The sequence below is a fragment of the Polyodon spathula genome, chromosome 29 (assembly GCF_017654505.1).
Source record: "Polyodon spathula isolate WHYD16114869_AA chromosome 29, ASM1765450v1, whole genome shotgun sequence".
Lineage (NCBI taxonomy): Eukaryota > Metazoa > Chordata > Actinopteri > Acipenseriformes > Polyodontidae > Polyodon > Polyodon spathula.
The window spans coordinates 5949393-6088486 of record NC_054562.1 but is presented as its reverse complement, the minus strand read 5'-3'; the positions used below and the strand labels follow the sequence as shown (position 1 = coordinate 6088486).

At 40.2% G+C, this 139094-nt stretch overlaps 8 protein-coding genes and 2 long non-coding RNA genes across 13 annotated transcripts; 8 read left to right on the top strand and 2 right to left on the bottom strand.

The window, feature by feature from the left end:
• Positions 1–22: 22 nt before the first annotated feature.
• LOC121302449 lies at positions 23–2560 on the top strand. The gene is made up of 3 exons (XR_005947703.1): positions 23–140; positions 790–822; positions 2335–2560. It is a non-coding gene; the product is annotated as an uncharacterized LOC121302449 (long non-coding RNA).
• Positions 829–2045, top strand: LOC121302450. The gene is made up of 2 exons (XR_005947704.1): positions 829–1107; positions 1155–2045. It is a non-coding gene; the product is annotated as an uncharacterized LOC121302450 (long non-coding RNA).
• Positions 2561–6148: 3588 nt separating the features above from the next.
• Positions 6149–21875, bottom strand: LOC121302448 (sodium-dependent phosphate transporter 1-A-like). Its single transcript, XM_041232430.1, has 11 exons — positions 21799–21875; positions 17999–18616; positions 17447–17587; positions 17000–17085; positions 15131–15227; positions 12206–12322; positions 9218–9511; positions 8306–8870; positions 7412–7597; positions 7127–7211; positions 6149–6610 (listed from the first exon to the last, which is right to left on the bottom strand). Exons 2-11 carry the CDS (start codon positions 18342–18344, stop codon positions 6449–6451), a joined length of 2079 nt encoding a protein of 692 aa, XP_041088364.1. The 5' UTR covers positions 18345–18616; positions 21799–21875; the 3' UTR covers positions 6149–6448.
• A 9199-nt stretch (positions 21876–31074) lies between these two features.
• LOC121302452 (transmembrane emp24 domain-containing protein 4-like) lies at positions 31075–37260 on the top strand. The gene is made up of 5 exons (XM_041232435.1): positions 31075–31308; positions 32237–32337; positions 33869–33994; positions 34705–34851; positions 35306–37260. Exons 1-5 carry the CDS (start codon positions 31173–31175, stop codon positions 35453–35455), a joined length of 660 nt encoding a protein of 219 aa, XP_041088369.1. The 5' UTR covers positions 31075–31172; the 3' UTR covers positions 35456–37260.
• A 3186-nt stretch (positions 37261–40446) lies between these two features.
• LOC121302175 (probable ATP-dependent RNA helicase DDX56) lies at positions 40447–51652 on the top strand. Its single transcript, XM_041231993.1, has 14 exons — positions 40447–40550; positions 41144–41305; positions 42737–42891; positions 43213–43301; positions 43796–43944; positions 45030–45271; positions 45407–45544; positions 46178–46291; positions 46403–46497; positions 46903–46976; positions 47071–47160; positions 48597–48702; positions 49298–49398; positions 49581–51652. Exons 1-14 carry the CDS (start codon positions 40494–40496, stop codon positions 49668–49670), a joined length of 1662 nt encoding a protein of 553 aa, XP_041087927.1. The 5' UTR covers positions 40447–40493; the 3' UTR covers positions 49671–51652.
• Positions 51653–55475: 3823 nt separating this feature from the next.
• Positions 55476–76737, top strand: LOC121302165 (NPC1-like intracellular cholesterol transporter 1). The gene is made up of 18 exons (XM_041231983.1): positions 55476–55630; positions 57976–59525; positions 59776–59876; positions 62162–62334; positions 63024–63152; positions 64858–65040; positions 65650–65764; positions 66369–66634; positions 67705–67794; positions 68628–68818; positions 69547–69674; positions 70872–70995; positions 71267–71322; positions 71549–71699; positions 72459–72690; positions 73566–73679; positions 73959–74121; positions 75172–76737. Exons 1-18 carry the CDS (start codon positions 55583–55585, stop codon positions 75297–75299), a joined length of 3942 nt encoding a protein of 1313 aa, XP_041087917.1. The 5' UTR covers positions 55476–55582; the 3' UTR covers positions 75300–76737.
• Positions 76738–78444: 1707 nt separating this feature from the next.
• On the bottom strand, positions 78445–90175 carry LOC121302393 (synaptobrevin homolog YKT6-like). Its single transcript, XM_041232338.1, has 8 exons — positions 89936–90175; positions 88390–88534; positions 86630–86712; positions 85838–85938; positions 85289–85393; positions 83724–83789; positions 82304–82405; positions 78445–81464 (listed from the first exon to the last, which is right to left on the bottom strand). Exons 2-8 carry the CDS (start codon positions 88491–88493, stop codon positions 81429–81431), a joined length of 597 nt encoding a protein of 198 aa, XP_041088272.1. The 5' UTR covers positions 88494–88534; positions 89936–90175; the 3' UTR covers positions 78445–81428.
• A 2109-nt stretch (positions 90176–92284) lies between these two features.
• Positions 92285–116550, top strand: LOC121302068 (hexokinase-4-like). 2 transcript variants are annotated; one of them, XM_041231866.1, is made up of 10 exons: positions 92285–93341; positions 106894–107056; positions 107672–107826; positions 108260–108379; positions 109168–109263; positions 109513–109612; positions 111260–111443; positions 113571–113726; positions 114107–114340; positions 114635–116550. In XM_041231866.1, exons 1-10 carry the CDS (start codon positions 93297–93299, stop codon positions 114777–114779), a joined length of 1398 nt encoding a protein of 465 aa, XP_041087800.1. In that variant the 5' UTR covers positions 92285–93296; the 3' UTR covers positions 114780–116550. The 2 variants fall into 2 exon arrangements, with proteins under 2 accessions (XP_041087800.1, XP_041087799.1); XM_041231865.1 differs by lacking the exon at positions 92285–93341 and adding an exon at positions 106033–106235.
• A 1125-nt stretch (positions 116551–117675) lies between these two features.
• Positions 117676–124623, top strand: LOC121302421 (myosin regulatory light chain 2, atrial isoform-like). Of its 2 annotated transcripts, none has more exons than XM_041232383.1 (7): positions 117676–117775; positions 118555–118665; positions 120508–120583; positions 120968–121072; positions 122208–122286; positions 123380–123428; positions 124056–124094. In XM_041232383.1, the coding sequence occupies exons 1-7, from the start codon at positions 117773–117775 to the stop codon at positions 124077–124079; spliced, it is 447 nt and encodes a 148-aa protein (XP_041088317.1). In that variant the 5' UTR covers positions 117676–117772; the 3' UTR covers positions 124080–124094. The 2 variants fall into 2 exon arrangements, with proteins under 2 accessions (XP_041088317.1, XP_041088316.1); XM_041232382.1 differs by having other exon boundaries at positions 117677–117775; positions 124080–124623.
• Positions 124624–125851: 1228 nt separating this feature from the next.
• Positions 125852–138134, top strand: LOC121302420 (DNA polymerase delta subunit 2-like). 2 transcript variants are annotated; one of them, XM_041232380.1, is made up of 11 exons: positions 125852–126359; positions 128536–128764; positions 129518–129639; positions 130778–130901; positions 132234–132348; positions 133551–133749; positions 134552–134632; positions 134738–134895; positions 136095–136222; positions 136929–137030; positions 137740–138134. In XM_041232380.1, exons 2-11 carry the CDS (start codon positions 128545–128547, stop codon positions 137898–137900), a joined length of 1410 nt encoding a protein of 469 aa, XP_041088314.1. In that variant the 5' UTR covers positions 125852–126359; positions 128536–128544; the 3' UTR covers positions 137901–138134. The 2 variants fall into 2 exon arrangements, with proteins under 2 accessions (XP_041088314.1, XP_041088315.1); XM_041232381.1 differs by lacking the exon at positions 125852–126359 and adding an exon at positions 126386–126462.
• The last annotated feature ends 960 nt before the right edge of the window (positions 138135–139094 follow it).

Sequence of the window (139094 nt, the reverse complement as noted above, 5' to 3'; positions counted from 1 at the left end):
AAGGCCTTCATGAGCACCAAAAATGCAAAACAGCATTTCAGATAAATGAATGGAATAAAAAGGAGTTTTAGTACACATTCTGTGTGTTTAACTAATTTCCGCTCTTCTGTTTATAGATTCTGATGAGGAATCCCAAAGAGGTAAATCAATTTTTGTACAGAATTTCACTACAAAAAGGCTGATTCAATCAAAAACCGTAGCGCATCACAGCACTGCACAAGCCCTTAATTTAACACCTGCCAACGGCCCCCGCCTCTGTAAAGTTAAATACAACAGGGAAATAATAGGAGAGGTGGTAGTCTTTTTAGAATGAATCCTGCCCTGGTAGATATCCCAGGCTTGGATTTCAAACATGACTGAGCATTCCGAATAGAACCTGGAAGAGCGTTCCAAAGTGGAACTTCATGCTTTCTCTCCAGAGCTTTATATGGAATTACCGAGAGACCAGTTCACTGACCTTAAACGGGAGGTAATAAGACAGGTAGACAGGTATGAGGAAGTATTCTGGCAGTAGCATGTTGATCCAGCTGCAAGCTATCCAATGATGCTTCTGGGGGGACCAGCAAACAAGAGACCAGCCTGAGAGGTTACACAAGTGTGAGTCAGTGTGTCAGCCTCATCCTAGCTCTATTTCTGTCTATTTCAGTCATGTGAGGACAGTCCAGTTATACAAAAGTGTGAGCTGTATACCCCAGGAGCTTCCAAAACTGCGTTTATACCTACTACAATCATTCCATTAAAGGTTATTAGGTTCAGTTATCCTGAAACTCAATTACTTTTTTTTTTCAGAACACATGTCAGAAGATGAAGTTGAAGATTTAAGTGAGTTCTAAGTGGATTACAATCTATTTCCAATGTAGCTGGGTCACCCTGCACTCCACATAGTATAGCCTTTCCTAGGAGAGACACAGGGGTCCTCCAGCACTCCACACAACAGAGCCTTTCCTAGGAGAAACACAGGGGTCCTCCAGCACTCCACACAACAGAGCCTTTCCTAGGAGAAACACAGGGGTCCTCCAGCATTCCACACAACAGAGCCTTTCCTAGGAGAAACACAGGGGTCCTCCAGCACGTCACACAGTAGAGCCTTTCCTAGGAGAGACACAGGTTCTCCAGCACTCCACACAACAGAGCCTTTCCTAGGAGAAACACAGGGGTCCTCCAGCACTCCACACAACAGAGCCTTTCCTAGGAGAAACACAGGGGTCCTCCAGCACTCCACACAACAGAGCCTTTCCTAGGAGAGACACAGGGGTCCTCCAGCACTCCACACAACAGAGCCTTTCCTAGGAGAAACACAGGGGTCCTCCAGCACGCCACACAGCAGAGCCTTTCCTAGGAGAGACACAGGGGTCCTCCAGCAAGCCACACAGTAGAGCCTTTCCTAGGAGAGACACAGGTTCTCCAGCACTCCACACAACAGAGCCTTTCCTAGGAGAAACACAGGGGTCCTCCAGCATTCCACACAACAGAGCCTTTCCTAGGAGAAACACAGGGGTCCTCCAGCACTCCACACAACAGAGCCTTTCCTAGGAGAAACACAGGGGTCCTCCAGCACTCCACACAACAGAGCCTTTCCTAGGAGAAACACAGGGGTCCTCCAGCACTCCACACAACAGAGCCTTTCCTAGGAGAAACACAGGGGTCCTCCAGCACTCCACACAACAGAGCCTTTCCTAGGAGAGACATAGGGGTCCTCCAGCACGTCACACAGTAGAGCCTTTCCTAGGAGAGACACAGGTTCTCCAGCACTCCACACAACAGAGCCTTTCCTAGGAGAGACACAGGGGTCCCCAGTCTGTTGTCTGGTCAGCAAGGTCTTGCAGTCTGTTTCTGACACCTTTCTATAAAATAATTGCACCGTTCAGATGAAAAAATGTATTTTAGGAGAGAATGTGAGAGCTGCTTTTGGTCTAATTGCAATCTGGTGAATCTGCAACTACTACCCCTGCAGAAGGATACATGATTCATACCGTATAATGGGACTTGGGTCACTGTTACAAGCACTTACATTTGGAATCAAAATCTAAAAAATGCATGCTGGCCATATATATGGTTGTTTGCCTGAATGCTTTGATTGGGTTTTGTGGTGAAGTTCATTAAAGAAGGAAGAAATAGCAGTGAAGAAATATACACCTGCAGTAATACGACACTTTTCACTTGAGCTTCCAGACAGGTGGACACAGACAGATAAGTTTACTCAAATAAAACATGGATTATATTCACATTGACCAAGTCTGACTAATTCAGTGTACAGAGTCACATTAAACTTAAGACTTTGTTTATCTCATAATATATTGTAGTTTAATACTTATCCTTTTCCCTCCCTTATAGATTCCAAGGCGACCATTCAGTAGATGACCATGGTTGAAATCTGCTAATACAAATGAATTCCTGATTCCCAGTCTGTTACACTGAGGATGGAGGAACCAGCTTAAAAATAAAAAAAATGTAATTGAAAAAGGGAAGCTTTTTGTCTAGTCAGTAGTTTTCTGTCTAGTGTCTTCCTCCCAGACACAAACCCACACGATGGCGTCAATAATTAAACTGACAAAATAACTTTCCTCTCCTGAACTTCGGTTTTTGTCTTAAATGTGCAGTTTTGAAAGAAACATGTGCTATAGCAAACGTGTTTTTATTTTAAAACATGATTTAGGTTAAAGAAAGTCCTTGGTTTCTATGTCTTATTTTCGGGATAACTGTTACACAGATATTCTGCACTTTCTGGGCTATTTCACCTCAGCAGGGTCTTCTGGGTCAAAGCACGTCTGTCAATAGGGGAAGCTGGTTGGTTAATGACAAGACAAAAATCACTGAAGGAGTGATAACAATTGGTTTAATCCAATCAGATTACTCCTAAATAAGGTGTTTGGGTCTAATCAGAAGGTGAGTCAGCTGTCCATTCAATATACACCTGCTGAATCGTTTTTCTTTGGCAAGAATTGAGAACTCGTACGTAGTACTTTGCATGGCGAACCGCAAATACTTCCTGTGGCCGGGTCTTACAGGGACGTGCATATCACATACACCTTGTCATCACAAATCTGTTGCTATTATTTGACAGAAATCAAACGCAATATGGAGCACATTCACTACAAGTCTAGCCATTCCTTTGACTGACAGGATTTACCCCATGTAGAGACAGAGCCAATACAACTGGCTGTGCCTGGTGATAACAATCTATCTGATGCTTTGAATCCATTAGGCACTCATGAAACAAAAGGGCTAATCAAACCCAGCTCTGAGATTTAAACACAGTGGAACCACCATGTCTAGTGGGGGAAGGGGGTTTAGCTCATTAAACACACAGCAAGAGAGAGAAAAAAAAATGACCAGTTTAAACCAGCTTAAATGAAACAAGAAATATGAAACGATTCCACATCATTTTGATTTAAAACCACTGCAAGTACAAGATGCAAGCGTTTTTATTTTTAAATCCCTAACAAGCACAGAATAACACAGGTAGAAAATCCCTTAGAAAATGAAACTGTCTAACCAAAGGCGCAACCCAACATATTTGGTGTCTAAAGAAATGTACATTCTTATTGTAAAAATAGCGGTAAATCAGAATAAAATCAGAATGATTTAACAAATTATGTACATTTAAAAGTTTCCCCTTTCTAAATAATGATCACGAATGAGTCAGACAAGACAGGGAGAGAGTAAGGGAGGCGGGCAAACAATCAACATTGCAAGCCCAATTCAGGCACAAAGCCAATCTGAGCGTGCCACAGAATTTCAAAATCTGTTTTGTCTGAAGATTATAAGCCCTCTGATTTCAGTATTCATCCAGATCAGGGGCCCTGACACTCAGAGAAACAGCACGCTGCAACTCGACTGCTTTCCAGGCTAGGTAACAGTGCTCTGAAATATCTATTCAGGCATTGTACAAATCCTTGCTGTAGTGTCAGTATGTACCAATATTTAATTGGCAAATTGTTTAAAACCTATTTTTATTTATTCCCAAACATATTTTGATTGAATGCTTAATACCATCTTTCTAAAGAGGGATCTTCAGTAGTAAATCATTCACTCTCGTTGAACAACCTTTAAAACTTTAAATTTAATGGAATGTGGTATATTTTAGTTTGTTGCAACATGTAAATCCGCTATTGTTTTCAGAGCGCGATATTAAAAACGGGTTTGTATGTTCTAATAAAAGTTATCGCCGTTAAGAATACTAACTGTCTACAATAGTACCCACAGATGTGAAAGGATTGAGGTCCACTATAGTGAACCAGTCACCTGACCTTAATGGCTGAAACCGCTGCTGTGTTGTCAGCACCTTGAACCTTTGTACTCTCAAGTACAGACCGAGTTGTCTGAGGTCAAGGATCCGTTTGAGACCGCACAACCTGTTTCGGCACCTGGAAGTACCTGGATGAAAACCCTTCTCGCCGAGGGTGAAGTATTGAAATTGCCTGTTTCTGCAGTAGGACAGCCACCTCCCGAGAGACTAGTACAGGTTCTTGAGGGTTTAAGCCCTGAAAGGGAGGGGGGCTGAATCGAAACTGCAGAATGTAACCCGTCCTCATGATGGCAATCACCAAGGTGTCTGTAGGGGCGTGATCGGCAAGAATCCAGGTGGGCCTATTTTTACTGTTCTATCAGAAAAGGCAAAATAAGAGAAAAAGTGAACTAAAGCAGCTTCTCTCCATAGTTGACAGTCGAAGCTCACTCCTTCCTCAGGCAAAGGCTGAAAGCGAAAAATGGTGCAGAGCTTTGTGTCACTTCATTTATTTCCTGGGGGCAGAGACAGAGTTTGACACATACAGGGCTCTTAAAGGAGCAGCTCTGCTAGAAGTGCTCAAGTAATTTGGGCTACAAGTTAATGGCCTAAAGTGCTCAAGTAATTGTTACATTTCCCACTTGAAAGAGAACAAAGTAGACGGTAGAAAGTAGAAAACTGAATTAGAGATGCATCAAAAAATGTAGAAAGCAAAGTAATAACCTTGAAAAACTAGGAGCCTACAGTTTTTTTTTTTTTTTTTTTTTTTTTTTAAATGTAACTTCACACTCTTACTTCAATGATTCACACCTGACATTGTCCCCACTACTGTGGCTCTATGGATTCTCAAAGCAGTGAATATGTAGCTCTCAAAAGAAGCCCCATGGTAGCAGAAATAACTTGAAGAAAGCATTCCAATTGGTAGTTTTAAAAATGTTTTTTATTTAATTACATTTTTTAAACCTCCATTCACACTGGAAGACAAACAGCAAGTGTTGCATATGTTTTCCAACGCTCCAGTCTCTACTCTTTGGTACCCATTTCACAAGGCATCTAAGCAACCAAAAAAAAAAAAAAAAAAAAAAACCCACACACACCACCAGGTGCAGGCTTATCTGAACAAAAATTTGAGGCGCAACATTGCCAAAAGATACAAAGCCAGGTGGTTTCCACTTTCAATCACAGACCTGTACCCCTACAATGTGCAATACATACACTGCCATTGAAAAGTCACTACCTCTTGTTCAGTACAGTCAAGTTTTCAGGAATACAGTTTATAACATTAGAACCACAGTTCATTTTCTTTTTTTAAATCTATATAAAAATACGCAATTCTTAATACATAAGTTTGTTAAAGACCAAACACATCTTAAAACAGTTGCAGGCAAATATAAACAGAAGCAACTTAAAGATGCAAACTATTTACCTGGAATCAAATGTGGACAATACAAAATTAACACCCAAGAAATTCCAATACATTAAAAATGGCAAACTAAATTTGCAGTTGGATTCCTTATAGTGGGACTTGTATGATTCAAAGCAGAAGATACACATACAAAAAAAAAAAAAAAAAAAAAAAAAGAAAAAGTACTCCTCCAATAACCAAAGAGAGGCATCGCACCTAATTTAGGGGTTATATTTCATTGGACAGAAGTTTTGCACACTGGATTGCAATTGGGTACCAGCCTTTGTTTTTTGTTTTGGTTTTAATATAAAGAAACACACATCTCTCCACAAAGTCTCATTTAAGACCTGTCCCAATCCACTTCTGAAACTACTGTTTAATAGACTGGCAGCTACATATACTGTCTACTCTATAGACTGGCAATAACAAGTTAACTGCATTACCAGGAACAATTTCAGCTCTAAAAAGAAAAAAAAAACAAAACATGATCATACAGTTGGTACTCTGACATTTAAACACAAGTGTAAAAAATAAAAATATGTACATAAATTACAGAATGTGAAGGAACTTGTTGTTTTGGGAGGGGTTGGGAATTTACTAGCAATTATGTACAGCATACATACGCTTATGGCAGTCTTAATACACCGATAAGTTAAAAGCACAGTAATATAGCAAGAATACAGAGCTGAAGCTGAAATAATCTTCCATAAAAGACAGCAGTCCCTCCTCCTTTGTCCACCTCAGCTGCTCTGCTGTCAGACTGAAGATCTCCCTTTTCTAAGGTGAACTTTGCATGAACCCCCCTGTTAGCACACTCAGGAATCCAGGATGACATATTTGAAGAGGGCCATGATGGCTGCACTGATGAGCCCAGAGATGGGCACAGTGACAAACCAGGCCAGGAAGATGTTACGGAACAGGCGCCAGTCAACAGCCTTCTTGGAGCGCAGCCAGCCAATGGACACGACAGAGCCAACCTGCGAACGAGGGGAGGCCATCAGAAGAGCATTTGCTAGGTTGACTACTTCTATTGGTAGTTGTAAACAGTGTGAAGAGCAAGGACACCTGTGCAAAGCTTCCAGAAGGCTGGGATGAAACTCACATTAGTACTACATTTTTTTTAGGGGGGGGGGGGGGGGGGGGGGCACGTGTTCTCAGTGTGAATAAACACACAGTAAAAAAATAAATAAAATGAAAGGACTGATTACACAATGTGGTTTCTATAAGGCATCCAGATACTAAAGTACCCCCAGTGGTTCTATTTTTTTCTTCATGTATACTGCCTAGCGATTAGTATCAACGCTAGAGCTAAACACTGTTTAAAGCTTCACAGCTTGTTCGAGTCGTCTTATATGCATGCTAAACAAAACTGACCCAGATTGAAACAAAAACCTGGCCTGTTGGGGTAATTGAGGATTAGTTTTGAACTCCACTGGGATACTTGCACCGGTCACAAGGGCTATCTATTTTGTCAAACCCTCCATTATACAAACCTTGCAGTGCGTTGTGCTGATGGGAAGTCCGATGTTTGAAGCAAGCACCACAGTCAAAGCAGATGCCAACTCAATACTGAAGCCACTGTTTAAAAAAATAAATAAATGGCATCACTTCTGTTCTATAGATGATTACAATGTTTACATTATAAACTACATCAAACTCGCTTTGCTTAAAAGCGACAATAGAAATGTAGAGAGTCACTACTTTCTGCAAACAGATCACCATTACTGCATCAGCTGACCTATTTGCATAAATTAGTGGCTTATATTTAGCCTCTCTACCTGGAAGGAGTGATGGGGGTGAGGTCCTTTCCCATGGTCTGGATCACTCTCCTTCCCCAGACCCAGAGACCAGCACAGATGCCCACTCCTCCATACAGGAGCAGCCAGATAGGGGTTGGAGTATTTGAGGCAACTTCACCAGATTGATAAATTAGGTAGAGAGCAACCAGGGGTCCAATTGCATTGCTGGAAAGAGAAGAAAAGCCATTCAGTATTCACACATGTTCCACCTTTTAACAAGAGCACAAAAGCTGGAAGTCTGAATCACCTCATTTCATGTTACTAATATTTAATACAGTATGATGTAGGCAGATGTGAAAGTGGGACTTGAACATCTATAGAAACAGCATTTACACATCCATAAATAGGTTAGTGAACAAAAGCAAAACACACTGCTTTAAACATGGATACATTTTTTGCTTAAAAGTAAGCAAATGTAAACGAGGAGATTAATTAGGCAACAGTGTTTCTATAAGCCATCTCCACAAAAAGCTTTAATTGAGGAAAAACAAAAAAAACCCCACAGCTTTTGACTGGTGTATTGAAACGTCACTATTACACACAGTTGACCGACACACACGCAGCCCACCTCAACACGAAGCCCCGTGGCAGTCATTTAGGTGGTTTTTGGTTTTAAAACGTAATTTGCCAGTCACGTAACATACGGGGCTGCAAGTTCATGTACCTCTCTGCCCGTATGTATTAAATACTCAAAGCATGAAACGCAGATGTGCAGAAATAAAGGAGTTATGCGACGTTCCACTGTACTTAAAGTACTCCAGTCTTACATTGTATCTGTACTGTGCCTGGCTAAAGGTTCACACAGCAAATGCACTGTAGCATATTAAAATAATGGTTACATTTCATGTGTTCTGCACAAATAAAACTACCAACCTGACATCATTCCCGCCATGAGCAAAGGATCCAAAGCAAGCAGTCAAGATCTGGAGGAACCGAAAGAGCTGGGAGACCTCTGGCTTGTCCTTCTCGCAGCAGTCTTCCAGGGATCCATCGCTGCTCTTCCGGTGAGCCATCCCTACCTCCACCGACACCGGGCTCTCCTCTAGCCCTTCCGCCAGGGTTGATTCCGCCACAGCGTTGCAGTAGCTGTTGTAGCTGTCCATGCGCACCCTCTTCTTGCCATGGTCAGCCCCCATGTTGTCCTTCTCCGTGTCCTCAACAGCCACCCCACTTTTCCAGTCGCTGTCACGGGGCTTAAAGTGGTCCAGAGGCATGCCACAGATGGCCATGGTGTAGGAAGTGTAACTGTTGTTGCGCCTCATGGGCCTGTCCCCAGACTCCCCCATGCAGTCGCCCATCTTGGCCAGATGCAGCTTGTGAAGTAGGTCCTTGTAGAGTCCAGAGTCTTTGTGCACAGTGTGGTACTGGCTATAGCCATTGCTGGGGAGATGGCTGCTCACCACATTCCTGAATTGTACGCGTCCTGCATTCTCTGGCACTTCAACAGGGAGACAAAAAGGTAAAATTAACATTTTGAACGCAAAACAATACTAATAACCTAAAAGCAGCAACCCCCTCAATTCCAGCCTCTTAAATAACCTTTTTTGCTACTATTTTGAAGAAATAAAGCAATTAAAACTAAAAGAAAAAACTGAACTATTGAGTCAGTTTACTATCCCTGTTTAAAAAAATTAGTGTCTTTTCAGAAGCACCAAATCAGTTTATCAAATGCATTCAGAAACTAGACTAGCTACAGCTACTGTTAACCCGTGTTAACACTCCATCCTGAGATGGAAGACTCCACCCTACATCCAAACAATGATCCGATAGCAGAATGAGGTTTACTATTATTGCAGGGGACGTCGTCGCTGGTATCCTTCTCGTCTCCCTCCTGCAGCTTGTCCATCTCGTCACCATCATCCGAATCCCCAATGTTGAACGCGACTGCCCGCTCCCCAGACACTGGCTTAGAAGGCAGGAGAGTGCAGACGCCCTCCATCACAGGGCTCTTGGTTTCAACAGAAATCCCATTTGAAGGTGGATCTTTAGTCTCAGGGTCAGATTTCAGCACTGGGCAGTGCAAGTCGCTATTCTTTTTCTCCATCAAAGGGCTTTCAGAAGGACTTGACTTAATCTCTCCTGTTGGCGAGGGAGAAAGAAAGATTGGGTTAGATATTAATACTCTGTGGTGGCTAACAATATTAAGCATTTATTACAGTTACTAAGCCTTGGTAAAATTGTGTGTATTTCACACTGTTCAACCTCCTGCACAAATTAAGTACAAGACACTAGATCAACCTCTTCCCAAACAAACAAAAACACAAGTTCCAAAACCTCAATGTTTATTTTACTGTGTCAACTAGAATCTGGACGGAGCCAGTGAGCTGCAGTGTCCCACATGTGTTCAGTTTTACATAAATATAATCCACCGCTAGCAAAAACTGACTGGTCTAAATGTTTCACCAGTCAACACAAAATGTCACTGTCATTCATGCGACACCTGTCCATTCTTACAGTGATACACACACGTATGTTATGGAGAATAAATAAACATATGCGAAAGTTAATAAAAAGAAGCAAAACTAAAATTAAAAGCAGATTTGGGGGGGGGGGGGGGGGGGGGGGGGGGGGGGGGGGGGGGGGGGGGGGGGCTTGTTTTGGCTTGTTTCATTCAGATATATACAATAATGATCAAATGTTTTAGTACACTACTGTACTATACAAACTTAAAAAAAAAAAAGCTAGATTGGAAAGTCCTCTTCAGAGATCATATTCGAAAATGCAACGTATTTCTTGCAATTCCTAGTTGCTAAAATCGAACCTCTTGAAACAGCTAGTCTTAGAAGAATGCAATCCGACTGACAGAGTTTTAGGAATGTATACCAAAGTATACATTGAAGTTAGGGTGGTCGCTCAATTCAAATTGGATTTTTGATTTATGGGCATGCATTAGTCAATTAACCAGTAGATTTATCCGTGAACATTTAATAAAAATAACTCTGTCCTGCATGTAAAACAAACAAAAGCTAGAATCTAAAATAATAAATCTGGTCTTTTAAAAAGCATTTTATTATTTTACCTTCAGAAATGTTTCTGTATTAGTGCTGCACTATTGAGATGTACCTGTAGGCACAAAGTGCATTAACTACAGCCTTACATTTGAATGGTAATGTTAATTTGAACTACTATACAAAAAGCAGTGTTATTTAGTCCTGCCTTAATACTATGGTCCAAGTTGCTACTCTCAATATAGTTTGTTATTGTGCTTACTGAGTCTCCTCCCACTAGTAGTTTTTTTTGTTTTATGTAAACATTTTCTTGTGCTAGCCCTTTCCAAATACACTCCCTAAACTAAAAAATAAAAACACACACAAAAAACCTACCACACCTGTACCGATTCTGCACCAATGCAAATAAATAATATTGTATTCCTTATCACGGTGATCATGTTGCTATAGAAAAATAAAGCATCCTGACTGGCTCAAACACAGAATATTGTACTCTGTATATAGTTCTACCTTCCAAAAACTCGACAGATAGGTAAATTGGTAGGTTAGGCAGAGTTGGATTAAAGACTGCGCAGAGAAATCCCGAAGATCCAGTCGCTTATTCACCAGTCACAAATACGTATTGCAAGGGAGTGCATTTCATTGAAAATGCCTGGACCTATTGGTCACGTTCTTCTTGTAATTCAAAGGCAGGCTACAATTAGCTTTCCCGGTATTTGAATTACCCATTCTCTAGCTACAGTTTGCAGTGTATAAACAATTGTCCATTGAGATGCCGGGAACCAACGAAGTACAAGAAGTTTGATAAAATGAACTCAAGCAATGCTGCAAAATTACTTTGCGCATTCTTTATGCATTACATTTAAATATCATGCGTAATGTATATTTTTGCAATGTGTAAAACACCCAGTTTATCTGGAGTGTTGAGTATGAATTTAAGTGGGTAGCAAGCAAGTGCTCTAGCAGCTCCACTGCAGGAATAGTTCTCTGGAACACAGGATTTCAGTCCACTTTACGCAATCTCATCTCCTCTTCAGCAAACGATTCCCAATCAGACCACAGGGTAACAATGTACAAGACGTCAGAAAATCTAATTTAGCCTTGTGCTTTTGCCAACCCACAAATCCAATATTAATATTTGCCATCTGAAGGAAAAAAAAAAGCGCTTCCCCCCCATTTCTAATTGACAATCCAGTTCTACATCGTACTGGTTACCAAAATGCTCAAGGAGATGCAATTAAGGTGAAGTCCCCTCACTGGGATGCTGACAGCCACTTACTGATTTCAACAGCAAGTGCATTTTTATTCTTACATTGATAAAGCGGTCTGCAGCACACCAGCAATGAAGCATAGCAACTGCAGAGTATGTTCTGGGTTACAATGCACTTCCTCAGCTTCAAGGGTAAGTGACAAGTCAGTCATGGGATTTTAAATTTCCCTTTTTGTCTTCAAGGTTGAGCCATTCATCATCCTCAATTATAAGAGAGGAGTTTTGGAATTCAGGATTCGATTAGCCACTAAACCCAAATACATTCAAAGCTTGACAGACATCACTTAATTTCTCTGGCTAGACATTTTAAAATCCATGCCAACCAAAGCATACAAATGTTTATTTTTACTAGAATTTAACATTGCAATGTTACAGCAGCACATTTAGTTTTGTTCTTTTTCTAAGAACGCTTGGTTTCTGCATCAAATTGCATCTCACACATTTATTTAAATGTTTAATGAAACAACTCCTAAATCAAGTAAGTTTGATAAAACCACCACCATTCCCCTTACCAAAAGCTATAGGACTGCACCAAAAGGAGGCAGAGATACTCACGTTCAATCTTTCTTTTCAATCTGGGACAGACGACAAACCAGACGATGAGAGCGGTGATCACTGCACAACCCAGAGTTATCAGAATCATACCCCACACAGGGAATTTGAACCCCAGCACTAGGAGAAAAGAAGAAAAAAAAGTTGGAAGACTTCAGGGGAAAAGTCCATCCTTATACAGCACCCACACAGTTCTCCAGTGCTGGATGAGCCAGGCTCCTGCTGCTGCAGACGTCTTCCCTTTAGAGTATACAAACATGAATGCACGGGAGACTGATGATGGCGAGCTCAATATGGACACAATTGCAGGGGAGCTTATACACTTGGGTTTGAGAACTGCTGTATTAAACATCATATCATGCGTCAATTGAAGCTTTTTCCTTCACTTAATATAAAAATGTTGTTTTTTAAAACTGAACAGGTCTACTTTACAGCCACCAGGAAACGTTGACATCTACAGATACACTGAACCTCACAAATAATCAACAATGCAAGTTGGCAGCTTGTAGTTTACTCGGCTGGATATAGTACCCTAACAAGATTGATTGAGAACCCCCTCCCCCCATGTGAAAGTAGCACCGGAGCAGAAGCATAGGCCTCAATTAATTGTGCCCACATTGTTAAACAAGGAAAAAAAAAAAAAAAAAACTTTACATTTATTTCTAATTACATTCAGTACTAAAATAAAAAACCAAACACCTTGTATGTTGATCGAATGACTCTGAATCCTCCCCTCCCCCGTCTACACAGCAGTGATATTATTGTAGTTATACAAGACTAGGCAAAAAAAAAAAAAAAAAAAAAAAAAAAAAAAAAACCCACCATGTAGTCAAGGGTTGTTATTTTTAGCTATTCAATGAGACACTGTTGGTCAGACCATTTTGCAGAATGGCCAGGGCTTTGTAAATAAAGCAACACTTCTAAAATATACAGCAACCCCACAGTTTAACACTGAATTTTAGTTTTAAGATTCAGGAGGCGTGTCAATTCTTAAGTTGCAAGGTCATATAACCAGTATTGCAAAATCTCATCTTATTTCTCAATGTTCATACGTTTGACAGAGTTCCTTCCAGTTTTTTTTTTTTCTTAAACTTTTAGGCACATCCTGATATTACACAATCTAAACAAGGCCAGAGTTGCTGAAAATGTTCAACATTAACATATGCTCAAGTGCTGATAGAATACTACTGGTGTCACATCAGACCTTCTGCAATGCTAGACCTTTACCATGCCTGACAGCTGCAGATTAGCTGGTGGACCTTCAGCAGCAGAAGAGATTACAGAATTTGAAACTAGCTAGCAAATTGTTTGCAATCAAATTAAAGCATATTCAAGCCAGTAGGGTTTTGAAAAAGAAACAACATGTACTAAAATAAACCCCTCTCCATATGAACAGTAAAAAAAGGAGGATTATTTTTAAAAAGACATCAAGGTCCTTAAAAAACAAGTCCAAGTATTTTCAATTTTTACATTTACAAAAGTTGTTTGTATCCAGCCTGGACCAATAATAAATAGTTTATTTTTTACACACACATTTTATTAAGTGTTTCTAATCTTAAATTAAATGTGTTGCAAGCTTTGAGAAAGAATGCCATTTTTACACAGGGGCAATTCTAGAAATAACCAGCTATTCTAACCCACTCAAGGGTACTGCAAAGTTTACATGACGTACAGTACACTGTTCAACATTCACATCCCCACAGAAAAATGAGTTCAGGAGATTATGCACTCACACTCCCAGAGAAATGTACAGCTCGGTGTTCTAGGCCAGCATTCTAATCAACCAGTAAGTTAAGTCAAGCAGTTATAATAATTCAGACCAATTTCTAAAATAATCTAGAAATAGGTTCACAATGGCCACATTTTTGGACTCCACCCAAAAAATTCAAATGTTAAGGTTATTCTGCCTGGTGGTATCTAGTAACAGAAATCTGCTCATGGTACATTAAAAGACCATTGAACGTTTGTTTATAAACTACTGCATAGTGGTCAAAATCCATTATTTAGTAGGTAAACAGAGTATTTCTAGTTACCAAGTATAGTTTCCATACCATCATATAGCTCAAGTTAGATAAGCTAGCAAGTCAAGCTCTGGAGTGAGTACCAACCCATTTATGGAGGAATTAAATGAAATGAGAAATAAAGTTGTTGACATGAAGCTGCTTTCTTCTTGGGAGTCATCTTCAGCTCTTAAGAGATCGATGGTGCAGAATTCTAACCAGCTGTATGAAAAGGCTTGCGTTTCACAATGTATGTTGTGTCCTATTTGGTAAAGCTAGTAGTATGCTAATCTTTCAGTTCTTTTGGTTTACTTAATATTAAAGTGTTTTGCAAAATAAGAAATCCTTTTTGTATACGCTTCACATATTGGTACACACAGTACATGTACACGTGTGTAGTACACTTATACACAAATATTATGAGTGCCTATTGTACAAATACTGGCCATCAGTTTCAGATATACATCAAAAAAACATAAATCAAATGTTATTGGCCTGACAAACATCAGTTGGTGACCAACCTGTTAATGTAAGATTAAGGCAGAAGAGAGGACTGGAGCTGTGTTGCAAGTCTGAATAAAACCCTGACTATACGCAGAACTACCAAAACAGCTACAGTAAGTGTGTGCATATCTCAGGGTACACCGGCCTGCAGCCTTCTGTATAATCGGCCCAGGCCAGTTGACTTCTTTATTCATCCCTGTAAAGTAAAAAGGAGTAAAATTATGCGTTTAATGAGGTCTCCCAGTCTGAAAAACAAACAATTACTAAAACAGAAACATTTCACAAAATACAGCATTTTGTTTTTTGGACAGCAATAAATATGAAGAGTAGTCCCTTTAGGAAATGACTATTGTGCAGGATTAAAGTTACTGAGTCCATAATAAAGCATTTACAGTTAGGTATGTTTCAGATTTCCTGTACTTACAAGGTGCTCCAGTAAACATGATGGAAAAGAGGTTTATTCCAATAGTGCAGGCGTAGAAGACAGGTAGGGCAAGCAACCCATTGGGTACGGGGTCCTTCTATAAAAAGAAATGGTCTTCAGTTAGAGAACAGCAAGAGGAATCGAGGGACATGGAATTAAAAAAGCCTACATATTTCAAATGACATTTTGCATTTGATGGAAGTCTTAATTGCAAAAAGTTGTAAAAATTTTTCGTCAAACATTCCAAAATACAAATATAGCTGTGTACCAAATATCTTGAACCACAAAGCCACAATGAAATGGCAAATGGAAAACCATGTGGCAGCTACACAAAATCTACAAACATTCATAATGCTTACAAAACAGTCACTCAGAACTGAAACCTTCCTTCATCTCATTGAATTTTGCATTGTGAGATATGCGAATGTGTTTCATTAAATTGTCTGTGCGAAATCTTACACTTAATTTATTCATTGCTGTGGTTTAACCGAACTTGAAACAATATACCTCAGACAACAGCATAAAAATGGCCATTTCCTCACATTACATTTTTTCAATTCTGTATGTATTTTTTGAAAAAGTCCAATTGTTGAACACAACTCATTTGGTATGTCAATCTTTAATGTGTAAAATAGAATATTTAACACTATATAGATTTAAGGGATGATTGCTTAACTATGTCCTACTATTAATATATTCATATTACAACTTGGTGTAAAATGCTAGAACAATTTCATATGGTCCATTTCAAAGAAACATTGTGAGGAAATGACTACTCACTTGAGCTATTTTGGTGTTTTGATGTTTACGTCTAAAGTAAATTTAGTTTAATACCTAAAAAGTTTACATTTAAACCATGGCGATGAATAAATTAATAGCGTACTGCATCTTTGAAGCAAGTGAAATTGTACAAAAATGTGGAGATTTATACCAGGTTGCAATCCCCCACCACAAAAAAAAAATTAAATGTAAAAAAAGGATGAATCGCAAACAAGAAATGACAGAGAAGAGAGGCAGTGCACTTTAAGATGGCTTTCAGTTTGGACTGGCTGCAGTAAATCTACACCTTCAGAAGATGCAAGGTTTGTGTCCAGTATGACAAAAGCCAGAGTAGCACATTTGACAAGAGAAAAAGCATATAAAAAATAATTTAATAATTATAACTGTGTGAAACTGATGAAGGCAAAGACTGACCAACAAGGTACATCAAAAGCGTAACTATTACCACACCCCATAAACACCTCCGATTTTAAAGATTTAAAAAAAAAAAAAGCTTAGAAAAGCCCACGCCCTTGCAAAGCATTCCCGACCATATTCTGATTTTGAATGGCTGTGCAACTGGATGAGGCAAAAGGATTAAAATGTAGAGATAACCTATAGAAATTCAAACAGGAAGAGGAGTATATAACGCTATTGCAAGGACCCAGCGTCCAGCCCAGTTAACCAGAATAGCAGCTGCTAATATTTGTCGGTTCTACAGATAGTTCCATTACAGAGTCAGTGATATGCTACGTGAAGTATGCCGTCAATGGTGTTGTCCACACAGACTTTATTAGGGTTCAGAATGTGGGGAAAGCAGGTGCAGAAACCCAATCAATGCACCTGTGAATGAGCATTAATGTTCATTGGAATGTTATTTTTTTTAACTAAGCCTACAATAAATAAATCAAACATTTAATAAACATTTAAATAAAGTGTCAGCCTAATATTTTAGGGACCCCAACAGTGGTTGACTGGCTTGGAAACTTCACACAAGGACTAGCAAGTCTCAAGTGGTACTAGTCCTTGGGATTAGAACCACAATTGTGCTAGTTTCTAACCCAAAGAACCCACCTCCCCTGTAAACTCATTCAGTGATCTAGGCCTTACCTTGCGTAGAATGAATTTGCGGACAAAGTAAAACAGAATAGCAGACATGATGCCAGATAGAAGAGGGGAGATGAACCAGGAACCCACTTAAAACAACAAAAACAAATCACCATTAGTCACTGTACTATTGCTGAAGTCTGAATGGCCTTTGGCCATCAAGCAACTAAAACATCTTTTCACCAAGACATGTTGCAACTTAAGGCTTAGACATCCTGACTGGGGATAAAAAGCAAACAATGCATGATGTGTGTTTTTTTTTTTTTTTTTTTTTTTTTAAAACATTTAATCTTTTGTATTCAAGAAACAGATCCACATTAGCCAACTTCATCTTGCATACAGTATTTCAATATTGTACATTTACTACCAATTTCAATTTTTAAAAATCAAAGAGTAACTCATCTTTGTATGACAGTACAGCAAACATTCAGAAAGATATCTGATTCTTACCGATTTTGAGGAGTTCCAACCACTTAACCCCTTGCTGCCCCTTAGCTACCAGGGAGAAGCCGATCGTCGCACCCACAATGCAGTGAGTTCCAGAAATGGGTAGCTTCAAAAACGAAGCAAATAGCTGCCATACAGCAGAACCTGCAATCAAAAGAAGTTCCTGTTATACACAAGTTTTTTTTCTGTTATTTTTTGTTTAATAAAACAAGCAAGTATTTTATGGTCATTTTGCTGCAGTGTAATAGGATTACCACGAAGATGCATGTCTCCATCCCTTTCCCATTCTATGAACACAAGACAATATTTCTTCCGTCTAACTCGTTTTGCATAATTTTGTGTTAACGCGACCTCTGACTAAATGTATTGTAGAGTGCAGCACTTAAGAAAACACCATTCATAATGGACAAAAACTGGGCATTTCACACAGTGCAACAAGCTACAGTGGTGTTAGGGAAGCAAGCTCTCATGTTTTGTGTTTAATGCAGACATTTAATGAAAAGCAAAACATGCTCATTGGTAGTGATACTCTTATGGAGAAACAAGGCAACTCACCGAACATGGCACTGACAGACCCAGCCATTAATACATGCTGGGAGGTGTTGTACATCTGGACGTCGATGATTCCGTTGCGGATTGTCTCGCTCACTTTCGCTCCCAGCAACACTGAGCCAACCGTTTCAAACACCGTAGCCAGGATGCAGGCCTGTCGCAGGGTCACCACGCCCGAGCCAACAGCTGTGCCAAAGGAGTTTGCCACATCGTTGGCACCAACAGAAAACGCCAGGACAAATGCAATGATGAAGCCAACTACCAACAACCAGAGATAATCCTCCAGAGGCCCCGGAGTCAGAGACGCCAGAGTAGTGGACACAAAACCTGCCATAGTCGTCAATTCCATTTTCACAATCTTAGTGTACAAATAAATAGCTTCTAAGTATGAATGCTTTGCTTTCAATAAATATTTTTTCTATAAAAAATGTAATGTAAACTAAGGATATGTATTTGTTTTGAATAGCAATACAATATATGGGTGTTGTGTGGGGTGGGGAGTTACTGCTATCCTCTGCGTATACTAGTCTTTTCGAGATAGTTTCTTTGGCTCTGGGCAGTTAGAAAGATTGAACAAACATCCATTTTGCAGAAAACGCTGGAGATGAAAGATTCTTCATCCTGAAAGAAATAATTTTAAATTAGTAATTCCTTTAAAACTTCCACCTGGACAACCCTTAATGGCCTTAAATGTATTACAATAAACAGCAACAGACAGCAACAGTTAAGTAAAGGACGGACTGAGAACAAGATAAGGGGATACAATCTGAGGCAGAACTGACTTTCAAGGTCCTAGGTTTTATGCAAGTAGTAATTTATGTGGCGATTCTGCTACTCTGACTTCAGCCTTTCTGTGAGCAGGCTGTGTTGTGATTGGGACTCTTTGTGACTTATGGAAGGAATCCCAATGAATGGCATAGAGAGTCTACCTGTCAATTCCTGATGATTGTTATTCACCATACAAAAGATGTTTGGGTTTTAACTCCAGAGATAACTTAATTGCAAATTAAAAATGGGAACACCTATTCAGCACCCCCGCTGGGCTTGAAAACACATGCTCTGTATGCAATTAATGAAACTGAACAGCTCTGAATCAGTCCCACACACCCACTATAAAGGCACTCATTAAGCAGCTGACAAGAAATGCTAACTTTCCTAAAGACAGGAAAATGTTCATTGGTATTTGCTGCAGCAGAGTCGCCTGTTTCTGAGCACTACCAAGCGGTAGACGATGTTAAATATGCATGGTCAGTCAAGGCAGAGCTCAGCATTCTTCCTATTAAGACAAAGAAAATCCCCTTACTGATAAGCAAAGCAAGAGCACCATACACCGCTGTGAACAAACGCGCTGTTCCGCTTTAATGAATGATACGCAGCAGCACAGCGAGAGATGGTAATAATGCGGATAAAACCAGATATGTACTTCAAAAGGAAGCCGCAGGGGTGAATACATTACTAATCCCATTGTCTTTTAAAAAAACACTGGTAAATACATTTAAAAATCTTCCCGCCTATTGTAACGTCCTCTTATTGTAATTTGAGAAATAAAGGTGTTGTTACTTGAGCGCTCATTCAGGAAATACAGTAATACGGTTATTACTGTCCTAAACTGAGGCATCATTGCGAACATCTCTGCATTGTGTTTAAATATTCCGCAAGCTTGGCAGCGTTACAACACTAACCAAGTTACTGTACCAAAAACGACACTTGTTTTCCGAGTAGTTAGAAAAAAATATTTATCCTAGTGGTCAACCAAATCCTTTTCCACCCCCTCTGGGCGTATTTTGAGACAGTAAATACCCCGTTACACCGCAACGACCTTAGCCGTAGGTTAGACACATTTCCCTTTCCAAAACACTGTAGAAGTGTCTAGACTGATTATTTAAACCGACCCTGCGGCCAGGCTAAAAACACAAACAACATTCACATAGGAAATAAAGCATTGCATAATGCCTGTAAGCTATTTATTTTGTATAAACCTTTGACCAGCGTTACAACAGAAACACTTATGCGAATGTCTAGCTAGAGAAGCCGGTTCGCTCCGGCTTCCAGCTGTCAAACGTTATTAATAATTACACTAAACGGAAACAGCTTCCGTTTCCAAACGACTGCAATTACACTTCTCCAATTTAACTGTCTCCACTTGCGTGTGCTAGTTCGGGTGGGATCGGGCAGTACAATCATTTTCTAATGTCAGAGCGGCTAGGAGAACCAGCAGAAAAATCTACTGGCAGCAGCCCTTTGTGAATTTCTCTCCACCAGTACAAATTTACTTACAGCCAGCAAGAACCCTGCTCCCAATAGCTCAACATCAGAGATGAAGATAGGGATGTGCATTTTATTAAGTTTAAGGGAAATGGGTAGTTCTATTCAAAAAAAAAATTAACGTAGTTGTACTGGCAGAAGCGCAATCAGCCATCTTCATGCCAAATACATCCGCCTTATAATATGCATTCAATCAAAAAAAAAAAATCCTCCTTAAACTATTTTTAAATCCAGATATACGTCCTAAAATTGAGGAAATGTCAAAATGAACTTCTTAAAAAGGGGCATATTTCTAGTCGGTGCCAATTCTGAATTGCAGCTTGACCTCTGTGAGCTGCCCTGGTTTTGGAATGAATACCGTCATACCGCTTCTGCCCCTCCCCCTCAACCTAAATACATACCGGTTCCCAAATCATGTGGCCTGAATCTAAAATCGTTCGTGTCTGCCACAGTACCCCCGTGAGGTTTAGCCAGTAGCTGACATGGATGATTTAAAGAGACAAGAACACCTTCATAGGAATCCATACTGTTAGCCTTACCCTTAAAACCACATAGTGGTGTGTAACTAACAAAATGAACACAGGACTTGATCTCAGGTCGAGCCGAGATTATACATAATGTTGCACGCTAATTTACATGCTGTTAGCTACCACTGTATGCGACTACATATTGACTACATAGTCAATTTTGCCCGTTTAGATTAATTGCGTCTCTGTAGTGTTCGCGCAGTTAAATATGTTTCCTCCCAATGTGTGCGAGCTCTAGTTTTGTTTAAGCGGTTGTGTTTATCCATATAGTTAACAATATCTGGCGGATCATTGCAACTAACGAGGCTGCTGTTGGGATGGCTGGCAAGGACTGAATGGGAACTCTCATAGGTCAGGAAATGGAGCCATTTTATTAAAAAAAAAAACGCAGAACTACAGTGTGGTCTGGTGATATACTCCATTTTCCTTCCCATGCAAAATTAAAATAAACAAAACCTGTGGAGTTAGAGGTCAACAGACACGTTGCCTGCTGTGTGTATTACTATACAGTGTACAGCTTGCCGTAAACTGCAGCATCCACGGTAATTCCTCCCTGCCCTCCCTTGCGAGGGCACTTACAACTGAAAGTATGTGAAGAAACAGCAATGAAGGTGTGTGAGACAACAGCAGACGTTTATAAAGTATAACACACTAACCAAATGTGTGTGTGTGTGTGTGTGTGTGTGACAATCAAATCAAACACGTGTACTGCTGTTCCTCAGCAGGCCGGAGATCGAGTGTCTGTATGTATTTAACCACTCCTTAATTGGAAAAAAAAACCCAAAAGAGCCATACCCCACAACAACAACAACTCGCCAGGCAAAATAATTAAAATAACACTTAAGATTACGACTCTCCCTCCCTGAAATGCTATTGATCTATAGTGAAAATGCGACACGTCCATTTGAAAGAAAACAAAACAAAAAAAACCCAGCATTTAATAAATAATAATAATAATAATAATAATAATAATAATAAATAATAATAATAATAATAATAATAAACTCTCACCAAGTCAAGGAGAAATGGCAAGTTTTGAAGCCAGTCGGTTTATTTTATCTCTTCAGAAACTGCTCCGTCATCGGAGCTCGGGCGAAGTTGTGGTCCCGCGCGCGCGCGCGCTCCCTGCGGCCTCTTTAAAATTAATTGACTTTTTGGAAAGGCTACTTTTTACGTAGTACTCGCCGAAAAAAAAAAAAAAATGTATTTAAAAAAAAAAAATATATATATATATAATATTTCCGATACGCTTTAAAAGAAATAATTCTATATCTCGTATTACCAACAACCGCCTCTCGCTCTTTATCTGCCGGTATGAGGCAAGCGCGCTCGAGCATTTATAGCAGGGTGAAGTGGGCGGGGGAAGTGGAACCGGCCGGACAGACTGCGTCACCGGTGACGAACCCCAGCTCCTCCCACCTAACCCTCAGCGCTGAAGTGACGCAGCTGCGTGGTTTGAAATCAGAGTAACAGAAAGGACAACCTGTCAGTGTAAATAAAGGCAAATAAAAAAACAAGTATACAGATATTTCATTCAACGAACAGCCGTAAAATAATTACTCGAGTCGGTATTGTGCGGAGTGACGAGGGGAATCCCTGGATCGTTCCACAATTCAGTTTGTCGTATGCAAATAAAAAGGAAGCGTTTTTAAGGCTGCACCACCACGGTTGGTTTTTATCAGGTGACAAGACTGCAGATACATAATCTGAAATGTATAAAAGGAAGTTGTTTTATTATTGTTGTTATGTTTTTTTGTCTCCACGCATCCTGAGCGTGAACAGCGTGTGGCAAGTGCATGACGTAAAAAAGGCGCACAGGGACATCCTGCTGTGGCAGCTTGGGTCTGGCTCCGCTGCTCTGTCTTTTTAAACAAACATTTGAGTGTCAGACACTGGTATGTGTTTACTAGTCTTTATTGAGCCATGCCAGTAGTTTTCCAGTATTCATGCATATGAATGCAACGGGAGTGCAGTGGGTTTTTATTATCAGATAAGGCAGGCTTTGAGTCCCCCTGGATTGTATCCAGGGGCCTCATTTCACAGAGATTCTAGGGCGGGCAAAGTTGTGTCAACATTGATCATTCTGTGTCCCGTGATTTCCATTACATGAAAGTAGATGTTGAACTTCATGCTGATTTGAACTCGGCTCTCCAAGATAAGCACCAACTAAGGCGTAGCTTTGCAGTAAACTAATGTGATCCATCTGCATCTCCATCCATTTGCGTTGTTTTCCATCTGATGATGTAGATATCCTTCTGTCTGGTGTTGATTGCTGAAGTGTAATGCTGGCTCCAGGGATCAGCTCATTTTGCCTCCCCAGCGCATCAGCACACACAACGGCTGTGATGCTGGCTCCGGGGATCAACCCAGTGTGGTCTCCCCAGCGCATCAGCATGACAACCATCTGGATTGAGCTAAGTAGGGTACATCTCAGGGGTCTTCAAGTGGGCACCTTCCATCCTCTGTGTTTCGTAGACTCGCCCAATATAAACTGTGACGTATATACACCTCCCCCAATTTTGCAGGAGAAAATATACTTTAAAAAAAACCCCAGTATATGTTTGGGTCAGGATTATCAAGGTGTTCTCTTCAATGTGGTTTGGATCATTTGTGTCTGGCCTGAACACCCCTCCCATTTAGACCTGGGCAGACGATTTTGATGAGGAAATCTAAACTGATTGAAACCCTCAATAAGAACTTTGATTATATTGTTCATGACGTCACTTGTGTCTTTCTCTATTGGTGGCCTTCAGAAAAAAAAAAAAAAAAACTCTGAGTTGATCATATCAGTGAAAATATGTTAACTAACATAAGTCAGTGAGCCAGTATAACTGAGGTGCTAGTTCTAAAGTTTGCCTCATTCGTTTATTATCTCCCTCATGGGAAGATATTCCTAAAGACAGGGGTACAGTGGAGGCAGCCGTATGTACAGTATGTCACACTTTACATTTATTGAACTGCTTATCCAGTTGTGATGAGACCTGGTATAGGACGTCTGTCTACCTGTACGCCCGTCCGTCTGTATGTCATCACACTTACATGTGACAGGTTCAAAAGCACAGTCTCTGAATGATGAGTACAGTACAAACTCAAGAAAACAGAGAATGGCATTTTAAAATATTTCATTGAAATATTTATGCCTTTTCCGTAGCTTTTTTCACCTAAATCTCCTGTTTATAGATATTAAAAGCTTGGTAAAATTCACACAGCAGCTTCGCATTTTTCCTTTGTTTACTAGGCTTTTACCATACTTCTTTCTGAATGCAATGTATGCCTGCGCTTTCAATAAGCTTTTCATGAGAAAGTTGCACAATTCTGATTATTGTGTTTGTCTGTGTTTGGTATTAGGGTAGAGATTACAGTAAATTACAACCTCCCATACCCAAACACAAACTATGATACAGTTAAGATACACCTTATTAAACTTAATAATATGCTAGCTGTAATAAGGTCCTTGTTTAGGGTTAGGCAAGACTTTCTTTAGAGCTCCTTCACTTTCTTTAATGTGCACTTCTTCAAGCTGGGGAGGAAAGACAGGAAAGCAGTGTTCTAATTAAATAGCTTGGCTGAGGAGTTTCATCCCACACTGACCCGAAATGAATGGCCCACCTGTGTTATTTCAGGACCCAAATGACCCAGAGGGCTCAATTACCGAACTCCAAAAACAAATCTCAAACAAAATCATTCCTCAAGGAATAGAAATAACACAACATCACTTCTGAATTAAAAAAAAAAAAAAAAACAACAACATTTAACTCCTGACAATTAAAGCAATTGAGTTAATATACCTGTATATTATAAAAATAAAGACCCTTGAAATGCATATTGTACCATTGCCAAACTAAATTATAACAATATATAACTATAATGCTAAAACACATTTCACAATTGCTTAAGATGCAGCGTGCAGAAGGTTTTTTATTATTATTACATTCTTAAGAGATGAATATTATTACATTCTCCCACAGCTTTGTGTGTTCTGTCAGAATCTTATTGTCTGTCCAGTTTGTTTACAACTCCCTCATACGAGCTAAACAGGAATACTTTTCCCGCTGCTTGCAGCAGTACCAGGTAATACACAATATTCAGGAAGTCACGGACGTCAGTCATCACAAATTTACAGTGGAAAGGCAAAACAGATAATAAACGAAGACGCATATCCATGAAACTGGGCGTGCTCCTGGCAAATTATATGAACTATCATTTTTGTTTTTTGTCTGATTGGCGCATAACCTAATGTATCCATTAAGAGCTGTATAGCCACAATGATTCAGCAAATGAGACACTGTTTTCGAGCCAGATTTGGCTTGTTTTTAAAACATTCAGCGGGTAAATATCATCTTTGGCGGTCTGTCCTATTGCTTTTGATTACGAGGTCGTTATCAGTGCAGGACTTCAATCACCACAATGCCCTGCATACTCTGCCACGCCCTTCCCCTGGGCGTGGCGTTGTTCTGAAGCGCAGCATCCAATAAAATGACAAATCACACCAGAGCCCGCACTTCCATTCAGCAAATCCGGCTGAAGAAAAAGGTGAGCCCGCCTACTTATTTACAGGACAGGTTAATATGGGGAGTCTTACAAATGATTGATGCATTTGACGTATGCATTTGACCGGAGTTCTTGTTTAATTGTAAAATAGGGAGACAGGTTATTTATTTATTTAACCGGGGAATTTGACGTATGCATTTGACCGGGGTTCTTGTTTAATTGTAAAATAGGGAGACAGGTTATTTATTTATGTATTTATTTTTAAATGTGTAACAACTGTACTGTATCGGTACAAATATAATTAGAATAGTATAGACTATACGTCAACGGATCAGGGCAATTTAATTTCGTGGATCGCATTTGATCTCACCACATAAGAACCTGCAGTGCTGTACTGTAAATTGTGAGAAAAAAAAAAATATATAAATACATTAATCGTTTATAATATTACTTACCTGTGTTATTTTTTTTTTTTTTACATAGCACGTGTGTATGTTTTTGTAATGTATTGTAGCGATCATCTCGGACCTCTCGTACTAAAGCATAGCGCCGATCCCGCTGTACAAAAGAGCCAGCTCCTTTGCAAAGAGCGTATTTCGGGCTTACGTCACCTACAGTATATCTAAGTCTTAAATGTAAGTACAGGCTTGGTGGTTGTCTACTTTTTGGCTGGTTACTTCCAAAATTTGCCCTGGCGTTTCCATAAAAATTTGGCAGCGCTGCAAATGAATGATGTTTGACCCATTTGGAGCACTGCTTAACAAAACGATACTGGAAAAAACAGTATCATGGGGAAACTGCAAAACTCCAATGATTTACAGGCAGTACAATTTGAATTACTGGTAATAATACCTTATGTCAGCCTTGACATGAAGCCAGTGAAATAATTCTGTACTGAGCCAGTAAATTACCGCTGAATAAGAGACACATAGGCAAACATAAACAGCAATTATTGAACAATACAATGCCAATCTGGGATTAGCACTCATGGTTAAAGGCAGACAACTAAACAGTTTATTTCAGGTAATGAAATATAATATCCATACTAAAATAAAACCATATAACCGGCATTGTATGATTAAGCTTTATAAGTGTTTTCATGGATTATAATCCTTTACAGGAAAGTATGTAAACTCCACTGTGATCCTATTACAATCCCAGTGTGTTACCCTGAAGAAACCCAAGCAGAATCATGAGGAGACCACTGTATCTATATTCATAGCAATGGTACATATTCTTTAATTCTTCTATAGCAACACTGCATATTCTCATAGCAACCGCTCTGACCTGGACTGACCTTCTCACCTTTCACATCACAAAGGACAAATATGGTGGAAGCGCATTCATTTAAATCCCGGGATTAGTCTGGTTTCTCTTCATTGGACGCTCTCCAGGGCCACAGTGTCTCTTTGGTGCTGTTGTGACCAGTATTGTACACAGTACCCTCAGTGCGGTCTCACCAGCGCATCATACAGCCTCATCATAGCCTGCTTGGTTTTGTACACCTTATACACCCAAGCCTTCTGTTTGGATTCCCTTTTGATTGCTTCCCGGCACTGTGTGTCTGCTGACAGTGATGAGTCTAGTACAGCACCCAGGTCTTTGTCTTGGTGAGTCTGTTCCACTTCTATTTACTTCACTGGTCACTGCTTCAGACTGAGCGCTGAGTAGGATGAGAGGGCATAACTTGAAGCTGAGTAAGAGTTTACACAAAGACTTACACATTAATGGAAGAGCACGGCCAGGTGAAGCAGCGGGATCTAAAACATTACAGCACTCAGAAAAAGAGATTCTATTACATTAGAACCGCTTTGTGGGGCAAATGGTGTGCTAGGATGGGACAGGCTTGACAGGCTAAAAGGCCCGTTCTCATTCCCAGATTTTTCCCAGTATATTCTTTTGTTCTAGAAGATCACGTTTTTTCTGCAGATTCTAGCTTCAGCAGCCCAAAGCGTGCAGCCGGTCTGAACTGGTTTCTGAAATCCACGGTTGCATAAAGACACTTGTTACAAAATGTGCTTGAGAGAACTGCTTACCTCACAGACTTCTAAACACACACACTTGAAGTCAGGAACACCATCAGAGTGTCTAATCTGTAAATTACATTACATTACAGTAATCCAGGGCTTGTGAATATACAATAACCTGCTTTTAGTATGATTGTTATTTTGTCTTGAGATTCCCTAGGGACTTGAGTCTGAAGTTTTTCCCAGAATATTGCTTTACTTGGCTTGCCCCACTTGCAGTAGTAAATGTGCACAGTCATGTTGCTTGCTTACCATGCTTTCAACATACTTAGAAGGTTCCGGTACACGTACTTCAGTACAACGCTCTAGATAAACTGCTGGACCCTTTTGTTTGCTGTAAAAACATTCACATGCATAAAAACAGCCAAGTTAGCATAAAGGGAGCAGCCATATAAAGAGATTAGACCTCAAAAAGGGGCCAAGTCACAAAACAGCGTCAACTCTGTAAATATGTCAATTCGAACAAGACACATATTTATTGCTGAAGAAACTAGTAACAACATATACAAAGAAAGGGAGGGCCATGTTTACAGATTTCCTTCATTCTCTATAACTGCATAGGTCACAAATGTTCAGTTTACAAAGAAGCACATGTTATAGCAAATGTACAGTATACTTTCATTTTAAAACCTCATGTCCAGTACTATCACAGCTTAAAGAAAGTTTTCAGTTTCTATGCCTCATTCACAGAAAATCTGTCACACTTGCACTTCCTGGGTCATTTCCTCTGTAGTGTCTTCTGGGTCATATCATGTTATTGGCTGAAAGCATGGCAGTCACCCTGGGAAGCAGCTGGATGCTGACAACAGAGAAGTTGTTCAAAAAGCTGGGAAACGTGAGTACTTTCTGTGCATTTGAGACCTGTGTAACGATGGAAGAGCACAGCAGAGAAGGGATTCCTTTCTTTGCTATAATCACTTGTAGTGCTTGTCCCGAGTTCCATGGTGGGAATCCGATTCACCCTTCTGTATGTATACTACGAAGCTATATACAATAATGGAGTGCAGGGCAGAACAAGAAGAACTGGGGGCAAAGGAAACTCAGATGAGTTACAATGGAAAGAATCATTGTAGAATAGTACAGCACAGTAACATGGTATATACTGACATACAATGATAAGAACACACAATACACACAGATAACTAGATGTGTGCATTGTGTAATTGTTTCTGTTTATATTGAATTTAGTACCTCTTATCAAAATGTTCATTTAAAGTCAATGATATCAAATAATTGGTTGTTTGCAGCAACAGACTCCTCCTTCCTCGTTTAACCTTTTACTTTCTCAGTTACCTATTTAAAATAAATCTCTATTTTCTAATTGTAATTTGTAGATGTTACTTAATTATTTTAATCAGCACTAAAAAGTCATCTGATATAACATAAGCTAAAGTAAATCTTTTTCTCATAAATATGATAAATATTTCAATTTTGTATACTAGTTTAATGATTTCTATGAGTAGACGATTAGAAAAATATGAAAGATAAGTACATAACTGATTATGAAAATAGCAAAATAGAACGATGGGCAATGCAGTCTTTCAGTAGAAATGATTGATTACCTTTGTGTTTTAATACATTTTAAAAACTCAGAAGTTTATTAAGCCTCTTTGGCCTCAATGGATGTACCTGTGCCTGCATTATACACTGTCTCTGTATACTCTGTGGAAGGGTGCCCAATCCCGGTCCTGCAGGGGATTCCACTCCTGGTTTGACAGGTATAACTGTATCATTACCTACTTCAGGATCTGGATGGAGGTTTCATTAGTTCAAATAAACAATTTAGAACAGGGTTGGAACAAAGACCAGGAGTGGAACAACCTGCTCTAGTGGATGCAAGAAATACAGTATATTGTGTTGCTATTCCTGTTTCCTGTGTGTAACACACAGGAATGCTTGTGCCGTCACATTGGATTTTTCAAACTTGAGTAAATTAGAACCCCTAACCCCACCCAGAACAGGACATTTGCTCGTGATTAGAGGCAGTTCTGTGAAATTCACACAATGCTGTTAATAGATAAACCTGTGCAGGAGTCAGAGGACATGTCTCGTGACTGAAACAAACACACACACACACAGTCTGTTCTTTCAGAGACAGGAGGCACTTAAAAAAATGTGTTTCAATTATGATTTTAAGTCAATAAGAATCAGATGTTTACATGTGTTTTGCATTTGAAACCCATTGAAATGCTTCCTATACTACCAGATCCTGTCCTTCACCGTGTTGTCGGTATGTTGCTATATAGTCCAGGAATGTGTTTATTTCTGCTTGACTGTACACTTTTGACAAACACAGTGGTCATGTTCTCAGCTCTGTGATCACATGACAGTCCCAGCAGTCCACTCTTCACATATAGATAGGGCTTCATTTTTATTAAAACGTCCACATGTCAAACTTTAAAGTATTGTATAGTTCTAGAGAACTGCTTGTTCAGTTGTAATGAAACTTGGTCTTTGTATGGAAAGCCACCAGCTCAGTGGTATACCGTGCTAGAAATATCCTTTAATCAAACATTAATTTGTGGTCTCAATATATTGGCAGACTGATAGTGCAGCTGGTTGTACAGAGATAATGTTCTTTGTACTGCAGCTGCTCTGCAAATAGTCACATGATTCTAAAGGGCCGAAAGAAAAACATGGTTTGACTGCCTCCTGGTGGCCATTAAAGTTACGACTTTGAAACCTACTCTACTATACTGGTATAAACCTCCCTTTCCTGAATACATCTCCACAATATAATGGGAAAGCAATCTACAAATATAATGTGAGATCAATCTACAAATATAATGGGATATCAATCTACAAATATAATGCAGCGATAAATATAATGGAAAAGACTGAACCATGCTTATGAAGGCCCTTCTAATGTTTCCAGCTGCTAAAAAAAGAAAAGATGATTGAACTACTACAACTACTGTACTATTACTACACTATTATTATTATTATTATTATTATTATTATTATTATTATTATTATTATTATTAGTAGTAGTAGTAGTAGTTATTATTAGGGGCAATACAGCCACAGATATAAATAACGCCACTGTTTAGATTAATAAAATCTAAATTTGTTTTGAAACTCAACCAAACCTCTCTTAATGTTTTATTTCTGAACCATCCCAGGTAGGGTACTGTTATAATGTCTCAGATACATGTTGATCGATCTCTGTTACAGACACCCGACTGTTTAAGAGAGACACAGTTTTTGTGGAGAGAGGGGTGTGGTTGCTGTGTGTGTTTGTTTGTTAGAACAAGTTTTTTTCTAAGCTACTACTTTTGAAGAATACAAAAGAATTAGGAAAGAAGTTAACTTGTTTAGCTGAGTTTGAACTTTGCTTTAGCGAATTAATAGAGATTTATTAAAGTATTTTTGTCCAACCTCTGGATTACTGTTCATTGCCTCACCAAGCCGTTCCTGTTTTGCCCTGGGATTTAAAAGGATTACTTATCTGAGTTTACCTCTCCATTGGGAAATCGGTTGAGAACAGGACAAAACACTTAGGTATGGCTACACTAGGATCATAAAATCGCGTGAGGTTCCAGCGTGATTTGTATGTTAACATGGGGAGCTAAGCTAATTAGAACTGAAAGGGTTAACCGTGATCCCTTATCAAAACGCATACGTGTCTGATCAGTCCAGACACTGACCACAGCAAAATCGACTGTACGAATTGTCGCTGTCATAATCCATACTGGAGTTAGAGCGCATGCTCAGGCAAGCAGGCGTCTAATTGACACCACGCATGCCCAGTGCCAGTCAACCTCTATTAGTGTTGGCAAAGCACATGCGGCTGCTGGAAAATCACATTCACAGTGGATCACTCCTAGTCAGTCCCTGCTGTCAGATTCCTTGGCAGTGCGGTCAAGGATGTCCCCTTTCTCACAAATTGTCTTCATCGCCTTGCTCTCCAGCCTGAGCTTAACCCGGGCCTTGTATTTCCACATCGGGGAGACAGAGAAAAAATGCTTTATAGAGGAGATTCCTGACGAAACGATGGTTATCGGTGAGTGTTGTTTCAGGGGACGACGCGTCCATTATTTATCCATGCATACCCTTCACGTTGCTGGTGGCCTTTTGTACTGTACCAGCCTGCGCCGTTTCTAAGGGTAAGCATAGCAACGCAAAAACACACATTTCACTTTGTTGCTTGATAACTCATATGAATGATTTTTAGGTGAAGTTATTAGGTTAGTGATATTATATTATATTAGTTTTGAATTGATTACGTTGCACTGGTTTTGCCCAGACAATTCATTGCACTGTGAGTTATGGAGAAAGCAACGTGTAATTTACAACCCTTAAATGTGACCATATGGTAAAAGTTTATTATTGCATTAATGTGTTTGTGGTCTTAATGTTTTTAAAAAATACATGTTAGCCAAACCTTACTTACCGGTACTGTACAATTAAACTGTTTCTGTGTACTCGCTGCACGTCTCCAGTCATGCGTAAATAGTAGCTCCATTGTGTGATTCTCTGGTAATGTTTGCACACTGCACACAGTCCAAAATAAACTGGTACAGGGTTTGGACAAAGATAGACTCACCTGCCATTAGCAGCGACAAAGGCTGCAGGACCACAGGAAATGAAGGCGGTCAGCCTGCCACTTGTGTACATTCCTAATAATTCAGTGATTCATTATGGCAATTTTATTTTGGAATAGGGGTCTGCTGCAAAGCCAGATGGATCGTGAAACATTAGTAATTTGAACAGTCTTGCATGTGGAAGCACAGCACACAAGGGCCTGCTCTGATAGGCCTGTATCCAAGACTCTTAGAGAGGGCTATTGCATAACAAATTAATGAGTCATTTGGGATAGCCCATTTGCACAGTCGTGCGTTCTAAACATTGCATGTCTTTCTGTATGTCCCCTTCTGTGTTAAAATCGTACTTTCAGTTGAATGAATATCTTTGTTTTGTGTGTGCTGCAGGTAAGTACCGCACTCAGCTCTGGGATAAACAGACGGCAGCCTTCCTGCCATCGACACCTGGCCTGGGGATGCATGTGGAAGTCAAGGATCCTGACACCAAGGTGAGACAGGACCAAAAGCAGTGCAGAACCCTGTCACCACATGAATACCTGTTAGAGTTGGCATGAATTGTGTAAGTTTCTTATTACACACCATACTTTGTGTCCCTTGTCATATATTTTGCATTGTGACCAGCATATTGTAATGCAGGTATCGTATTGTCTCGCTCGTAGTGTGTACAGCCTCGTTTTGGCAAGGTGCTGCATTATGTAGTGTAATTAAAGGATGTCACACATCCTGATACCCATCACAGTGATCTCACAGGAGCACAAGGAGGTTAAGTGACTTGCTCAGGGTCACACAATGAGTCAGTGGCTGAGCTGGGATTTGAACCGGGGGCTACCTGGTTACAAGCCCGTTTTCTTTAACCACTAGACCACACAGCCTCCTAGTTATTGACAATGTACGTGTTTGCATGGTTTCCACGTTACCAGTTATGTGAAGGCTTGAAGACCTCACAAAGATAGGAAAGCAAAAAAAGGACGAAGTAATTTTGCTTAGAGATTTGTCATGCACATGAACAGCATGTTAAATACAAATTGAAAAGTGATATATTGGAAAACTGGAATTAACTGGTCACAAACAAGACTGCAGCTGGTCTCTTAAAACAGCACCAGTAAGGACATTTCACTGCTTAGTTAAACCTGTTTTACTGGTTATTTTGAATAGGAGGTGGCCCACCTCTGGCCCATATGCAGCATTTTGAAATCCAAGTTAAAATAAAACGATTTTTTGCCTGTAATGAAATAGTATATTGTAAAGTTTACCACAGTGTTTTCTGCAGTATTTTAGCAATAGTTTTCCACGGTTTGTCATATTTTTGTATGTGCTTTTCCATACCTGTGGACTTTACAATGCTTACAGCGCCTATGTTTTACCATGCTTTCACTATGCTTTTATAAGGGGTTTTACATCAGAACATTTTTCTGGTTAAATAGTTTTCATAATATATATGCAGAGATATAAAAAAGACCTTAGTGACACTGAATGCGTATCTGTGTGCATGTAACCCATCCTGCCCCCACTTAGATCTGCACTGTGTTCCAGGCAGCTGGTATCAATGACATATTTTGAGTGTTTAGTGTTTCCATGTAAGTTTAGAACTGTTATTATTTATATTGTATTGTATTGCCTTGAGTATTCTTGTGTTTCTGAGAGCGGGAGTTATTACAGCAAGGTTTCATTAGTAATGTTGGTAGAGGTAGTGGCATGAATAAATCCACTTGCAGTGTCTCGCCCTGCTGTAGAAACACTACAGCTGATGTCTTTAAATGACATGCAGTCCTTTCACAATGTATAACGTTTAGCAACAATTCCAAACCTTTAACACTTGGAAAACATGTACTGATTTTTCACCCAATGTCAAACTGCACTCGAAACTGCGAGACCCAGTATCTCACGTGTGTGGCATTTCAACCTGCGTGTGCTTGGAACCCTTTATTTTAGTGCATTCTATGTTTCATACTGAATTGGGAGTGCGGTTTTATTTGTAAAAGTGGAGCGTGATGAAATGTTCTTTGTTGTATTGTGCAGGTGGTCCTGTCCAGACAGTATGGCGCAGAGGGTCGCTTCACCTTCACGTCGCACACCCCTGGAGAACACCAGATCTGCCTGCACTCCAACTCCTCCAAGATGGCGCTCTTCACTGGGGGGAAGCTAGTGAGTCCGGTCAATGGCAAAGCACAACCCAAAAGATACTTTTGAAATTGAGTTTCCTTAAATGAATAGTTGTGGTTGCACAGAATGTTTGCATTCAGAATGTGGAATAGAATGTGTTTCTATGAGCTGCATGAAAAATCAAAGCCCCCCATTCCAAACAGAAATGTGTGTAATGCAACCCAGGTTTACTGTATATTCTCACAAGCAGCCACAAGCGCTTACAGTATTCTATGCTTTTTTTTTTTTCTGATGAAAATGTAGTTTGGTTTCATATTGGCTAATGTGCCTGACTACATGGCTAGTGCAAATGCTTGTTGCTAAGATGTTTGTGTGTACAATAGCATTGTAAGTTGTGAAAGTATGATACAGGGCAGTGGTGCACAACTCTGGCACTCGAGTTATTACATACAATTCTTTATTTGCTATTTTCTTTCTCAAAAGGAAGATCTTGCAAAATATAATTGTATCTACAAGACACTTGTATAATAAAGCATAAAAGGATAGCCCCTACAGCGCTTATAACGTTATATATGCAGCACTGGAGTCAAAAGTTCTCTCTATGTTACATTTGTGCAGGGATAGCGCAAGCACTAGCAATGTTAGCTTGCACACATTACCCATAGCATACCTAGGTATCAGGAGCAGTCCAGTCTTCATGCCCATAGCACAAAAAAAAAGTCTCCAATCCTGTGTGCTTTCTTCCGCCCCAGAGAGTTCATCTGGATATCCAGGTGGGTGAGCACACCAACAACTACCCCGAGATCGCAGCCAAAGACAAGCTGACAGAGCTGCAGCTGCGCGTGAGACAGCTCCTGGACCAGGTGGAGCAGATCCAGAAAGAGCAGAACTACCAGCGGGTAAGCACTGTGCTGAATCCTCCACACTGGGGCTGGTGATCAGGGGTAACTATCACAAGAGAAGACCTAGCACTGGACTCCTCTCCGAGTCAGGGAGGGGGGGTAGCTGTCAGGGATAGAGATCGGGGGTGAACTACCACAAGAGAACACTTATTAATTATATAATAGGGGCAACAATTCGGAGAACTCAATTACTTTCTTCAGGCCACGAAGGCAAATGTTATATTAAAAGAATAAACAGCAAACAATGCTATTTAAATCTGTATGCAATTTAAATCTGTATTTTGTACCATTTAAGGATGCTTGCAATCTCTCTGAATGATTCTGTTACTCCTAAGAGTTTTATAATTTTTCTCTATTATAGAGAGTCTCAATCTAACTGGTTGACAGTGTACTGATAAAAGTATTCCTTGTTAAACCCGACCCCCTCACCCCCCTCCTGTGTCCCCCCCAGTACCGTGAAGAGCGTTTCCGCATGACCAGTGAGAGCACCAACCAGCGGGTACTGTGGTGGTCCATCACCCAGACCGTCATCCTCCTCATCACTGGCATCTGGCAGATGAGACACCTCAAGAGCTTCTTTGAGGCCAAGAAACTGGTGTAGCCTGCGAACGGGATGAGGAAGAGGGCAGAGATTTGCAGAAGAGTCAGATTTCACACAGGAAACATTGTCTTTCTAAAGAATTGCATGGGTTGAGCTGAGTAACAATTCCCTGGTAGATACACGGTGTTACCTTAAAAGGGGAATTGATTTTAGCCTCGATATCTTTTTTGAATACCTCTGGGTTTGGCTTTTGGATGCAACCGTTGTTGTTATTATTATTTATTTTATTTATTTTTATATACAAAAGACCACTGTTATACCCTGTTTTCCCTTTTGAGTGCTTTGACAGTGTGGCCCCTGGCTGACAGAGCAACGATCTGCTCAGATATGTGTAACTGGAGCAGGTGAATTCCCTACTTTTGGATATACCAGCTTCTGTTTTTTTCTAATGCATTCACAGTGACGGTGTTCAAGGTCACTGAAGCTATGTAGGTTAACTAAAATGCCTGTGAAGGAACTCATTGAGAATGATGCACTCACAGCTGCTGTTGATCAGTACTGGTCAGTGTAAGAAGTCTAAGCTCCCAGTGGCTGGCATTTGGATAATTTTGTATATATTTGCGGATTTAAAACAAAAAGGCTGTTTGCTGCCCAGGTACAGTCATTCACTAATGCTTCATTCCTTAGCTGTAAAAACACTGAACAGTACAGCCTGTATCTTTCACACTTTTGCATTCCAAAACCAATGACATATTTTAATTGTAATACTATGGGTGCGTTAAGTAACTGAGCGGCTCAGAGTTGTTTCTCTACTTCTGCTTGCTGTTCACAATGCAATCTGCTGTGTAGCTCTGAGTTGCTAAGGAGGAGAGGGACTGAGCATGTAGTCTCGTTCCCTGAGCTGCACAGGGCCAATTACTTCACACACCCACTGTCAAGTATATATGTGGTAGAACAGGATTAAAACGTTCCGGGGGGTGGGATTGTGTTAGTGTCTTTAGTTTTTTTTTTTTTTTTTTTTTTATGTAATGCTGTTTGTTTGTTTTGGGAAGGGCTGTCATTGAAGTTCATCTTTACCTGTGGCCTGTAGCAGATTTGGAAGACAAACCCTGGGCCCTCGGCATTTAATAACAGTTAAAGAGAAAATTACAAAACATAATCTTGGAGAAAAAGTCAGTGACTTGGCCACAATGAATGATTACAATTAATATACAATGGGAAGAAAGAAGAAATTGAAGCAATTTCCCAATACAAACCCCAGCTCTGTTTAAGGGTAGGTAGGCTCCTACTTAAGATAGCTGTTTAAATAAGCAGACTCTTCTAGACTAACCACAGCAGAATCTGTTCAGTCCTCTGTGTACAATGTACAACCCAATGGGCAATGGAGACTTCTTACATGAGGCCTTAGAAATGAGAGAGTCTGGCACAGCTCACTATATGAAGATATTACAGGGGAAAATGTTGTGAGAGTTCCTTTTCCTTTTTCAGAGGAGTCGCATGCATTTGTAGCTCCACCTCCCCTAACACCTCTCTTTGAAACAGTCTAGTTCAGTGTGTGTGTGAAGTGTTGTTGTGTTGTTATTTGTTATGGGTTGTCCTTTTGTTAGGGTTCAATTGATTCTCTTAGAAACTTACCACTACTAAAAAGAAAAATCTGTCATTAGTCTAAAATAGTGTTTTCATCTGGGTGATGGTGGAACCAGGTTTTGGATTTCCAGGCTGTAAACATGTCTTTTAAATGTGTTCTGACCTTTAGTAATAATATTATTAATGAAACTTAAGCAGCACATTTAACCATAAATGCTGTCAAGGCACTTCAGCTGTGCACATAAGCAAGTATATTAAAATGTGATCTACATTAACAAGCCAGTCTAGGTTTCCTGCGTATTATTTGAAATTCTACTGAGCTGCAAAAATATTTGGAGTAGCCACATCCATGACCAATGTGGCTGGTGGGGGTATGTGCGCAGTGATTGGAGTGGTTGACTAAGTGCTACTGCAACTGTTTGTGTTTGTTTTTCCTGCTCTCTTCTTGGGAGGAATAAGAACATAAGAACATAAGAAAGTTTACAAACGAGAGGAGGCCATTCGGCCCATCTTGCTCGTTTGGTTGTTAGTAGCTTATTGATCCCAAAATCTCATCAAGCAGCTTCTTGAAGGATCCCAGGGTGTCAGCTTCAACAACATTACTGGGGAGTTGATTCCAGACCCTCACAATTCTCTGTGTAAAAAAGTGTCTCCTATTTTCTGTTCTGAATGCCCCTTTTTCTAAACTCCATTTGTGACCCCTGGTCCTTGTTTCTTTTTTCAGGCTGAAAAAGGCCCTTGGGTCGACACTGTCAATACCTTTTAGAATTTTGAGTGCTTGAATTAGGTCGCCACGTAGTCTTCTTTGTTCAAGACTGAACAGATTCAATTCTTTTAGCCTGTCTGCATATGACATGCCTTTTAAGCCCGGAATAATTCTGGTCGCTCTTCTTTGCACTCTTTCTAGAGCAGCAATATCTTTTTTATAGCGAGGTGACCAGAACTGCACACAATATTCAAGATGAGGTCTTACTAGTGCATTGTACAGTTTTAACATTACTTCCCTTGATTTAAATTCAACACTTTTCACAATGTATCCGAGCATCTTGTTAGCCTTTTTTATAGCTTCCCCACATTGTCTAGATGAAGACATTTCTGAGTCAACAAAAACTCCTATGCATTCACAATCTCAGATCCATCAACACCCAGTTCTCCCAAGACGTTCCATTTAATTTGTTTTTATAGTAAATAAAGACAAAATGAGAACGTATTGTTGTGTAACTTGCTTTTCTATCCAGTCATCCATTCACATACAATACAATAGACCTTAATAAGATGATGGTTAGCATTTTCATTCATTCATAAAGCACTAGTCCATAACTTTTTTTTTGCTCTGTGTTTAAAGGGATTGTAGCTAACAGAATATTTCCATAAAATATATAGGTTGTGCACTTCTGTTCTGCAGGTCAGTAAAAGCACAGTTTTGAAAGAAGCACGTGTTATAGTAAATTTTATTTTATTTTAACCATGGCATCTATTACTGCACTCCGGTTTGCTAGCTATGCTGTGTTGCACTTGCTTGGTCATTTCACCGGAAGGGTGATCTTGGGCCCGCCCCTTCAATGGCTTCTTTACATTTATTATCTGACCAGCTGGGTGCCCTATTGGTTGACATGCTTACAGCCAGAAACAGGGACTGTATTGTAACAGATGTGCTGTGAATAACGCGTAGAAACTGAGAGCTCTTTTTAACCTCGTGTAATACCAGGTATCTGGGGTAGATGTAAGGATACATGCAAAACCCCCATGCGGTGTATGGAAGAATGGTGTTTACCTGCTGTTCTGCAACCCGCTATCAAATTTGCACTTTGCGATCATTAATCCATCAAAATGATATTGAAATGCATTCAAATGTAGAAAAGAGCATGGAATTGTATACTAAGCGGGCGCAAACATTATAGTGTAAGGATTTAATAGATTTAAGTAATTGCTGACCCTCCAGAAACTTTACATCTCTTCTTACAAGCTGCAAACCATTGTAGAAGTGATTGATTAAGAGCTGTATAAAAGCTGCAGAGACCTGTCATTGGCTTCAGGGTGGCTGCTGTGGTTCACTTCCTGATGCAGCGACACTTGGCTCTTGTTAGACAGGAACATGTTCAGAGGAGAAGGGCAAGACGAAGAAGACCCTGCATATTCAATCCCAGAGTCACTTTGTTTGGGATGCCGTATGATGTTGCGCTAAAGCGTTATCGTCTCACTCCGCAGGTCATCCTAGACCTAATAGCTAAATTGAGGGATGAGCTAGACCCCCACGTCAATCTAGGGACCGCTATCCCTGCATGTGTGAAAGTGCTGTGTTCTCTGTACTGCTTAGCTTCTGGATCCTTTCAAACCACAGTTGGAATGTCTGGAGGGATAGCCCAATCCACCTTTTCTAGGGAGTGCTAGGCAAATTTCTGGATGTCATGCTTATAAGGGCAGGCCAATGCGTATCATTTTCTAAGGATACTCGCATAACTGATGTTGGTTGAGGATTTTCCAAACAACTCTGTCTCATGCTGAGTGACCTCAACCGCAGGAACTCTCAGCTCCTGCTCAGAAAACTTTTCCGCGCTCCAAGAGGACTTTGCTGCCCTTCGTCTGCCTTTTTTTTTTTTTTTTTTTGGTTTGTGTCTTCGTGCTCCACAAATGTCATACAGCGTCTACTGCTCTCTGTGCTCCTAACTCCATCGTCTCTGGGCTGCAAGTACGGCCGCTAAACAGACCGATGTGTTCATTACCATAATTGGTGGAGTAATTGTCTGGCCGCAATGCAATTTGAATTGTGCATCTGCAGTTATTTGCACTGCGTCTGACTTGCATCTAAACCATAATGTTTTTAAAACTAAAACGTTAGTTTGCTATAAAATGTGTTTCTTTCAAAACTGCACATTTGATACGTATGTAGCTAATGGAAGTGCAAAACAGGTAAGTAAGATATTTGGGATAATTTTGATAGCTACAATCAGTTTAACAGGTTCTAGCTAATTAAAACGTTCTATAATCTTATCTCTTGTGCATTTCTAATCACAATGTAGGTCTCACATGTGCAGTCTTGTAAGAAGCATGTGTTCTAGCAAACAAGATATATGGTACCAAAGTGGCTCAAAGCAGCTGCTCAGTGTGCATGCTTTACTTGCACTTCCTTGATTCCTCAGTGTGCCGCAAGTCTGTTATACTTGCACTTCCTTGATCACCCCAACCCCTTCCCTCCTCAACCCTTCAGTTCCTGTCATTCACCATCCAGCTGCCTGCCTCTAATGCTGTATAGCCAGTTAAATGCGTCTGGCCAAAAGGTTCTACTGAACTGAAGCAACATAATTTAAGAAAGGAAGGCTGCAAATTGAGCCCGTGTCCCTTTTTAAAACGGTCCTGCATTGCGAATGGAAGCGCATGACGGGTAACATTATTGAGTTCCTTAATTTGACACACACGCACACCACTCCCTCCTGTCCGCTAGGCGGCAGTGCTTTTATCTCTGGTCTCTTCTCCCAGTCCGCAAAGCGTTGCAGGCACACACGTGGTAGCAATGGATGCGGGCAGGTTGCAGTTTCATGAAATGGGGCTGGATGATCGCCTTTTAAAGGTAACAAGATGATAACCGAGTCGCAGTCATAGGGATTGTGAAGCGGCGTTTACAGTTAAACGGTATTGGTGGAGTGTTTGGTGCGGAAGAACGGCTACTCTGCGCCCGCATGCATGTTGACAAAGTTGGTTAATACAATAAAGTTAACCAGACTATAATAAATAAAGATGTCAGGGCTTGAGAGAATTAATTTAGCTTTGAATTGGGTTTATGGGCGGGTTGTATTCTAAACATTACTTTGAACAGACTTAGTGGGGTTTAAAGTAACGTTAAAATGGCTACTTTTGTATTATTATTGTGTGTTTACTGTTACTGGAATGGTCTGACTGTGGCAGTTGTATGTATGACATGCTATACAAATGGACTGGTTATCTGCCCCTGTTGCTTTTCAGATTTCTGTCAGCATTTTATCAGGTGTGGATAGAAGTATCCCATTGTATGGTCATTGGATCCATTTTAAACGCACAAAAACATTACTCTGTTGCTGCTTTGAAACTGATATGTGAATCGGTTGACTCCCAGTGTCAGACTGTTCAGGCTGCCCCTCACATGCTGTATGGTGGATTTAACTCTGAATCCCTGTTCCTCCTGAGGCGCTGGCTGACCTGGGCTGGGCACAGCCTACCCTGATCCAGGAGAAAGCCATCCCGCTGGCACTGGATGGGAAGGACCTCCTGGCTCGAGCCAGAACTGGTTCTGGCAAAACCGCTGCCTACGCCGTGCCAATCATCCAGCACATCCTCTCTGTCAAGCAGGTAAGAGGGCTGGGAGATGACCGGGCAGACGGAAGGAAAGGTATTTGGGGTACCATTGCATTCATTAAAGTAGTGGAAGCAAGACTATGAGCTTAATAATGCCTCTTTCTCCACTGTACAGCGAGCTGCACTGGGGCAGTATCGAGCCCTCACGGGGCGGTTAAGGGAAACTAGAGCCTACGCTTCCTCAGCGTCCCAAGGCTGTACTTTTCTCTCATCACTCTGCCCGCCACCTTTTCTGGAGTGTACTGACTGATGCAACCTAATGACAAAAATCCTTAACCCCGGCCCTGCCTCGGTTTCATGGTTTGGTTCTCACTCGGCTCGACAGATAGCAAGAGGAGAACCATCCGGACCCGTACCATACCAAGCCCTCATGGGTCGGATGTGCCAGTAGAGAAGGGGTATAAGACTCAACTGCGCTTGTTACCTATTGGGTGTGCAATTCATGTCGCCCAATGCCTGGGACAACAAGATTTTCCCTTTTTTTTCCTATGTTCGTTCTTTTGTTTAGAAAGAAATTTCTAGAGAGGCCATGCAAGTTTCTGAACGCTGAATTGCAGTAGTCTAGCACTTACACAAAAACATTTTCAAAAGTGTTTCCGTTCTAATTGGCTAGCTGTGGAAAAAGCTGATATTTCGGTTGCAAAGAAACCCAGAAATGGCTGCAAAGACATCTTCTGGAAAGGCACAGACTAATCTTTTAAACTTGTTATTTATGTTTTTTTTTTGTTTTTTTTTATATAAATAAATGATACGGCTTTCTTAATACATGAACCTGACATTTAAATGCAGCAATCTAGTGAAGTTACAAAAGAAACAAAACACCATAGCTGGTACGGTATTGGCAGATTAGAAAAAATCGTGTTGTGTAATTTATACAATTATTTCTGGGTCTACTTTGTGGTCAAGCGTATGGGATGTTTACTGTTCAGAAGCATTTCAAGACAGGCTTTCCCTGGCAGAAAATGTAATGATTCTTTTCCTTCGATTTTAATGCTGCTAACCTAGTTTGCCATTTACCATGTTTACATACTGTAAGCCATAAGTATTTGCGACCAAAATATGTGCCTGTCACACCCATGAAACCTGTTTTGTCCCAGAAATGTTAAAATCTGTAATGGGTGAAACGGCTATGCAGTAGGATTTGTATTTCCATCTTTGAAGTCTTTTTAATTTATGAAGATGTTTTGTAATAATGATAATAAGCAAAGTTAGTGTTACATAGCTTCGTAAAGGTGGTGTTTTGTAGTGGTGTAGTGATAAAGTATATAACGAGAAGTGTGATGCTGCTGTACTTGTGATTGTGCTGTGCTACATTCTTTCTCAGTACGTTGATGTAATGATGAGAAGCTGTATTGGATGTGTGCAGTAGTAGATGCTGTAGCTGAGCTGTGGTGTGCTTGTGTTTGTGTTTGTGTGGCTATGCAGGCAGTGACGGAGCAGGCAGTCCGAGCCCTCATCCTGGTCCCCAGTAAGGAGCTGGGACAGCAGGTACAGAAGATGATCCGTGAGCTGACTGCCTTCTGTGCCAGGGACGTGCGTGTGGTTGACCTCTCCGGCCAGGCGGAGCTCTCCGCACAGAGGTGACATGGGGCTGTAAATAACTGTGGTATTGCTTGTAACATTCACTACTCTTTCTGAAGGAGTGCTAACCAAGTTTCTTTAAATCCAGTGTTTTACATATTTTATTTACAATAGCAATACTATCACTGGTCACTCTTCTGTTGAAAATATTTTGGTTGTTTTTGCTTTTGTTATATTTCATTTAATTTAAAAACATATATGAAGGCAACAGTTTAACCCATAACAAGAAAGGATGTGTGTAACACTGATGCGTATGTGAAATAGATTATGAATACAAGCTGAATATTAAATAGCCACATTTTCACATTTCTGATGCACAGGAGAAACACGAAGCGTTTAGCATTTGGAGAATGCAGCAGATGGAAAGCTGCTACATCACTGGCGGGTTTCACAGACACTGAGCAGCACTAATCCTGGGCAGCCTGACGTTATTTTAGGTAAGGTAGCCCAAGATTACTGCTAATCAGAGTCTGTTAAGTGTGGTCCTATTGGAATTACAGCCTGAAGCACTGAATAATGTTACATTTTGTTATATTAAATTACTTGTTCTCTCTTTCCTGTGCTTCTGCACTGGAGTGCACTTTTAAGTGGAGTTATCTTTCCTAGATACACTTACTGTGTTACAGCTATTAAGACTCCTTCTGGTGCTTCATCCTGTAGTTTTCTTGTGCAAGGCTCAGATGAGATTCTTTACCTGTAATGCAGGATGTGAATTTGTAGTGTTGTGGCTGGAGGAATGGGCTCCACCTTCTTCCAAGTGAAGAAGTGTGGAAAACAAAAAACAGCGAGACCAAAAGTTACTTGTTGCATCAATGATAGGTAAGAAACTGTCTTCTGCAGTCTTGTTAGCCTCTTGCCTCATTTCCCAGCATTGAGTTGTATAGTTTTCTAATGGGTTCCCAGTGTTCAGATGTAGAGCTAGAATGGGAATGAGTTTTAATGTCTGTGCGTATCCTCATAGCCACCTGCCCAAAATCTACCAGGCTTTCCTGATGTCTGCCACGTTTAACGAAGACGTCCAGTCCCTGAAGAAGCTGGTTCTGCACAACCCGGTAAGCTGGCTGATGGAAGTTTTAGTTTCAGGGTTGGTGCCCATATAACCCATGTATTGTTGCTCGCTGTCCTGGAACTCTAGTATATGCTGCTTTATTATTAATACACAAGTTAGACTTGTTTTCTGATCATTACCTGCCTTTATTTACAACCCAGCATGATAAACACTCAGTATTGGAGCAGCAGAACCAACAGCCTCTGAATGACTGCAAAACATGGAAAAAAAAGCCAATTTAAAATAGTATTGAAGCTGCTTTCTCTTAAAAGTGATTGCAGCTGGCAAATAAATCTGTAAATCTCACCAGTTTTGCACTGCCATTAAATACATAGGCCTGGCATGTTACAGCAAACATGTATTTTCATTTTAAAACTTCTCAGTTTGTGTATTGTCTCAGGAAATCTGTTTTGCACTTCCAGGATCACTTCAGCAGTATTTTCCCTGTCGCATTTTAAGTTGTATTTGTTTCAAATGTGATGTTTTGACAATATGCTTATTTTAAAACATGATATCTGGAGATACACCAGGTTAAAGAAATCTCTGTTCACAAGCCCTGCTTTCCTGTAGTGTTTCATTTCTATGGAGAGTGAAATCCCCCCCCCCCCTCCGTAGTGGGCGTGGATTGAAATATATTTTTTTATATTTTTTTACTCGCTTTCGTCTTTTTCAAATGCAACGGCTCATCAAGAACGGGGTAGTTACAGGCTGACCAGGAGGTGAATTCACAAACAGAAGGGACGGTGCGTGAAGCTGTAATTTATCGTCGAATTGCCGTTGCCATGACAATGATCTGTTGACCGACCCAGGTTTGAAAGTTTTACTCGCTGATCTCTTTGGCTGAGTCAAAGGGTTATGACGATATTATACTGGCATAGATTGTGCAATTTCGTGCTGTGTGAAGTGGGTATTTTAAATAGTGTCTCCGAGACAGATCAGTAGCGCCATTTGTGTGTGAAAGTGGCTTAAGAGAGAAGGGCATGGAAACAGAACTTCCTTTAACCAACGCTGTGCTTTTGAAAGCTTGTCACTGTACAAGATATAAAGTGAGACTGAGTGCAGTGTTCTTTCCTCTCCTGCTCCCTCCAGGTGACTCTGAAGCTGCAGGGCTCCCAGCTGCCAGGCAGCTCCCAGCTCACACAGTACCACATTCGCTGTGAGGAGGAGGACAAGTTCCTGCTCATCTACACCCTGCTGAAGCTGGCCTTGGTCCGGGGCAAGACCCTCATCTTCATCGAGACCATTGACCGCTGCTACCGCCTCAAGCTCTTCCTGGAGCAGTTCAGCATCCCTGCCTGCGTGCTCAACTCGGAGCTCCCTGTGCACTCCAGGTTTGTCACAGCTTTCCCACTCCAGAAACCTCCCACACAGATACCTGGCAATAACATGCCGCACTCGACGCACTGTGCACAAGAGGCTGTGGAGGCAGCTGTACTGTCTCACCGTGGCTGTTTGTTGCTCTCCAGGTGCCACATCATCGGGCAGTTTAACCAGGGGTTCTACGATTACATCATCGCCACGGATGAGCAGAGTCTAGGGGACCCCCCTGCCCTGCCCGGGGGCCAGGGCAAGAAGGGCAAGAAGAAGAAAGCCCAGGGCAGCAGGTGGGTGCACTCTCATCTGTACATTATTTCTGTGGATGCCTTCAGGTCCATCTTTTCATTTCTGGGTGTGCTTGCTTGTCAGGTAGTAGGGGGGGTGTCAGCCTTCAAACTTTCTTTAAATGAAGTTTATGTAGCCAGGGTGTTTTTGTGAAACGCTGGCAAGATAGTGATTGAAGTTAAAAACAGTTTAATCAAATTCAGACAATTTCCACACCCAGGCATGCGTAGTAAACAGAGGAAGTGGAGGGATTTTGAAGGGCAGCCTGACATCAGATTCTTGTGTGAAAAGTGAAGCTGAAAAAGAAAGTAACATGAAAAAATATATTCTGGAGGCACTAGCAACCACCCAGCTTGGTTTAAACACATTTTAAAAGGCTCAACAAAACTCAGGCTCTTGTCCTTTTTGCGTTTACAATACCTTAGTATTACCCAGGCCTAATTTTGAATTTTTTTTTTCAATCCAAACCTTGGTAAATCAAATGACCTATATATCTGAATCACAACCGATCCTCAGTTTCCTAATTGTGTGAAAGTGGGTAAAGCATTTACAGCTGGTCAGCCAGAGCCTGCTGAAGATTCTTCAAGCTGATCTGATGGAGACCCATCTTTTTTTTTTCATTATTCTTTCTTCAGCGGGAGAGACAAAGAGTACAGTGTCTCGCGAGGGATCGATTTCCAGAACGTGGCTAATGTTATTAACTTCGACTTCCCCCCGACGGTAGAGTCCTACATCCACCGTGTCGGCAGGTGAGCTCTCCTCGGCTGTCCTGGTCAGTACTGCTCTACACTGTGAATTAGCTGTGATCACAGCACTGCATGCCTCCACTTACCTGGAACCCCCTGTCTATCTCTCTTCAGGACAGCCCGCGCGGATAACCGAGGAACAGCCCTAACCTTCGTATTGCACACACAGCTCCCCATGCTGGCTGAAATAGAAGATGCCCTCACTGCAGGTTAGTCTGGGGCCAGTTGTAATTTGTAATCAGTTGCAATTTCAGTGTAATTATAATTGTAGTTGATCATTAGCACACCGGCCTAATTGCAGTTCTACTATATACTAATTCCAGTTCAATTCCACACCTTTCCAAGCTTAATCATTCACATTTCCCTGTTGTGTTTTTCATTGTGCGATCGTTATTCTTGTATTTTCAACCGCTTTTAGTGACCCATTTGTTTGAAAAAATAAATGATATATAGCATTTTAATTTATTTGTTTGATATTTATTTAGGAAAAATAAGAGAAATTGTAATTGAACAAAATATCAAGATCCCTTTTGGTTTTTCATTGTTTCAGTGCTGTTAAGAGTATGGAGACTGAATGAAGTGACATGGTACTGAAACCTTCTCTCCCTTTTCAGAGAATGCAGACTGTGCCCTGAAACCCTACGAGTTTAAGATGCAGGAGATTGAGGGGTTCAGGTACAGGTGTCGGGTGAGTGAGAGGCTCAGTGTCCGCAGTGCTGCTTCATCTCTGGGTGGTTGCTGTAGATCTGGAGGCTGACCTGGTTAAACTGCTCTCTCCATAGGATGCCATGCGCTCCGTCACCAAGCAGGCTGTGAAGGAGGCCCGTCTGAAGGAGATCAAACAGGAGCTGCTCAACTCTGAGAAACTCAAAGTGAGTCGAGCATCACCAGCATTCCCATCATTTAAAGAGCATTGCAAGACTAAGGGCGAGGCTAACTGGGAAATCTGTTATCGGCAGCCTGCAGAGTGCAGAGCAGATACAAAAGTTACAAACTAACAAACTGCATAGGTTAGTTTTCTTTGGTAGGCATGTAAAGTTGTAAAACAAATATTCTTAATAGCTTTTCAGTGCATATTGTTGTACATATTTGTAGAATTTATATACCAAGAAACTTCTCCAAACTTTTATTATGCAGTCCTAGCCTCATATATATGTTTAGGGTTACATTTGACTATAAGCTTTCACTTACTGTGCACTTACTACATGATTATGAGGGCCCTCTGTGTATGCCTGCACTGGTTATTATAGAAGTGAATGTATACTGCAGTACATGATCCTAGATAAGCATGTTTCTGGGACTGTAATAAGGCTAATATTTATTGTCTTCATTTGGTAAACGTCTGTATTCTTTGATTGTTTCAGTCAAGTACTTTTTTCTATTCTATGTTATATTGTTTTAATGTATGGCTGTATGAGTGACGTACACCTCACAGAAATAGTGGACACTCGCACTCGAGCTCTACTCGCACTAACATGAGTGCAGCTGCTTTCCAGTAAACAATGAGCCATTTCATTGCCGCCTCGACTTTTAACCACTGGACATGTGAATGGTACAGATCTTTTTCACATGTCCTTTTACAGATTAGAAATGACCCCAGGGGGTGCTTCCCCCAGGAACCCGTTGTGTAGTCACCTCTGGAGAGATTGCATTGGAATAACCATGATCCAGTGGGGTTAGAACAGTCTTTCAGATCTGCTGTTGGAATTCGGTGGAATTCCTCAGTGTTCTTTTAAAGGCAGTGTTCTCGTTCCCAGATGTGTTTGAATGTGAGGGCCATGTGTGTGAAAAGCTGTATCTTGCTCTTTAGTTCTAGTGGCCTGCCATACAGTAGGATAGATTAGCCAGTGTCTTTATAGAAGGCAGCCAGCCAGCTCCATCTAGTGATCTGCCATTTCAGAAACCAGTGTCCGTGAGCTTTTCTGGTACTGGGGTTAATGACAAAGACATTGGCTGATCTGATCTTACTGTATGGCAGCAACTAGAACTGAGGAGCAGCTCCGAAACTAGAAAAGCCACTCAGACAATATGTGAACCACTAATAATTTTAATTAACTGATTTCCAACATCGCAAAAAGGTAAGAGAACAATAAAAAAGAAACGCAACAAAGCGAATAAATCTTTTATATATTGTATATTCTGTTTTATTACCACATACAATTACCTGTATCTACTGTATAAAATATATTGTAATCTGGCTCCTTGACTGCTAGCCAGATAAACTGCACAGCGATCTCCTATTGAAACAGCGTGGCCTGATTTTGCAAGAGCTGCTGGTTCATGTTTTTCTCTGGGCTTTCCTCTCCAGACGTACTTTGACGATAACCCTCGAGACTTCCAGCTGCTGCGCCACGATAAAGCTCTGCACCCCGCTATTATCAAACCCCACCTGAGGAACGTTCCAGAGTATCTCAGTGAGTGTTAACAGGACTAGTCAAAGCATTCATTCTGAAACTTTCTTGGCTCAAGACCCTTATGACTTTAGGCATCTTGACTGAGAAGCCCAGTGAGTCTATAGAAACGGAGTACCTTCGCTGAATCGCTCGTGTTTTGCAGTCCCCACTCTTACACTTGCACAGAACCTTTCACAGCTATTGATTAAAACAATTGCATCTAAAAACAATTAGTCAGTATAGTTAAGCTCAGGCATTGTTCTATACACCAACTCAAATAAATACCTCTCTTAAGGTGAGACTTAAAAAAAACAAGCACGTTTTTGAACTCCCTGTTGGGCTGAGAGAGTGTTCTGGAGCCTGTCGCTGAGCAGCTATAGATGTCTGTCCTCCCTGGGTTTGAAAGCAGGTGCTGTTCTGTGGAGGGGCTGGTAAGGTGTTAATAGATAAGAGATGCAGGGTTTTCACCTTGTAGCTGTGTAGACTAGGAGCAGAATCTTCAGAGTGAACATTTTTATAGTAACACTAAAAGGGAATAGAAATGATCAAGCGTGCAGTCGGTATGTACAATCATTCATCTGTGCAAAGTCCAAAACCCAATGTAACCCTTCCACAGTCCCTCCCACGCTGAGGGGTGTCGCCCATCCTGTAATACGTAAGAAGAGACAGAGACGACCACAGGGCATAGCCGGGGGCAGAGAAATGAAGAACTTCAAGGTGAGTTCACGAGCAGCAAAGCAAATGCTGAGCAGCTTCTTTGTGTTGGACCATTGATGGATGAGCTCTAAATATAAGCACATTTAACAAGACAGATTTTAACACTGAACATTCATCACAACTTGTTGAAACATTTCTCTGCTGTTTATTAAACCCACTGTTTTCCCTTTCTTGGCTTCTAGCAACAACATAAGAAGAGGAACCCTCTGAAGAGCTTCAGATACACAGGGAAGCAGGGCCAGGGGAAGAGTGGTCGAGGAGCGAAGTCCTAGACCAGTGAGAGGCAGGACTGGACTGGGGGCGGGGTTAGGGATACCTGCATCAAAAGAGAAGTCAATGACTGTTTGTTTGGGGCAGTGTTGGGTTCATGCCACCAAAGACTGGAGACTCGATCTACAGAGTTTGTGTTGCCCACCTTCCTCTCATCCTTTCTGTAGGTGAGGAGAACTTTAAACTCCACGCTGATGAGGGCGTTCGCTTCATAACATCGTTTGCTTAATCTCTGTAGCAGTCAGCCTGAATATTGAAACCCGGGATTGAGTACCGGGCTGCTGCTGCTTTTTTTTCGAACTGTAGAGATTGTGTCCTTCTGGGCTTCAAGCTGTGGTCTACCAAGCACACCTCCTCTTCTCATGTCCTTTTTAAAACGTTGAGGTGCCATTTACTCTGAGACCATCTGTAGATTTGTGAATGTGTTTACAAGGGTTCTGTCAGATGTGCAGAAATTAGGATTTGGCATAGGTGGTATCAAGTTCTTTTTGTTTGTTTTTTTTTTTGTTAAATTCATTTTGGGATCTTTTTATTCATGAGATATAAAGAATTATTAAAACAAAAAAAAAAGCTGTTTTGCCAGGCGGAATTTCATTTTCAGGGCATGTTCTATTCCAATTCGGGGAAAGAAAGTCGTCAGGAAAGAAAAATGTAAGTCTTTTGAAAGATTGTTTATATTGTATGACTTTGGTTGTATTTTAAATATTCCTTGAACCAAGACAAACCCATTTAGCATGACTAGTAGCAAAGAAGCTCCACGCCTCAATACCAAAGTCCTCCTTCTTCTAGATGTTTTTAGGTTCTTGCTGTTCTCATATTGTGCAGCTGCTCCATCACTGAAGTAGTAGACACGAAATGCAGAAGGGAAGTTTGACTTCCCTTCTGCATTGAACCCAGGAGCTGGCTTGAGGGTAAGCGATGCTTCGATTCAGTGTTTGAGTTGGAGCAATTTCTTCCCAAGGGGCGATGGTCTTATCTGTTCACCTAATTACAATTTACAACATCAGCAATTTAGTGGTTTCTATATTTGCATTCAAATAATCAGATCAAAATATTATCATAAGTTATCATAACAACACGTCTAGGTCAAACCTGCTGTGCCAAAGTCCTACTGATTGGAGAGTGTAACCATTATAACCATGATATTGGTGGCAATAAAATATTTCCAAGATTTCCCAAAAACAATTTGATTATAACGTTATTTGTTGTATCTAGGATGGGGAAAACCAATTGAACCTGCACTTTAAACCCAAATGTCAGTCGCTTATACTCTTAATTCCAGTGCAGGATACGGTGGCGTGGAGTCGGGTATATGCACATGTCACACTCTGAACCACACATGCTCTCTTACTGATAGCAGATCTGACTCGCACAGGTTTTGTTACTGAGAGCAGCTCTGAACCACACATGCTCTCTTTCTTGCTCTGCTGATAACGGCTTGTGCAGGGGCACGTTATATCAGTGTCACCCAGCAGTCTCCTAAACACGCTGCGTGAAATCGTAATCATTTTTAATCTGTTTTCTGGGCATTTCACTCATACATAGTGTCATGAACAATTGTTTTAGTGACGGCTCGTAAACGGAGCACCGTGTCACTTGCGAGGAATACTGTCCCTTTTACTCCCCACGTGAATGGTCTTTTTCTTGTGATAGAAGTACAGTAGCTAGGATAGAGATAAAGCTTTCTAAGAACTTGGCAGGGGTTGCTTTTTGTGATATCTAAGTAATCAAAAGGCTTCTGCACACGATGTACACAATCATAATTGCTGTTCATAAATTCTCTTGTGAGTCTTCCGCATATATATCGCTTCATTATAACATTTGCATTTTAATCACATAGTTTTATGAGGTACTAGCGGGAAAAACGAAATAATAAAAACGATATGACATAAGACAATCCTTATCTGGCATTGACAAAGTCCCGCATAAATGATTAATTCTCAAACTGAACGCAGTAGGGATTCAAGGAAACACATGTACATGGATTAGGGAGTGGTTAACATGTAGAAAACAGAAAGTACTGATTAGAGGAGAAACCTCAGAATGGAGTGAGGTAACCAGCGGTGTACCACAGGGATCAGTATTAGATCCTCTGCTATTCCTAATCTACATTAATGATTTAGATTCTGGAATAGTAAGCAAACTTGTTAAATTCTCAGATGACACAAAAATAAGAGGAGTGTCAAACACTGTTGCAGCAGCAAAGGTCCTTCAAAATGATCTAGACAAGATTCAGAACTGGGCAGACACGTGGCAAATGACATTTAATAGAGAAAAGTGTAAGGTACTGCACACAGGAAATAAAAATGTACAGTATAAATATCATATGGGAGATACTGAAATTGGAGAAGGAATCTATGAAAGACCTAGGAGTTTTTGTTGACTCAGAAATGTCTTCATCTAGACAATGTGGGGAAGCTATAAAAAAGGCCAACAAAATGCTTGGATACATTGTGAAAAGCGTTGAATTTAAATAAAGGAAAATAATGTTAAAACTGTACAATGCATTAGTAAGACCTCATCTTGAATATTGTGTTCAGTTCTGGTCACCTCGCTACAAAAAGGATATTGCTGCGCTAGAAAGAGTGCAAAGAAGAGTGACCAGAATTATTCTGGGTTTAAAAGGCATGTCATATGCAGACAGGCTAAAAGAATTGAATCTATTCAGTCTTGAACAAAGAAGACTACGCGGAGACCCAATTCAAGCATTCCAAATTCTAAAAGGTATGGACAATGCCGACCAAACAAACTTTTTCGATCTGAAAAAAGAAACAAGGACCAGGGGTCACAAGTGGAGATTAGACAAAGGGGCATTCAGAACAGAAAATAGGAGGTACTTTTTTACACAGAGAATTGTGAGGGTCTGGAACCAACTCCCCAATAATGTTGTTGAAGCTGACACCCTGGGATCCTTCAAGAAGCTGCTTGATGTGATTCTGGGATCACTAAGCCACTAACAACCAAATGAGCAAGATGGGCCGAATGGCCTCCTCTCATTTGTAAACTTTCTTATGTTCTTATGATATTTTCACATCTTAGTTAATCTGGTTCCTAGTATATTGATCTGTGCAAAGAACAGGATGCCAGCGCTCTGCAGAATGAAAGTGCGTGACAGGTAAGATTAATTAAATGTTTTTTTTTTTTGCAGTGTGAATCGTCAGTAATCAATGCTTGTCTAATCTACAACCAGCGAGTCCTTGTTATCACTACTAGGTTAAAGTGCAAATGTACATAACATCTGACCGTGAACAGTGATATGCCTTATTCTTTGTCCCCTGACAACTTTTTTTCAAAGGTTGATATTCGATTTTTTTTTTTTAAAGGTAAACCAAAGAAATGTAATGAATATTGCCTTTTTTAGTCAACTTTAAAAAGTTAAATTCAGTTGTATAACTTTGTCCACAGTTTTTGTACCTTTCTCTGCTGATAAACACACTGCATTCATGAAGCTCTGTGGCAAAATGGCTGCTGATTATGAACAGATGCAAAGGTGATGCAGTGCAAGAATAAACACAGACGGGAAAGTGTAACGCATTTAGGAAAAGGGTCTTCATTTCGTAATTCCCGGTCTGGCGACCGAACAATAAACTCCGGCAATACACACCAATATGTGAAGCACAGAGGTAGAAAAGACAGGGATCGCAGCCCAAATAATTAATTGTTATTTTTATGAAGTAGCTTTGAAATAAAAAAAAAAAAGACATTCAAAAATGAAAAAGCAAATGAGATACCTATTAATAGTAGGTAAGAGTGATTGGCTTTTTTTTTGTTTGATCTATGAACATGAACCCTCCTGGATAAAAGCACTAGTGATCGCAGGGAGTGGGGATAGATTATTAGTACAACGATACACTTGCGTGGTAATGGTAGTAATGTGTAAAGTACAAGGACCTGATAGATTAAGCCAACAGTGTAAAAATCCTGCATCTTATCCTTGAGCACAGACGCTGGGCGGACTCGGACCCAGTGCCCTACAAACAACTCAGACTTCATAAGCAGACTTTTATGACCTTGAGGAGTCTTCTGTGTATAATCTGTGTTTGGGAATTTATATTCCAACCATGTCCTTGGGAGGATTGTGATAAGATAAAAGCCATAGAGCACAATTTATTGTTTATGTGTCTCAATCTAAGGGATATATGGAGGCTGTCTGTCTGTCCCAATGTCTATAACCATGCGACAGTTACATGTTTAAATAAAGCTCTACTCAACGCATTGCTTTGCTGTGAAACACTACTGAAATGGCACGGACAGTAATAAATACAAGTTTTTGGTTCACATTTTTATTGGCATAGCAAAAAATGTGTGCTCAGTAAACTAAGAGTGACAGCTGTGTTAAGTATTGCAGCCACCTCAACTAGTCTCCTAAAGCTAACCCCTTTTTTTAACCCACAGGGCTCCGTATGGTTATTTTTATGGTTTTCTATCAGTGACTGCAAAAGTGCAGTAAAGTCGTTATCTCCAAAACAGTACAAGAACACAACAGTCGAAGACACACACACACAATGCAGCTCCTCCCCTCTCCCCCGTTGCTTGCTGCAGCCCTGTCTCTGCTCGGCTCTGTTCGAATGCCACTCCATTACACAGCCACCCCTCCAAGTCTGCTTCATCCCGAAAAGAGGGAGACTGAGTCCGATAACTGAGTGGTTACTGTCTGTGACGATGAGGCTGGTGCTGCGTGCGGAGGCGACACAATGGAGCCCCCATGGTCCGAGGGAGCCACCAGTTGTCCTGGAGCCACAACACGGGGCCAGGCTGCTCGGAGTTGGTCCCTGCTGAACCAGTATGTGATGTCCAGCTGGTCCTGGAGGCGCCAGGGGATGCCCCCTGTAGTATCCAGGGGCTGGTCGAACAACAGCGGCCTCAGTATTGCACCAAGTGCTTTGGCAACCGAAAAATATCCTCACCAAATGGCACTTTTGGAGCGATCTCCTCACAGGGCGTTATCTGGTTCCAGCACAATACCAGCTGCAGGTCTGCATCCCCTTCCTGCTGCTGGCGCTGCTCTGCAGCCAAAACTGCAGACAGCTCGCTGCACCCTGGAAATGTCGTTTGGTGCTGCTACGACACATACCTCAGCTCCTGCTCCCTGGTCTCCCCGCAATGGTTGGCAGATCAGGCGATTAGCGGCATCAGCACCTGGGTCAGCGCCTCCTACAGGACAGTGAATGGCCTTTTTTTGTTCTTTAATTTTTTATAATAATATAATAATCAATGTTATTTATATAGCTCCTTTCATGCTAAAAGCAGCTCAAAGTGCTTTACAAGGAAAATGCATTTGAAAATAAATATGTATACTAAAGGAAAGTATTAAAAAAATAATTAAGAATTAGTACAAAAGTGATAAAAAAAAACCCCCAATATAATACAAACTAAAAGAAAACATTCATATTAACCATTTGAGGCAACAAAAACAAAACACATTAACGGTACAAATCTATTTTTGTTAACTCCATCTGTTTCTGAGAACCTTTTAATTACTTCTGTCTTATCTCGGTTTAACTGTAGTTATAAATACCTGTGCTGGAAGGGCAGGACCCCAGATACAGAAACAGTTGCCACAGAAACCTCCTTGTCTTGGCCTACAGGGCAGTCCCTTGTGTAGCAGGTCCACATTGCTTCCTCTTGTAGTGCACCTTTTAGTTCTAATATTTTGCAAACATGACAACCCGGGTTAATTATCAATGGGGTTTTTACAGGCTCACTGAACCAGGATTGGTGTTCCTACATCAGACCAGATGGGCGATAAGAGGCATCGATAAAACTGTTCTTGCCAAGGGGACTGCTTCCACAGCTTGTCTCCCACATGCCAGGACAGGGAGCTACTCCTGAGCACTCTTCAAACACTCACCTGAAAACTGCATCTGTTTTTTTTGTTAAAGGGTTTAGGAAATTCGACATAAAGACTGCTAGCATGAACTCCGTCTTTGTTTATGCCTTGTGTCATATCGTTGTGGGTCTGGTAAGTTTGTTTGTACCTTCTGTCATATCGCTGTGTGTCTGGGTTTTTGGTTTTATGTATTTTTTCATGTATTTGGCCTTAAAACTACAAACATTAATGCATCACAGCCAGGGTTACAGTCAGTGGAGCTGCGTTTGTTATCCTCTAAGGAAACCCCCAAAGTAATCTCTAAAACCTTGCCAGAGTACATGTTGTGTTTAGCGTCTGTGGGGATTTCGGTTTTCATCTAGAACACAGTCCTGTTCACAAACATGGTTAAATCTGTCTATCTGGCTGATTGTCTGTCTCTCATGCTGAACACAGCGGAAATGATAACTGCCTTGCTGTAATTCCTCTCCAAACTTTTATCATAGACTCCTATAAACCTTTCGGATTGCATTTCCCCATCTGTCGATTTTACTGAAATACTGCTTGATATTCATGAACCAGTTCTGAACTGTAAGAACACATGCAGACGGGAAACAATGATGACAGCCATGGTAATGGTTATAGTTCTGCAGCAATGCAATTTTTACACACAAACTGTAAACTGATTTTATAGGATTGTAACTTCATACGATTTGGAACGCAAAGGTGATGGGTGTTGATTATCTTTTTCAAGTAAAATTGCTAAAAAACAATCCCACTATTTAGAATAGATTTTCAAATCGATGTTCTTACCACTGGCTGGATTATGCTTATTACTGGCCCTTTATTGTGATGAGTCTTTTAGTTCATAACTTAGAAATGAAAATATTTCAAATACAAAGCCATAGACAAACTATTGCAGCTAACTGTAGGTCGCATAGTGAATTTGAACTACACATAAAGTGATTAGTTACCAGGAAGCAGCAGCTTCTGATATCAGCATAGTGAAATGCAAGCAGAATTGAAGAAGGACTACTGGTACTACTAATAGTGCTAGTGCAAATAAAAGGTATGAACATGGATTGTGGATTATAAAACATGGAAATAAGTCATTCCAAAATGACTGTTACTGCTGTGTTCAGTGCAATTATATTTCTGCTGTGTTCAGTGCAGTTATATTTCTGCTGTGTTCAGTGCAGTTATGTTTCTGTTGTGTTCAGTGCAGTTATATTTCTGCTGTGTTCAGTGCAGTTATATTTCTGTTGTGTTCAGTGCAATTATATTTCTGTTGTGTTCAGTGCAGTTATATTTCTGCTGTGTTCAATGTGGTTATATTTCTGTTGTGTTCAGTGCAGTTATATTTCTGTTGTGTTCAGTGCAGTTATATTTCTGCTGTGTTCAGTGCAGTTATATTTCTGCTGTGTTCAGTGCAGTTATATTTCTGCTGTGTTCAGTGCAGTTATATTTCTGCTGTGTTCAATGCAGTTATATTTCTGCTGTGTTCAATGCAGTTATATTTCTGTTGTGTTCAGTGCAATTATATTTCTGTTGTGTTCAGTGCAGTTATATTTCTGCTGTGTTCAGTGCAGTTATATTTCTGCTGTGTTCAGTGCAGTTATATTTCTGCTGTGTTCAGTGCAGTTATATTTCTGCTGTGTTCAGTGCAGTTATATTTCTGCTGTGTTCAGTGTTGTTTAAAGAGTTTTCTGCACTGTGCACATTTCTGCAAACTAATGTACTGTATGAAGTATGTGATATTTTGTTGTATTTATAAAAGCCGTTGTTTGTGGACAGGATGTGTCAGACAGTCTTGCAATGAGAGATAGCATTGCACTCTTACCGCAAATAATTCAGGATCAATGTTCGTCTGCGCTGTTGTAAAGGTCTGATGCACGGGTGGAGATGCTGTGTCTTATCAAATGGGCCGCGCACCCTGTGATTAGATAAGAATGCAGCTCACACCTTTTCTGAGGAGTCTTTAAGGAGTGGGACAAGTAAAATTGCAAAAAAAAAAAACAATCCCACTATTACTCTGCATAAGAGAGAGTGAGAAATTGCTATAGTCATCTAAGAGTGTTACAGAACTACCTGCAATGTTTATAAGAAATGGAATACTTTACCTTTGCTGCATGATGGGTCATAAAACTCAAATGGATGAATGCATTTCTCAACTTTTATTCAAGAGCATTCGCCAGGGTAAAGGGAATTACTGTGATAAGTAGGTTATGTTCCTTTCTGCAACAATGCTGGTCTTCTGTCCCCACCATACAGAACTCATTTTAATCAGAGCACCAGCATTATTGCAGGAGGGAGCGTGAACTGGCGACTGTTTCTGAGTAAAAGAAATGGAACAAGGAATGTCTTGGTTAATTTACCCACGATGTGTGACTATCTGTTAATAATGGTAACATGCTCTCCCCTCCACTTTGAGTTTAAATGACTTGAAAACAGAATGACTAAGACCATACTCATCCTGGTAAACTATTTGTGTTTCTTAGGTTAGCTGTACCCAGATCCACCAAGAGGGATATTGCACCTTCTATGATGAGTGTGGCAAAAACCCCACTGTCTCCGGCAGCCTGATCCCTGCAATCATCCCCTGCAAGTACAATGGACCAGCCAAGGCATTGGCGGGCCTCCACCTACAAAAGCTGCAGGAAGTCTGCCCCATGTTATACAAGGGAGTCGCCACCCAAGCATGCTGCTCTTTAGAGCAGCTTAACTCTCTCCAAAAAAGCCTATTACTCTCCAAGCCCATCCTGAGCCGCTGTCCGTCCTGTGTCGAGAACTTTGTAAATATCTACTGCCAAAACACATGCAACCCTAACCAGAGCCTGCACATTAACATCACCCGGACCTGGAATGCCACCATAAATGGCGTCATCAAAGAGGCCGTCATTGAGTACCAGGCCTATCTCTCACGTGAATTCGCAGACCGCTCCTTCGACTCCTGCAAGAACGTGCGCATCCCAGCCACAGGAGGCTTCGCCATCGCAACCATGTGCGGCAAATATGGCTCCACTCTCTGTAACACCCAGCGCTGGTTGGACTTCCAAGGGAACAGTGGCAACGGCTTAGCTCCGTTGGACATCGACTTCCGACTGATAGACAACGACACCCAAGTGGGGCAGGGCATTGTGCCCTTAACTACCCGAGTGTGGAGCTGCAATGAATCCACCTCCCCAGAACAAGATGCTTGTTCCTGTCTGGACTGTGTAGAGTCTTGCCCCATAATCCCCCCACCTGTTCCTGATTCAGGGCTCTTTAAAATCGGGCAGCTGGATGGGGTGCTTGTAGTCTGCCTGGTTGTTTTCTGTGGCCTCTCAGTCTCCTTTGTGGGCTTTCTGCTTGTGTCAAACCTCTACAGTGGGCGGAAATCTCAGAACAAGGATAAGAACGGCAACGAGGTCAAAAAAGAGGTTCACCTTCACGAGGTGAGCTGCACTGATAAAGCCAGCTTAGCTACTCAGGATTTCCTGGGCTCCTTCTTCCAGAAATGGGGGACAATGGTGGCCTCCCACCCCATCAAGGTAATTCTGATCTCTCTGATTGCTGTTCTGGTTTTATCTGTTGGACTGTTTTTTATCAAGCTGACGACTGACCCTGTAGAGCTGTGGTCATCTCCTAATAGCCGTGCAATGAAGGAAAAAGCTTTCCACGACGCCAACTTTGACCATTTTTTCCGGACCAATCAGATCATCCTAACAGCCCCCAACCACAAGGGATATACCTACAACTCCCTTCTCTTCGGCAGGCAGAACTTCAGTGGGCTGCTCTCCAAGGATCTCATCTTGGAGCTCCTGGAGTTCCAGACCAGACTGCAGGCCATCCAGTTTTGGTCGGATGAGGCAGGGCGGACCATCAGCCTCAAGGATGTTTGTTACGCCCCCTTAAACCCCACAAACCCTAGCCTGACTGACTGTGCCGTCAACAGCCTGGTGCAGTACTTCCAGAACAGCCGTGAAAACCTGGAGGCCAAAATAAACATGACAGTGAATGGGCAGACTGGAGAGGTGGACTGGCGGGATCATTTCCTCTACTGCATCAAGTGAGTGTGTATTTTAAAAACTCATGACAGGTGTTTCGCCTCTTCCTCAATGTCTTCAATGACTACATAGAAAAAAGCCTGCTGTTGAAACATTTGGCATTTTAAGTTTCTTTCAGTATTTCCAAATTTAGTACAATTGAGTGTTTTTAGGGTTATGTTAGAAAACAATAGGATTTAATCATGAGTAGCTTTATAATGGCTTTCTTTATTATATGTCAATATATTAACATCATGCTGTTGTCTTGTCTAGCTCTCCACTCTCCTTTAAGGACATCACTGACCTTGGCCTGAGCTGCATGTCAGACTATGGGGCTCCAGTCTTTCCTTTCCTGGCTGTGGGAGGCTACAGTAGTAAGGCACTACCTTGTCATTCCTACTTTCTCTTTGAAAGGTTGAGTGTAGATCTGGGACAAATTATTGACTATTCAAACAGACATTGCTTGAAATTTATTTCAGCTCTAAGAGCATAATTGAGGACTTTGGTACTGACAATGCAAGCTGTGGGGAACACAGTAATGCATAAAATAGAGGGTGCTGTTGAAGTCCATATCACATGGTTAATTTTTTTCTTAAAAGACAAGTAGATGAGTATGTATTCATACCAACTATAAAACACATGATTCTTTATTCAAGAACCATTTGGTGAACTACTGTACAATGATCTGCGTTCACACCTCTATTATGATACTATATATCATGTAACAAAGTATCACAATTCTGTTACCATGTGTGACAGGACAGCATCACCGGCAAGCTGTTTCTCCTGGGAAGGGAGACTCAGCTACAGAAGAGCTGCAGTAAAACTAAACAGACATGAGCAAAAACACATTAACAAACAAAACGTCACACGGGCCAAAACACAGACTATACAAAAACTGACTAACATGAAGAAACACAGAACAACTGCACAGCACAGGCAATATTACTTGTTATTTGAAAGAATATCTTCATTTTAGCTTAGTCCTTCACAGTGGTGGAATTGGAAAAAAAATCAGTGGGGGAGCCCTAGGTGGATGTTTATTGCGAGACACCCCAGTTTAAGGTTTGTGAAGTGCTTGTAAGAGAAGATTCAGAGGCACTTCTTTATAAAATCCCTTTAAATCAAAGCAATGAAAAGTTTAAAGGCAAAGTAGTAAATATGTCAATTAAGAAACGTTTTAAATCATTTTGTTTTTAATTTCTACTTTAATATAAAAACATTATTGAAAAAAAATATCCTAGTTTTCTTTATACAAATGTAGCTGATCAAAATGCTTAACATTTTTCACTTGTTAAACAAGGCAGTCTGAAGGACCGAATTGAATCCCAAGTTGTTCTCTTTAACATTTGAAACATACAAACAAATAATTAAAAGAAATGTGACAAAGTGCCAGGCAGTGTGTCCGATAGAACTGTACACTTGCCAGTCAGTTCGAATGGTCCTGTCTGTCTCACTAAAGGAGAGACCACACACCCCTGGTGTGACGCTTCTCTTTCTGCTCCCTCTCCTTGCAGCTTTGTTTTCTGCACTCCTTTTTTCCAAGAGAAAAAGATATACAGTAATTTGTCCTTCATCAACTTTGTACCAGATGTTGACTAGCCAGAGAAATCAACCATAAATCAACCTCATACTTAATATATAACATAGAGATTGGCATTAATCAATAGAGTCAGTTAAACATATTACATCAGAAAGTATTTTATAATATAATATTCCATACTGCCCTGATTCATTTATTATAACAATAGTAAAAACAATAACAACACAGCTTGTTTTTTTATATACCCGCTTCAGACTCCTCGCTGCTTTTTTCCAGTTCAGGCCAGTTTATTATCGTCATCAGTCATGAGTTTAGTATTAAACAAAAGGAAAATAACGTTCTTTTTTTCGTGGATGTTCTGCAGCTCTCTGTGATACGTCTTTATTTCAGATTTTTCTTTGATTAACACAAATTAAGATAATTAGTTTTTAACCACCTCTTAGTAAATTACTTTCTGTTGGGAAAAATAGTCTCTTGTGAAGAAAGATCAATATCTGCCTCGGGCTATATGTGGGTTCTGTTGGTAGGTGATTTGTTGAGAGGGCAACCTCTTTTGCTGGGGCATCTTCAAGAGCACCCACTTCATCTACCAGCGCGCTGTTGTTTAAAACAATCTCAAACAGCCTTTTGACAGCGTTATATAGTAAATAAACAAATAGCAGAAAATGATTAAGTGTACAGATTAATAACATCCTGTGAAAAAAAAAGTTTTGCCTTATAATATATGTACACATTTGCAAAGAATTTTCATTCATACCACGGTGTTCAGGTGCGGTCCGGCCCAATTCCACCACTGGTCCTTCATGTCCGGACTTTGCAATCTTTTTTTTTTTTCTTGGCAAGAATCTTAATCTTGCTTCTATTATGAAAAATCTTGTAGGAAAAAAAAAGATTCTATAGGGAAAAGGGCTATAAGGATGTTATGGTGTGTATGATGTTAGGTATGCCTAGAAATGCATATGCAATCCTTTTCTATAGATGTATTCAAATATGCTTACTTTGCTCTAGGATTTTGTCATAAAGGTTGTTCTGTAACTTTACGATGTTGAAGCGGTACCAGAAGGTACCAAGCTAGTAAAGAACTGACCCCATCTCTACCGCCCCTCTGCCTCTCAGATGAGGATTACTCAGAAGCAGAGGCCCTCATCCTGACTTTCTCCCTGAACAACTTCCAGCGGGACACACTGGGGTTTGAGCTGGCTCTGCGCTGGGAGCAGAAGTTCTTGGATTTGGTGCAGGAGTATCAGAGGAACCCCTCCACAAACTTCACCTTTACCTACATGGCAGAGGTAGGGAAATACAAACCCAGCTGCAGGACACGAGCTTCTGAAATGAGGAAATCAAAAAATGTGCAGCTAGATTCCTTACATAATTTATTATATCAGTTTAACAAAGTAAAAGCCTAGCAAGTGTGTATATATATGTGTGTGTGTGTGTGTGTGTGTGTGTGTGTGTGTGTGTGTGTGTGTAGTAGGCACTGGTATTGATGTGATCCAGCCATCTGTCTTTCTATTACACGGCTTGTTGTAGATTTGTATCAGATGGAAACAACGGTACATTAGCATTAGTATATCCAAACCAAATGAGAGCAGAGGTTGTTAATCAAATTATTTGGATAATAGAATTACAACTGGGAAATTGTTTCTATGCCTTTCCCAATCAAGACACCTAATAATATTGCAAATAATATAATATAACAAACAGTGCTAAACTGTCCTGCATTTACTATGACAACAGGGCAGAAGAGCTGCATACAGCGAGACAAGTTTCAGATAACAGAAGTGTTTGGAGAATTGAAGTTTGGATAATGAAGGTGTTACTATATATATAATATTGTATTGGCTGCTGTACACCTGATAAGTAACAGTGCATGCATCAGTGCAGTTTGTAAACTAGTACAATACAATGTGGCTATGTTTGATGTGAATGTATTACTAGGTCACATGTGAAATGGATCTGTGATGTGTTTGCTCTACAGAGATCACTGGAAGATGAAATTAATCGCACTACAATGGAGGACATCCCCATCTTCATGATCAGCTATGCAGTGATCTTCGTCTACATTGCCCTGGCGCTCGGAGAGTACTCTTCTTTCAAAAGTGTGCTGGTGAGTTGTGAGAGATGTGCACACTTTCATTTCTTTAGGAATATCACAGAATCACACATGCACACACAGAATCATACATACATACACAGAATCAACATACAAAGAGAATCATACATACACAGAATCAACATACAAAGAGAATCATACATACACACACAGAATCACACATACATATAGAATCATACATACACACACACACATGCAGAATCACATTTACACACAGAAACATTTGTACATACATACAAACAGAATCATACATACACACAGAGACTCATACATACATACATACACAGAATCATACATCATAATAATAATAATAATAATAGTAATCTTTATTTTTGTATAGCGCCTTTCATAGTGGAGCACCATCAAAAAGCGCTTTACAAGATACGAGACTAGGGTGTGTGAACTATGCATCAGCTGCAGAGTCACTTACAACAACGCCTCACCCGAGAGACGCAGCACAAAGAGGTTAAGTGACTAGCTCTGGATCACAGAATGAGTCAGTGTCTGAGCTGGGATTTGAACCGGGTACAAGCCCATTTCTTTAACAACTGGACCACGCAGCCTCCTACATGGAATTATACATACACGTGTACGCACCTCAGCGTGGATTTAGATAACTGCAGGTCAGAATCCATTGACTTCTAATGTGATTTTTTTTTCCGGGTTATGTTGAAATGTAGCACCTCGGAAACCTCAGACAGACAACGTTTTTGAGTATGAAGTCATCTTTAAACGTGTATCTCATATGATACTAATGCAGCTGTTTAAATCTGGGTTCAAAAGTCCTGTTTCTTTTAAAGACTGGCTCATGCTTCAGTCACGTGGCGCGACCATCTCCCAATGTTAACCCTTCCTACTGTCACTATTTGTGGCATAATTGCCACTTTATTCCAATACAATCTGTCAGGTTTATATAATACATTCTCAGTGTTGGGGAAGTTACTTATAAAATCCATTACAATTACAAGTTACTTGATAAAAATTGTAGCTTATTACTTTGAAAACAAAATGTAACTGTTACAGTTACAAATAGTTACTTCTCAATCACAGTTTACATTTTACAGCTATATTATTTTTCGTTTGGTCAGGTTGCAGCTTGAAATATTTTTTATAGATTCAGCTATCAAGCCCCCTTATTCCCTCCTCTGACACCATTTTCTAGCAAGATGATATGAAAAGTGTGTTCATGTTCATGTAAGTTTTGACTTGAACTGTTGAAGCACTTTCTGATTTGCACGTTATGCATTAGCTGTAGTCCTTTTAAAAATGTTTTAACTATGCAGTAGGAATTCAAGGAAACGCATGCCCATGGAATAGGGAGTGGTTAACATGTAGAAAACAGAAAGCACTGATTAGAGGAGAAAACTCTAAATGGAGCCAGGTAACCAGTGGAGTACCACAGGGATCAGTATTAGGTCCTCTGCTATTCCTAATCTACATTAATTACTTGGATTCTGGTATAGTAGGCAGACTTGTTAAATTTGCAGATGAGAAAAATAGGAGGAGTGGTGGTGGCAAACACTGTTGCAGCAGCTAAGGTCATTCAAAATGATCTTGAAATTGAAGAAGGAATCAGTGATGGTGTGATTCTCCCCTGCTGTGTTCACTATGCTATAAGGTTGCAGTGATGGTGTGTTTCTCCCCTGCTGCGTTCACTATGCTATGAGGTTGCAATGATGGTGTGGGGTCTCTGTTTCAGGTCAACTCGAAGATCGTGGTGGGTCTGGGGGGAATCCTGGTGGTGGGCTGTGCAGTTCTCTCCTCCATGGGATTCTACGCCTGGATCGGGATCCCCTCCTCGCTCATCATCCTTCAGGTCGTGCCCTTCCTAGTCCTGGCTGTCGGAGCTGACAACATCTTCATCTTCGTTCTGGAGTACCAGGTTAGCATCAATGAAAGAAAGGCCAATGGGGAGAATGTTCTGGGTTTTTTTGTACTGCTCTTTGTCATGTAAAACATGCCTATGTTTCTTCGTTTGGTTCGTTTTTGATCTTTTGGAGTATATTATTTGTTTTGAGCTGGTTCTCATTCATCTAAAAACTTTGTTAAAACTGTTCATTGTCAGGTTTTGCTGCTTAATGCATAACATGGCAAGCCCTTATAACAGTATCCAATGCTAAAAGCATGTGAAACTGCAGAATTACTGTGAAAATGTACCGTGACACACTTTCTTGAGGGATATATCCAGGTAAACAATAGGACAATGAGTTGGATGGAAAACATAGCTATCAAATGTGTACATGCAAGTATAATTGCTTACAACCTGACCTAACATTCTCTCAAAATGACAGAGATGAAATTCAGGTACCACATTGTGCTACCGTAGAACCATCAAAAAGCTGTACAAAGACAGCATAACAGAAATCAAAACAAATGTGCTTTTGGTAATTCCTGTGCTAAGTGTACCTTCTGTGACATGATCTTGAAACATGAACGTGACACAGCGGGTTTTGTACCGTTGTACAATGACATGCTGGGTTCTCTTCCTCAGAGAGGCAAGCGAAAGCCGGGAGAGAGGATGGAGGAGCATATCGGAAGAGTCCTGGGCAACGTGGCTCCGAGCATGCTCCTCTGCAGCTTGTCCGAGTCCATCTGTTTCTTCTTAGGTGAGAACTCGGTTGCAGGGGGGGGTGTGTTACCAGAACTCCTGAATCAGGATAATTGGAGAGTGCTACCCATAAAAAACGAAACATACAAAACCCTCCAGTGCATTATTGTTTCCATCTTATTGTCTGCAGTGAGAAGCAGCATGTTGTTTTGAAAATGGCATCCTGGCAGGCAGTGTAATATTGGGTGACTTTGCCTTGAGATACAAGGGTTTAAAAGTCTCCACAAATAGATGGCTTGAGTCTAAAAAAAAAAAAGGCTATGACGATACTGTGTTCAATTGTGACTGGTGACTGCCACAATACAAAAAGGCCCTGTGGCCCTGGAGAGAGTTCAGCGAAGAGCAAGCATACGAAGGCTTAAAAGAACGAGCTGAATATAGGGAGCAGAATCTATTAGCCTGGAACAAAGAAGATTGAAGTCTTTAAAATCTTGAATGGAATATAAAAAGTTACCTTGAGTCTACACATTAAGTGCAGCATGGAAAGAATTAGGATAGAGTAGTGAGGGTGTGGACTGGAATGGGGTTACCGAGCCATGTTGTTGATGCTGAATCACTGGGATCTACCAAGGATTTACTGTTTGAATCCATTGTATTCTCAGGGGCCCTCAGTACTATGCCCGCAGTGAGGTCGTTCGCGTTGTACGCAGCCCTCGCCGTTTTCTTGGACTTCCTGCTCCAGATGTCTGCATTCGTGGCACTCCTGTCTCTAGATGCCCGGCGGCAGGACAGCTCCCGCTGTGACGTGCTCTGCTGCATTCCGGTGAAGAACACCACGAGGATAAAGAAGAGCGACGGCTTCCTGCTTCCTCTCATGAGAGATTACTACGCTCCCTTCCTCTTGCATAGCACCACCAGGATCATAGTGGTATGGACTCCTCCCACTTCAGTGATTTAATCATCTTTACACATGTTCTTAAAGGTTTTGAAGATTATTACCAAAGAGTAAGAGGTTATTACAAGAACACATTAAAAACACCTGTTTCTTTTCCACTTACACCTGAAGAAGAGACTTTTGCCGTAAATTGCAGTTAAGCTGTCAATCAGTATCAATATAAACATTTGTAGGCAATCGTTGTTAAAAGCCGGGTTGAATGTTTAAAGTAATATTATAATATATATATATTCTATATATATATATAATATATATATATATGTATCTGGAATAGTTATATGTAGCAAGAGCTAGACATACAAGATATATAGTGGTGTCACACAAACACACCCCTCCACCCCGCGGATGCATACACAACCTTGAGAAGATAAATAAAACTACATAATACAATGCTGCTGTGCACTTTTAGTTCTTCTATGTCTTATTATAGTCCTTAGGATATTTAGACACTTGGGTCCATGTTTCTTGGTACTTTGATACTTGGTTAAGGTAACTGAGATGAGACAGTGACGTACTTGCAAGTTGATTAATAGTTGTGTCCAGCATTGTAACCACAGCTGGCATTCTACCGAGGTCAAACTCAGGTTTCGGGCTCTAGCTGCAGTATTTATATGACTGCTTGCTATTTGCTATTCAACCGCCAAATCAATGTTACACAGAAAAGCAAAAGAGAAAATTAAGGAGCGCTTTGTACTTTACCAGAATTTTTACACTAGCATCAGCACTGATGATGCAAAAAAACAACAGAGGACAAGACTTGGTGTCCTCATAGCTAGTTACAGCCATGGCTGTGTCAATGTATAAGAGTTGGGATGTTCCAGTTTAAAAATAACAAATGTTTTACAGGTTAGGAAGGAAGCTGAAATAAAATAGTTTGTAGTAGTCTTAAGATTAATAGCACAGGTATGAAAAATACCCAGCTGAATTGACTCCAGTGAAACTGGAAATCGGTTACCCATGGCAGATGTGATTTAGAGCCATTGTCCTTGTTGGGCATCACAGTGAAACCATAATGAACGCTGTGTTGGTTCTTCTGTCTGCAGATGCTGCTGTTCTTGTTCATGTTCTGTGCCTGTTTCTTCCTGATGTTCCATGTGAGAGTGGGTCTGGATCAGGACTTGTCAGTGCCGACGGTGAGAGAGTCACATCTCAGCGTTGCGTGATAAAGACGTTCAAAAATTGTTTGTTTGTAGTTTGCATTCATTCTGAGTGGGTCTTAGAGTAATTGTAGCTAACAAAATAACCATAAATCTTACCTGTTTTACAATGCCATTAGCTACATAGGTCTCAGGTGTACAGATTGAAAGAAACTCTGTAATGGCAGACGTGTATTTTTATTTTAAAACATGAGATTTGGCCACCTCAGCAGTGCCTTCTGGGTCAAAGCATGTTACTGACTGAAAGCATGTCAGCCAATAAGGGAAGCAGCTGGCTGGTTAATGACAGGAAAGAAGCCTGTGAAGGGTGGGGACAGTGTCACTCTGAGAGTGAAATTATAGTGCAAGCACTAAAATGAAATGAAAAACACAGTATCTGCACCCAGAATGATTATATCATAAAAAGGGAGGGGGGCATTAGGAACGACCCTCCTATTTTTTTCATTTTCATCCATTTATAGGTTTGAAAATAAATAACATATATCCAGCTTTTCTGTCTCACCCCCCCCCTCCCTCAAGATCTGTACGCTGCCTATCTCACACCCCCCGCCCCCCCCTCCCTCCACATACACAGTGTTGGGGAGTAACATGTTACAGTAACTTGGAACTTTAAGGTGAAAAAAAATGTAGTCACATTACAGTGCAAATCAAACCATGTCACCTGAACGCACAATAATCTCTGTAAAGTGTAAACTGTGCCTGAGAAGCAACGGTAACAGATTATTTATAAGTAACTTCCCCAGCACTGATCACACAACCCTGCCCGTTACCTCTCTCTCAATCCTCTCTCGTGTTCTCTGTCTCTGTAGGACTCCTACATGCTGGATTACTTCAAGTACCTGTACAAGTATTTCGAGGTGGGCATCCCCACCTACTTTGTGACCACGCGAGGGTACAACTTCTCCAGCATTGAGGGCATGAATGGGGTCTGCTCCAGTGTGGGCTGTAACAACAACTCCATGACACAGAAAATCCAGTATGCCACAACATTCCCCAAAGAGTAAGCACCTTTCTCAGCTCTGTTCTCAGCTGCTCCATTCAGTTCTGTCTGATAGACCCAATAGGGGTGACAGTACAATTCAGTATATTGTGCTGCACAAATACATGTTTCATTTCAATTACCCTTTTTTCAGGTCTTTTAAATCACCCAAAAAGTTTAATAGGGGCTTATAAAAGTACCTTACTGTCCATTAAAGCAATTCACTGCAATACAAGGGTGCTGAAAGAGAAGTTTGGTGTTTTTCTGTTTCAAATCATCCTGGTAACTTTTTAAAAGCTTAAAACACCTCTGCTGTCTATATACTCTCAAGCATCGCCTCTCTCTCGGTACAGCCGGTACACAATAGTGTACCATTAACCTGTCTCCCTGCAACAATGCCTCTTGTGGTTTAAGAAAAAACACTGTAGTAGAACAAATGTGTTTTTCTCTGATCCACTAGACAGGGACAGGGGATAGATGAATAGTTACACTCTGAGTGTAATAGCTGTACTTGTTGAAAAGCCTTGTTTGAGAGCCCTATAGAGGCCACAGGGGTTCTTTAAACTTCACCAGGAAGAAATGGCATGAAATATTCTCAACAGGAAGTAAAATACATACTGTGTGTTAAGTTGCTCTTAAATCTTTTACAAGTGTATTGACTATCAATTAATTGATCTTCATTATTAGGAGACATTTCATAATGCTGGAATAATGTGGACGTATTCTTTATTTTGTTTTCTGCTCCACAGATCCTTTCTGGCAATCCCAGCCTCCTCTTGGGTTGACGACTTTATCGACTGGCTGAACCCGATTTCGAAGTGCTGTCGTTTACACTCCTTTGGTCCCCAACAGGGGAAATTCTGTCCGTCAACAAGCAGTAAGAATCCCTCTTTATATTCATACCAGAATTCTGTAAGAAAATGAGTCCTCAAGCAGCTTGTAACCCATTAAAAAAATAAGGAAGACAGAGAAAGAAATAAACAGTGAACACACATACGAGAGTCATCGGACTCTTACATTTATCAATACCGTTTAAAATAAACATCATATTTTGCCAAACTGCATCCAAAAGGTAGGGGTGCGCTGATGCTTGTGCTTGTTCTTATAATTGCCTTTTGAGAAGTATTTCTCGGCAGGTATTAAATAAATCCATTCACTGTGTTCTGTGTTGATTTCAAAATAAGAAATAGCCTCTCCTTTACAACTGAGTACCGTAAACTGACAATTCAGCTCCCCAGATGAGAGGAAAATTTGCTTCCAAACGGATTTTTAAAACAATGTGGAACGTCACATTCAAAAGAACCAGGATAGAACCCTTGAGATATACATCTCATTTCAAGGAGGTCCTGGCAGTTAATTGCCATTGATTGGTACTCATTTGTAAAGGTGAGGGAAGGACAGCCCTTTTTTTGTTTTGAAATTCAACACATTAGTCAATGGATTAATTTAAAACCTGCTGATAAGGGAAGGAAGCACTACCGTCCCAAACAAATACATACAGGCTAAATAAGCATTATTTTAAACTACTTATCAACATGATATATTTAACACACATAATATTACATCTTACATGTTCAGGTAAATTTTCAGAATAGTTGGTAAGTGGATCATACTGCATATCATTTAAACAAACTTATTATAAAAGGTTGATATTGACAAAAGACCAAATATGTCAAGATGGAATTAAACTTTGATCTAAATGTGTGTTTAGATGAGGAGATTTAAACAGAGGAATTTGAAAAAGACTTTATAAAAAAAAGAATGCACTTCTTTGCACCCAGCGCTCCTGTCAGAAGGCGCGAGCTCCGCACTGCCTTGTAAAAAGTTATAGAGTGTCGTACAGTCCCTTCAAATGCGTAGGTGCAGTATTCTTACTGATATCCTGTCAGACAAAAAGTGAGTATCTGTGGCATAAACAAAATGACTTACTGTAAGATCACAGCCTTGCCCAAAGACATGTACCCATTACATAAATACACCGCGTGATGGCCTTTCATGAAATATCCTCTCTGTATCCTTCACTAACACAAGACAACCCTCAATGTGTTGGACTGACTCCTCTCTTCTCTTGCAGCCTCTGTCTGCTTGAGAAAGTGTATGCCACTGGGTTCTGGCACAGTGAGGCCCACTGTTGAGCAGTTCAACCAATACCTCCCCAACTTCCTGAGCGACCTGCCTAACCTACAGTGCTCCAAAGGGTGAGTTTACCTCCGATAAACTGTACAGTCTAAGCCGGATTCCACCTCCCCACCCCCGGCAGTGCCAAAGCCAATGCGACGCCCCCCGGAGCCCCCAACGAAGACCAGCTGCCTCATACAACCAGGATTCGAACTTTGTGATCTCTGGTTGTATGACTGGCCTGGTAAAAACACTGCTACACGGTGTGCAGGGTGAGTCCTACATTCAGGGACCCCACTAATTCGATTTTAAAGATAGATTACCTGGTTTGTTCTGTTTGTTTTCTTCCAGGGGCCTGGGAGCCTATGACAAAGCTGTTGTTAGAGGAGAGGATGGAGAAATATTAGGTACAATTTGATTGGAATCCCAGTTGGACATGTGACACATTCTTCAAAGTGGTTCTGGGTTTTGCTGCTCCAGTATTGTTATTATCACTTTTACCCTCTGTCTGCGGGACATGTGAACAAGTAATACAAAAGATATTTAAAGATAGTTGGTGTTTAAAATGACATTTAAAGCTAGTTGAATGAATAAGCAGGGCTTTGTCTTACCCCCTGTCCCCCCTCTTTACAGCCTCACGTTTCATGGCCTACCACACCCCCCTCACCAATTCAGAGGCGTTCACGGAGGCCCTGAGGAGAGCCAGGGAGCTCGCTGACAACATCACCAGGAGCATGAGGCAGATTCCAGGCACAGACCCTGACTTCCAGGTCTTCCCTTACACGTAAGAGCACCCGCAGAGTCCCCTGCCCTGCTTACAGCACCGCGGTCAGCATGCAGACAGTGTGGGCAGGCTTTTAAAAACGCAAACAGAATGCTTGCTTATTTAACAGGGCGGAGGCTGGGCATGAACCAGCGTCCTGCTTTGATGCATCTTAACCACTGTGGGAAAGAGGCGGGCTGGCTGCAATACATCTTTAAATCTTTTAATCTTTCAATAGTTTTCATCTCATCTCACCAATGGGACAGAATCACACAGCACTGTCCATTCCACTTAATTCATCAAAAGGTTGTGCTATTTAATTCTGGGCATTACTAAAAGAACATTGTGACCTTAAAGAGCAAAGAGCAGCCAGACTAATCCCAGGGTTTAGAGGAATGAGCCAGGAGAAAGAAGAATTATACGTCATTGCTTGATGTCTTAAAAATCTTAAATGTAGACAAAGTTAATGTAGCCAATACTTTAAGCATAGCACAGAAACGAGGACACAGTTGATCAGATGGTAGGGGACTCTTGTTTACTCAGTGGGTCATGTGGGCATGGAATGGGTTATCTAGCTATGATGTTTACACCAAACCATCATAGTGGATTTTAAGTCCAGGCTCGTCAAAGTTCTGAGATTAACCAGGTACTAGGGACTGGAATGACCTTTTCTTGTTCATAAATGTTCTTCTGCTCTAAATAGGCACCCCTTCTCAGGTTAACCAATACCTTATCAATAAAACCATAAAATCAGGGTTTGTGTTTTGCTTTCTGCTGCAGGATCACGTACGTGTATTTTGAGCAGTACCTGACGATCGTGAATGAGGGGCTCTTCATCCTGTCGTTGTGCCTGCTCCCCACCTTCGTGGTGTGCAGTATCCTGCTGGGCATGGACATGCGCTCTGGCCTCCTCAACCTCATCACCATCATCATGATCACGGTGGATACCGTTGGGGTCATGACCCTCTGGAGCATTGACTACAATGCCGTGTCGCTCATCAACCTGGTCACGGTGAGTGAGGCCCCCTCTCCCGAGCAGAACCACATTCTTTAAGCCTCCAGTTGTGGACCGTGTCTTTGTGCCATGCTTTTAGACTGTCTTGCACTTCTTGGGTCATTTCCCCGCCCCTTCAGGGGCTGCTTCCCATATGACGGACATGTATGCAGCCAGTAGGATGCTTTGACCTTGAAGACACTGCTGAGGCGAAATGACAAAGGAAGGAGTAACCGACTAACATTGAAGTGACAAAACAGAGCTTCACAGCGTGCATGAGCTGCTGTTAAAACAGAAGTGCTTGCTTATATTATAACTGTGTAACGTTCAACATTGCAGAGATAATAATCAATACCTTAACCAGTCACTGAACAGGCCACTTCCAGGTGGATTAGTAGAGTTGTCAGAGTTGGCTTGTAACACATGCAAAGAGTTACTCTAATCTGACTAACTGCAATGGTTCCTTTTTCAGACAGGCAATGAAATGTAATAACGGATTAAAATTTACATCAAAAAAATATAATGCAGTTCCTTTCCCTTACATTTACGTACTACAGCTAATGCATACCGTGGAAGTCAGAACACAATTTTCCTATCATCTTGCTAGACAATGGCGTCAGAGGAGTGGGATCGAGAGCTGGATATTTCGAGCTGCAGCCTGACCAAAATAGCTTATTAAAATGTAAACTGTACTTGAGAAGTAACTATTTGTAACTTGAACTTCTTACCTTTTTTTCAATGTAATAAGTTACTGTTACTTGTAGCTGTAACAGATTACTTTTTAAAAGTAACTCCACACACACACAGTGGTTAATGTATGATGTTCATAATTCTTTTTGTATTAGTTACGTCCTCTGTGTCTTGTCTAATTTGAACTGTGTTGTTTCTCACAGGCTGTTGGCATTTCTGTGGAGTTTGTCTCTCACCTGACCCGCTCCTTTGCCATCAGCACCCAACCCACCCGCTTGGAGAGAGCCAAGGAGGCCACTGCTAACATGGGCAGCGCTGTAAGTATCTCTCCTCTCTGTCCGTCTGTCTGCTAACATGCACAGATCAACAATTCACATTGATACTAGTATCTCCACTCTGTATGGAAACGATATTGCGTAACAAATGACAGGAAGCTTTTAGCCAATGGATTTGATGGAGATTCATTTGAAGACTTCTAGTCGAAACGTCATTGCACTTTTCTTCAATGTATTTCTAGAATATGGTGTTGCCATTTCATAAGTAAGGGAGGTAGACTGGTCCAGTGTGAGTTAATGCAGCCTCCCCCCCCTGCCCAGGTGTTTGCGGGCGTTGCGATGACGAACCTCCCTGGCATCATAGTCCTGGCATTCGCCAAGGCGCAGCTCATCCAGATTTTCTTCTTCCGGCTCAACCTGGTCATCACATTGCTGGGGATGCTGCACGGCCTGGTCTTCCTGCCCGTGCTTCTGAGCTACCTCGGTAAGCAGCTTGTAACAAACCCGACAACTGTTGTTATTCCTTGACAGTGATTGTAGCTACTGAAATAATCCCAGCGCTCTTACAGGTTGTGTATTGGTCTCAATTGTCCAGTTTTGAAAGAAACGCCTGCTACTGTAAACACGAATCTCTGTTTGCAAGCTCCTTTAAGATAGTGTTGTACTTTGATCATCATCCCCTCCCCTTCTGGTGCTTTCCTATTGACTGGCATGCTTTCTGGCAGTAAAAGGAAGTGCAATTGCAAACAGATAACCCAAGAATAAGTAAAAAAAAAACTGAGCTTAACCTGAAGAAGCACCGGTTACAATGAAAATTGTTAGCTTTAAAAAAGCTTTAAAACTTCTTTCCAGACAGGCGTCTTGCTTATTGCTTGCTTATTCTATTTCAACATTGTTGGACAAAAAATGACAAGGGTCTATAAGATGGGAATTGCACCCACAAGAGACAATCAAACATGAAATATTTCTATGGAAGCTGTTTTCACCTTTAATGGAAGTACCACAGGGTATACTGGTCTACGGCCACATTGTGATTTTTTCATGTAAGAAAAAAAACCCCCAAAAAAACATTTTAAGGTATTTTGCCTCATCCATTATATGGGAGTTTTAAAACAATATTTAAAAAAATATATTACTAAGTTTTTTTTTTTCTAAAAATTCTTCAAAAATAATAAATGAATGCTGTCTAGCGCATAGATTTGTCTAACAATTAAAGAGAATTGCTTAGGTGAATTTCAGCATAGCCCTTATCTTTGATGCTGGCGGTAGGTCAATTCTTATATAACTACACTGTAGTTACACAATTATTTTAAAGCTGTCCTTTACGTTGGTTTTTCAAAACAGTTGTATATGCCACGCCTTATTTTGCAACCTGCGGTTTGGGAAACTGTTACAGACTCTTGTCCTGTCCTGTAAGGAGTTCCATTGTAGTCTTTGTAGTCTTCTTATTAATGCAATTCCAGTGCTGTGTGCTTCTTCTTTGAGAGGGTGGATGAACAACCCTTATTATATTTTTTTTGCTTTCTAAAAACAGGCCCAGAAGTTAACAAAGCCCTGCTATTGGAGCTCCAGCGCCAGGAGAGCCGGAGCAATAAAGACATTGAGATCACTCAGATCAGTGGCAGTAACTCCTATTCAAACTATGCTTTCGAGGACCACTAGAAAGACTCCCAGTCCAACGGACATATCAACAGCTGCCTTAATTCACAGTTACAAGAGGACACTAAGCAACAGGCAAACTCACTTAAGCCCAGAGGACCTCAAAGTCTCCAGGTTGTCTGATGGATTAAAACAATCTACTTTAGTCATTCTGGTCCAAACTCGACCCACTATATTTGTTCTTCGTAGTCCAGCCATTTGAGGCTAAGTAGGAGGTCATGTGTTGTTCATCTGTTTATCCAAAGTTTTATTTAATATATACTAGACACTTGCAATAAAAAGTGTATGTCATCATAAAGTTTACATTGGACGTTTCAAGAGCCCTCATTTTATGGAGCTGTGATACTGGGGCTTTTTAATTGCATGGGCCCCACTTATAGAGGCTACAGAGTTGAAAGGTTATAGTGGAGTCACATGGATTCTTGTAAACCACAGACAAAGGGCCAACCAGACAAAGGTCTTCTCCAAGCTTAAAAAAAAAATGAAAATAACTCCCAGCTACAATTTTTAAGTCTCAGGGTATTTTTGAAGGTTGTGAATAACACTGCAGTAACAGTTATTAGAGAGTTTTCTGTTAAAATGCAACAACATATTTATAGGGCTGTGCAAATACATGGGAAATCAAAGTTTTAAGTTAAGGTATTAATGAAATGGAATAAAACCGTGTTAATTACACAACACAAGACCAGACCGTCCCTGGTTTGCGCTTGTCTGAATCAAGAACAATAGGACAGGGGTTACTATAGAACCTGCTGAGATTAATCTAAAACCACTGCTTGTATCTGTGATTATTTGTATTAGCATTCTTTTATCTGTTTTGATATCAAATTATTTTGATTTCACTTGCTGATTTGCTCATTTCCATAGCAACGATTCATCCCCGCAGTGAACTGTAGAATTGGAGTCCTGGGCCCCATCTGAAGGAGAATGAGATTCCAAAGGGCCTCCAAATCATACAATACTGAAGTGCACTGTCAGGGATTGGGAGTAAATTGTACAGATGAAGACAAATGAGAGAAAGGCAGCTTTGAAATGAACACATTTTTCAGTCTAGTTGTGAAATGAACACGTATTTCAAAGGCTTGTTTTGGTTTCCTGTAATACCTGCCAACAAAAAGCCTGAGTATTTGATATTGCACAATGAAACATGCTGGCAGCAGGGACATTACTATTGTATCTAACTGTAGCACTGAGATCTACTCGCAGGGGTGCTGGGAATCTGTACTTCAAATTCTGAGCAATTTCAGGTTTTTATTTTATAAATCTTTATCAGAACGGCCAACTTGTACAATGTAAATGGGTTGTAATTGTTTCTTTTTAAGTATTTTGCAAAAAATGTCAGTATTTTAAAATAACATAAGCTGTTATCATAAAAAATGGAATTACATGTACTGTACTACCAGAACACTAGATTATTAAACTGTCACTTTGTTTTTATAAATATTTGGGAGTTTGTTTTTTTAATCTGTTACTCTCTACCCACCGAAACTTAGCCATTCCACAAGCACACTTCCAGAGGCTGGAACACCATTCCGATTTATTCTTTATTCTATAGGCAGAACCTTGATCTAAAAATTAACGTCAGAATCGTTACTGATTTGTTATGAAAATTCTTATATAGCGTCTGACCGCTGTAATCTCCGATAACTGGTGCATATTTAAAATGTTTGCAGATTCAAGAGTCACCAGGAAACAGCAGTGCATTTGTTCAGTGGTGAACTTGAAAAATGTGTAGAATTACTCCACTGGAAATCTATTACTAACCAATCTCATTCTCGAGACACGAACCAACCAGCGTGTTGCAAAGGGAGGGAAGGATGATCATTGGAACGGCTGAACGCTCTCTAGGAAGTTTCCAGAACAGCTCCAGTGGAAACACAGCTGCAGTTCCCCTGTGGAATGAAACCAGGTCCAGGAAATGAGAGCCCTTGTTGTCCAAGGTCATTTCCATTGCATCACTGAGAAAAAATGCACCTTAATGATGAAAAGCAATGTGAACCAGTAGCAAACACGTGCCGATAAAAACGACTACAAATAAAGGCGATAAATAAAACACTGTTTTGATAGTTTTCATATTTTTAGTCACACATTACATTTCTCAACTTTTACTCAGGGTGGTGCCCAGGAGAAACAGAACTTATATAATGAACATCATAGTGTATTCAGATCATAGTGTTACTAGATCACTGTTTATCCAGATGAGAGTGTAACCATATCATAGTGTATTCAGATCAATGTGTCCACATCTTTTAAATCATTAAAATATGAACCTTCCTGAGTTTAACATGTTTTACTTAAAGAAGTAAGCTGTGTTGGGTGTTTGATATTCATAACCTTGGGCGCTCAATTCAAAAAAATTACTTCCATCATCGGTCAATTAAAGTCCAATATGCATAAAATAATGCAGTTAGACTATTACAAACAACACAAAGAGATTTTCCCAAAGCAAACTTTATACACTTTATATAGGCAAGATTACAATTAATGTAAACAGTAATTAGAGAAGAGATTGGGCAACGTTTATTGAAATAAACTTTAATTTTTTTTTTTTTTTTTTTACTGACAGGTGGTTGTTAAATTCATTACTATAGACAAGCTAAGAGTCAGTCAAATAGAACCGCAATAAATTACACTGTGACACATTGAAAACTTTTTTTTTTTTTTTTTTGTTCCTGGGTAGTAAGTGTTATTTCCTAATTGCTTATGCCTCAAAAGTATAGAACATGGCTATTATTCCCCACAAACTTTGCTTTTGTGACCAGGACAGTGATATTTGAAAATATCACTATTTCCAGTGGGAAAACAGGCAAATGTGTGTCTTTTCGTTCACATAAAGTCAGAAAAAAAACAACATATGAATCCAAATTAACATGTATTTATACTAAAGTAATACAAAAATGACTACAAAAGATTTAGAAGTGAGTAGTTTTTTGAGATTTACAATTATACTGTATTTACAGTATCTCAAAACTACTCACTTCTAAATCTTTTGTAGTCATTTTTGTATTACTTTAGTATAAATACATGTTAATTTGGATTCATATGTTGTTTTTTTCTGACTTTATGTGAACGAAAAGACACACATTTGCCTGTTTTCCCATTGGAAATAGTGATATTTTCAAATATCACTGTCCTGGTCACAAAAGCAAAGTTTGTGGGGAATAATACCTATTTTCTATACTTTTGAGGCATAAGCAATTAGGACAGCAAATATAGTCATTTGATGCTCATGAAAAGTAGCACTGACCAGATTTTGGGCTCTCCTTTTGATGCAGACCACCAAACTCATTTTATTGCTGACTCATGTCCGAGCCTCAGTACACAAACTCAAACGTATGTAATCTCTGGAATGGCTCCAACTGCTATCCAAAGGGAATCTATTGTCTTTCCACAACTTTTTTAAATCATACAATATTCAGTCTTTTTTTTCCCCACCAGCTTCAAGCAATACCCAAGATGGATCTCAAAATTTGCAACTAACAATGTGACAAGTTTTGGAATTGAAAAATGTTTCCGATTCAACCCGTGTTTCAGAATGTTTGACATTGGCGCCACCCGGAGTCAATGGGTCACTGCAAAAGGCCTGGTAAAGGAGCTTTTTTCCCCACACATGCTCTTTAACAATCCAGAAGACACTTTAATGAAAGTCTACGGGCACAAGATTGTAAACCAGACACCGGAATAGCAAGAGTGTAAAAATATTGCACACAGCACATACAATTTAACAGCAATAGTACTGGAGCATTGTGCCCAAGTCACAAACACTGTCCATTAGTAAGCACAGTCACGGGAACACACACACACACACACACACACACACACAGCCAAATTACACAGGAACTGACAGCAGAAATACATCGAGTTTTTGTTAAGCCTCTGCTGGAATCATCATTTAATTAATGGGAAGCTAAGTCTTGCAATGTATCTTCCTTAAAAATTGTTTCTCGAAGATAACATTTGTAAGAATCTAATTTTATGCTGATGCACGTAACCATCATTTAAACCATGCCTCAGAAAAGCTGGGTTAATTACTGCTGGGACAGACCTTTGAATATTCAAAGAGGCTGCCTTCAGAATGGGTCTTGCTGTAGCCCATACTATACCACCAGGTTTTAAATGAAATGATTTTGCTTAGAATGGTACTCCAGCGGGATACTGTGGTTAATTGTACTCTGCAAGATATTTCTCTGTGGTAACTTCAATTTTTACTCTAAATAAAACATGATGGAATAGGTATGTAGGCTGTCATGAGTTTTCACTGGTAACAGAAAAAAAGTTTTTTTTGCAAGAAAGGAATTAATGAATTGGACAACCCCAGCAACAAAATTAGTGAATTACAGCTAGACAAGATACTTTTCTTCAGTATTTTAAACAGTGTATCTATGCATTTAGAGACCAGTCTGGTTTGAAAGAGATTTCAACAGGTCCAGCTCAGGGAAACGGTCCTGAACAAAGAGGATCAGGGGACTGATTTGAAAGAATGAAGTGACTTCCTTGAAAACTGCTGAAGATAAGACTTGTATGCCGTTATGTACCTAGACTGAGAAGTAGACAAGCGTTTACATGTAATGCCTTTGCCAACACAGAGGAGCTTTACTTTACAAATCTGCAGATGCAAACACACACAAAAAAAAAAAAAAAAGCAAGAAAGAGAAAACAAAGATCTTCAGTTTCAATACAGTGCGAGGTAAGAAAATAGATTTGAATTACTCTTTTTTTAATCTGTTAATGTTATTATTATGTGTGTTCTTTATCATCATATACTCCTCTTGCTGTTCTCATGGATATTGGGTAAGCTGAAATTTGTAAAATTAAGCCAGTTTTTAAAAAAAAAAAAAAAAAGTCCACTGGGAGTGTGCACCAGTAATTTCTTTTTCACCTTTGTCTGCAGTATTTAAAATTACACAGTTTCAGTGGGGAAGAAATGAATGGTGCACACCTCTAGTGGTCATTTTTATACTGGTCTACAGAAGTTCGGCTTTGCTTAGAGAGAGTAAAATATGCTGGTGATTATTAAACATGCCAAAAATCCATGTTTGCAAAAACTAATAAATGATGATAGAAAATGGACAAATAAATTTAAAAATTTTAAATCATGCAAATTCTGTTCTACACTGCAGGCTTCAACGGTGTGTGTTTTCATCTACGATTTTAATTGAGAATAAAACATGTATGCTTGTAAAAAGACTATCATGATACAGATCGCATCTGCAGTAAAAGCACAGACACGCGGCATTAAGCAATGATCCAGATGTCTTGTGCATGTGGGAAAGATGTACCATGTTTTAATTCTTGCCATCCTAACTATGACAGATACACCACTTCACTTCTATAAAGCAACGACATCATTCTGTAAAGCAATGACATCATTCTGTAAAGCTATATCATCAAGCTATCACACTAAACCACAATACACAAAGCAAGATGCTTTTTTGGTTCCCTAGGCAATGTGGCTTTTAATAAAGCACTTAAATATACTCGGGAACATTTCCTGCTTGCCAGATTGTTGTTCATTAAGTTAATTTCCATTGTGCAGAGCAATTAAAAAAAACAAAACATACAACAAATACAAATATCTGCCAAGTACATCACTGCAAAAACATACCGATAGGTTTGTTTTTAATTAGATACAAAACAAAAACGAGATAAATTATCTTGGCCCATGGCAGATATTTCTTAATTTGTTTTTAAATTCAAACAGGAAACTGGGTAAATGGGCAAGATAATGCTCTAGGCAACACTTTTGCACTGAAGAATACAGAATCTGATATAAATACTGAACACAGTTAAAACTGCCACCAGGAAGAACAACAAAACCCACAAACTTGCAGAATGTGGCACACTCTTTCAAATCAGCCCCCTTTGCATTTAAGGAAGTCATTTAAAATAATTTTATTTTCTTAAATCAGATAAAACTTCATGTTCTTCTCACATTGGCCTCCCCCAGTTTTTAAAGTTCTCTGAAGTAAAAGAGAGATGTCAAATAATCTCCCCCCTCCCCACCCATTCCCCTGAGGAAAAGGACTGTTAAGTGTCTGCTCTCGTGTCCTGTATGCTCGAGGCTCGGTTCTGAATGTTAAAGAAGGCTTGATAGACACAGATCAGTAGGTCCAGAGGGCCTGGTGAGGAGGATCACATAATCTCACAACACGAGTTTTGCTTGCGAGCCTGAAAGGGTAAATAAGGGAAAAAAAGATCAGAAATTGCCAATTCTCATTCAGCATTCACAAATCCACATGGATGGTGCTTATCAAGCAATCTTTATTTTATATAGTGTCATTCATAGTGGACCACCATCACAAAGCACTTTAAATAGGGATGTAATGATACACTAATGCCATAACACCTGCATATCGAATACATGTAGAGACATGTGATGGTCCTGATGGGTTACCTGTATGGGGCATACCAAAGTCAAATAATCATTTAATTCTCCATTCAAGAACCATTTGTTGGACAACAATGACCTATGCTGGGCTTTTCGTCTTGTATCACAATACAAAGACACTTACCTACATTACGATATGATGCATCATTTAAAGAAGGAACCACAATTCATCGATACACACAGAATCCTTCTACCGCAGTTAAGAATGGTTCAGCCCCCCACAAACTATTTCAACCATTTTATTACTTGATTGACTAATCAATTATTGATCAGCATGGTTTTATTTTGTTAGCCTCAATCAAACATTATTTGATCCTTTAATCTCCCCGTTATCCCCTATGAAGCCTCAACTATATGGTGTACAAAAGAAACAAGGACCAGGGGTCACAAATGAAGATTAGATAAAGGGGCATTTCTTTTTTTTTTTTTTTTTTTTTACACAGAATTGTGAGGGTCTGGAACCAGCTCAGTTAGCTTCCAGGTGCTCATGAGATCACACTCAAGTGTTCTGTCTGCCAGCAAGATTATTTTAATAGACAAGAACAGATCTATTTTAACACTGAATTAGACATTTATTTTTTGTATCATCTATTAAAAACACATACACACATATACTCACAGTTTTGTAAAAGGCTTTGGATGTGTTTCCCAAGTGTTCAGACTTCTGGACTAAATCATCCAGCTTCTCACCTCTCTCCAACAAGGACTCCATTGTGTTGTGCTGCCAATAAATTAACACATATAAGACAAGAATAACAGGCCAAAACCTCTCATGATAGTAATATGGCAGCCTGTATGTTAGAAGCCAAAACCACAGGCAGGTTGTGTTAAAGCAGTGCAGAAGTCTGGATCAGTGGCAGCAACAGCAGATGCTTTATTACTAAATGAAGTTTAGTGTCTTGGTTTTTGGCAGGAGCCTGTTTTTTATTTTATTTTATGAGAAAAAGCAGTTAATCCTTTGGTTTCATATATAGCCCATGAGCATAAGTGTCCCCACTGATAAAATATCACATTAAAACAATTGGGTTTCCATTAGATATTAACTTACTTGCAGAAAATCCAATCCAAACGCTGCAGTGGCAGCATTTGAGAATCAAACAATACCGCCACTATTAACAGTGCAATCATTTCAAACTGAATCCTGAATTCACACAAGTACTATAGCAAAGTTGTACCGGGGTTCAATGTACGAGGGCGAGGAGGCTGTTGCTATGATACTGGTTCCAAAGTAAATGTAACCTTTTGACCTTTAACCCTTTGCGGCCGTATGTCAGACCAGACCCTGTCCGACATCATCAAAAGGATGAAAAGCACGTCTAGTCATTTTTTCTCCGGAAAAAGCCAACAAAACCTTTCAATGGCCAAGTGAGACCAATAGGAGCCGAATGAAACCAAAAAAAAAAAGGGGCGTATCTCACAGCCCCATGCATTACAGGGAGATAACATAGACATGACAAAGGAAATAGCTGCTCCTGGTTCCAGTCCTCATCCATATCACTGACATTTACAGAGCTTTTATTTGATGCTATAGTAATAAAATAATGACTTGGATCACATTATTGAGGAGTTTGGTGATAAAACGAGTGATCAGGAGAGGATTTATCAGTATGCACGTCTATAAAGAGGTATGTGAAAAATACAGCGAACAAGGGGTGGGGATACCGGAGATACAGTAGAGTGTCCTTTTGCGATTCAATGCCTTTTAAGCTTGTTTTACTCTGAAAAAAATATTAAACCGCGTGTGTAAAATAAACAGCGCATGTGAAAAAAAATTGGACCTGACACACCTGACAAGCGTTGAATAAATGGACTGCAAAGGGTTAAACTTCCTGCAAAGGGATAGACGTGGAAGCATGGCTGTGACAGTGTGATTGATGAGGTGACTTTTCAGATGGAAATAAAAAAAATAAAAATATAAAACACGGGAGAATTACAATAATACTTCTGATTTTTTTCTTTAATATTTTGCGTAACATAAAAAGTGCTGCTCGAGTTCATTGCGGAGTGCTACTCTAAATCATGCACTTCACCGAACTCACCAGAATGATTTTGGTTTCGTCCAGCTCTGCCTGTACTTTGGACATAGGATCAGCCTCCCGAGGATTCTAGGAGAAAGGAGGGACTTTTACAAACAATGTAGTTAAATACAGAAAATCCTGGCAAGTCTAAACTAGAATGGCTAAACAAAACAGTCAATTAAAAAAAAAGACACACAGGTGTAACACTAACTATTTTTTAAACCAATAACTTCCTTAAAATGCACTTACTTTTTTGTTTCCAGATATTGACCTGGAAATTCCCGTGTTACAGGTAATAGGACCCTACCTGAGCCTCGCATTTGTATTACAGTAGAACCTGTCATATCCGAATGAATTAACTCAGGGGTCCAATCAGATATGTAAAAATATCCTATCTCGGAGGGAGTTGTTATATTACCTTATAATTGCTTTAACAACGTCAGGCATTATAAATAAACAATGTCAGGTACATCAGTGTGTCTAAAACACCAAAGTACGGTACTGCGCGTATACTATACAAAAAATAAACCCCAAAAAAGTATTGCAAAACAGTCTATGCCAAAGTAATCTGACAGGGTTTTTTGCACCATACATGCAGAGTTGGGTCACTGTAATATCACTTTTGTCAATAACAAGGTCATATAACGCTAGACATTTTTAATGTGTAATAATATTACAGGTACTTTCTGCACAAAATATTACCAGCTTGTCTCGTTATCTTTTCTCTGTTGTGCACCTACATTGGTGGCCTTTTCTTGTTTTAAAGCCAAAGTTCATTTCAGTTTAGTTGTAGCTGTAAATGTGAACTGTTCTTTACTGTATTTACAGTCAGCACCGCACGCCGTCAAACCAGAAACACTTACAGCAGCCCCTAAAGATGTGCCTGCTATTTACATTGAACACATGGAAACCCTGAACACAGCTTTCAATGCATGCATGCACACAATCAGGACTAACTGGCTTGAGTACAGAGCTTAATAAAGGCATAACAGAGACCCTGACAGGTACACAACAGCTTCTTCTTCACTAGCACCTTCTGATGCGATACGAGGACTATTTAGATTTCTAAACAAAACGTTTAAAATAGCGTGCCTGAATGTACGCTTTGAAGAACTCAAATTGCATGCATACGAAACATACATGCTTATGCATCAATTATACTGTAGTATGTACAATATACATGTTTATGTATGACCTTAAGCAATTCATCTAACACAATGTTTTATATACATTGCCTGAGTTGTCCTGCTACTATTTTAGACCCATAATAAAACGTGCACTGATCAGTGCCATTCATTTAGTAGCATCATGTGTAAATGACACATGCCACAGGTCCATTGGTTAAGAGAGGTTATTGTATTTTACAGGAGCAGATATATGACAGGTTCTATGCTGCCCATAAGAGACTTTTGGGTCAAGTGGGATCCTATTACCTAACACATGGCCAGATGAGACAAAGTCAAGTGTGGTCGTCGTCAATGTGAAAATAAAGACTGGAGGCGGGGGTGGGGTGGGGGGGGTGCAGCGGTTTGGGCGCACGCTGTTCTGCTTCAGGGAGGCAGCCTGGGTTCCATGTCTTTCCTCACCTGGTATTTGGCGAGGTAACCGTCTAGTGTTGTGTAGTTGATTGTAGCTGGAGAGCCAGAAGGCCAGTCTATCCTGTCCACCTGCTTGGAGAATTCATCTAATACCTGAAAAAGGAGACCAAGGAATGAATCAACGAGGTTTGCCCTGCTCTTCAAAATTATCACACAGTAGGTGGACAAGCCAGAAAAAACTCAGACTTTTCATTTAGGGAATATTTATATTTTAGTCAATACTAAGACACTTAACTATATGTAATTATATTAATCAAAATATGTTAGTCGTTTTATCTGCTCATGAGCACCATCACTTAATAGTCTAGGACAGTTTTAATTTAATAAAGATTACCTCATTCATTATTGAACTTAAGCTGCAACTTTCTTGTTTCTGAAACATTTTCTACATTTAAAAGCACCGATAGGTTTGATTGTTGTAATCAAACACAGAATGTCGCAGACAGAAGGGTCTTCTAGGGTCTGTGTGCCTGAGCCAGTTGATAATGGGAGAGGCGTGTAGAAACAGCAGGTGTATTTAAGACTGCAGTTTCTTACCTTATCGAGCAGAGTGAAGCAGACCCTGGAAGGGTACTCATTGTCAGCGATAACCACTGCGCTCAGCGAGTCGTTACGCACGTACACATGGCACAGGTACTCTGGGGGGAAAGCAAAGAATATTCACACCAGCGATCCTCTGTAGAGCACCTCTGTAAAAACAAGAGGCGCTCTACAGAACAGAACTGCCCAAGAAACACACTTTCTACCTCAGTTCAAGTCTGCACTGAAGGCGACTGGTTTGCAGTATAATGATATATTATGCAAGGCATCAAAATTATAACTGTAATAGAATTGCAACTCATTTCTACCCAGGGGTTCTTGGGACAAGCCAAGTCACAAGTGCAATGCCTGAAATCAGCAGAACCCACTTGTGTAATTTCAGCTTGGTTAGAAAGTCGCTTAATCTTTTTTCTAACTACAGGCATTTCTAATTGAAAAGGAAGAGGCCAGCCACCATGATGTTTTGAAAGTACTGAAACCACATCCATAACATAGGTAAGGTAAAACTTTAAAAAAAAAAAAAAAAAAAAAAAAAGGGTCTATTCAATTAATCTAAACAGTGGAGGATCTAAATCAGTTTAAAATCGTTAAAATAGGACCACGCAGGCAATATATTCTACATTAAAGAATCTCCCACACGCTGATGTTTGTCAAGAACACAGTACACAATGGGCTCTCTTTATATATAGAGAGATACAGAGACAGAGATAGATAGAGAGAATTATATCCCCTCTTTTAAAGGAATATATAACACACTATTAATAAACTAAAATTTGTTTGTTTGTTTACCTTGTTCCTTGACAGACGCCCGGCTTCCATGCGATGAACGTTCCACAATCAGGGCGCTGGTAAAGGTCATGAACTCCTGCACACTGAAACAAAACCAGTCACTGTGTGGCACGCTGTACGCTGCATTAGCTAGACCTCTAAACACCAGTTTATTGGAATTTTGGAATAACAGAAAGCAGCATATTAAGAAAATTATATAATTGAATGACCATGGAGCAAAGGAACTGCTCAATGCATATTACTGTGCTCTCACATGGCCTGCGTGTTTCTGGCTATCAAGACTACAGAAAACTGCTTCCAGAACATACACTGCCTGCAGATTTAGGACATGTACCAAATACCAGGTCGAGCCATTGTTTGCCCTGACAACAGCCTTGACACAAAGTGGCACAAGGTGCTGAAGGGTGTTCATACATACAGTCACTGACATTTCAGCTTGACAAACCTCCAACAGCCTAAAAGCATGGCTTGTAACCTAGTGTAGTATACCTTTTAAAATGAAAATGCATGTGTTATAACATGCATTTCTTTCAAAACTGCACATGCAAGACCTATACAGTCAGCACTCACAGATACAATGTCAAAATACATAGCTATGTTTTAAAATACGTAGGCTTCCATTTTGGTGTCCTGTATTGGTTTTGTTGGTACAGTACTATATTTTCAACAGGAGCAGTATTTTAATTCATAACGATATGATTCTTGCCAAAAGAGACGACTGTGGAAACGTAGACTGTAACACAGCACATACATTTAAATCCAGTACATATTGTAGCAGTATGAAATTTCCCATTAACTACCCAACAGCAAAATGAAATCAAAATGCCTCCCCCATGCACAAACCTGCATAAAACGTAAAAGACAATGCAATTTATCAAAAGATTAAAAAAACAACACCAGTTTCCAGAACTGAAACAGTATCCAAAGTCAGTAGAATACAGTGCTTGACACGGCCCTAACGTCACAGTTCACTTGCAAATGAAAATGCACAAAAGCGTGTGAAATTGGAGGAAGCTCTGTGTAACTGCACAATAAAAAAAAGACAGACTGACTTGGCATGTGAGAAGAGAAAAAACACAGGCTGTGACGAATAAACAAGTACATTGTAACACTGAAGAGAGGGGCATTATATCAGAAAACTGGCAAGAGTGCATTCATCTGTTACATACATATTTATACACAAATAACAGGACTGATTTTATTCACAAGGGAGGCAAAATATGATTGAAATGTATCTGGGATATCTGAGTGCTGACTGCATAATGAATGTGCATGGCAAGGAGAATGCATGGGACTTGTTTGTTAGCTACAAATACTGCAAGAACGCCACCATACTTTAAGTCTATCACCTCTGTAATCCATCTCAGGCCAACTAAACTTCAGATGACTGCAGCCAACACCTCAAATCACACGATTCATCACATTACGAACTGAACACCTTTTATTCAACGACAGGCCATGAACTGAATCAGCGCGGAACTGAATGCATGGAAGCTTTAACTGCTACTACATTAAGTAGACACATTTCACGTGCCCTGAATTCCAGGAATGGAACTAAGGCCCTCATTGCACAGCAGTTTGAGTTTGTATGAGTTTAATAAGACACATCTGAGCTTGATCCCTGTACGCTGGGGCTAATCAAGCTTGTATTAAAACCTGGAGTGGGTGAAACTACTATGCAATAGGAGTCTTATTTCCATCCCTGAAATACCCAATCTGTAAAACAAAAGAAACATGAATAAGGTGGTGAAGGTGCAGACCTGGTCCTCTGAAAGAAGCTGAAGGAGGACAAGTCATAGGCTGCTTTGAGGAGGTTGGCTTTGGAAGCCCCTTTATGGAGAACACTCAGGCTGTACAGCTTCATGGCGAGTCACCCTGACAATCACACGTCCTTCCAACAACCCCCTGAAACACAATATATCAAAAGAAAACACCCTGATGAATTAATCTCTTAGTCTAAAAAAATCAAAAATCAAAATCAAAACAAGAAACAGCTATCTTCACAAATAAACAAAACTATTATTATTTTTTTAATATTTTTTTTTTTTTTTTTTAAGAAAAAATACATGGAGGCCTATAATAATATTCAATACAAACTATACCGCAAATGAATAGGAATCACAGAGCTGATTTTGGAAATGTGCCAATTTAAAGCGGACGGGCACTATAGCCTATAATCTATCAGGAGATTAAAAAAAGAAATCTTGCAGTGGCATCAGGGAATTCAGTGGCATATTCTAAAGAAAACAGCAGGCTTTTTTTTTTTTTTTTTTTTTTTTTTTTTTTTTTTTTTTTATCAAAGTGCATGTATCTATCCGATTTGTCAAATCCTTGTTATTAAAAAGCTTTTGTGTTTATCTGTGGAGGAGTGGGAGCGCAGCGTTTGGAGCTTGGAAAGATGAGTACGAGACAGTGAAACAGACCAGTAAATGGAGGATCCCGACTAAGTATAGTGCTGATATGCCAGTCCTGAATAATGAATGCGAGCGGCTTGAGTGTTTTTAGCCTGGCTGTAGCAGACAGGAATTTAGGAAGTAAAACAGATTCGGCTATATTGTGATGCTGGTTTCTCCTTCTCTCTCTCTGTCTCTATCTCTGTGTTCCCACCCTGCACTAACATTGTGTGTGCGCGTCCGTGGATTTTTTTTTTTTACAAAACACGATATATATTTGTATTATGACAGTTTTACCGTGTCCTTAAAAATGCACATTCCCTCTATATATACATAACCTCATTAAAAATTAACCTTCTTTGCGCCTCTAGCACTACACTTTTGAAGAACCATCCTTTTTCTGCGGGTGTTTTCTCTATTTTACGCCAATCTACTTCTGTTAGTCTCTGTTTCATACCTTCACAGTTTGCTTTTCTAAAATTGCAAACCTTATCTCTAGTCATTACTTTTGGGGTTTTAAAAGCACTTCAAAATGAGATCATGTTGTGGTCCGAGTTTGCTAGTGGTTCTTACCTAACATGTACGAAAATGCTTGCGAACATTTCAAAGAATGGTTCGCAAGCTTTTCCGTACACTTAATAACTGAAAGGCACGTTAAACATATCTAAACGATGGCTCTTTGAGCAGAAACCTGACATGTTGAGAAAGAAATGCATATTGATGCTGATCTTCGATTTGTTTGTGTTTAAGAGAAATCATGTGAGGCTAGCTAGCTACGCTACAGAAGGGCATTGTGGTCAAATCCTCTTCGTCTCGTATGGTGTTTCAATCACACTGCTAACTGGTGTTCATCAAGCCAGGGTGATACACCTTTATTATCATTTGTGTAAAAATGTTTCCTGCCCATCATTACCCAAACCCTCTCCGGCAGGACTCAGCGAGTCTGGATTCCTCTCTCGCTCTGGGCACTCCGTTCCTCACTCCAGGCTGTCGACCTAAATATCCACAAGACGGGCTGATGAAAATGCTATATTTAAAAAAAAAAAAAAAAAAAAAACCAACAACACAATGCCCGAGAATAAAAATCGAGATGCAATCCAAGACAGAAACTCCCTTTTCTTCCCTAACCACGTCACTCCAGCGGAAAGCGGTCCTCCTGCGACGCACAACCGGCTGGAAACACTACTCAGTACACCGTGCACCGGAGACGGCTGATGGTTTCTTATTTGCTGTTCTCCTATTCTGTACTAAACAGAAACGATATGCAGTTACCTTTCCCCGACGGGTCTGATAATCACAAGCCTCTGCATCAGTCTAACATTTTCACCAACTCTACAGTTCACAGAAGTTACAAACAATTCCGTAGATCACATTAAGGATTCCAGTGTAGTTTTATTATTACAATAAAAGCAAGCATCATAAACGTATTATGGTAAGGGGGAAAAAAAGCAATAGATGAATTATAAGATGCATTCAAAATACTGTATTGATGAAAACAGAAAAAGTATAAAACAGTCACATTGACCAGTGTCCGGGGGGTGGTTAATCTAGTTTATAAAAAGAGCAACACGTGGGAACAATATGTGCAATGGAGGGAAATGCCCTTTCACTTGACGTCATCAGAAATGCATTGTGCTATACATTGTTTTGCCTGTTTTTAAGTGCTTGTAAACTTACCTTGCGTTAAATGCGGTTGGCCGATGCCTGTAATGTGCTACGTGTATTAGTGCTTAGACCGTACCATGTCAGAAAAGTGTGAATAGTTAAAAAAACAACATTCTGATGGGCAGTGTTTCTTTCAAACTGTCTAAAGGTTAAAAATACGAGGTAAATACAAATATAAATGGTTAAGTATTGTAATGGAGCTATAATTTAAATATCTGCTAGATTAACAAAGTAGAGATTCCCGCAGAATTGGCTCCGGTCTGGAATCGGTTGAAACAGTTTAACTCTAAACTCGTCCCAGTCCTGACATGCAGACGCCTGGTGTAACTCGGTGTGTGTGTGTGAGGGCTGATGTGAACATAAAAAGAATAGTTGGTCTATATTGTTTAAAAACATGTATTTTCAGTTACATGCCTTTACCTTGATATGAAAACCGGAAATGTTTTGGTCAAGTGTTTGAGATACATTAACACAATCACTGAGCATCATGCGTTTATTACTATTTTACACCAGAAGGTGGCGCTATTTCATAAAGAAATGCTATCATGTAATGATGTACATTCCTTTTTTTTTGTATACAAGGTGGTTCTAGTCAGTTGGCTACTTTGCAATGCTACTGTGGAAAAATGATTCACTGCAGAACCTTGAAACATGAACAACCACCATGGGCCATTGTGGCAAAGTGGTTTGCAGGGCGCAGGTGTAGAGGTAACGCAATGCGTAAACAGATGACAAACAACAAAGTTCACAGTCCAAATGGGTACATTTCAACGAACTTGCAGAGTTAGCGTGGAGCTGCTTACTAAGCTACGAACCCAGGACCTCTCACACTGAAGCATAGCGCCTATAGCGCTGTACTAAAGAGTTGGCTTTTTTGCAAGGAGCGTATATCATTCATTCATATATATGTGTGTGTGTGTGTGTGTGTGTGATATTGCTGCTCTAGAAAGAGTGCAAAGAAGAGCAACCAGAATTATCCAGTGTTTAAAAGGCATGTCATATGCAAGAGGCTTTTTTGACCTGAAAAAAGAAACAAGAACCAGGGGTTACAAATGGAGGTTAGATAAAGGGACATTCAGAACAGAAAATGGGAGGCACTTTTTTACTCAGAGAATCGTGAGGGTCTGGAACCAACTCCCCAGTAATGTTGTTGAAGCTGACACCCTGGGATCCTTCAAGAAGCTGCTTGATGAGATTCTGGGATCAATAAGCCACTAACATCCAAACGAGCAAGATGGGCCGACTGGCCTCCTCTCGTTTGTAAACTTTCTTATGTTTCTTATGGGTTCTTATGTATTGTATCATTTGCTATTGGGGCAATGTTTTCCTAAGTAATTTGGCTTCATTAAACAATTTCCTCCTGCTACTTCCTGCTTCGTTGATAAGTGTTTTCCACGCCAAATGTGAGTCTATTAGGCCTGGAGTGGTCACCAGGGCAACGCGACTCAAATGTTTTTGGTAACAGGAATAAAGTACCTGGAAAGAGGTTGAGTGGCTGTTCCAGTAAAACACCAGTGTGAGTGCTTTCCATAGCAACAGTAGGCTTACTTTCTGGTTTCCGTGGTTATTGAATGAGAACAGTTACCAGGAAGAGGAAGACGAATGGCTTGGCATGCTGTACTAGCAGCTAATAGTGTAATAATGGACTGAGGCACAACTCTACTGGAGTTATAAAGCCGAGATGAAAATAAAATCCCAGGTAATTCAAACATGGTAAATTAAGAGAATGATGTGCCACTTGTAGTATGAATGGCTAAATTAAACAAACAGGAATTACATAACAACACAGATGAAGTGGTCGTAACGGTTTTTTGAAGTTAAAATCATAAACAAATGGTTCAGGAATTATAATCCTCGGTGGCTAATTGGTGGAACGCTAAACGCGGTAAAAAACAAAAAACAAAAAACAAACAACAAAACAAAACAATAATTGACTGGATTATTTTTAGGAGTGAGAAAATGACAATAACAACAATAACTTTCTTATCGCAAGGAACGCAACTTGGAAAAAAATGAACCGCAACGCTTCCAGGCTTGACGACGGCAATGTACTAAGTGAGGTGAGAGAAATGAAAAAGCAAAAATGATGACAGCCCAGAAGGCCAGGCGCAAAATAAAATGAAGAGTTATATGAAACAGAAAACCAGCTGCTGAAGAAAGCAAGTCACTTGCAAGACACACCTGGAAAACAATAATGCAACAAAAAAGTAACTTTCACAAAAGGGAACATATACTGTATTTTATATAGCTTGGGACATTTGTATCGTTTTAATGAATACATATGTGGTTATATTATTACCCTAAGAATTTGAGAAAAGACTACGGGAAAAGACAACAGTACAGAAGGGACAGACAAGCGGAATGTAAAACCACAAAAGTTAGGATTTTGTATTAAAAAAACCCCTACAGAATAGCAGGGAGAAAAAGAGAACTCCAAATCTAAATACATGTGAATGAAAGTATTGTTTTACTATTGTTGACAATAAAGACCTGCGCGTTTGCGTCAGTATTGCTGCTTGTTTGGAGTTTCTTTTTATAGACCCATCAGCTCTGTTTTGCGTCCAGCGTTTGTCGGAGTGCACTTACATTCCAACCCCCAACCGGCCCTAATGACAGATGGCAGCAGCATGATGGACCACAATGTGATGGAGAAGGTAAGGTGTAAAACATTTATCTATAAGGAATAGTTTTGCCATTTGTTCGCAGTGATGTAGATTTGTTAATACTATACCTCCAATGAGAGGGATTCAAAGGTAAAGATATCACTTAGAGAAAAGGCTATTGCATTTCGTACTGTAAAATGTTTTTTTTTTTTTTTTCTGTGTTGTTGAAGATACTGTAAGATCAATTGAATTGCACCCCAGACCCAGTCCACAATTATGGGATAATCAACTTTACTGTTGCGCTGTAATGTAGCTTACTGTATTTGTCACAGATGTGAATGTAATCACATTCTTGCAGTCACAGCAAAAGTAGCGTTCAAGCAGGTAGAACTTAAAATAATAATAATAATAATAATAGTAATAATAATAATAATAATAATAATAGTAAGAATATTTTTACAAAGCGTTGGTGTAGCAGTGCAGAGCCTGCTTGTAAACAGTGTTGTGTTTGTGGGTTTGCGGTGGTGGTTGGCAGGGATGGGGTTAATTCCTATCCCTGTCAAATACATATGAGAATGTGGCTGTTCCCAAATTAGATAATTGATGCTAATTGGGAACATGATTCCCAATTAGATAATATCATATAAGAATATGATATAAAAAGGGAGCTATAAGCTCTATTGGGGGAGAGGTCTAGAGCTGCCTGGAGAGAACAAATGTGCCTCTGTTTATGTTGAAACTCACCGTGAAGGCGAGACTTGGGTGAAGGATTTCCTTTTTCTTATTTGTGGTGCGTGACTGTTTTCCTTAACCCTTTTATTTTGGCTCTGTGAGCTGTCCTTTCATTTGTCATTTTTATTTGTAAAATAAACACTTGAGTCTCCTTCCTACCTCCTGACCACTTTAGACACCCTGCTATCCTGTCACAATAGATAATAGGATTGAAAACTGAAGAATGGACAGTCCTGCGTTCCATTTGTTTTGAGCCACATACGCGTTTAACTAAGAGCACTTGTGTGAAAGTACAATTTTATGAAGGAATACCACACGTAAAACTGTGTACACATTTCTAGTAAAAGTTACAGGCATAAGTCAAATTTCCTTTTCTTTTTGCACTTCGAGGAAAGCAGAGTGCATTTATTGCTGGTTATTCAATGGCTTACAGCGGGACTGTGGAGATTGTAGCTAAGAGCTGCTCCATGTGACGTCGATACAATTGGTCAATAACTTTTATAACTCACTTCATCTAAGGGTGCATTTGATTTAAGCCAACCAAAACTGATTTACACAATACATCCTTTAATATTGAAAGGTGCAATGTCCCACACAGTTAATATAGTTAATGGTTTATTGCAAAAGCCCATGCTGGAAATACTAAATTTTGACAAACCTATTTTGGTTTAAATTGTGTAATTTAAGATATGAAATGAAACCTATTTCATGACTGGTGTCTGGCCCAGGGCCAGGACCCAGTTACCTGCCCCATGGCAGTTATCTTACAGTTTCTCCAGAGACTATTAGATGATGGTAGATCCCCTTCCACATTGAAGGTGTACCTGGCAGCCATATCTGCTTGTCACACTCGCATAGATGGGTTATCGCCTGGAAACCATTTCCTGGCATCCCAATTTCTTAAAGGTGCGAGGATGCTGCGTCCTCCCAGGACATCCAGCCTCCTCTTGTGCCGCCTTGATGTGGTGCTGGAAGCCCTTAATAAAGCCCTAATTTTCTCTTTCAGAGAACCGGGGTTGCATCCACAACCTTACAGTCTCCAAAGTTAAACACAGCACATCAATTCACCCTTTGGCTGACTGTTACAATTGCTCGAGTATCTCTTAAAATAAATGTTGCATTTGTTTCTAAAGTCAATTCTGTTTTTTATTCTGCACACCCCTTAATTCTAAACTAAGTAGATCAGTGGTTGGACTTGGGCTTAACCCTAATACAGTAGCTTCCAGTTCTCCACTCTAACCACTAGTCTAAATTGCCACAGGTGATTTATCCTCCAGGGTAACTGGATGGGATGGTCCGTCACCACTGAACCGTGGCAAATCTGTTCACTTTGAGCTCAGAGGCTTTCCTGTTTTCAATGTGTTGGGTAAAGTCAACACAATATATCCAGTTATTCCTGTAAACACATTAACGGAAACATTTACTGTTCATTTTGTTTCTTGAATGTTTTTGTATCACATGGACAATTTGAAAAACCATTAAGCAAGATGCATACAGGTGCTTTTCTAAGGTTTTACTGTACTCTGTCATTTATTATGTTTTCATATAGTTTACTGCACTTTGCTGTGCTTTTACATTGTTGCTAGTTTACAGCTAATCTATGCAATTAGTGCTAAGTGGATGATCTGATTGTGCACAAGAGTACAAACCTTCCCTATCAGTGCCCATTACAGCAATGTCCTAATTTAAAACAATTAGAGGTTTCAATCACAGACTGACATGGAGTAAAGGCATTTGTGATGAGATCTTAAAAAAAATATTCATGTTGTGGATGCAGATATCACATAAATAACTAAAACCACTAGCATGACCTACAACTCCACCCGAATGAATGACTTACCTGAATTGGGTTCAGCAAACAGTTTTAGATGTGTGGAATATCTCAGTAATGAATTGCTGTCACCTCTCTGGAAATTGTTTGGTTCAGATTTCATTAAAGAGAATGGTGGAATGTCCAGTGTTCAGGGTTCAAATAGGAAAAGCCATCATAGCTGGTGTTTGGACTGTTTTTACAGTGTAGCACTTTTCTAATTAAATGTAAGCCTCAACCTTACTGCAGGTGGAAACTTGTTTAAAATTATGTAATTATTTTACCCTGGTTTTTCTCCATAAATTGGAATATCCAATATCCCCTCACACCTGCAACTCCCCCCTCACCAAGCCAATCACCTCTTTAGACCCAGAAGCTTGGCAGTGGATGCCAGCTGGCTTCTGTACACCAGTCACCTGGCCAGTAGGGTTGGTGCAGCAGAGTGTTTTTTCCTCCCCAACCCCCACAAACCACAGGTTAGGCTTTCACCAGCTGAGCCACACTGGAGTCCTGGACAGTATTTTTAATTGAGGGCTCACATAAGAGCATAGCAACATTGAACAGTAGAAACAACACACTGTATGTTTAGCATTAAAATCAGGAAAGATGTTTGGAAAAGCAAATAATACCACATACTGTAAAAGTGTCTGGATATTGAAAATACTATTTACCATAAGAATCATATATTAAAAAACATGCAATCATTTTATTAGGTGCATACTTTGTTGTTCTCTTTTTTCTTTTACAAAATCTCAAATCCATTTTACAACAGCATTATACAAATATAAAGACATTGACAAGAAAAATATATATTGCAATTCTACCCTTTCACACTCCACTACTGTGCTTGTCACTGAATTGCAAAACTGTTCTTATATCCCAGGCATTGCCAAGTGCTCTTCAGACTTGTCAGTTTGGTGCATTGCTTGATTTTCAACTTGGAATGAGTTAGTTCAACTTATTGAGTCACCAGCATTCATAGCATGTGGATTTTTGATTTGTTTGTGCTTGTATCAGATGATAGCATTACAACATCTCTACCCTGGCGCTCTTAACATCCTGTAGAAAGTTCAACCTTGAAAAGAAAGGCAGATCTAAATTTAAACTGGAACGTGGATCGATCGCTTGGTGTTGTTGAAACAACTAGGGACTCAAGGTCAGGCAATGCTCATTAGAAGTGTTCCTGTGCTAAACATGCCAGAGGTCTTTGTACGTGAACCAATTAACCCTGCATCTGACTGGCACTGAGAACAATAACCTGGTCAACACCCCACTTTCATTTCTAGAGAGAAATGAGCAGCCGTCAAAAATAAAGAGGTTTAAAATGAATGGTGTTATACCCTCTACAATATGGAGCCGAGAGCTCTCTCTAAAAGTAGACTTTTTTGAAAGATTAAACCCTCTCGACGCCTAGGCTATTGCTGTGCAGAATTGGTCTACAGAAATTACCTGTTGCGTGGAACACTGAAGCCCAGATTTATAAAAGGATTGCACATGCTTTACGACCGTAAAACGGGCGCTGAGGGTTCTGAATTCTTGGATGGGATTTATAAAACACACGCAATGGCATAAACACGCAATTAAGACGTGATTATTGCGGGCCTCGAATTTGCGTGATTATTTTAAGAACTCTGAAAAGCAGCTGTTAAGTTGTCGCAGTCAGACAGTAGGCTGTATAAAAGGCAAGGGGGTGTGGGAGACTTGTCTGCAGCAAGAAGGAGACCTCGTTTTCAAGGACAAAGAAACATTTCATAACATTTTGCAAAGAGCTCATTTTTTAACCCTTCTGATCAAGTCGGTATGTAAATTAAGGTTTATAATACCAGTACTGTATTGTTTTGCAAACTCCAATTTTCAATACATGTTTCATAGCTTACATGACAAAACAGAAAGCCTGCAAATAGAGAATATAGAATCCATGTAAAAAAGGTTCTTAGAAGCACCTAAAAAGGTCTCCCCACAGCGGCAAAGCGAGGATCTAACGAGAGCCTGTACTTCTAGAGTGGAGAATAAGGAGAGTAAGAAAAGATGGAACGATATTCCGAGGCGCACTGAAGAAGAAGCCTCATATACATGTAATACAGTGAGAGCTCAGCCTCCACTGGTATTTTAGTAATGCCCACAGAATGTATTTTTTGTAATATGGTTCAGGCAGTATTGTTAAATTCGAGTTGGAAAGAAAACAGTAAAAAAAAATAAAAAAAAGACAGAGGGACAGATGACGCAGTTAGTTTGTAACTCACTTTATTTTTGTGTTTTAATAAAATGGCGCACGCCACATCTTTTGCCCTGCAGTACCTTACCTTGCTGTGTTGTTCTTCCTGCATTCCGGCCTGACGTCACCGCTCGTCATCCTGTCACAAGTCCCTTATGCATTTTCCTCCCCATTCAGGACACTTTCCCTGCTGCACTCCCTGAATGCCTGACTCCTCCTAAAAACAAGTGCTTTTAATTGTGGACTTTCACATGTGAACTGAGCAGCAGAAAGAACACGTGAGGCATGTTTAAAACAGAAAACAGAAAATATGTTTGGAAAAGCACATTTTTTGATTCTCATTATTCTTGTTTTAACCCATGGGTGAGGACTTGTCAGTTTTGTGTGTTCCACGTTCACAGCATGTGGTGTGTTTGTATCGGATGATAACATTGCAATATCTCTACCCTGGTGGTGTTGACATAGACAGGCCAACCTTGAAAAGAAAGGGATACTCTAAATTTAAACTGGAATGTGGACCGATCTCCCGGTTTTGTTTAAACAACTAGGGACACAGGGTCAGGCAGTGCTCATTAGAAATGTTCATATGCTAAACATGCCAGGGGTCTTTGTTTGCCAACCCATTCAACAAGTTTACTGCGAACATAAGAATATTAGAAAGTTTACAAACGAGAGAAGGCCATTCGGCCCATCTTGCTCGTTTGGTTGTTAGTAGCTTATTGATCCTAGAATCTTGAAGCATCCCAGGGTGTCAGCTTCAACAATATTACTCAGCTTCAACACCATTACATCAGACTGCCACATATCTTCTTTGTTTAAGACTGAATAAATTAAATTCTTTAAGCCTGTCTGCATATTATGTGAACAGGATGGCTTTGAAGGGGTGATGACAGACCAGAAGAAGGACGAAAAACAACAAAGGTAGGGCGGTGAATCTGTGACTCTACGGCGTCCTAGGTTTTATTGTAAATAATAATAAACAAAAGATTTAAACAAAACACACAAAACAGGACACGGCACTTGAGGCCAAAATAAAAAGGTAAACAAAACGGACAACACTAAACAAGACGGTGGATGAACAGATAAATAAGTACCGGGCTTATTTGCTCCTTCTCTCTCCCTTTCTCCAGTCATGAACACACAACCCCGAGTGAGTGAAAACATGCACCTTTTATGCAGCTGTACTGAGACTCGATTGCTAATCAATCATTCAATTGGAGTCTCAGTAAAAAAAAATATTGCCTGTGTGCAGTACCTTACACTTTTCTCTATTAAATGTCCTTTGTCATGTGTCTGCCCAGTTCTGAATGCAGCCTCGATCATTTTAAATGACCTTTGCTGCAGCAACAGTGTTTGCCACTCCTAGTTTTGTGTCATCTGCAAATTTAACAAGTTTGCTTAGAATACCAGAATCTAAGTCATTAATGTAGATTAGGAACAGCAGAGGACCTAATACTGATCCCTGTGGTACTCCACTGGTTACCTCACTCCATTCCGAGGTTTCTCCTCTATATAACAATGACCTAAAACAGTGTCTAAAAATACAACAAATACAACTAAAACACATCTAAGTCGATAGGCCTTTTAGTTAATTGCTTCAGCAACATGAACTATGTCTGTAAAAGTTAACTCAAGGAAACACTGGCATTAGAAAATGTAAACGTGGTGCCGGGAAGAATGGTAGCGCTAATTCCAGGACTGAAGCCAAAAAAGTAAACATGCCACCAAGCTTTGAGTACAAGTACAGAAAGTTACTGAAAGTGACCCAGGAAGAGGTCAGATACAGTTCATCTTACAGGTATTGATAACTTACAGTACATGAACGAGATTTTTTAAGTATCCTGTATTGACCAAGAATAAAAAGGCTCTGCTGTCTATTTAACTTGCCTGATGGATCTAAATATTAAGAGACTCACACAAACTGTTAATTGTTGCTTACTCCAGTCACTTTGGAATTGAGCAGTATGGAATGAGGCGTTTGTGTCTCGCACATGGAAACAGTGTGCTATGTGTTTAGTGTTGGTTTGGATTTGAACAAGGGCAGTATTTAGATTTGGATTAGAAATAATTTGCCCACAATTGAGAAGGAAAAATAGTCTATGGGCTCCATTGAAACCTGCATGGAAACTAAATGTTTTTTAGACTGTATTTCAAATATATTGCATTAAAAAATATGTTGCAATAGGAAACTATTTGCAATTAGAAGTTCCAATATTTGTAGCTGTCTACTGAAACAAAGCCTTACCTGCAAAATGCAATGCGTGTGGTGTATCCTTGCGGCAAAGTGGTTATAGTGTGCAGGTGCAGGTGATCAAAGAACAGACAGACAATTGTAATCCAGGTGCAAAATGTTTGTTTTATTTTATTCCTTAAGTCCAGTGCCTGACTGCGAAACAAACAGTAAATAACAATGCTGGTCAGTAATACAGTGGTGTGTATTATTTAAATTTATAATCCCTGGGCTGGTCCCGAAATAACTGTCAGGTCAGCCTGTCAAAAAAACTCTGTCCTCGCTTAGCGCCCTCACAGGTCGGGAGGGAGATTTACAACCAAGGTTCATTGTATTTCTGTCACAATCCTGTATGTCTTCCAAAAGCTTCCTCATAAAACTTGGTAGGGACTTGGTTCATTAGTTTTGCATAGTCATGTAAGGGATACTTACAGTATCTTATTAACATACTGGATACAATTTTATTTATACGGTGAACCTGGATTTCAATTCTTGAGATATAGTTTTCACTGTAACTGAAATACAGTTTGTTGGCTTTTGTCTAATAAAAATCTGCAGCTGCCCAAAAAGAAAGTTGCTTCGTATTACATTATTTTGTCTAATGTTTGTAGTCATTCTGTGTGTGTGGTTCTATTTTCTGTTTCTATTTTCAGTTACTCTTGTGCTGCTTTAGTTTTTGATAAGCCTGCATTTGGGGGTTGACTGTGAGTTTAGGAGTGACTCTGTTCTAGTCATCCCCTATATACATACACTATGTATGTAATGTAGGCTAGATCAGCCATTGTCTTACAGAGGGAATTCTCAGCTATCAGTGCCAATAAAACCCAAAAGGAAATCCAAAGTAATAGATCACTAGATGAATAAATAGATCACAAAGTGAATGATTAATTAATTAATTATTGATTGATTAATTAAAGATTGATATTTATGAAAGTTTTCTGTAAGGGATAAACAATGACACGTGTTGAATCAGGAAAAATAATTCACTGTTTTGAGTTGTATGCCAACATTTCTTCCTCGTTGATAATGAGATTCCATTGATTGTTAATTTGGTATTTGGATCTGGTTTTTGCTCTTTCGTTATGCTTCGTTCTTCAACCTGTTAATGTTTATCTCTTATATTGTGGAAATGTTGTCATAAGTTCCTCAGGGTTTGAGTTTGAAAACTCTGGTTTAGAGTGGCATTAGAACAATAAAAATGCAAAAACTAAGCAATGTAATCCAGGAATGGAGGATAAAGTTATTGATCATTTGGCTAAACCTAAAACAGATGATAAAATATCATGGCCAGCAATCGGTTTGAGAAGTGCTCAGGCAAAATGTAAGTGGGCTGTAAACTTGTTTGAACGAATGAAATGCAAAAGCTGAGTTTAAATCTAACTTCAGTGTATGATGGAGATTTTACTTTGTTAATGTATAATTGTATTACTTTTAGCGAACAGTAAGAAATGCTGAACTGAAATTACAAGCCCTTTTCTAAGTATTATGTTTGAAATGTGTTGTTGCATAATAAAATGATATTCACTTTTCTGTTGAATTGTTCTGACTGTGGTTTCGTTGATGACAAACTGCATTCGTTAATCAACAATATATCTGCCCCTCAATACCCTCTCTCAAAGGCACACTGCCACTTTTCATTAAAAGATTTGTAGAATGAGTCAAGCAGTAGATCAAAGGGAGACGTCACAGAAATGTTTTAAAGATGGTTATTGGGTTGTTTTAGCAAAAGGGAGACCTGTGCTAATGATAATGATGGATTTCAATGTCTCGGTTTGCAGCACCACTATTAGACATGCTGGAAAGGACTGGAATGAAACTCTGCCATAATTCCACTGATGCTGTTTGGATAAAGCCTTTGATATCCTGGAGTTCCAGCCCGTAGGAAAGTTTCCCATAGTAAAAGCATGGCAGTGTAATAAACCATAGTGAAAACACAAAAAAGCATAGGTAAGCATCGTAAAGCCAAGGGAAATACGGTAAAGCAAATTACACTTAGCCCTTGACTGAGCAAGACTTTCCTGGAAACACTGCAAAGTGCTCTCTGCTTTCTAGTATTTATATATAAAAAAATAGACATTGACACACACATTAATTAGAGCATGACGTAACATGGTCATGTTATTATCAACACACTGTTGTTTTATTATTGTGTTGTGCAGAGTAATGTGTTTGCACTGAAGTAAGAATCAGGTGATTTATTAAGTGATGATGTGTACACACAGAACATTTTTTAACCTTTTAGACTTCCATGCAAATGCTGGGCCATGATCAAAACGGTACTTGTACAATGTTCTATTAAAAACCTTTATTAAAGTGTTTTACTTGGTTCACATAATGAAATTATTGATATACCCCAAGAGAAAACACTCCTACTAACCTGTTGAGACATATTCTCTAGGATTAATGCCACAGTTTTAAGTATGGCCAATAGTTTCCTTGCATCTGGTATTGTTCCTGACTCCTTTACGGCTGCATTATAAATACCATATGGGAGATACTGAAATTGAAGAAGGAACCTATGAAAAATACCTAGTTTGTGTTGACTCAGAAATGTCTTCATGTAAACAATGTGGGGAAGCTATAAAAAAAGGCCAACAAGATGCTCGGAAATAGAGTGAAACATTTAAATTAAGGGAAGTAATGTTAAAACTTTACAATGCATTAGTAAGACCTCATCTAGAATACTGTGCTCAGTTCTGGTAACCTCGCTACAAAAAGGATATTGCTGCTCTAGAAAGAGTGCAAAGAAGAGCGACCAGAATTATTCCGTGTTTAAAAGGCATGTCATATGCAGACAGGCTAAAATAATTGAATCTATATAGTCGTGAAATAAGAAGACTACGCAACGACCTAATTCAAGCATTCAGAATTCTAAAAGGTATTGACAATGTCAACCCAAGGGACTTTTTCAACCTGAAAAAAGAAACAAGGACCAGGGGTCACAAATGGAGATTAGACAAAGGGGCATTCAGAACAGAAAATAGGGGGCACTTTTTTACACAGAGAATCATGGGAATCTGGAACCAACTCTCCAGTAATATTGTTGAAGCTGACACTCTGGGATCCTTCAAGAAGCTGCTTGATGAGATTCTGGGATCAATAAGCTACTAACAACCAAACGAGCAAGATGATAAGTCTAATTGATCTGTATTTTATTCTGTATTCCATTGAACCAGGTTACCTACATCTTCACAGGTTTCAGCTGCCTGTTAAGATCAATCGAGTACCGTACCGCCCTGTGCTCAGATAGAGGCAACATGATCATTGTTTTCAACATTTCACTTTTTTATGTGCAAGTCAGATAGTGGAAAAAAAAGTGTGAGCACTATACAATATTTTTCTTGTTTTTCCCTATGGCTAACACTCCTATCTTATGGCTTTCCTGTGTGCAGGATACCAGTTTGGACTCAGTAAGAGTTAGCACTAGTTTTTTCATTTTATTCATACAGTAAGTAAAATGTTAAGATCTTTTTCTTCATGTTATAGCGCTTAGTAGTATTGAATTTTGTTTGAAGTGATTATCGTGTTTAATAGAGCCAGCTCTCTATAGTGTAAGGACAAGACATGGGACTGCAAGAAATCAATTACTTTCATTAATGAAAACATTTGGAATTGTAGACAGTATTGCAAGCTGTTGAATATCAGAATGTTCATGTGGAATGGAATGCTTCATTCTCAACAATAAAGGTTTTAATGATACATTTACCGAATGTATTCATTTTAAGATACAATTAACATTTCACACATTTACTTTGTATAGACAATTATATTCATTACATTGAATTGAATTACCACTAGTTGGGGAATACATTTAGCGGTGCTGCTCATATGACAGTTCTGAACTCAGTCTGAAGAATTGCTGGACTTTGCTAACTTTGTATGAATTTTACACACCTTTAGGTGGCAGGCTGCTGTTATACTGTGTTCACTGTAATTGAGATAATCTTTAACACACACCTGCAGACTACCTGCAGAGGGTTAGTTCATTGCGGACTATTGTTAGCCCTGTCCTCTGTACTCACTACTAGATGATCTCCAGTTAGCTGGCCTTTAGGTCGTATTTGCTTCTTCTGCTCATGCATGGACACATTTGCAGACTGGATCATTTGCTATGTTGTTCTGAAGCTGGTGCTGTTTGTAACAGCAGTCTTGATAGTCAGAATTCCATTCAGAATGTCTGTGGAGAGCGGATTACTTATGAATGTTTTTACAAGGTTCATCTGAGAAACAAAAAAATCTTGTTCTAATTCTGCATTGTTTATCAGCCAGGCACTTAACAAGTCAGGCGCTTGGTGTTACATAACTTAAATTTGTAGGCTATCCAATCATTTCAGCACAGTATTTTTTAATTAGCATTCTTTTTTTGATATTTTTCACTGCCATCACATAAGGTATAGGTATATGATATTCAAAGCTGCAAAGCAGTATAGAAATATACCATCCCTGGATTTCGATTCGAAAATCATGGACATTTGTTATTTACAGGTATACGGACAGTATTCAAATTACTTCTTTTTGTGACTTTCTGTAAAAGGAAGACAGAAAGACACTACATGTTTAGTTCCAGTCTGATTTTATTTGGTCGTCAGTCAGTCTTGTTGCCAAGACCTCAATAAATACAATACAAATTCAATCAAAGAAAGTGCCAAGACCCATAGAAGGTATAAATCAATACGCAACTGTGACAGGAATGGCGTATGTGGTGACGTCAGGCCAGAATGCAGGAAGCAAAAACACAGCAAGGTGCTGCAGGTACTGCCCCCTTCTCCTGCACTGGGCTCCCAGCCCTGTTACAGCGACATGTGTAGAAGTTAAAAAAAGTGTAATATAACTAGGCTTGCTACTATTCCATTTTTAATTTTTTTGCCAAATCGATGATTAATACCAACGTTTCATTTTTCAGTTCAAGCAAAGAATGGGTGAAATTGACCTTTACGCTTTAAAAAAAAACACAGACTTTTAATGCCATTGAGAAACGTGATGCCTCATTTAGCGAAACACGTTTATCGTATTCAGCATGCAACAAAACCATGGTAACCAACATTCTAATTGAAATACCATTTGGTTACAGCAGAGCTATGCCTTGTAAACATAAAGATCCTGCACAAATAAAAATCTCAAATAAAGCATAGAAAACGCAGCACACACAGGCCTTTACACCATCAGTTTACAACTAATAATATGCACAGAACAAAACATTAATTTATTAGTCTGAGCTTCCCCTCTCCTGCTTCAGCACAGCTGGACTTAGAGTCACTGGAAGGCAAGGCACAAGGGCCCTCTTCGACCTGCCGCGGAGACTTCAGCCTTCGGTCAGGGTATTGTGCACAGCATTCATTCAAGTGTTTTCCTCTCGCGCCCCATTTTCAAACCAAACTAGTAACTGTCACCATATATCTATAGCAAAAGCTTACATACACGTTAAGGACTACGTTTCAAAGTTCTGTTCTCTAAGGGACTAGTTCAAATAACTATTTACAGTGCTTTATTAGAGTTTGTATTTACACTTTTATTGAGGTCATGGTTTTGTACTGTGTGTCATTTACTTTTAATAGTAACTACTGTTTGACTTCTAGAAAGGAATTACAAAATCAGGTCATTTCCAAGGCTGATTGCCTGCGGTTATTCTCTTTACCGATCGCTCGTTAGTTACACAACAGATCTGGCCTTGAACTGCACATTATCTTGCATCATGTGTTTTACATCCACCTTGCCTCCCTCATCAGTATAAATACAGATCCCTGAGCTACAGTACTCTGTGAAGAGCAGAGACACGCACACAGACAGTCAAACAGGCAGAAGGTACTGTACTGTGAAGAGCAGAGACACACACACAGTCAAACAGGGAGAAGGAAGGTACCTCAGGTCTCTGTTCCAGTTTTCCTGAATTCATCTCTACTAAATACAAGGATGCATCTTTTAAGCAAATGCAGTTCTGTTCTTGAACATATTCTTATGGTAAGGAAGATGTGTACTGTTTACAATTAAATATGCAATTAAAATATGAGCTACTGACATTGTTTTTTTATGTGTGTGTGTGTGTGTGTGTGTGTGTGTGTGTGTGTGTGTGTGTATTAATGAAAACAATGATATAAGTAGAAACTCAATTATCCTATGAGGTTGCACATTCTATCTTGCATTCACATTAGTCAGCTGGGATAAGGTTATATTGTGAGCTGGTCAGTCGACTGATAAATGTAGTGCTTTTGAAAATTCTGGGTGAAGGAACTGTTCAGTCCATGTGCAGAGTGATTAATGCTTGTATCAGATCCCTTGATTTTTGTGTTAAAATCAAATGAACTATCAGTTCACAGATGGATTTCTTAGAGCATTTAACAGAAGTGGGGAATAGCCCTGGATTGCATCTCCTTGGTTATCCTGGGATTACCTCTAAAAATAATCATTTAATCCAGGTAGATTTCCCTGGTTCTGGAAAATAATCAAATACATCCAGCTGTGATTATTCTGGCAGGGGTAGGTTTGTCAAATCAACCCACTTAGCTATAGTTTAGTTTTAGAAAGGAATTGCCAGGCATTGCAAGATCCTCTCAAGCTGAGAAGCAAATGGTGTGTGAAATCAGTCATCCGGATCAATGCTGTCTTTCCACTCACCCAGGTGGATCAGATTTTATCAGAGTTCCGACTGACAAAGGAGGAGCTGAAGGAAGTGATGCGAAGGATGCAGCGGGAAATGGAGCGCGGCCTGCGGCTGGAGACTCATGACCAAGCTAGCATCAAAATGTTACCCACCTACGTGCGCTCCACCCCTGAAGGCTCCGGTATGCGTGTGTGTGTGTTTGTGTGTGTGTGTGTGTGTGTATGTGTGTGTGTGTGTGTGTGTGTGTGTATGTGGTAATGAATGTGTGTGTGTGTGTGTGTGTGTGTGTGTGTGTGTGTGTGTGAAGCTCTGATCTGTGTGTGTGTGTGTGTGTGTGTGTGTGTGTGTGTGTGTGTGTGTGTATGTGGTAATGAAGCTATGGTACGTGTGTGTGTGTGTGTGTGTGTGTGTGTGTGTGTGTGTGTGTGTGTGTGTGGTAGTCCATTCTCACAATAACTGAACTGAAAATGCATGTTTTTAATATTAGTAAATGGTAGTAGTGCAATTGAAGTTTGTATTGATTTAGAAACAGATAACACAGTCAGATATAAAACTGGTAAGAAATTAATATCATGAAAGTATAGGTCATGTAAAGAATTAATTTTAATTCCTACACATAATAATATTTTTGCAGTTATTGCTTGCAACTTTTTAATGAGGGAAATCTGTGTTTGAAATCTGTTATTTATTTTCTTATACAAGCAATTTCTAACACAGTTTAATTTAGAAGCACTTGATAGGATAAAAAGACAAAATGCTTCTCTGTTACACTTTTGTGTCTGGTTATCAATCTCAGAAGTTGGTGATTTCTTGTCCCTGGACCTGGGTGGGACAAACCTCCGAGTAATGCTGGTGAAGGTGGGAGAGGACCAGGAGGGAGGCTGGAAAGTGGAGACCAAACACCACATGTACTCCATCCCTGAGGATGCCATGACCGGCACTGCTGAAATGGTAGTGTTAAGAGTTATTACATAACCTTTCAAACAGTACGGATCAAAGCACAAAGCCATATTCAAATAACGATTGTGTTTCAGTGGATACAGTGTTGGATATCATACACAGTATACCAATTGCCTTCGATCAGCTGTTCAGTCCATGCAACTATTATTGTGGTAATATCGTTGCCATGAAATATTTGACAGTTCCTTGATCCTTAGAAAATTCCTTTATGATACCATAATACATAATCTAATAAAGCTTCTAAGTAATTAATACATACACAAGATTGTTGTTTAAATGACATTTTGTGGGGTGTGTCAGTAGAGTTATAAGGTTTGTAATCCTATCCATGTCTGGAGGTTTGGAACTTGATGGGCAATATTAAAGATCCCATAAAATAGTTTCCAGCTTAAATACTGAAAGAAATGTATCCCTTCCCTCCAAGCTTTTCGATTACATTGCTGAGTGCATCTCTGACTTCTTGGACAAACACAACATGAAGCACAAGAAACTGCCCCTGGGGTTCACCTTCTCCTTCCCTGTGCGTCACGAGGACATTGATAAGGTAACCGAGCCCCTGGATTGCCTGGTGTTCGGGATTAACCCTGCAGAGAGCAGTCAGTAGAGCTTTAAACAAGACAACATCCTGACCCTATAAACCCACAATATATAGCAGCATTCCTTTGTAAAGAATGACAAAAATGACTGGCTTATTAAATAACCCACTGTATAAAATGTTAAGGTCTTGAATTTGAATGAACAGTCTGATTGTCTGGGGATGTTCTGATGAATTGTAGTTAAAGTTAACCATGACCATGCACTTAAAAAGGCAATCTGAATATTAGCTATGATAACATGGGCTACACCCAGGGGTGAGCAGATGCAAACAACATAGAGTTTTGTGAACAAGATTTTGCATATAAAAATATGTACTTTTTCTGTTCCCGTATGTTTGTTTTTTTTATCTGAAAAAAGTAGACTATTATCTGATTGAAAGCAATATTCAGTAACACAGCAGGGGAAATTCAATGCATAGGAACCAACACAAATTTGTTGTTATGGTAATGGTAACAGGACCACCTGCTGGTAATAAGGTTCTATTTTGTTTTTTTTTTTCTCAAGGGTGCTTCCAATTGGTAACTTTGAGGGCTGCCATTCATTTGAACTAATTTCATGTAATCTCTAATTTAAATAGCTGGCAGTAGCACTATACACAGTTATGCTACAGTATGCAATACTATTTGTCCTACATTTCTACAGTAGAATGAATTTGAATGTATGTCACGATAACCTGCTTTTAATCGACACCCAATACTATACTTTGTTTATTTCCCACCTGTTTTCCCACTCTAGGGTATCCTGTTGAACTGGACAAAGGGGTTCAAAGCCTCAGGAGCAGAGGGAAACAACGTGGTGGGGCTGCTGAGGGATGCGATCAAAAGGAGAGGGGTGAGTCTCTCTGTGTGACTGACTGCCTGGCACAAACAGCTTAACTGGAATCATTTCCTTCACTCTATGCCCTTTTATAAGATAATACAAATCAGTCAGTTTTGTGAAGGCACATCCCTTGTGGTTAGATTGAACTGTAGTTCCATCCTGGTTTGGATCATCCAGTCTAGGTACTTCCACGTCAATATTTAAGTTGTGGATTTCTGGGTTTTCTTCAGCAAATGACAATAACAGCTTGTTGTTTCCCAGGATTTTGAAATGGATGTGGTAGCCATGGTGAACGACACTGTGGCCACGATGATCTCCTGTTACTATGAAGATCGCACTTGTGAAGTTGGGATGATAGTAGGTAAGATTGCAAGTGGACGAGATTTGATACAGTACAACATTCTTACACGAGTAAGCTTTGTGAATGTCTGTACTAGAATTTGAACAAACTACTGCCTTCAAATCCATTCCTGGGATCTATTCAATTGTAAAACAGTGGGAGATCTACAATACTAACACTGTTGGTAAGATATAAAATTAGACGTGTTGGTTTTGTCAAAGTCACCTTGTGAAAATGTACAATGGCAGAATTTGACCTGCCGCCATGTATGATACTCCTATGTAGTTAGAAGGGTCTGTGTGGGAAGAAGGGTCTGTGTCTATGATAACAGTCTGGGATAAGATTGAACATTCAAGGCAGTTATAGTGCTCACCATCACCAGTGTAATAAATCACTGTGGCAATGTGGTTTACAGTGTGCAGGTGCAGGTGCATTAATCAGATAACAATGATAATCCAGGTGCAATGGTGTTAAATTGTTTGTAATCCAGTTGCCTTTTGGCGTAACAGCAGTAAATAATAAACCATGTTAACAGGCAATACAGCGGAGTGTATTGCTCTGTTTAAATCTGCGGATGAGTGTGTGTGTGGGGGCTGGGTGCTGATGACGTGGCGTTGTCGCAGTTCGTTACTTCCACTTGACTTCTCTGCGATTGAGCAAACAGCAAATAAAAGCGGCAAAAAAGCAGCCCGAAGTGCGTAGTCAGGTTGCGTGGCCAGAGACAGAGTAAACACAGGCAAGCAATAACAGGACTCATTATAGGGAGAGAGAGAGAAGAGAGAAACTCTGGAGGGGAGGAGGGAGCGAGGGAGACTGTCAGAGGACTAGACAGAAAAGAGTCTCAGAATCTGGGCTATAATGAGGTGCCTGGCTGTCATTATGAACTGCTTCTTCTTCATGGCAACAAAGAGCTTATAGCCGTGGGTCTGTTTATTTTCAACCATTAGTGTCTCGGTAAAGAACTGGTGGGATGTTACGTCAGCTTATTATAGGAGATAGTGACGTGAACTGAACTCAACCTCCAGGCTCTACAGGCTCTGTTAGCCTGTTGTGCCATTAGATCCTGTATCCTGACCCATCTACGTAGTTACTATAAAACTCAGTCACCTGCTGCAGTGAGTTGATTACAGTGGCCTTGACCGACTGGGAACAAAACAGTGGGAAGCGTTGTTCAAGGTTCTTGAAATCAATGCCTTAATGTAATCTTTTTTGGAGGGGAATGGCACCTCTACCTCGCTCACAAGGGCAGACCAGCTTTCACGGTTACACGCTAGCTTTGGGACGTTCCAAAAGGAGGGCAAACCCAGGTTTAAAATAAATTTTCTTATCTAACCACTTGTGTCTGATTGTAGTCAGACCATTGGTAGTCAGACCTCCCCCCCCCCCCCCCCTCTCTCTCTCTCTCTCTCTCTCTCTCTCTCTCTCTCTGTATGCTCAGTGACGCGGGGGGGGGGGGAGCTCAACTTTTTATTTTAATTTTACTTTTGTGTGTGTGTTAATTTAAAAAAAAAAAAAAAGGGAAAAGTTTTTAATTGGTCTTCTTAGTATATTTTGTTTCTTTAATTTTTATTTTATTGTTTTGTGGCTTATTGGATTTAATTTTAAAGGATCTCAAAAGTCAAAGTCTCTCTCTCTCTCTCTCTCTCTCTCTCTCTCTGTGTGTCTCAGGGACGGGCTGCAATGCTTGTTACATGGAGGAGATGCGCACAGTGGAGCTGGTGGAGGGAGATGATGGACGCATGTGTGTCAACACAGAGTGGGGGGCGTTTGGAGACAGGGGAGAGCTAGAAGAGTTCAGACTGGAGTATGACCGTATCGTGGATGAGACCTCCATCAACAGTGGACAGCAGCTGTGAGTGACACTCCATTACATCCTGATACACTGCTTCTACTGCATGCAGTGTGTACACTGTGAGCCAGTGGGCACACATTAACAGTCCTCATAATCTCAGATTACATTGCTCTATAGGTTAAAAATTGTAATAAATTTTGAATATACCCAAATGTAATCCAAGATCTATAGGAGTCGGAGTCTATGATGAAAGTTTGGAAAATCCAAGGCCGTTATCAGGTTCACCATGTAGGATAGACTGACAGACATGATCAGTGCACAGGGGTCCACGTTCTGAATGCTCCCATAAGTGCAGTATACAGTAAAGCTGGTCATTATTCCTGGTGAACGACTTTTTTTATTGTACTGGTGCTCATATATGTATGTACTTCACACTTTTATATACATCTAGAGAACCGTTTGTCCATTTGTGCACTCAATCACACAGATTTTTGAGAGTCTCAGAATTTAGAATCCAGGTCTGTGGTAGGGTAGTGTCACAGCCAGGCTGGCCCTGGCAGGAAGGAGACTCGGAGGCAGCGATTGCAAGGTTTAACACGCTTCTAACCACCGCGGCTGTAGGCTGAGCTGCCATTTCACACTATAAACACGGCTTCATAAAACTCACCTACACACCATTGATAGTTATTAATATATTGCACAATGCCCGATATACCTTCACCAACGATCACCAACACTGATTCCAAACTAACACTCCTGATCGCCCTTTTTATACACCTGTGGCCTAATTAAACATTTAATCGTTTATTCAGTTTTTGGATCCAGCCACATTCCCACGTGTTTTGCAGTGAGAAATTTTACCCCCTCCCTGCCACCCAATATTCCCCCCCCCCACACCTCTGCACCAGAGGGCTTTCACCCAGCCACAAAGTCATAGTAACTTATGGCCTGTGGTTTATTGGTCTAATTAAAAATTAAGAGTTCATGAAGTCTTATATAGATACTTTATGGAGGGATACATACATAAACACTTTACCTATATGCAGTGGTTTACATCTAGTGGTGGGGCATTGTTTATCTATGCTGACAAGTCAAGGAGTTTCTTTTTCACTCTGTCTTTTAAAACAACTCTATTGAGAGCACTGTGGGTAGGTTGCTAGCCCTCTGCCGGAGAGCGTAAGCAGTAGTTTAATTAAATGTGATGTGAGAAAGTATGCCACTCCCACCACGTCACCTGCAGATCACCTGTGGCTGCAAACAGGGCTGAGGACTGAGTTTCGGAAAATGCCTGTTTTTGTGCAGCCCACAGTGCAATCAGACCCATAAACTGGCCATCAATCTCATGTCTGGATGGAGGGTAATGTTGTGTAATGACCCCTCCATTAGTCCTGCATTGCTAATGGTTGTTTACTACAGAGGTAGGAGCTGAGCTGCCACTGCACTGCTCATAGACAGCTGTTAGCTGAGGCTCTCACTGAGGCACAGAGCTGAGACTGCAGAACACGCCCTCCTGCACAGATCCAGAGTAATATTACTACTCTGATTACTCATAATCCTTAAATTATACGCTGGAGCATTTCAAAGGGCCATTTGTGACTCATTTCACTTATTCTCTTAGCTTGATTCGAGTCTGGTCCCAGAAGTGAAGGTACTTGAAACCTGACATGTCTGCAAGCAAGATATTTTCACTAATTCTGTGTTCATTTAATAATCCAGAAAATAAACATACTGCAGAATTGATGGCGATTTAATGGCCTTGCATACTTTTCCACTGTAAACTATAGAATTAGTTGTAAACTATAGAATTAGTATAAAACCACTTTTGCAGAGAATACCATTGTAAGTCAGTAGTAGAAACAATACTCAAATGTTTTAGAAGGGTGTATCATGAACAAAGACATACATACAATTCCTTACTAATAACATACAGTGATCCTAATGGGGAAATGAAAACAGCACTTCAGTTTAAAAAGTAGTTCTTGTAGCTGCTTCTGTCAAGGACTGCTTTATGTAGATGTAACCAGAATGCAAGCCGTACGCAGGGTCTTCAGCATCACGGGCCTTACCTACGAAGAACAAACAGCAATCTGAAAACTAATTTACTAAATTACTAAATTACTAATTTACTAAACTAATTTTACTAATTTAGGTAAAGCACTGAGTGCTGTTCCCTTCCTCTCTGTGCAGCTATGAGAAGATCATCAGTGGGAAGTATATGGGAGAGCTGGTGCGGCTGGTCCTGATCAAGCTGGTGAATGAGAACCTGCTCTTCAATGGAGAGGCCTCTGATATGCTGAAGACCAGAGGCAGCTTCGAGACTAGATTCGTCTCCCAGATTGAAAGGTACATTTCAGCCAGCAGGATGCCAGCAGATTGTATCTGATTAAGGGACCTTGGATCTGTACAGCGGGAATATCAGAATGGCAGCTGTAAAGTTATGAGGCTGCCTCTGGTAGAATGCTACCACAGTGGCAACATTTTTATATTTTTGAAGTACCAACACTCAACTTAGTGATTTGCTTATACTAAATAAAAGAATAAAGGCTGGTTCATACTTCTGTAGATGGTCAGGTGACATGACCAGCTAGAGACGAATTCAGTTCTGCCTTGGGTTGCCAGATAGTCACGCCACTCACTAGAAATCAGCTTTTACTTGTACATTTCCAATTATTAATACGAATTACATACAATTATTGGAAACTACTATTACCTTTTTATGACAGTGATTCTGGGGACCGCAAGCAGATCTACAACATCCTGACATTGCTGGGCCTGCTACCCTCAGAGCTGGACTGTGATATCGTGCGCCTGGCGTGTGAGAGCGTGTCGACACGGGCGGCTCACATGTGTGGCGCGGGGCTGGCTGGCATCATTAACCACATGAGGGAGCAGCGCAGGGAGGAGGTGCTCAAGATCACGGTCGGCGTCGACGGCTCTGTGTTCAAGCTGCACCCCAAGTAAGATCATGTAACTGTTTAAGCCATGGGAATGGGGTAGGACAAGAAATTGAAACACACACCATCTGTAGCAAGTACGTTTGTTTCAATGAGCTGCCTGTCTCATGACTCATTAATATGTTCTGAAAATAGAACCAGGCATGTGTTCTGTACTGTTTAAAAGCTGCATCTCACTCAAAGTGCAAGGCTGCAATCTGACAGACTTTAATAGAGGGCTGATAGTAGGCTGTCAGTTGGCAGGTGCTTTAGTATGGTGTTCTTATAATCCTATGTACAATCCCTTTCCTCTTGCAGTTTCCAACAGAAGTTCCACGCAGTGGTGAAAGAACTGACGCCTAGCTGCAACATTACCATCATCCAATCAGAAGAGGGGAGTGGCCGGGGGGCAGCCCTGATCTCAGCAGTGGCTTGCAAGATGGCATGCATGCTGAGCCAGTGAGGTCACTGCAGCCTTTAGCTACTGGGGGCAGCCTCTCTGTATACTACTGAACCACTTTACCAACATTAACACTGTGCCAAACTGGGCATCTAATGTAAGGGCTTTTCTTTCATCCTGGTATCCAAAGACTTGGATTAGCTCAAGGGATTCAGATCAGGAAGAAAAAGAGACATTCATAGCAGTAAGCACAGATTCCCACTCCACTGCTTGACAGATCAGCTGGCTTCACATCCTGTACCAGGAGTTCCTTCAGACACAGTGTTCTGTGTTCAGATTGTCAGCTTGAACTTTCCAAACAAAGAGTTTGAAAAGAGATATGAAACTGAAGTAGAGTGAATTTTTCAGTCCCTCTCCCCAATAGGGTAATTCTTTAAGTCCAGCAAATAAAAACAGAAGAGCATAAGAAATTCTTAAGAACGAGAAGAGTCCATTCAGCCTAAGTAAAGTTTTGTCTAAATGAAAGCATGGTACCCAGTGCTTAATTTGTGCTGGGCCACAGCCCCAAGACCTCCGGCACCTCTTACATTATGAAAGTTAAAAATCTCATCCTTTGATGAGATAATAAGAATATGAGATTGAAGAATAAAAAGGATGCTGACTTTTGTAAGAATCAGTGTAATTCTCGTAGCTTGATTGGGGGCAGTGTAAGATTTATTCTCCTAATTTTCAAGTAATCCCAGGCTATTGGCAGAATCAACACTTTATAAACTTAGTTAAAACCATTTAATTTGATGTGTTGCAGCCAAGTAATCACTGTGTGTTGCATTTCTTGCACGCTGAACTTCAAAATAAAGCTACTGGAAAGTTTAAATATTTCAGGGCTGGTGGAACACCGCCTGGTATATTGTGTATATTTTGTATGTAAATGTAGTGGTTGTATTATTTAGAAATACAAATCATTGTAAATAGGACATTTCAGAACTGTAGACTGCTGTGTTGTGCAGGGCTGTGCAGTGCAATTGAAGTGTACATTTAAATTTAAATAAATAAATATAAATAAACATATAACTACTATGGCCAAAATGACTATGACTAACGATTTACAAGCAGCTTTACTCTTGACAGGGAAAACTGAATACAAGTTAAAATGAGACTTTTCTATGAACTAGGATCAGTGTAACTTTTACAGTAGCTCAAATAGGACAGGGGGGGGGGGGGATGTATTATACTGAGATCACAAGATACATTATCTCAGGATAATATTTCAAACAAAAAATAACTTCTATGAAATATACTGTTATTTCCCACAGTGCACACACTTCATTTCAAACCCATACAGGTAATCATTTTGAATTGTGTTAGCTTATTCATCCATACCTTTGCACACTCTTTGCACACACCCTAAAATAAAATGAAACAACGTGTTTAGACATAGATATTTAAATGTAGATTTTCAAAATTAGTTCCCTAGTTGTTATTAGCAAATTTTTATCGGACACCAATAAAGTAAGCAAACCTAAATAAAAGCACTTGTGATTTAGAGCCGTGTACTGTAAGCAGTTCCACGCTGTTTAATAGGTTTATAACTGGGGTTCTTTCCATACACTTAACAATCACACCTGCTTCTTCACTAACCTAAAGGTCCGTGGTTTATCTAGATGATATTGTGGGCCTGCCCAGACGCTCAGCATTAGGGAGCTACATGTTTATAGTCAAGTGGAATTGCAATTGCTGCATTCAATTCAATTACCTGTGAAGTATTTTTCTGTAAACAATAAAATATACCTTTGAATAAAAAAATTTAAAAAAATCTGCTGTTTTTTTTTTTTTTTTTTTTTCTTGTTCCTTAAACAGAAACACATTCCTTTTAGGGAAAACAGATAACTTGATAATTGAAACACTTGTGTTTAAGAGGTCAGATTAAACTTTCTCTAAGGTGTTTACTAATTTAAAGCACAGCACTTCTAAATCTTGTTAACCCTATGTTGCTTTGCACCTTGCATACTAGTAATTGGATTACAGTAGGTTGTCTAGATTACATTTTTGACAAGAAAAAGTTTAAAAGCTTGAATTATTTTCATTTACATTAACATATTGTGTAGTATTCTGGAAACTCCTGGTATATTACCAACATAATGTACAGTATGTAGACTGAACAGAGGAAATCCTTATAAAAGTGTACCAGGATAAATGTGCATGATAATATTTCTAAGTTTTGAGTACATTTTCCAAGCTGTGTAAATGTATCCTCTTTGTCATTTCCAAGCAGAGTAAATGTATCCTCTTTGTCATTTCCAAGCTGTGTAAATGTATCCTCTTTGTCATTTCCAAGCTGTGTAAATGTATCCTCTTTGTCATTTCCAAGCAGAGTAAATGTATCCTCTTTGTCATTTCCAAGCTGAGTAAATGTATCCTCTTTGTCATTTCCAAGCTGTGTAAATGTATCCTCTTTGTCATTTCCAAGCAGAGTAAATGTATCCTCTTTGTTGAAGTACACAAAAGTAACAAAATGAATCCAGCACCTCTTACACAGATTTGTCTGAATACAATATGGCCTCAAAGTGATGGCTAGGTAAGATGTACAGAAATTAGTTTATTAGTTTTACATCAGTTCATGTTTTTGAATACATTTACTCTACTTGCTGGTTGATTACACAGTAAGTTGACCGTGCATTTAAAGTTACAAATTGATCAGGGTATCAAATTGAATAAGATCAGGGTTTTATACCATTGTGCCAGCTGTATATTCTCATAATGCTCCACCAATGCCCTTACCAAGCTTAACTGCAGCAGACGAAGCAACATTTCAAGCCTTACAGGGTGACATGCTGGCCGGCTGGAATGAGAGTCAACCCTCAGCCTTATCTCGCCAGGTTCAAAAGAATCCCGGCAATTGTCTTATCTTGTTCACAAGGGGACAGTGCTGCAGATTCCCATGTAGGGACTATGCTCCCACTGCTGTCCTATTATAGGACGCTGTAGATAAGGTGTGCTATATAACCTAGTCTCGAAGAGTGCCAAGCAAGGACTGGGACTCACTTCACAGCACAGGCATGGTGAGTAAACAGTAGCTTTGAAATCTGCAGCTTCTTTTCCAAGGGAATATGCTATAGTCTGCTTGTCTGCCTCTTCCAGCACTGAGTACATTACTTGAACATTGTGAATGCGTGATTATCATCAAGTCATTTTTTGCTTAAAGTGCCCTGCCTTAACATATTTCCTCCACTTGAAAAGATCTTAAAGGTGAAGTTTTATTTATGTCTGCAGTGCCGCTGATTTCTGTATCATTGTGTAGTTGAACTTTTAATTCTCAAGTCTCTGAAGATACAATACTATAGAACAGCTTAGGCTGGCCAGGGTATCCTCAGCTCACTGTGCACCAGCGCACCCCTGTGGTCTGGCCAGGCACCTGCAGGCTTGCCTGTGTGTGCTGCCCAGAGCTGCGTTGTCCTCCGACGCTGTAGCTCTGTGGTGGCTGCATGGTGAGTCTGCAGTGTGGAAAGAAGCGGGTGGCTAGAGGCACACGTTTCAGAGGACAGCATGTGTTCGACTTCGTCGCTCCCGAGTCAGCGCAGGTGGGCTGAGAATAAAAATAATTAGACATTTTAAATTGGGTGAAAATAATAAAAATAATTGGCAATGACTACATTTATATATATATAAAAAAGGAATGCAGTAGTGAGTCATTGCAATATCAGCCATTCAGAATGATTCAACCTCATTAAGAAGGCTGCAGAAAAAGAAAATGTAATTTATAGCACTTTACTCTTTGAACTGGTGATTGCTGTCAAATATTGGATAGTGGCCAAAGAGAATATCCTTTTTTTATGAGCAGGCCAGCAGGAAAGCAGCAACAAAGAGCAAGGCAGCAGCCAAGCGCACACAGCGGGGCTCCTCCAATGTCTTCTCCATGTTCGAGCAGTCTCAGATCCAGGAGTTCAAGGAGGTACAGTACAGCCATCAACACAACAGGTCTTCGTCAGGTTCACAAGACCAGTTGTGTTGAATCGCGTAGTTCTAGTTGTTTGTTTGCTCATTTTAGTAAAAACGTGTTTTAGCTAATTAAATGAAGAAAATCTTTTTTAAAAGACTACAGTAAATCCTACAGGGACTTCAATCTACAGACTAAGGTTGGTGTGCCTATTTGAGAAGTGAACGTAAGCCCAACCATATTTTCTCTTGTTTTAATATACAATCACCTTATATGATAGGCGCCTCATTTGGGTAAGCATTGTAGAGCACGGAAGTTTCTTTTTTCCTATATATATATATATATATATATATATATATATATATATATATATATATATATATATATATATATATATATATATATATATATAATCAAAAGTTTACATACCCTAATGGAAATTTATAATTTATAGAAATTTTTCAAAAAAATATGTATAGGAATAATCTTGCATAAAAGTTTTGCTTTTGTGGGTGAGGAAAAAAGTTACAAGAAATAAAGTCTGCAATTACTTATTTCAGCAATTTTTTTTGCAAAACTCAAAAAATGCTAATTCAAAAGTGTTCTTTCTCTGACAAAGAACATGAGATTAATAGCTAGTTGAGGCTCCTTTAGCAATAATAAACGATTTTTAAACGATTAGGATATTGATTCTTTTCTGATTTTCTTTAACGCAAAATTGTACCAGCTCATTCAAAGGGGGACTTCTGTTCTGCACAGCCTTCTTCAACTCATACCAAAGATTCTCAATCAGATTTAGATCGGGACTTTGACGAGGACACTCCAGAACCTTGATTTCATTCTTCTTTAAACATTCTGAAGTAAATTTTGAGATGTGTTTTGGATCGTTGTTGTGTTGGATTGTTCAGTTGCACTTTAAATCAAGCTTTGTAGGGGTGGGTTTCTGATAATTGGCCAATATCTTTTGGTATGCTATGGAATCTATTTTACCATGTACTGGAACAATATTTCCTGGCTATTAGAGGAAAAACAGCCCCATAGAAGGATATTACCACCTCCATGCTTGACAGTAGCTATGGTGTTGTTTTCTTTGTAAGCTTCACCAGACTTTCTCCAAACATTATTATCACCGTGACCAAATAGCTTGATTTTTATTTCATTACTCCTCAAAACCTTTGACCAGAACTCGTATCCATCATTCAAATACCATTTTGCAAACTTTAAGAGATTGTCTACTTGTTCTTGGTGAAAGCACCTTCTTTATTCCAGATCGAGGAAGCTTGTAAATCTTCTTGTATCCTTCTCCAGCTTTATGACAATAAATAATTTTCTGCCTAACGTCTTCAGATAGCTCTTTACTTTACCAATAAGTCAATGTGGGATAATGACAGCAATCATCCTATGCCTAACCCTTTACTCTCTCTGAGAATGTTCACCTACAATCCAGCATTTTCTAGATTTTTCTAGAATTAGGTTCTCATTAGGTTAGGTTATCATATTGAAATTACTAGTACCTTGTAGACAATACTATCATAGCATTAAAGGGTATGAATACATATAAAACAGCATTTTTTTTTTTTTGCAAAAAACTAATTGTTGAAATAAATAATTGTAGAATCTATTTCTTGTATCCTTTTTTTCTCATCCACAAAAACAACATTTTTGCTACAAAAAGATTGCAGGATTAAAAAAAGTACAAATAACAAAACAAACAAAAGCTGTATAAAAGCAACCGGTTTAAGGCAGTTTCTGCATTGGTTGTGCTCCCTTTGAGCAGCAATACTACATCCCAGTGAGCCGCTCTGCCTGCTTCACTTTCATTCCTGTGTTTTCTTGTTATTTTTATTCTGTTTCCAGGCCTTCAGCTGCATCGATCAGGATCGAGATGGAATTATTAAAAAATCTGACTTGAAAGAGACATACGCACAGCTAGGTACTTTATCTTTAATTATTATTATTATTATTATTATTATTATTATTATTATTATTATTGTAGAGTTCCATCATTGGGCAGTGTCAATGTATTGTGCTGCAGTGTTAGGGTATTGTGCAGCAGTGTTAATGAAAATACATGTTTGCTAAAACAGATTTAATTCAAAACTCCACATTTGAGGCCTATTTATGAATGAATGAATGAATGAATGTGCAAACATAGTAGCCCAGAGCCTACGTACTATAAAACTAATGTTCCAGTCAGCACTCTGAACTGCTGGATTTAGAATCTGAGTGCTTAAGGTTGACTATAGAGAAGTCTGTCCTGTGCACCAGCATGAAGCCAGTGTATCCAAGACAGTGAGCCTGTGTGTTTGTGCTTTAGGGAAACTCAACTTGAATGATGATGAACTAGAGGAGATGCTGAAGGAGGGGAAAGGTCCCATCAACTTCACTGTCTTTCTAACACTCTTTGGGGAAAAGCTCAACGGTATGTAACAAAAACAGGAAATTCTAGTTTTTTGTATTTCGCTGACAGTTATGATATATTTCCAAAGCATATAATACATTTTGAATGCCTAATGCATTTTGTTGACGCCAACAGGGCCCAACCTGAGCTTGGTAATTATGATTTCCATTACATGAGAGTAGATGTTAAAAATTCATGCTGATTTGAACTCGGCTCTCGCCAAGACAAGCACCAACTAAGACGTAGATTTACAGTAAACTAATGTGATCCATCTGCATCTCCATCCATTTGTGTTTCTTTCCATCTAATGATGCAGATATCCTTCTGCCTGGTGTTGATGGCTGAAGTGTAATGATGCTGCACATGAGAAGTACCATCATCAAACTAAGGGTGTTGTAGATCAATAGACGAGCGACAAAAAGACTGAGCAAAATCACCCATGTGGCCTAAAAAGGACTCCCAAGGATTCTTCTCTCTAAGTACATCTGGTCCACCAGAGAGTACATAAGAACATAAGAACATAAGAAAGTCTACAAATGAGAGGATGCCATTTGGCCCATCTTGCTCGTTTGGTTGTTAGTAGCTTATTGATCCCAGAATCTCATCAAGCAGCTTCTTGAAGGATCCCAGTGTGACAGCAGTGTAAAAAAGTGCCTCCTATTTTCTGTTCTGAATCTCCATTTGTGACCCCTAGTCCTTGTTTCTTTTTTCAGGTTGAAAAAGTCCCTTGGGTCGACATTGTCAATACTGTTTAGAATTCTGAATGTTTGAATTAGGTCGCTGTGTAGTCTTCTTTGTTCAAGACTGAATAGATTCAATTCTTTTAGCCTGTCTGCATATGACATGCCTTTTAAACCCATGAAAATAATTCTGGTCTAGACACTATCTCCCTCTAACCAGTCCCCCTGCAATCCACAGGGTGGCAGGTTAATGTAGCTACAGCATTAGGAAATATCTCATCGAAGAACTGAAACAGAAAACAATATACAAAGTAATTGTAAATGGCAAGAAGAACTCTGAGAACACTGAGATACTTATTCCTTTAGCTATTCCTTTGGAGTCTGTACTACTATCTTGCCGTGTCCTGATTGGGAATGTCATCAAGGCACTCTGTGTCCGTATTGGTTTGCATATGGCTGTGTTTGTTTTTTTTCAGGCACTGATCCGGAAGACATTATCCTGAATGCATTCAAACTCTTTGACCCCAACGGCACTGGAGCAGTAAACAAGGACGAGTGAGTACAACCAGAGAGACTGGAGAGGAGAGAGGGGCTCACATTGAACTCTTATTAACTGAGGATGAGTGAGTACAACCAGAGAGACTGGAGAGGAGAGAGGGGCTCACATTGAACTCTTATTAACTGAGGATGAGTGAGTACAACCAGAGAGACTGGAGAGGAGAGAGGGGCTCACATTGAACTCTTATTAACTGAGGATGAGTGAGCACAACCAGAGAGACTGGAGAGGAGAGAGGAGCTCACATTGAACTATTATTAACTGGCTTACAAAACTCTCGTGACATTCAATACAATACAAATCTGGGGGTAAAATGCCCTACCCAGCTAAGTATTCTGCATTTGTAGTAAATAAATCATTTTGGGGTACAACCCCGCTTGTGAGATGCCTTACCTACGGAAATCATTTGCATTTATTTAAAGAGAGCACAATTACCTAGAAAGAGAATGGAAAGACGGGGCTTGATTGACATTTACAAAACACTAAATGGTACAGATAAAGTTAACCCAAGACATGACAACTAATGTAACACACATATAAAGATGAAAGAACATACATGGAAGCTGAGTAAAGGTAAATTTAGATTGGAAAGTAGCAAGCACTTTTTCACATAGTTATAAATGCATGGAATAGCTTACCACCACATAAGGTCTAAAACACTGGGAACATGTAAAAGGCAACTAGAATCTGTCCTATTAAATTATATACCCATAGTCGGGATGAATGGTATGTGACGAAGGCATGAGCCTTGATGGGCTGAATGGCCTCTTATTCCCCAAATGTTTATACAGTATGTTCTAATCTATACAAGAATAGCTATATATTTATTATGGTAAAGGGGTTGAGTAATATTTTTCAACTGTCCTAACTGCTTTTGCAAGGTTGTATACATAAGTAAGTAAAAACACATGAGACTGCTGAGGCACATTCTCCTGATTGGACTGAAATGATACCCAAACCAATAGTTGTACTCTTTTTTTTAACCATATTAACTAGGAATGTCAAATCATGATTCAGGAAAAACAATCTATGTGATATCTAGCATGGAAGTGTCTGTGGATGTTTACCTAAGGAGGTGTTTGTGGTTTGCAGGTTCAAGAGGCTGCTGATGACCCAGGCTGACAAATTCACTGCAGAGGAGGTAAGTGCAAAATGAACATACAAATTTACAGTTTATCAGGTCTTTCTCAATGATTCAAGGGCTGTTAGTCCAGTCAGTCATAAATATCTCACACAACTGGTGCACAGCGCTAGACAACGACAAACACACTGTTCAAGTCCATCCCAAACATGTTCCATTGGAGTGGCCATTGAAGATGCCCGAAGATGTCATGCTCCTCAAACCATTCACACACAATGTATGCGTTATAGTCTTGAACAGAAATGTTGGCCCAGTCCATTCCTGGTTTTTGTTCCAAACCTGTTCTTAATTGTTTAATGTAACCAATTAAATCTCCATCCAGACCCTGAAGTAGTTCATTGTCTCATTTTAACTGATAAACCAGGAATGGAATGGCCCTCCAGGACTTTGCATGGACACTCCTGGTCTTGAAAGTAGCCATCGCAGTCAGGGTGCAGTATTGCTGAGTGGACTTGATCTGCACAGATGTATTTGTTCAGTCTTCCATAGCACCGACAAGAATACTGGGAAAACAGGCCCTCCACCAGGGCGATGCCAAATCCATAGAGGCAGAAATAATAAAGTAGCCAAGCAGTGTATCTGTAACTACGAACCCTATGGAATCTGTATGGTTTATGACCTAGGCAGAATGTTATATTTTCAACCCTATAGGTGGAGCAGGCATTTTCGGTCGCACCCATTGACGTGGCAGGAAACATTGATTACAAATCCCTTTGTTACATCATCACTCATGGGGATGAGAAGGAGGAGTCTTGAAGGGACACGCCTCAAAACAGACCACACCTGGAAGGTGAGAGGCCAAGGAACTGTGCTGGAGGATTCAACCCTGCTGCCTGGTGAACTGTCACCACTGACACCTCAGAATGGCTGTAGCTAACAAACTAAGCAAGGCTTGCAAAAAAAAAGTTTTATTTAATTGAGAATAGTAGCAGTATGTGTTTCTTTCAAAACTGCACGTTTCATGCGCATATAGCAGATGGAAGTGTCTGACAGTGACAGAGACGTTTACAGAATTGTTTTGTTAAACAGCGTCCAGAGTGTTCAGTAAAGAATAAATACCCTGAGGAAGGGTCATAATATTGTGTTACTATTATGTTAGTCTAGTTTTTTTTTATGGTGTTATCGCCCTTCCATGTTAATATTTTCCATCAAAATGCTGTCACATTTCTCATAAAAATAAAGGAGTGTATTCTGAGATTGCATTAAGTTGTGTGGGAGCGTAGGATGTCACACAGCTTGGAGGGTGCTAGTTCACTTCCAGGCTGTGCAAAGAGACTGAACTCTGCTGGGGACTCCCAAGGGGGAGTCACATTGGCTCTGACGCACATGGGGTTGGGGATGGGAAACCAGCAGGGATTACTTCTGTTCATCGCTCAACAGTGAACCCTAGTGGCCAGTCACCGAGCACATTCAGAGTGGATGAGAGGCAGGGCTGGTCTCTGTTCTCCGGGATCAGCAGCCTGCCCACCTCTGCTCTGGATTGCTTGGCGTAAAAGCGATTCTGGGACGACTGGCCACGATTTTGTAGTCAGCAAGACCGGGGCGCCAGTTTTTAAGGCAGCCCAGATCCCCTTTCTTGGGCAGCAGCATATTTACCGCCCACCTCATCGAAAGGGGCATCTCCCCGGTCTCGTAGGCTTCCACGAGGACCTGCACAAAGGCAGGCCCCAGCAAGTTCCAGAACTTCTTGTAGAACTCCACGATCAGCCCATCGATGCCCCGCGATTTGTCGTAAAGCATCGGGCTGAGAGCGTCAGAGAGTTCGGCCAGGGTCAGGTGGCCCTCGAACTCGTCCCTGATGGCCACCGTGGGAAGTCCACCCCACAGAACCCTGCACGCGTTGGAGTCAATGCGATCTGGAGAGAAGAGAGCGGAGCTGGGTGAGGCTGTGAACCAAAGAGATCACGAGTAACCTGCTAATCATAATGCAAATAACTACAGATACTGCCCCCTTGTTAGCCGAAGCTAACAACATCAACTATTTAAACAAACATGACGTACTAAATCAATGATAAGTGATGTATAATGTTACAATACAGTCAATGACACCAGACTAACTCTGCATAGGTAGATGATCCAGACAAATATGCAGAGGACGATTCAAAATGATCAACCATCATTAATACATTTAATATTGTTTATACTGGTGTTTACTGTGGTTAGGCGATTCCAGATGGAGTGGTAAATATCTGGCGACATTTCTGGCCACTTTACAGTGTCTAAATAGCGACATCTAGCGGCTTCCTGCGACGACGACACAATTATAACAAGGGAACGACATAAGACACACACACAGCATGTAAACACACCTACACAGAAGTACAGTACAACGCAAATGCACAGTGAATATAATACTGTTACTTTATTGAACACATTATCTGTATATTTCCACTATGCAATTAACATCTTTGTAGAATTAATTTAAAGGCAGTAGTTACAACTGTTCTGTGCGCGTTCGAGATGGATTCTGTGTTTTTATTTATGTATTTATGTATTTATTTATTTTTTCATCTGCCGTTCAGGCTTCAGTACTAATATACACGGTCTGAGTAAAACGTTTTGTTTTTGTCTAAAATGTACCCGTCTGTGGTGCATGGAAACGTGGTACAAGAAATCAAAAATGGAATTACTATTGGGAACACGAACCACTAAGAATTGCATTTTCTTCTGAAAAGGAGCCATTACTTAATCTTTGCTTGCATTAATTTCCAAATCTACTGTAAACCCGCCACTGCTCACTACTGACCTCACTAACATGGCGGCGTCTCGACGCTGCTTGATGCGTACGCAAGGTGAAAGGTGAGAGGTTAATGCCTTGTTTTCTGGCGGCGGGAGATCTTAATGCGTTTGCTGGACGACTGACAGAAGAGAAACATCTAAATATAGAAGCGACTAGTGGATGCCTGGTGGTCCTGTTCAAAAATTATAAAGGTAAATAATGACCTGATACTGAGCTGGGATAGTAGGTACAACAAAGGGGCGAACAAGACCCATCGCGTTAGATCGGCCATGCTGTATTCATTTGGAAACTACGGTACTGTTAATAATATTAAACTTGTACTAGCAGAGTGAAAGAGGCCACTGCAGCAGGGAAAAATAGTTTTCATTTTCAGTTTAAACAGCAAATCAAATTCTTTTGCACGGGCCTCTGGAGGGTTTCAGGAGGGCGTCCAATCCTTTTGTTTTAAATCTAAACCCCTGCTCCCAGCGCAGCCCCCAGGTGTGCATCCTCTCAGCCTTTGCCAGCTGCATATTGACATACTAGCACATGTCAAATCCGCGAATGCATGCTGAGCTGACGAACAGTGTTATGTGCAGAAATACTATTGCATGTATACTGTGTACAGGAGTAAGACAAGCGCAGAAGTACCTGGCTTTGGTGGTTTAGATTTTCGGACTAATCTCACATGACTGATTCAGTTGTTACCCATATGCAGGGATGGCGATAAGACTCCTATTGTATGTGTCACTCATGACCTGTGTCCTGCAGTATACCCTTCATGCGTCACCCGTGACCTGTGTCCTGCAGTATACTCTTCATGTGTCACCCGTGACCTGTGTCCTGCAGTATACTCTGCATCTCCCTGTGGCGAGTCAGTTTCAGATGGGTGATCCCATATCCAAAACAAATTGCTGATGTTTCAAGTGCAGTAGGCAGTTCCAGAGAGTACATTTCTGTATTTCCACCCCAGTTCCCTGAATGAATTGTGAATGTGTTCATCCAGGACAGTTTAAACACCTTGCCTTGCCATGTTGAGTCAGTCAGTCCTGACTTTCATGGTGTCCCTGCACCCTGTTGACAGTGGTTTGGCAGGTGTCATCAGTTTTAGTCCATCTAAACAGTTTGGATGTTTTTTGAGAGTCTCTGCAGATTACCTCTTACACAGGTGGCCCGCAGGTCCTTCCTGCCCCTGGTAAAACCACTCATACATGTTTATTTCCTGAAGTATTTTAATACTGAGACAAACATGGGTCATTCATGTTTGAATATTTGTTCAAATTTAAACAAATATCCTAATATTCATTCATTTTGAATTAGCTGGAAAACAAAAGTATAATTTGTATAATATTACAGTAAATAAATAAATAAATAAAACACCTCAGGAGTAGCATAAACCAGGAACCCCATCAAATGACCAGCCCAAGAAAGAGAAACCCTTTTTTCCAGTAGAATGTGTGGCTATTCATTTCAGATGTGATGCATGCATTGGTTTCCTTTGCAAGGTATCATTTTGATGTAAGCATTCATAAATTCTTTTGTACAGCCATGGCCAAAGGTTTTGCATCACCTAGGGTTTTAGAATTGAGACACAACTTAAAACAAATAAATAAAAAAAAAAAAAGCATAATTTAGATATTTTATTTGCCATCATGTAATCACACAGACTGCACAATTATATCACAACAATATACTGGAAGCCATGATAGTAGTGCAGTATTTCATTTTAGAATGTGAAAAACTACAATGTTAACGTATCGTTCACCTTTATGCAAAATGAGTTAATTCTAGAGGGTGATGCAAAACTTTTGGCCATAGCTGTATTGAAAAATACAAATTGTTATCTATTTTTGCAACTGAATAAAAGGGATCGAATTAAGACTATGCATAGCAGTTTCACCCATTCTAGGTTTTAATACAAGCTTGATAAGCCAGTTAGTAGTAAAATCTGGAAAGGATCAACCTTCTGTGAGGTAGGAGCCTTATTTCCATCCCTGATACACTCCAGACAGTATTTATTAGTATATGTCAAACATTTGCCTCAGCACTTTAAAAGGTATTTACAATGTCGACCCAAGACTCTTTTTCAACCTGAAGAAAGGAACAAATGGAAATTAGATAAAGGGGCATACAAAACAGAAAATAGGAGGCACTTTTTTACACAGAGAATTGTGAGGGTCTGGAATCAACTCCCCAGTAATGTTGTTGAAGCCGACACCCTGGGATCCTTCAAGAAGCTGCTTGATGAGATTCTGGGATCAATAAGCCACTAACAACCAAACGAGCAAGATGGGCCGAATGGCCTCCTGTCGTTTGTAAACTTTCTTATGTATCTTAAATCTAGCCCACTAGTTAACTGAGATGCTGACCATCAGTTTGTTGTTCCAGTGTTTGGCCATGTTCTCCGACCTCACAGCCCAGAAGAGGGCAACGTTGTTGGCCCCCCCTGCCCTCGAGGGCCCGGTCTTTGACAGAGTGTACCCCTCCTCCTACACCAACTGCTCGGAGCGCTTCAAACTCGGGGAGCGGAGTTTCAGCCGCCAGTACGCTCACATCTACGCCACCCGGCTTCTTCAAATGAGACCCATCCTGACCAAGAGGGCTCAGCAGTTGTGGGGTGAGTGTCTTATTTGAAACAGCAGATAGAGGTTCAAAGAGCAGCTGACAAAGTTAACCCTAACCAACACATTAGGCATAACACAGAACCCAGGAACAGAGGACACAGTTGGAAATTAAGTGGAGATGAACTAAGAACAGAGAGCAGGTGACATATCTTCACACAGGGTGGTGAGGCTATGGTAGGTTACCAAGACCCAACTTGATAAAGTTCTGAGATCAATCAGCTGCTAGGAACCGGATGGACGAGCTTAGATGGGGTGAATGCCCCCATCTCGGTCGTAAATGTTCTTTTGTTCTTAAATGTCATTTTTTGTTCTCTGTAATTAAAAAGCAAGTAACATAATATACATTTTTTACACTGCAGCATGAATCAAGACTTTAAATCCTGTTTTTACAGTGAAATTCATAATGCAGATTAATAAAAAATAACTGGGAGAAAACCCAAGAGAGTTGTATCCCTGGCTCTTGAACCTAAGAACATTAGAATTTACACCTGTGAGGAGGCCATTCGAAGCTATCAATGCTCATTCTGTTCCTAGTGGCTGATTGATCTCCTTCCCTCTGTCCTGAGTCTACCTCCACTTAATTTCCTCTTATCCTGGTTTCTGTGCTGCTCACACAATATTGGTTAAGGTTTATTTTTGTCAACTCCTTTTAAGATTTTAAAGACCAATCCTGTTTCCCTGTAATCGTATTTGTTTTTGGCTAAATAAATCAGTTCCTCTTATCTGACTGTAGAATTTCATTGCAGGAGCTGACATACAGGTAAAGAAACTCTGCGAGATCCAGATGGGTGAGCATTGTTGCATTGTGGGAACCATTTTCAAGAACATGGCACTCCAGCCATCTATTCTTCGTGAGATCAGCGAGGAGGTACGTGTGTGTGTGCGTGTGCGTGTGTAAGAGATGGTACAGTTTACTCTGTCTCATGTGTAAGTTGGGCACAATTATGTAACAGAGTGGCTCAAATGATCCAATACTCGGACCCACCAGAGCACACAGGAAGACACTCAACCCTGAGAGTTGTAGCTGAAAGCCATGCTGCTGTAAGATCCTTTCACCCAATCTGTGACCATGTTCTACTGTTACCATAACAGCAATGTTTGAGAGGTCTCCGTTTGTAACCTTGTTCTACTGTTACAGTAACAGCAATGTTTGAGAGGTCTCCGTTTGTTTTTTAATTCCCTGTGAAGCGTATATTATATTATGTGGAAACTTCTGGAAACAATAATAAGATTCAAAATGGAAAATTACCTATATGGTAACAGTATCCTGGGAGACAGTCAGTTTGGTTTTAGGAAAGGGAGATCGTGTCTAACTAACCTGCTTGATTTTTGTGAGGATGCAGCATCGATAATGGATAATTGCAGAGCATATGTCATGTTTTTTTTTTTTAGATTTTCAGAAAGCTTCTGACAGAGTCCACCATAAAAGATTAATTCTCAAACTGAACGCAGTAGGGATTCAAGGAAATGCATGCACATGGATTAGGGAGTGGTTAACATGTAGAAAGCAGAAAGTACTGATTAGAGGAGAAACCTCAGAATGGAGTGGGGTAACCAGTGGAGTACCACAGGGATCAGTATTAGGTCCTCTGCTATTCCTAATCTATATTCATGACTTAGCCTCCTCTCGTTTGTAAACATTCTTATGTTCTTATATTGTGGAGGCATGTCACACTTCACATATTTGCCTAAATACCACTTCACCAATTGTCATGAAATGTGGCACTGTTTAGTTATTGACAGTGTCAGACCCTGGGGATATAGTGGGGTGCCTGTATGTCTGTTCATCTGGCTGGCTGGCTGGCTGTATGTTTTTGCATTAATCCGGTGAATTGGTTATTAAATTGTGATTCAGCATTTCATTGCTAATTCTTATTCTGTACTGTTCTGCATTGCTGTTGATGCCATCAGCTTTGTCGTCATGCTGATAGCTCTCGTTGTGAATGTGTAGTGGTGGCTGGGGGATGTGTGCTGTTCTACTTAACAAAGCTTCTTCTTGGTTTCAGCACAACCTCCTACCTCAGCCGCCACGCGCAAAATACATCACCCAATCGGATGAGCTGATCCTGGAGGACGAGTTACAGAGGATCAAACTGGAGGGTGCCATTAAAGTGCAGAACTTCGTCACAGGCAAGGAGCAGGGATCTCTCTCTCTCTCTCTGTTTAAACTGTTAATAGACAGAGGAGGACAGGTGATACCTTTAAACAACTAAACAATTATTAATCGCAGGCTTTCAAGACATCTGAGGTCTGTTCTTCAGGTGAAAGTAGAAAAGAGAGATTGATGTTTACATTGAAAGGTGGCATCAAAACTTTTAACATAAAGAACCCATTTTGAATCACTGCAATTCTAATACTGTAAGGAAAAATGCTGTGTTGAAAAAACTGGCCGTGTGGCCACACAATAAACAATAACAAAATAAATAAATGATATGAATGAAATGCAAATAAGCAAAAAATTGTAGCAGCATGTACTACTGTGTGGTATAGTTTTTTATTTATAACAAGGCTTGGAAAAATAGCATCCTCTGATTGGTTAAACAGCATCACATGACGTGCATATGGCTTGCATACTAATGAGCCGCTTCACACTAAATAAATCACTACGCACCACTGCATTCTAAATTCCATGACAAACTGCCATTTTATTTGTTAATAGTTACAAAACCATTGCCAAAAACGAGTGGCATTTCACTTGTTTCCTTTAATATATTTGGGGATGAAACTCCACATAACTGGTACAACGCCAACTTTCCGAGTGAAGACAGCAGTCCATCTGAAATAAATAAATAAATAAAATAAGTGCACCAGCAAGAGTAGAACAGCTAAATGAAAAAAAGATTGAAAAATAACTACAGCGTGGGCTGGCTAATGTACTTAAAGAAAAAAATATAAACATTCATTTTATGGAAATAAGTAAAAAAAAAAAAAAATCTAAAAAACAAAAGGGAATTTTATGCCAGTGCAAGAGTTCAACTGAGGACCAATATTCAGTCTCCAGTTTTATAACTGCTGACAGCGAGTTTAAAACCAGCAATAATATTGTAAGTATTATAAGTTGCAATAAGGTAGGAAACCAGTATCCCCTTTGAGTCCAGGAATTTCATACTGTAAGTAAAATCACTGTAGGATCTGTAGCTAGAAATGGGCACTAGCAGTACGTTACACACAGAAAATGTACTGACGCAGAACACAAAAACACATTCCCAAAAGCTGCCTCTGGTCTCTTTGGATTAGAGGAATTTAGAATAAAACTCATTTTTCAGCCTGTGAAAAAAAAACCCAAAGATGGGTATGTATAGAGTCAGCAACAGATCTTCTGTTTTCAAAAGGCGTTTCTGTGTCATTTCGGCGTATCTTAGGGCCGCATTGTAACTCATTCTTAAACGGAACTTTCCTGGCTCCACATGTTACAGAACTACATGTAAAGGTTAACCCCAGCCTATGTTCCTACTCCTTTAGGAAGTGTGATCGCTGTTTACGGCGCTGAGAAGAACAATGGGAAGTTCATGGTGGAGGAATACTGCACAGCTGAGCTGCCCCCACAGCCCCCCCGGAGAGGCCCACATGCTGACAGGTGATGATAGCTGACCAGTCCACACTCAGACCTCCTCCATCTCCACCCTTCGAACTACCCCTTATCTGGGGGGGGGGGGGGGGGGGGGTCTATTATCTGGTCCAGTTGGACCAAAGCGGGTTTGAGGCAGTTAATATTGCAAAATCATCAATCGTTCTGTTTTAATTTAAGAACCACTAAATGAATAGCAATGTCTCGGTTCAAATGTGAAGCATTAAGAAATTGTGACAGGCTGTAGAATAGAGTTTAACTGCAATTCATCCATAACTTCAAACATTCATAATATCTCTATAAAATAAATTCTACAGACCAGGAGACAAACATTTTAACACAGTGTTGTCTACAACATTCAAATCTTGGTAATGGTGTTTTGGGATGTTTTACTGTATGCAGACAGTAGATAGTAAATGTTCTGTACCTCCATAAATCCTCAAATTATGATTCTCAATAATTAATGTTGAAGATTGACCTTTGAGAAGCAGTTCTGTAGGTTTATGTAAAATGTGGTGTAATTATGGATAGACTCATGTCCGTTAAGTGCGTCTCCTGTATGATACACAGCTGTTTAAGTGTTTGTAGCTAACAAAATAGTTATATAAACATTTTCTATCAGTTTGTGAGATAGAAACAAAATTAGAGCAAAAATTATTGTTTCTTTTAAACCATGATATCTGTACTACAGTAGGTTAAACAAATCTCTGTTAGCAAGACATGCTTTCAGATGATCTTGCACTTCCTGGGTCATTTCGCCTGGAGCATGAAATTGTCCCCACCCCTTCAGGGCTGTCTTTCCTCCTAATAACTAACCAGCTACTTTTTATCTAATGACGGACATTCTTTGCAGCCAGTAAGGTGCTTTGACCCCAAAGACACTGCTGGCAAGCCAGAAAACTGAGAACTGGGACCTAGTGTAGAGCCAGATGTTTATAAATTAAAATAGTATCGTTTTCTATAAAATGTGTTTCTTTTGAAATGGCACATTGAAAGCCATTTAGTGAGGGAAAAGTGCATGGTTATGAAATGATTTTGTTAGCTATAACCCGTTTTAAAAAAGTCTTCTAGTTGACTCTCCATCTCTCTCTCTCCTCTCTCTTCCCCCCCCTGCCCCCCCCCCCCTCTCTCTCTCTCTCTGTCCCTCCCCCTCTGTCTCTCTCTCTCTCTCTCTCTCTCTCTCTCTCTCTCTCTCTCTCTCTCTCTCTCAGGTTCGTGCTCCTGGCCTCTGGTCTGGGTTTGGGGGGTGGCAATGCAGACTGCCTCCTGGCTCTGCAGCTGCTGGTGGACATGGTGACGGGACAGCTGGGGGACGAGGGTGAGCAGAGTGGGGTGGCCCGAATCTCCAGGGTGTTGCTGGCTGGGAATCTGCTGAGTCAGAGCACACAGGGCAAGGACTCCGTCAACAAGGTGAGGGGGGTGAGCAGGAAGGTAGTGCTGGGACAGCAGATATTCAGACAAACACAGCTTGAAGTGTATTCCTATAATAGAACTCATAAATGACTGTAACAAAAAATACCATGCAAAGGAAAGCAATGCACATGTATTGTGTTAATTTATATATATTTTTTTATATTTTGACCACTTTTTTTAAACTTTTAAATTGCATTCCCTGCCTCAAGGTGGCTTCCCATGTACCCACACGGACCTCTCAAACTACATATCCCATCATCCTCCTGCTCACTGGTAAATCCATCTCCGTTACATATGTGAGCAGGAGGATGATGAGAAATGTAGTTCTGAGAGGTCAATGCAGGTACATGGGAAGCCATCTTGAGGCAGGGAATGCAATTTAAAAGTTTGAAAAAGTGGTCAAAATATTTTAAAAAAAGTGATACTGAGGAGAGGATTGTTGAAGACTGATGTAAGAGTATAAAACTGGCTTATTTAGGGTTAGACCAGAGGATGAAGAGAAGGCTGCTACACTCTGCATCTCCAGAACTGGCGACTAGCCATTCTGCATTGCTTGCTGTTAACTGAGTTTAGTAAAGCGTTGACATTAAACTGAACCTCTGTATTGGGAGAATCATTCTGGGTTAATCTATCACAAAGACTGGCATCAGTGAGCCAATTACCAGTGCGTAGGTACATACTGTTTATTTTTGATAATATAGCTTAAAACACATCTGATGAAGTTCGCTGTCACTGGTCCATGCTCTTGGCTTGCCCCCTGCCCCTCCGCTCATCTCCTGCTCTTGTTGATTCCCGGCAGGCTAAGTACCTGACCAAGAAGACGCAGGCCGGTAGTGTGGAGGCTATCCGGATGCTGGACGAGATTCTAGTGCAGCTGGCGGTGAGTTTCTCTACTGACAAATCGTTGACTGACTAAACTAAGCTGGTGAAGACGAATTGAATGATCCCTGTTCTCAACAATCTTGATTCCTTTGTCCCCCTCCAGGCCTCTGTTCCAGTGGACCTCATGCCTGGGGAGTTTGACCCCACTAACTACACCCTGCCCCAGCAGCCTCTACACCAGTGCATGTTCCCACTGTCCTCCGCATACCCCACCCTGCAGCTGGTCAGCAACCCATTCCAGGCAGACATTGACGGGCTCCGGTGAGGATCGGGCTGGGGGAGAGGGACTGGGGACTTTACCCAGGCTGGAAATCTGTGTTTGTATCAATTTAACCTTCATACAGGGCAGTTGGTGATGAGACAGTATTTTGCATTTATTTTTATGAATAGAGTAGTGTGTTTTCTTTCTTTATTGAAAAAAAATCATGTAGAACCTTTTATTTTGTTTAACATTTACACATTTAAACACTTTTTACCCCAGGTAAAGTGTCTAAGATTAATTCTAATCCAAGCCTGTGAAACCAGTCACGAGACTTTAACAGCAAAATTACTGTTCTCCTTTTTACAAAATACTCCTTTCTGTTTTATTTTTTGTTGTTTGTATTTATTTTAATTACATAACAGCCCACAGTAAAATACTTGGTGCCAGCTAATAGCGCTACTGAGTCGAATCTTAAACGCTTGATAATAAAAGTTGAACCAATAGTAAAAAAGCTGCAGTCTAAAATAATGCCGCGTATTATTAGTTTGGTGTTAAGCCTGATTATTTAATGGTAATTCCACAGTGTCAGAGGTTAACAGAGAGTAACTTGCAGGGTTCGGAAAATATATAACGTTACACATCCCCACGTGTTGCCACACCTGTTCAAATAACGTGCCTGTAATTCTTCTTTTCGTTTTTAACATTGACAACTTTTTACACTTATAACCTTAGTCTGTTTAAAAACTGTTTTCAAAATGTTCGCTCTAGTGCACTGATAGTGTAAGGGTTATTGCCCACATTGTTAGACAGTTAACGACAATAACGATTTCATCTGTACAGAACAGAACAGCTAGAGTACTTGCCTGTTAAGGTTTTTTTTTTTCCTTCTTGCGGTGATTTAGAGGATAGATCTCAAACCCCACCGCACTAGAGTGGACATTTTGAAGAGACACTTTGGAACAGTCTTTAAAGTTAGAAGTGTAATAAGTTGCCAGGATATTATCAATGAAAAGAAATTACAGGTACGTTATTTACACAGTTCCAGCAACACGTGGGGACATGTAACGCTATATTTTTCACAACCCGCTACTTGCTCTTTAAAGAGCCACAGCACTGTGGGCTGTGCAATTATTTCTACATCACTTTCTCAAAAGCATTTAGGAGTTAACAATCTAGATCCTTGAAATATTGTGCTGTCTGTAATCGTGGAAATGTAGCCTCTTTTAAAGCTACTGTGACCAGTGTTGTTTGCACTCAGGTTCCTGGGGACGTCGGGACAGAATGTGAGTGATATCTACAAGTACAGCGGGCAGGAGGACTACATTGAGATCCTGGAGAGCACCCTGAGACTGAGCCACTTGTCCCCCACTGCTCCAGACACTCTGGGTAAGGCCTGTAGGGGTACAGGGACTTTGGGATTCAAATCCTGCTCTTGTAGAGTTGCAGGTCTTGGCTTGGGACCCACAGGGTTAGGTAGTAGGGATGGGTTATCTCATCACATCCCCAGCTGATCCGTAGGAGACTCCCCAAGCTCGGCTCTTGTCTTCAGGGTTTGGTGTTGGAAACATCCATTGCTTGGCTTGACAGCAGGTCTTTAATCCTGGGTTGCAGCGGTGAGGCAGTATTCAAATTGGACATTTCAAATTGGGAAGAACAAGAAAAAAATTTAAAAACAAGTGGGTCCCAGAGTAGCTCATCTTGTAAAAGCACTACCACGTGGTGTTGTGGGGTGACTCCTCCAGTCAAGGTTTTGAGTCCTGGTTCGAGCTGAAAGCTAACACCTGCTGGGATGGCCTTTGTTCTCAAAGCACCAGTAGATTGTCTACGTATGCCATCAAACTCGTGTGTGCAAAGAGGCAAGTGGCTGTGCGGTAGATCGGGGGACTGCCCTTCACTTGTTTTGAGCTGTCATGAGGAACTGCTCCGGGAACATTTTTGGACGTTCTGAATTGAGAAAAATGAGGGTAAAATTATTTGGTCTTAAATAAAAATACAATAAAACATTGTAAAATGCAAAACCAAGAAGGAATTGCAGCTTCTTCTAAAGTGCATGTTGTAGGGTTGAGATTGACGCTGTGTGTGTCCCATGTAGGCTGCTACCCATTCTACCAGCGAGACCCGTTCATTCTGGAGGATTGTCCTCATGTCTACTTCTGTGGCAACGCACCGGCCTTCCAGTCTAAGCGAGTCACGGGTGAGGGAGAATGAACACACTTTGATGGGTTTGTGGGAAAGGGATACTCACCATGGGTTTTACTCTTGACCAATTTTTCCGTGCTTCATGTCATTTTAAGTATCTTTGAGTGGTTCTATGGCTCCAATATTGAATTGCATTCATTTTTATCTGGATCAGAATCCACTTAGTATTGCCCAAGCCTGTACAGTCCTTTGTGTAATCCCCTGATGCAGATGAAAAAGAATACCATTCAGTATTAGAAAAAAGGAACCCTGGACCACCATTGATTGTTAATGGAAATGAGAAAGTAAATGGATCAGCTACAGAGTAGGAGTTGCACCGTCTAGTTTACAACAGAAGCAGCAACACAGTCATGTGCTTGTGTGTTTTAAAGTATAAATCTTGTCAGATTGAAATGGTTATTTCATTGTGACAAAATTAAGTGATTGTGAAGTGTGCGGTTTCATATGAGTGCAGTTCCACTTGCTGACATTTTAGAACATTTTAATAATTTAGTTTAAAAAATTCCAAGCAGTCTTGAAACACATTTCACAAACAGCGAAGTGTTATGAAACAGTATGTTCACAAATGGAGCACCAGAAAGGATCAGATACGGGATTTATTAAAACTGGTCAACTGTTTTTACCTCAAGTGTTCGACACTGTCAATAAATTGTGCTTCTGCTGAAGCAGATTCACTGACCTGGTGTCTGGATCTTGGTCTCTAGGTGCTGACGGCCAAGATGTCCTCCTTGTCGCTATCCCAGAGTTCAGCTCGACGCAGACTGCCTGCCTGGTAAACCTGCGCAACCTCGAGTGCCAGCCAATCAGCTTCTCAGCTTTCTCAGCCAAGGCGGAGGAAGAGAGCGAGATGGATGTCAGCCACTGAACGCAAGCTTAGCCGCTGAAGAGAGCAGCTCAGCCTGGGGATATAAGACCAAGGCCATTGCCCAGTGACTGGTTAATTGTAGAGATTGCATTGCCTTTTTTTTTTTTTTTTAATTATATTTCTTCTGGAATGAAATATGCAAACCATTTTTTTTACCATCAAGAAAAAACAAGGGTATGGCAACCCCACTTCCTTTCCCTAATTGCTAAGAATAAAATCCCATAACGTGTGAAATATGAAGTGAGCTCTAATACATGTGGACGATATTTACTGGAATTATTGTATTAGCTTTATGTCCCTTCGAAACGCCTCTCTTCCACCACTGACCACTAGATGCAGATTATCCCGCATCAAACAGGTGTTGTAAGAAGGTTTCAATTGTCTCAATAGGGCAGGTCACACGGTCATGACCCCCAGCAATGCACCAATTTTGGAAAACCTTCCATTTATATGAATAAAGGGCTCTGGTACGAGGGGCGCCCTAGTGTCTCTATTACTACGTTTGGCAGACCTTGTCTGGATAGATGGCTCTGTTCAACGGCCAAACCCAGAGTTGGAACTGGGCCGGGTTTGGGTGCCATAATAACCGCTCTGTTTGGCTCATGAGGTCCTTGCGGACCGGGAGCTGTCAAGGTTGTCCCCACAATGTGTTGGAAAGGAGTGCAATCCAGGGGCGCCTCGGCTATCTGGGTGCGACCAACAAAACCTGGGCTTTCTCCACCCTGATCCTTTCTAGTGTCATGGGCAATAGCGGTAGCGGAAGGAATGCATATAAGAGCCCCTGTGGCCAGGGGTGAGCTAGCGAGTCTACTCCCAGGGGACCCCCTTCTCTCTCCATAGAGAACCATAGAGGACTCGGCTGTGGCGAAGAGGTCGACTTGTGCTGTACGAAACCTCTCCCAAATTTGTTTCACAACCTGAGGGTGCAGTCTCCACTCCGAGCTGTCTGGAGTTCCTCTGGTCAGGAGGTCTGCAGCTCTGCTGTCCACACAGAGGAGGTGAACTGCTCTGATGGAACGCAAGTTTCTCTGCATCCAAGACAGGAGTCTGTTTGCCGCATGGTGAAGACCAGGTGAGCGCAGGCTGCCTTGATGGTTTATGTAAGCTACCACATGTTTGTACTCTAACTGCTGGCGAAAATTAATTAGCGCCAGGGCTACTGCTTGCACTTCTTGGGTATTTATAGGCGCTTGC

Coding starts and splice junctions, on each gene's coding strand:
- LOC121302448 (XM_041232430.1), bottom strand. CDS start 18,344: ATGGAATTGACGACTATGGCAGGTTTTGTGTCCACTACTCTGGCGTCT. Junction 17,588..17,998: donor GTCTGTCAGTGCCATGTTCG/GTGAGTTGCCTT, acceptor TTTTGATTGCAG/GTTCTGCTGTATGGCAGCTA. Junction 8,871..9,217: donor CGACGTCCCCTGCAATAATA/GTAAACCTCATT, acceptor TCCCTGTTGAAG/TGCCAGAGAATGCAGGACGC.
- LOC121302452 (XM_041232435.1), top strand. CDS start 31,173: ATGTCCCCTTTCTCACAAATTGTCTTCATCGCCTTGCTCTCCAGCCTG. Junction 31,309..32,236: donor TGACGAAACGATGGTTATCG/GTGAGTGTTGTT, acceptor TGTGTGCTGCAG/GTAAGTACCGCACTCAGCTC. Junction 34,852..35,305: donor AAGAGCAGAACTACCAGCGG/GTAAGCACTGTG, acceptor TGTCCCCCCCAG/TACCGTGAAGAGCGTTTCCG.
- LOC121302175 (XM_041231993.1), top strand. CDS start 40,494: ATGGATGCGGGCAGGTTGCAGTTTCATGAAATGGGGCTGGATGATCGC. Junction 42,892..43,212: donor GCGGAGCTCTCCGCACAGAG/GTGACATGGGGC, acceptor TCTGATGCACAG/GAGAAACACGAAGCGTTTAG. Junction 45,272..45,406: donor GAGCTCCCTGTGCACTCCAG/GTTTGTCACAGC, acceptor GTTGCTCTCCAG/GTGCCACATCATCGGGCAGT.
- LOC121302165 (XM_041231983.1), top strand. CDS start 55,583: ATGAACTCCGTCTTTGTTTATGCCTTGTGTCATATCGTTGTGGGTCTG. Junction 55,631..57,975: donor GTCATATCGTTGTGGGTCTG/GTAAGTTTGTTT, acceptor TGTGTTTCTTAG/GTTAGCTGTACCCAGATCCA. Junction 65,765..66,368: donor GTCCATCTGTTTCTTCTTAG/GTGAGAACTCGG, acceptor TTGTATTCTCAG/GGGCCCTCAGTACTATGCCC.
- LOC121302393 (XM_041232338.1), bottom strand. CDS start 88,493: ATGAAGCTGTACAGCCTGAGTGTTCTCCATAAAGGGGCTTCCAAAGCC. Junction 86,713..88,389: donor AGCTTCTTTCAGAGGACCAG/GTCTGCACCTTC, acceptor GTTTTGTTTCAG/TGTGCAGGAGTTCATGACCT. Junction 83,790..85,288: donor GTTACCTCGCCAAATACCAG/GTGAGGAAAGAC, acceptor CCTTTCTCCTAG/AATCCTCGGGAGGCTGATCC.
- LOC121302068 (XM_041231865.1), top strand. CDS start 106,188: ATGCATCTTTTAAGCAAATGCAGTTCTGTTCTTGAACATATTCTTATG. Junction 109,264..109,512: donor ATGCGATCAAAAGGAGAGGG/GTGAGTCTCTCT, acceptor GTTGTTTCCCAG/GATTTTGAAATGGATGTGGT. Junction 114,341..114,634: donor GTGTTCAAGCTGCACCCCAA/GTAAGATCATGT, acceptor TTCCTCTTGCAG/TTTCCAACAGAAGTTCCACG.
- LOC121302421 (XM_041232382.1), top strand. Junction 118,666..120,507: donor AGATCCAGGAGTTCAAGGAG/GTACAGTACAGC, acceptor TTCTGTTTCCAG/GCCTTCAGCTGCATCGATCA. Junction 121,073..122,207: donor CTTTGGGGAAAAGCTCAACG/GTATGTAACAAA, acceptor GTTTTTTTTCAG/GCACTGATCCGGAAGACATT.
- LOC121302420 (XM_041232380.1), top strand. CDS start 128,545: ATGTTCTCCGACCTCACAGCCCAGAAGAGGGCAACGTTGTTGGCCCCC. Junction 134,896..136,094: donor GCAGACATTGACGGGCTCCG/GTGAGGATCGGG, acceptor GTTTGCACTCAG/GTTCCTGGGGACGTCGGGAC. Junction 136,223..136,928: donor CACTGCTCCAGACACTCTGG/GTAAGGCCTGTA, acceptor TGTCCCATGTAG/GCTGCTACCCATTCTACCAG.